Genomic DNA, 121,896 nt, shown 5'->3' on the forward strand with positions numbered 1-121,896 from the left:
AGGAGCCAAACCATTTCCAATAGATAAAAAGGAGCCACAAGTGTCACCAGGCACTCCAGTGTTCCCACAGGGCTCCCAAAGGAAGACCAGACCCATCTCTGGACCCTTTGGCTCCACAAGATCATCTCTGCTTCCAACAGGACACATCTGCCACTCCAGGAGGGCTGACTTTGGACTGTTTCCAGCACCCTGACCAACAGGGTATCAGGTTGTATTTCAGACTCTGTCAGGGTTTTCTGGGATTCCTTGTTTGCTTGTTTGCTTATTCTTTTGTATTACAACATTTGTATTTTTAATATCCCTAGTAAAGAACTGCTATACCTATTCCCAAAATCTTTGCCTGGCAGCCTTTTAATTGCAAATTTATAATAATTTGAAAAGGAGGAGCAGGGGCTTACATTCCAAGGGAGACTCCAGTCTTTCTTGGTAAATACCTGTCTATCCAAACCATGTCCATTTATGTCCAACAAATAAACAAGGAGGTTGGAAAGTAAAGAGAGCATGTGACAACAAAAATCCAACCACGTACAATCAGCCATACTCTCTTGGTAAGCAATGGCTCTCCCCTTCCACCACTTCTTGGCAGTATCTTTGATTGACTTCACTGCTATATTGCTTCGTTCTTATTTGCATCTCCTCTGTGGATGCATGCTCTGTCTCCCAGCTTTCTGTAGCTAATGGTTTCAGGCTATGTCATTTACAGCTTCACTGTTTCCACTGCTCTCCCTTGCAATTTGTTTCCATCTTTTCTCTTACTTTCCTCTTCCATCACCCATTCCCCAAAAGTACTTTCCAACTTTGTTGTTCTCTTCTCCCTCCTTATCATAAATCCAGCTGTTTCCATTGAGAGCAGCATTGTCCAAGCAAAAAGATTCTGGGTCCCAATTAGATGTCAAAGTATAATGCTAATTTTTCACATTTTTCTTAATTTCAATTGACCACATTTCCAATGACAAAATGCTGGTTTAACGTATGTGTATGGGTACTCCTTTCTAGCTCCTGGAGCCAGAGAATTGTTTTGAAAAGCATTAAACAGCTATCTTTGCCTGGGATTTTATTATTACTGCATTTAACTTGTCAGGGAAAGATAAGCAGAAATTGACCTTCCATGTTCACAGAGATGGGATTTTATATTTCAAATGAGACTTATTTTTTTCCCCTAGATCCTTTCTACTATTTTTGTGACTTAGTCAATATCACCCCCTAAGCAGAAATGCCTGTTAGGCCATTTCACACAAAGGGATTTGGTTTATGCTCTGAATTCACAGTGTAGCCCTGAACAGCGGGAGTTATTCATTGGGGGTTCCCCCCCCCCCGCCCCCCACTATGTTCCAATCATGTTATTGTTAGTAAATTTCAAAAATAAACATTATTTTATCCCCTTGAGCAACTCACAATATGCAGCTGGATTGAATAATGTATTTTCAGCTTGTTATACATGTGCCAATTTAAATTTTCAGGAGCAAAATTGCTCAGGAATATGCAGGGCTACGTATCTATGTATCTTTCAATAAAGTGTAATCAGATTTCTTTTGGTCCTGAATCATTGTTGAAAAAAAGATGTGTGGTTACTAGTGAGCATGCTTGCTTCAAGAATACTGCATTTCTACATGCTCAGAATAATTTTATATTCATTTTGATTAGAGCAAACTGCTTACTCTCAAGAGGCTGACAAACACTAAAGATTTCCACTTTAGTGGTTTACAATGACATCAAAGTGGCCTTATATCTTTGCAAAGATCTGTTTCCTTGGTAACATGAAGCAAACCGTTTATTTCAGAGGTGCTTATAGAGAGCAACTGAGATTTTATTTTTATGTTAAATATCAAAACTTAATGTGGTTAATGACATTCTACAAAATATACTACTGAGTTTAAAAGATATTCAATCTTCAAATAAATAGTAAAATGGTCACGTTGGAATATCAATAATTTATATTTAGGTAATATTATTTGTAGGAAGTTAAAATAAGACATGCTTTCATGCTTATAAAACAAATTTTAATGTAATTAAATAATTATTTTTTAAAGGCAAAAAACAAAGCCAGAATAATGACTGTTGAAAAATCACACACGTTAAGAAATATTTCATGGAAAAGAATTCCTTAACAAGTAAATGTTAAGTTTGCAAGGACTGTTTAGTTAACAATGAATGATTTCTCTGTCAGGAGTATCATTCTCTGCTAAACAAAAGCTTTATGCACACAGAATTGCAATGAAAAATAGCTCACTTCATGCAATCAATAAACAATTAAAACTCCCCATCCTGGCTCCATTTATTTATTAGGCTCTTTTGCTGTATCTTAACTAAGGACCTGAACAAAAAATACATCTAAGCACAAGCTTAACTTTGAAGTGGCAAACATTTGTATGGAAGCCATCTGAGTCTAGGAAGGATTTGAGGAACAGATGCAAATCTTCCGAAATCTCATGAACACCATGAAGCTGTTACAGCCAAAATTATCACACATGTCTACATGCAAATGAGTATTCTCTTTCTGACAAATCATCTAAACATCTGTCAGAACATCTCCAAAAAACAAACTGACACTCCAGTTATGCTCAATAATGACTCTGCTCAGGGCTCATTAGGGATGGGAAAATAACTATCTCCTTTTTGTCTTGATGGAAAGTGAAGGAATGCGAGATAGAGGCTGGACAGAGCAACAGGATGAGTGGTGAAATTCAGCAGGACACAAACAGAGAAATTTTATGGAGAAACATGAGGATCTCTCTTGGGAGAAAGCAGGGGTGTGCTTTTGCAATCAAGGAGGTAGTATACTACAAGGGCGAAGTGTAATTTATGGGTGCTGAATAAAACTACTGCTGTAAATTATTGTGAATTATTGTCCTGGGTTGCAGTGTAGGATCTACACAAAGTATTTATTCTATCACCATCTCCATGAGTTGGACCCAGGTGGGGCAGTTTTCTTCCCAGGCCCCCTGCCTTTGGGCTGTCTTCTTTTAATGGCCCATTAACGCCTTGCCCATGACTCACAGGTAACTCCCTCCAGGAGTTATCTCTGTTTAATGGGCCATCAAGGACCCACTTCACAACTCATCATTCCATTGTGAGATGCTCTGCTCAGGGGGAGGAGCCAAGCATTCTCACCTGGATATAATCTGGAACAGTGCAAGGAGCCCTTACCTACTGGATTCCCAGAGGACCAGAGCTACCAGACCTTTCTACAGGATCACTGCTTCAGGAAGAGCACTTCACCTGGACTGCTTCCACCATCCGGCGCAGGTTGTATTCTGACTCTGTCAGTGGTCCTTTGTGTTATTGCATTTATTTTATTTTATTTTTACCTTTTTACCTTTCTTCTTATTAAATTGTATTTCTGACTTGGAGCCTCTCACTCGTTTTGCTTTCAAACCACGACAATTATGCAGGTGTAGATCTTTATGGGAAACTGGGATTATCTGAATGAGTCCTTTTTGTAACAGCAATGTATTGTCAGTCTTCTTTTTACTGTTTCCTTGCAAGTTAAGGTGTGAGAACACACAGTAGTCCCATGCTTCAAAATATTTAAAGGTGCTTTTAGTTTGCAGAAAATATCTAGTGAGCTTCAAGAGTAGATTGGAAAGGCAGCCCAAAAATCTGCCTAATAACCAAACAAAAGAACTGTAGCAAATCTCTGACAGGACATCATTCTCAACACTAAAATGTGCAAGAAGGTACATCTTGTTCTAAACAGTAAACATTTTTAACAGCAACTCTGCAGTGCAATATGGGTTAGCACTGTGCTATTCTGCCTAATAATAGAGAAAGTGGGGATGCAAAACCTTTTTTTGCAGAGAGACATTAGGGAACAATATTTTTTTTTCTTCTTCCATTAGATTCCATGTCAGTATTCTACAGAAAGTCAAGAACTCCTGTGAAAACTGAAGATCTTTTCCATGAAACACTGTGTTGAAAATACACTCATGTTCTTGGGTACTTCTGGTCTGGATTCTTCTCCTGGATCAAAGGAACTGAGGGTGGTATACTATATTTGCTTTTCTATACTAGAGTTGAAAAATTTATAAATGAATAGTCAGTATGATCCAGTCTGGTATCATGGTTATAACATAGAAATTAATTAACTTCCTATTCTAACATCATTATTACATTTGACAGATTTTGCTAGATTATTTGTTTACTTATTTGTTTATGTGGGAAAAATTTAAGTTAGCTACACATTTGACCATCAGCTGGCCAAAATTGCTATCAGACAATTTATTCTATGTTTTTTTTAGCTTTGAACCTATAGCAGCATAGACTGTAATTAAGCAATACAGCTGTGAACAATGAGCACCAAAAGGTGAGAGGTTATTTAACATGCTGAGCATGAGCAGCATAATGCACCAGGAATAGTTATCCAGCAGGAAAGATCTAACACTTTCAAAGAAGTTTTACATCACCAAAGAGTTGATGCATGTTGTCAGGCGGAATCATTGAGATGTAACCTGAGTTGCTATGGATAACATGGATATGAGGAGGAGTTATGTCATTTTAGAGCTGGGAAAAACATTCAGCATAACAGAACACTTGTGTCTAGCCAAACAGTGGAAAAACAGCAAGTGCCAGTCTTCTCAATTTATATGAGCTCTTCTGGTCCTTGAGACATTAATTTAAAGTAGGGCTACTTTGTAACAAGTATTTCCATTTCTACCGTCTTCTATTTCTTATATTCAGAAGAAAATCCCACATGACAACTTGAAAATTGTAAGACCAAGACTCCTGGGAATTTTGCCCATTCCAGAAACTTCAGCAAGGAATAACCAACATAAGTTATTTACATGTGGTTCTAGTGCTATCAATATATTTAAATTCTAGTAAAGGGACAGAGATGACAAAAACTACTGTGATATGAACCTTGGTGCTCAGCAGGTGCCCTCCATGAAACTCCTCTTGCTTTATAGTTCAAATAATTCCTTTAAAAGGATTTTTATCTAGCAATGAGTACATGAATGTTACTTTCCAGTAGTTTTGTACACTAGACAGGAACCAGAATTGTATAATGCTTCCAAGATACCTGAGAGTAAAAGGGGAGATTTTTCACTCCTTGGAGTGAGGAAAAAGACCTTCCTCACAAGCTGAAGGAAGACAGGATGGGACCTTCCACAGTGGTATGGAGTAGTTTCCTGGCAGCACTTGGGAAAAGACAATTTGGCAACAGACTCTATCATCACAGAGTTAATTGCCTCCAGCAAAAACCTGGATTATCAATCATAGCTATAAAAATTAATTTGCCATCTCCCGAACTTACAACTTTGTGTATTCAGAAGAAAAGGAGTATTTCATATGGCATGACCACAGCAATGGTGAAAAAAACATCTATAATAGTAAGAAAGCTAAATTTCCAGAACAGTCTTTCAAAGATGTTTTTTCTTCCATGTTTACCATGTAACAGGAAGTTCCAATACTTTTTTTTCTCCACAAATAAACACAGTTTTTACTGAAAAGCACCTTTTCTGGTGTGAAAATAACAGGAAAATGATCAGAAGATGAAGAAATCTTAACAAAATAATTTGGAGCTGTACAAGATTTTGCAATCATTTTACAAACATGATTAAAGTTGGTAAGGCTACAAGTTTAAAAAAGTAGGATCTAAAGTTCATTTCTGTAGCTCAGACAAAACTTTTAGTGTTTTTGTGTAAACAAGAGTTAAACACAGGGAAGTTTTTGAAAAAAATAATAAAATCCATGAATAATGCAGATATTTTTCTACTGATCACTGGAGGAAAAATAATTCAGTCCAAAACAGGTAACAAAATTTAATAATAACAAAATGTAATAGAGCATTAAAAAGACAGAATTATTTAATTATAGAATACCAGACTGATATTCACAAACACTCCAGAAACAGAATAATGTGTGTAAGAACCTTGACTCATGCTAATACTTCTATTTTTTTTTTTGGTTTGGTTTGTATTTTTACACTGGCAATTGTAGCTGAATAGAATTCAAGACAAAGGCTTAAATTATCATTTTTGTAGATTATTTCATTTTATTAAACCAGACTATATTACTTTCACTACTTTAATTCTATTAGCAAACAAATAATTTTTTAATTTGTTTTAAATTAATTTTTTTTCTCTTTTATTCCTGTATTATCTGTTCCTTCTTTTTATATAGTAGGGACTTTTGGGTGTTTGTTTGTTTTTTTCTGTTGTTTTTTTTTTTTTCTTTAATAAAACTGTTTATTTCTATCTAAACATCTTATTTAGTTATTTTCACTCTTCAAACTTATTAAATTATTTGCTGGAAATTCAATCCATAAAATATGACTATAAATCAGACTTTTGAGCCTAAATCTTTAGTGCCATGGAGACAATTCACATTCTGCTACCTACCTTGCCATGCAAATTTATTTTATTCTTCTTTGGCTGTTAGTATATTAGCAATGCATTTCATTTTGTTATTGAGAAATTGTCCAACACAACTCCACATAAATCTTGAGACATATGTGTTATCCTTTCATTAGTATATACAGCCATCTTTGGACAATATCCTCAGCAGGAAGTTTCAGAGATTTCACAGTAACCCTGGGTCAGTCTTTGTCTTATGAGTGTCTGCCAAGAAGGCTATCATCCAGCTTAAATTCCTTCCCTCAGGAAAACATTAGCTTCATTGTAGGAATTGTATGAAAATAAAACACTTTAATAACTTTATGAATGCTGTTATAAACATACCATTGCTGCTGGACATGTTGCCTTTCTCTTTCAGCGTATTAAACAAATACTCATTTGAACTTGTGCAGCATTTTTTGAAGGTGCAATTGTTGAAGGGGAAGACAGTACATCTTCACAAGCATACAGTTCAGCAGCAGAAAAGAAAGTTTCACCACCAGTACAAATCTTTTTATTTCTGATCTTTCAGGGGTTTTTAATCTTTTTTTTTCCCTTTTTTTTTTTAATCAAGGTTTTCTTGTTTTGATACAATTGCCTGCTTGTGCTACATATTTGAAGCTATCTCTGATTAAGTTTTCAATCTACAATGACATTTCCTCTCACCTTCAATAACTCTTTTTCTGGCAGTTCCCAAAATACTTGAGAAGTTCACACGTTATTTCCTGTCTTTACTCCCTAGAGAATTCAAATTTTCGTAGAAAATTCAGAATACAGAATCCTCCTTTTACTCTCCCTTATTGATTCTTCTGTTCTGATTACAATTCCTAGCTACAGTGTAAGGAGCATTTTTCTTGTTGGTTCCCGTCATGTCCTACACAGCTCCAAGGAAACTGATGTGTTTGTGGTCCCAAAGAACTGTTGAACTGATGCCTTAAGCTTTAGCTTTCATATTTTCAGATTCTGTGCTGCCTAGGGATGTAGTTCTGAGCCTCATATTAAGTGCTAGTGAGCTCTCTTCGTAGAGTAGGTAGACAAAACAAATCCTTTTCCTTCTGTGGACCAAGGACAACTTTCAGCCCAACATAAACAACAGTGGTCTGAAGAGAGAAAACGAGAAGGATGAGACCTCAAGCTGTAGCTGTAATTGGACAATTAAACCCCTATATGCAAATGGACCAAAACTTATAAAAGTGTGAGACCTTGTGACGGGTTAGCCATTTTGTGGCCATTCTCGGTCCATCCTGGGTGTAGCCCTGGTCAGGCTCTTCTCCTGCCCAAGGTGGATCCTGGAGGCCTTTCAATAAATACCTATTTTATTCCCTAGCTTTGTTCAATCTCTGTTTCAGGTCAGCCTTCCCAATGCATCAGAACATGTAACAGGTTCACTGTTTTTCAGTTTCCATCTAGAAATTCAGAAAAATCCTTTGTCCAAGTCTTTGGGATTCCTTTGCTTTAAAACTTTAAGTTAATAGTGATAAAACTGTGCCTCTCAGTTTGTAGATCTCTGTGTGTGAATGCACATGTTATCCAATATATAACAAATACACAGAGATGCAAATGAAATATAACAGAGTTACCAATTCCAGTTTCCAAGCATAAAGAATGTCTAGACAAAGTACACATATTTATCCTCCTCAGAGTTTCAGTTTGTCTAGGCATGTAGAATTTAAGAATATACTGGTCTAACTCAGCAATGTACAGTATTGCTAAAGCAATTTATGTAGAAAATGGTCTATGTGTTAAATGCATACATTGATGCTGAGAAAGTGAAAACCAATTAACCCTTAGATAAACAGATTATGGTTATGATGTGGGACATAAAGAGCAATGATGAAGAAAATTAAGAAGTCTCCTAGCTCCAGCAACTGTATCAAAGCTTGTATTTTCAAGTGGAAAGAATAACCTTGGCTACATGCATTTCATGGCTGCGTAGCAAATAAGTCCTCTATTGACAAATCAAGACATGGAAGAGTTTTAAAATGAAAAGTATATCAACTACATGTCAATATTTTACAAGTTTATGTACCAAACAATTGATAACAGAATACAAAAATAATTATGTGAATTTAGAAAGCATATGTATCATGTTAAATTATTAAAAGGCTTCAACAAATATGGATCTTTTAAAAAAATTACTATGCAAGTAAGTAAATCAGACAAAAGTATAATGTAATACTGCAGTATCAGAGCAAGAAAAATTCCTTCCTTCCAAAGCCGAAGGGTAAAAGGTTTCAGAAGTTTTGAACACCACTTTCAACCAGAAGTGATGGAGACCCTGCTCTGCCAAAAGGATCTCAGCCATGCTAGGGCTGATGACTGAGTGTAAGAGTGAGCAGCTGGCCAGCCTTGTCCATGACTGGGATTGGGGCAGAGTTTGCTGTAGCTGCAGTCCTGCTTCCTGGGAAGTGGCTGGGCATTGCGTATGGATGGGAAGTAAAGAATAAATTCTGCTTTATTCTCCTTGCATGTGGACGCACAACCTTCCATTTTTGCTCTAGAAAACTGCCTTTGTTGACCTATGACTTTTTTTCATCTTATGTCACCAGGAGAAGGGGAAGTGGTAGAGTAGCTTGGTGGCCACCTGGCATCCAGACAAAATCATCCCCTCACACCTGGCAAGAGAAGAAATACCAGAGCCTTATTCATCTGTTTTTCCAGAGACCAAGTTACTCAAACACAACTTATTGTTTCAGCCACTTGAATGATCATGGCTGGTTAGCCCCAATAGGATGTGCCTCCATCAGTAAGAGACAGAATTTTCATTGAATACAGCTTCCCTTTCCTAGGGTTGCTATCCCAGCGCAGGTCATAGTCCACTTTAAATCATTCCAGCTTGCTATCTGTTCACAGATTAAAGTGGAAAAAAAATAGTAAAATGAAATATTCAGTATTTAATACCAAGAAAGAGAACAGCAAACAGAAAAATATTTAAGACATATGTACCAAGGTAGTATACATACCAAAGAAGGCTAGGCAAAGGAATTTAATAAAATTTAATTGTTAAAAAGAGAGCTTATAATTTTTTCCCAAGGAGAAATTATTCACTAAGGAAACAGAAGCAGAGGGCTTGACTCTATAGAAATGTACAAAAGCCTCAAGCTGCTTCCCCCTGCCTAAGGAAATAAAACCAATATAATGTGAAATAATTCTTGATATACTTTTATAGAAACATCAAACATAGAGGTACGTATTGGTATTGATTTAAAAATAGATTTAAATTGCACCACTTCCCTTTAATTTTTAAACTATTTTAAAAGCTGTCTTCTCCAAGTGCCAAGAAAAGTCAAACTGATTTTTTTACCCATAGTATGGATCAGTTGCTTCCAATATATTTTAAAAACAGGATCTATTGTCTTAACACATAAAATAGCAAACTGAAACCCAAGTATCCCTTTCCAAAGTCATCTGTGATCAGGACACAAATTTCTTCAGGACACAGATGACTTCTGCAAATCCAGCAGGCTAGTATCTGCACCAGTTTAACCAGTGCACTTCGTCTCCCCAGTGTTCTCATATCTGACTCTATTAATTAAACTAAATCAATTGTAGGAAGCTTATTTTTCAAGTACCTGGCCTCATTTGAGAATTCTGATCAAAAAACTATTTAGCTATGACAACTTTTTGTTAGTGAGGAAATGAATCTCACAAAAAAAACCCTGAACAACTTAACCAACAATGTGTAAAATCAGGGTTTAAAATCAGTCATGGATGAGAAATGAGGAAAAGAGAAAATTCAAAATACCAGTCAAGAAATCAAACATTTTGTCAAATATATTCATATATTCACACTTGAATTCTAAGTATCCAGTTACAGTGTGTGAGAGCCTTATCCTGGTGAATATGTGAATACTGGACCCATCCATAAATTCCCTCAGTTGTGAACCAATGGAGGCACTCTTTACTGGCTTATTTAAAATGAGCTTGATCAACAACAGTGTATCCATTCCCAACCAATGATTTGTGGGTGGGTTTCTATGTCTTTGCTTCTTTTTCCACAGATGAAGATAAAGATAAGTAAAATCCTCCAGACTGTACCAACTGAACTAATAGCATGGTTTCAGTGCTTCTTACATTATGATCTGGGTGTTCAAAGCCTTAAAACTTGGTGCAGAATTCCCTCGCAGAGAAGAACAAAAAGACAGAACCCTTAGACAAAGCCCATGTTTGTAGGTGGAGGCCTTACCTAAGGTTCCTTTCCCCCAAAACAGCCCATTCCTCCAGATCTCCAGGTATCTCTTATTTTAGGGCTTTTTCTGTAGAATTCCAGATGTCCTTTTCAGAAGCACAGTTCTAGTCAGTGTAAGCAGAAAGAGGGAATGGCACAAAGAGATTAAAGGCCTGCTATAGTAGCTTTAGAAGAAAATTTTCCAGATTAGTCACCTCACGCCATTCTGAACAGGCTACCTACCGTAATACCTGTTTTTTAATTAAAATCAATTAATGAGCTACATCCATTCTCATACTTAATTTCCGTGTCAAGTATTTTCATTAAAGTACAGATTACTATAAAATATAAGGTTCAGCAGAAAAGACTCTTCACAATGAAGGATACATCTTGAGTTATCAAAGAAGGGAATTGATTCCTTCTGAGACAAAAGGCTGTTAATTCAGCAGTCACATACAGAAAATGATATCTGGCTTTAGAAAAATACTGAAGCCTACAAGGATAAGAACTGACACTAATTGAGAGAGCTGACAAAATCGTCTTGCAAATAAGAAAGAAATTAAAAAATTCATGGAGAATGATTAAATTTACCTGAATGTGCAAATGTGCAAATACAAAGTTGTCCTTTTTTTTTTTTTTTTTTTTTTTTTCTTTTTTTTTTTTTTCTTTTTTTTCATTTAGGGTTGCCCAACTTCTAGAAGTTCCTTATTGGACAAAATCAGAGATCTAAGGCCTGCAGAAAGAAAGAATCCTTGATGAAATGGAAGTAGAAAAGACTTTGTGAAGTCACATGGATAAAGGAATAAGAATTTTCATTCCAGTACCTCAGATTTTTATAAATACTTGTAGCAAGTCCATCTATTCAATTGCAATCTTAATAATTTTGTGAAAGCAGTTTGAATTAAGAGTGATTTCAAGATAACTGAATGAGAGAAAAGCATTTCTCTCTGGGAGTGTGACAGGTTAGCTAGACCTAGAAATGTCTTTAAAAAAATAACAGAAATAATATATATACATACAGTGCCATTCTGGGCAGTGTGTTCATGCCCACAATGCACAGGAAACATCCATATAAAGCTGAAATGTCTTCTTTCTGCAATAAGGTGCTGGAGTACTGAGGCAAGCTGCCAAGTGAACCTCAGTTCCGTGGAGAATAATTCCTTGCCTGCCAGCTCTTAACAATCATAAAAGACAGAGTGTTCCAACACTGAACTCATTCCAACTGGTTAACTGCTCTAGATACATCGTCATTAATGGGGTTTAAACTAATTCTGGCTCTGCAAAACTGCTTTGTAGAAAACCAAGATAAAAGCTAACCAAGAAAACAACAAAAATAATTCTGTACAGAAGAAAGAGCTGAAGCAGATTTTATATAGTTGTAGTGATTTGAATCTGAGAGACTCTTCATAAATTACTTATCAATCTACCATTAGGAGGAAAGGAGACTTAGGTATTGAAGTTGTAATATATTTAATTAGTGGAGTGATTCCAAACAGATTTTGAGTTTGGTTTCCTCAGATTTCCTCAGAGTTTCACTAATATATGGTATTATACCTTATATATATTATACCTTATAAAGTATGCTTAATTCAGCTCCTCTGGAGCTGAAACAACACCTGATTATTTCTTTTTGACAACTCTGGGTAGTTTCTTGAAGATAAATCATCTAGCATATGATTTAGCACAGCAACATATTTTTTCAGAAAGTTAATTCCCTGATTTCACTGAGACCATTTTGAATACCTTGGACTTGCAGAGAGACATTCACAGTTATGGTACTTTGAATGATTGATCCCAAAGAAAGTTTGCCTTTGTGAGGACATAGAGGGCTTGGACATGAATTGTAAGAAAATTTAGTTAATTGTGCTATCTGAAACATTCCTGTGTAAATCACCTGAGAGCACAGTTCATTCTGACACTTGAAGTCAAACAGTGTGCTAAAGCACTATTTAAAATTCCATATATTATCTCAATTGATATGAAGAGCAGAAACTCACAGAGTTTAATACTTTAAAAGTTTAGGTTTGTCAATAAGTTTTGGTTGAGTTTTATGGGGCAAATGAAAGCAGGAGTCAATAAACAGAAATTACATGAACAATGATTCTTTTCTTTTTTTTTAATCCTTACTTGAACATTACATTTCCCATTCCCGTCTTAGATCTCAGTTTAATGACTGAACATCACTTAAGGCAACTCATATATAACTTAGAGATGGCAGGACTTGCAAGATTAGAAGTTAGAACAAACTAAACTTCTATTTGTGATTTGGTTTTTTTGTTGTTGCTGTTTCTCAAGAAAGTTATCAACACTCCACTAATTCTGCTTACACTGAGTAGACAGCACTTTGGAACTGATTATAGCACTGGAAGAATTAGGGAAAGTATTAATGTGATTCAGGAGCCAACACTAGTTTTTAAAATAATTCACCCATAAACTTTGGGTGAATTCTTTGCCCTTTTTTCTCCTAAAATGTTATACTTGCCATACAGTTGACATAATTAACATGAAACAAATCAATTCACCAACAAAATAAAAAATACAAATCAAAGTATTCAATGATCTGATCCCATGACATCTAAAGGATGACTTACAACTCCAAGATTGTTTAAAGTTATGAGATAACCAATAGTCATGGGTTGTCAGGTAAATTGACGCAATACAATACATCTTTAAATACGGAGACTTCTTCCTCGGAATACTTTCTAACACTGTAGAAAATCTCCTATATCTAATGAAAACATAGCATAGCTTTTTAATCTTACATACAAAGATAGTTTTGTCCTTGCCTCCAATAGCATAGAAACATGAAACAGAATACAGATACTTTGGACTAACAGTAAAAAAAGTCAACTTCCCAGAAACAGTCCTCTGACCACACTTTTCCCTTTCTCCTAGAGAAGAGACATAAGGAAGAAATGCTATGAGACTGATGTTCATCATGGAGAAAAATACACCACTGGAAAATTTTCAGACTCATTAAGTGATGTAAAGAACCTATATAGAACAGGTTCTCAGTCTTCTGGGAAAAGCAAGTGAGCTCCAGAAAATTGCTTTGACATTTTTGTAGGTATTGCAGTGAATCACAGTCTAGCTTCCGTAGGACATATGGCAACACCGTCCATGAATCTCATTATGTTATTGAGCCTGTTAAAAAAAATGGCCCTGGTTCTGCCCTGCTGCCAGAAGTCTGAGGAGACAGCACTGGAGAATATTCTATTTTGCAGAATTAAAATCATTTAACAAAATATACTGCTACTGGGAGTCATGGTCTTGTGCAGAGCAATTCCCCGTATAACAGATAAAGTATGATGATCATTGGAACACTTTCTGTGTCAAATGTAAGGTCAAATAGCACTAGTAACTGGTGAGTCACAATGCAGCTTTTAATTAAAATAAAAAGTATTGACAGTAATAGTGATTTGTGAAGAAATCTCTTCCCTCCTCCTCCTCCTTATTAAGAAAAGGTTTACTTTAGGAACACACCATTCTCAGGCAGAAACCACCAGTGGACTTAGTTGGAAGATTTTTATTTTCAACAAAAACAAAAATTTCTTTGCAATTAAGTTAGGGATATGGAAATGCTAATGAAGATATTGAAGTGTAAAGATTTTTTTCATGTTGAAACCATACCTCTTGTATGGACAGCTAAATCGAATTTGAAGAGATTCAGCCTGGCCTTCTCTCATCTGAGGGAAGGGCCTTAGCCAGGAAAAAGTGCCATTGGTTTATTCATCTTTAGTATTTCCCCTGAATAGCATTTCTACATGGCAAATTACTATACAGCCTTATCTGAAGTATCACTGTTTGTAGTTTAAATTAAAGAGGGATACAGACTGCTTATGAATCAACAACCCTAGAGGTGCCATTGTTTTGATACCAGTACAATTTTTTATTGAATCTGACAATTTTAATGGAAAAATAGGTAATTTTAGTGAGACTTTCACCAGAAACTAGGCCTGTTGATGGATCTGAAGCCTTTTCTCCTATACCTCAGTGGGCTGTTGCAGAGCTCAGAAAAGTCAAGGCTTGTGTGTTAATGCTAACTCAGTTCTTAGGCACAAGACAGAGGATTAGATTTTTTTTTTTCTCTTTACATTTAGAAGCAACATTATTTTAGCTGTATATTTTGAAACAGCACTTACCCTTTCAGTGGACAAAATGAAAAAATATTAAGATATTAATTCCCATAATTGCTGTTGTCCTAGTAAAGAAAGTATTAAAGTATTTCCAGCGTATTTTATTTAAGTACAGCTGAATTAGTAATAATAATATTACTTGCTGTGACTGGTTGATTACTTTAAAAGTAGTGAGATAGTAATTGTATTAGGAGAAGGTGTGTTAAAAATAAATGGCTTGAAATTTGGCAGAATGTCATTGGTTGCAAATCAGGTTGCTCTATCCACAAATTAGGAGAATTACTTTATTGTCCAAAAAATGATCTGCTTAAGACAGCAAGGTATATTGTACGTAAGTTGAAATTTCCTCTTGGAAACTGAATCTTCTATTACACAGTAACTTCTTTCAGTCATCAGAAGACTTTCAAAATTACAGAAAATATTTCAGTTCTGCTAGAAGAGAATGGGAGGGCTGTATGGCTAGCACTTTGTAATTAAAGAACATTAAAAGTTTTTCCTGTTATTAGAAATTACTTTGAGTATCAAGTGAGTCCAAGTAGAATTTTCTAAATTTTTTTAAATGAAAGATAGGTATGAAGGATGGAGACTTTCAGGTTCTGAAAGCAAATACCTTTAATGCAGAATCTCATAACTCTGATAATCTGATCTTGCTGAGTATGAAATTTGGGACAAGAATGCATTCATAAAGTGGCAAATTAGAGCTGAGAAATGAAGAGACATATTGTGGTCATAAATGTATCACCTAAAATGAATTGTGACAAAGTGGAAAAAATCAGAAGAGATGTCATTCAGAGCTCTCATATACCTTACTGGCTCAATCTAAGGAAAAAGATTACTTTAGTCAAATTTAGCCAAAGTCTCAAAAAAAAAAAAAAAAAAAAAAAAAAAAAAAAAAAAAAAAAAAAAAAAAAATCAAATTTACAAGATATTCAAGATATTCAATCCTGACTCTCCAGACCAAAGGCTGACTATGGACTTGTTTTAAGAATTATACACTGAGAGTTTTATTCTAATGATGGTTCATAGATGAAGAATTTTATATTAGTGGTGTAAATACTGATTGTAACCTGGTTTTGTTTCATGTCTTAAATTGTCTGCAGCATATTATTCTCAATACTACCTCAAATGTAGTATCAGAATATTTCTTTTTCTTAAAAAGGGGCAGAGAGTTTTCTGAACATTGATTTTTTTAAAGCAAAGCTTCAGATTATTTTCTTTCATATTGTATGAGTTTTTACATTTTTAGTGATAGACATATTAAATCTAATCATAAATGGGTTCATAAAACTGAATTCAACATTTGAAAGAAAATCTATACCTCATAGAAAATTTAATAATATTCTAGGCACTTATATAAAGTGTGATGCAGAACAAAAACCACATTACAAACTCTCTTCTTGGCTTTTTTCCTGCAGGAAAAATACATGTCACCTACTACTTGAAGAAATACTACTGTCCTTAGAATTGAGAGATGAAAACACGATGGATGTCACAATGTATTAGTTCCATGAGTGGACTGAAATATTCTCAGATAATACCAGAATAAAACCTGTTGAGGAAAAAGTTATGGAAAGGAACATCTAAGCTTTGGTGACACATCTGAGATGTCAAGATCGTAAGTTTGAACAAAAGCACAGAAATTAAATCTGTGTTTCATCATAAGCCTAGTGTCTTTGAATACATGTATTTCTTTTAATCATGCTGGTCTGTAGAACACAATATTGGCTTTAATTTAATTTTTGCACATGGACCCAAGTGACTCAAATATAGGCAACTGGAAATCAGTTTGAATGCATAACACATCCAAATAGCAAAATTACTGATGTTGCTCCTGCCTGGCATTAGGAATCTTTATTTACTCCAGAAAAGGACCCTCTAACTTTATAGAGTGAAAAATAATACAAAAGATAACAGAAACTTTATTTCCACAATAGTGCTTTGAATGATATGTTTGTTAATTCAATTAAAGTTAAGTAGGTTCATGGTATCCTGGGGTAAGGTCACAAAGAACCCACATGAAATGTTATGTTGTCAGAAGAGTCATATCATATCAAACACACAAAGTAAAATTGGGAAAAAAAATTTACATTTCAGTAGCAACTGTGTTTTTTCGAGGATTACGGAAATTCAGGGGAAGATCTTCTAACTAGTTCACCAGAAAATCATAAACTGTACAGTGTAAAAGTCTAATTCTAATGTCAGTAGCCCAAAGTTTCCCCAAATTTAATATCATGAAGTGCAAGTCTTTTTTAGCTCAGTTTAACCAAGATAAAAATCAATTTTTTGATGAATTTAGGAAGTCACTGGCTGTCTCAAGTAAAGGAAATTTCAGAGGGAAATGGGGCCAAAAATATGCAGACAAATAAAACTCTTTAATGTGTTCTTGAATTTTCTGATCCAGAGTTTACTAAACAGTCTGTTCCTTCCATTTTTTCCCACTCTAGCTTTCCTAAGGTGAAATAAGAAAAGAATTAGCTGAAGGTATTACCAGTGAAGAAAGAAGGAGAGAGAGGTGGAATGGCCTGACCATCATTAACCTGGTACCTATGTGATTTTTTGCTGCCAGGATCAGCCAAAAGAGATACAGGAAGAGATAGAGGAAGAAAGGGATTGCTTCAGAGAGTTATGCCAGTGGGGAAAGAAGAAAGACTAAGATGTCTTGAAAACACAAACCCTTCCAAGCAAATTCTTTTGTCTGCTGTAAATGTTTCACCTTGTTTAAATATGAACCTTATCATTCAATGCTTCAAGTAAAATGTTAGTGCTGCACAGCATTGTAAGAGCACATAGACAATTAGGAAAAGTGTACCTGGAGAAATATTAATTAAAAGTGAGGCAGAAAAGCACAACCCAAAGGTATTCTACTGTATTTGAAATATACTCAGTGACTTAACAGAATAGTTATTACATATAAGCTGTGCAGGTAACACAAATAGTGGTCACATCATAAATAGTAGTAGAGACAAAGTGCAAAGGACAGGACAATATTCCTACAGTGATAAAAAAAGGTTCAATCACACTGAATACTGTTTTTTAGCTGCCAACAAAACTACATGTAAAGAGTATGAAGTGCTGAATATAACTAGGTTTACAAAGCAACAACAGCAAAGTGATTTTCACTTCTCCTTAAGTAATGAAAATACCAACATAAGCAAAATGAGTAGCAATAGGGGTTCATGCCACACAAAAACATTACTGAGAAATCACAATGGGTGCAGAAAAGTATTCAAAGGCTAAAGAAAATGTCATCCTGAGGGAGATAGAAAGAATTCAATCACTACAGTTTATGCAAAAGAAAGTTAATGACAGTTAATGTGAGCGCCTTCACAATGTCCTACAGAGAAAATCTCTGTTAAGGCACTTAGTGAGCTATAAGAGAAAGAAAGGCGTAACCCAATGTGTGGAAGCTAAAACTAGGCAAATCCAATATGGAAACACACAGAGTTTTAATACTGATTAATGAGTGGAAAAACAATTATCAGAGGAAGTGACAGATTTCCTCCTTCTGTCTTGATTCTTTCCCGTTAAGACTGGCTTTATGGAACTTAAACGGTAGCCAAATGAGTTAATGGGCACAGGAAAGGGATAGCTGGAGATCAGCTGCATAACAATCTCCTGATCCTTCTAGATTTAGGTATTCTAAGTCCCCGTGCATCTCAAACTGGGGAGATTAGCAGAGCACACTTAGAGGGCGTTCACTATGTCTTTGGGGGAGGGTGATGAGGGGTTAATTTGTCCCAAGAACAAACACAAACCTCTCCCCTGTGTATTTCAAATGTCATCAATCCGTAATGCTCTTGTGCTTGGCAGCAAGCTGTAATGCTCTCGTACTTGACAAGAAGATCAGATCCACATTGAAAATAAGACAGTTTGGGGAAAATTATTCTGCTTAGGGAGCTTACCACTCCTTTGGATGTAGAAGTCACCATATGACTTGACAGTGATGGGAGAAGCCCATTTCTTACTGACCTGTATGTTGCCTTGCTACAACAAAAGCAAAAGTTGTCCCTACATATCTGTCTTCTAGATTTAGGCCAAACTGGAATATCCTTTCATTTGTACAAAGGTAGGAAACAATGAATTACAAAAAGTATGTATTATTCTCAGTTTTGTGCCTATCTGACAAGACCCATCTCCAGATTCTTGTCCCTCAGGGGATCTAGCACACAGGCAGCTAGAGGATAATTAGGGACAACAGTTGCTTTAATTATGAATGCTTTTGCCTTTATCCGTCCTAGCTAAGCAGCCTTATTAATCTGTCAAGTGTTTGTTAAGTGTGTCCTAATGACAAATGTCCACAGATATTTGTTGTTACAACCTCTAATCACATAGCTGTAGCTTTTTCATACAGATGGTAGATAATAAAGTTGTTTCTCTTTTATTTCTTTATGGTTTATCAAATTAATAATTGTCATCCATCTTGGGCTTACTTGGGACATAGATGTTCTGGGCTTGTTTCTCAAGATAAGCTTCATTTGAGAAGAGATATGTGAACATTGGTTTTGCTACCATTTTTCTTCTTATTATCTCTAATTTTAACTGTTACCATTTATGCTGTCAGAAGGGGCAGAATACATTAAGGTTTCAAAAACATTTTTGTGCTGGTCATGCTATTGATTATTCACTATAGAACTGGATGGATAGCCACTTTCAAAGGAAGCAAAAAGGAACTTTCATTGTGGAATTAATGATAGAAGGCACCTGTCCTTCTAAAGGACTTCATGGGATAGAAACATTGATTTTTCACAATGTACTTAACACAAAATTTTGAAAATTAAGCATTTTAATGTTGCTGTGTATTTTAGAACTGATTTCATTTACTATGCCATTTGAGACATGAATGACATTTTGGCTGACAAAGGTCATGATAAATTTAGTTGCTGTCAATGTAATTATCCTCAGTCATTTATTCATCTGTGTGGTTCCAAGCAGCAAGATTTCTGCTCGTACAGATGTGATACATAACTGTGTCTCCTTTTTACAGGATGATATCTGTTCCATTTTATCTATTTATTTCTGACCATTACAGAAGTGCACCTGAAGGCCAGAGTGACTCAGGTTCTTGGAAATAGTTCCTTTGGAGCAGATTAGACTGAAACACCAGTAAATGATCAGTGTTTATAAATATACACATGTGTAGGGTTAATTTTGCAACAATTTGGTTGCAATGGAAAGGAGGTATTAGCCATTATGGTTATTATTATTTATAGTAATATAATATTATAAAAGCCTACTTAAGAAAATGTATAAGAAAAAAAATAGGAAGAAAGAATAACAGTAGAAAGATATCACCACTCAGGAATCCAGTGACATGATTTGATTGTTGCAGTTTCGGTGTCTGTTGATGGTGGTTGCAGTCTTGATTCATCAGCTGTGAAACACAGATTTCAACAGGTTAATTAATATATGCTCAGGCTATGTGGGAACACACAGGTACCTCCCCTGAGGGGGGACTTTAACACTGTCTTTTGCAACACGGGCTGCGTGTGTCATTGGCAGTCCTCACAGAATTTAGTTTGGGCATGCTTTGGGGGGTCTTTGATGGTATATGACACATCTAAAATGTGATATCTTCAGCTACCTCTCACGTCAGAGTAGCTGAACCAGTTATGCCCCATGAGAAGGGATGAATAAAGTGAATATTCCAATACCTTCCCCAGATGACAGTGCGGGGGTGGGGGGGTGAGTTTTACAATTGAATCACTTGTGTGAGGGACGCTGCCATGGTAAAAAGCATTATCCCACCTTGCAGGATCTGCTTCTTATGAGCCTTTTCCCTTATCTACCTCAAACCCCAGCTTCTTGCTAAACAAAAGTTGTTTTGTCATGGCTAATCCCTAGAGGTCACACCCTCAGCACCTGGGCTGTTACTGTGCTCATCCTCAGAAAAGCACCTGCTGCTCTTGCAGATGGCTGATCAAGCCATTGACCATTAGCATTTTAGTCTCTCACAGTGACAAAGTAATGACTGAACTTGCCATAATAGGAATAGTACATTCTTCTTAGGAGAAGTGAAGTGAAATCTGGAGAAACTACATTTTACAAATAATCCCAACAGTAAAGGAAAAAGCTGAGTATTTCCTGCCAGAGTTTCTCAACAAAAAAACCTTCAAAATCTCTGGCATGATCAGTGAAAAAATACGTCAACTTGAATTTCAACAGATAGTTTTAAAAAAGAATTTACCTTTTTGGATGAAAATAAAACACAGATTTGTAAATGCTTGTGTTCATGGCCCAATTAATGCATTATGATTACACCACAGTAATTTCTTCATTCTAACTCCAAGACTGGAAAATGTCACTCTGTGATGAGGGGTCCCATGTTGATTCCCACTCTAGGTGAAGTTATTTCCTTTCTGTGAGTTTAAAGAAGCCTTGGGATATAAAACTTGCTAGGCTAAAGCTAATAATTGTGAGTCCAATCTACAGGTGCTTTTCTGATATAATTTAGAAGATGCCCAGAACGAAAGTGGTGCTATAAATTATTTCCCTCCTTTTCAGCGGATTAACTGCCTGTGAAGGCAAACTATAAGTCACCTGGGTACCACTGAAATTTGTATTCATATTTTTAGCTTCCAAGAACCACCACTTTCTTGTCATACTCAGGCACAAAGTCTTAACCTTGGCCAGCATAGAAAAAGCAGCAGTTACTCAAAATTAATCAGTAGAAATCCTCAAAGTGAGAAAATCTCAGTTAGAGGAGCTTACTTTCTAAGAAAACCTTTAAGGTTCCTAGTGTTCTCTAGTGCTAGCCACAGAGGCAGTAATCACCAAAAGACACCTAGAGTTCATGACAAGTATTTGCAGTAGGCAATCCTGCATTTTGTAAAAGACATGTTTCTATTTAAAAAAACCAAAAAAACCCAAACCAAACCAAACCAAAAAAAAAAAAAAAAAAACCACACAACATAAAACTGTACTTCCACATCTTTAGTAGTCCATATAAAATGAACCATTACAGAAGTATTTACTTCAGGTCTGCCTCAAAATTAGAGATTCTTATCTCAAATAATGTTCAATCAGCACTGAAATAGTATAAAATCTTTGGTAACTGATATATTTTATTTAAACATTTAACACCCTAAAATAATGGATCTAAATATATTACTTACAACTGATCCACAAGCAGTACTGAAAATTCCAATAAATAATCTCATTTGGAATGTAAAGCCGATATACTTTCCACCCATTCCAGCAGCTGCTACGGAAAGTTACCTTTATGGATATATGTACATTGGGCTTGTGAAGTAAAACTTTCAGTATTACTTGCAGTTTGCAGGTACTCAAATGTACCCAGTGCAATCGTATTTCTGTATGTAGCAATGCGTGACAAGTATATTTTCTCTTTATTCTAAATTATCAAAAACATTTTTTCACTTTGTCTAAATGTCTCCTAATATTAGCACCTTTTTCTTTCCCCTAGGGAGACAATACCCTAAAATATAAACATATATTTGTTAATCATGAAAGAAGGAAGACTAAAAAAAGTATTAATTAGGAGATTGTTGAGTGAAAACAAGATAGATATTGTCTCTGTATTGTCATCCTTTCAGTATTGCACCAACATTTTAATGGGTGAAAAATTAACTTACTTCAGGTCAGTTAGGCAGTTACTGAGGAGTAGAAATGCACACAAAACTCACAGTGAACTGGAATCACAGATGTCCCCAGTGTTCTCATTTGCACAATGCTTAGATATCTTTCCTCTGCTTTTTCAGATACCTATAATGCAAAATGCACTGGGAGATGTTGCCTTAAAGTTGCTGCGTCAGCCAGAATGATTGGCACATTATGCACCCTGCCTTTGTTCTTGCATATACTTGCTTCATCCTGGAAGGCATTCTAGGTTGCAAGAGAATTTGAAACAAGGTATTACTTGTAATCAGTCACGAATCCTTGGCAAAAAAAAAAAAAAAAAAAAAAAAAAAAAAAAAAAAAAAAAAAAAAAAAAGAGAACAGTAAGTTTCTTGCCTTTAGACCGCTTTAATTTCTTTTTTTTTTCTTTTGGTGCTGTGTCTTCAGGAACGGACAAGCATTCATTCAGACCTTGCATAAAATAAATACAAATACAAAGTTCTTCCTATTCCCAGAAGTAATAAATGGTCATTCTGAACCAATTTATTGTAGTCAGCCTGAAATGAATAGCTTCTTCTTAATGCCAAAATCTTCATTTCTGAAATCAACTCCACATCCTCAAGAAAAGATCTTTTTGTTGCAGTGAGATGTTGATCTGCTTGCTCTCATTTGAAATGACATTGCTTCTAAATGTGTCCAAATTTTCAGAATTTAGAATCACATCCAAAGATGAATTTTTTGCTTGTTGCTTTGAGGTAATGTCCTGATTTCACCTGGTATAGAGTTTGTATTTGTTCAAGTAGCTGGTTTGGGGCTATGTTTTGGATTTAGTATGAGATGGATGATGACACACTTTTGCTTTTGTTGTTGCTAAGTTCTGTTTACTCTAAGTCAAGGACTTTCCAATTTTCCACATTCTGCCAGTGAGCAGGTGGACAAAAAGCTGTGAGGGAACATGGACAGGACAGATGACCCAAACTGGCCAAAGAGATAATCCATTCCATAGAATGTCATAAGTATGTTAATGTTTAATACTGAGATATTAGTATCTCAGTATTAAAACTGGGAAGAATGGCCAGGAGCTACTGATTGGTCACTGCTTGGGAATGGACCTGGTGTCAGTCTCCAGGTGCTGGGTGATTGGACTGGGTGATCTTGGACTTTATCTCTTTTTTTGGTATTGTCTCCCTTTTTATTATAATTGTTGCTGTTATTTTTAATTTAATTTTTTAATCTCTATTATTAAACCGTTTTTAACCAATAATTTGTACTTTCTTTCTGATTCTACTCCCCTTCCCACCAGGGAAGGAGGGTGTGGGGAGCAGCTGTGGTGCCTACACCATGACAGTTAACCAGATGTGAAACATAGAAGGGTTATAATGAGATTTCCATGAATGCAAGGCATCAGCACGGATGAATTGTAGTAGGAAGGGTAAAACTCTTCATTAGATATCAAGGGTCTGTCTAATTAAAATTTACAATGTGAAGAATGATTCATGCTCTCTGTTCTGAAATGCTGTGAAGCTTTCAAGGGGAGAAAAACCCCACACCTCTTTCAGCATGTTACCCAGGCTGCTTGTGTGACCTAGCAGCCACTCTCTGAGTCAGAGAACATTCTGAAAAGAAAATTTGTCCTTTTAAGTCTCAAAGACAGCGTGTGATAGAGGTGAGGAAGAACATATCAGGTGGATATATGAAATGGAGGTTTTGATTCTTCAATAATAATGACTGGACCACTTCCCTCACCAATTCTTTTTCCAGTGATGTCCTAAGCTTAGATGTCTCAGAAAACAATGCCATATTTAAGCCTCATACGTTTGATTTAAACATGCTCTTCATTAATAATAAAGCACAAAAATTGTGTGATACTGAATCACTTCACAGTCCTATAATTTACCTGAAGTATTAAATTATTAATAATTGCTCCTCAATTATAATTATGAATTTAAGAAAGACGTTGGATTAGCATTTCCACTCTCATGACCTATTTTCCCCTTTCTTGCAGAAGTGCAAGTGTCCCTGTAGGCAGATAATGATGCACATAGTAACTTGGCAACCTTATAGGAATAGAGGCAGTGTTCTCAGAGCTTTGTTTATCCTGGTCTCTGGAAGGGACCTGGGGGCCTTGGTAAATGGCAAGTTGAACGTGAGCCAGCAGTGCCCTGGCAGCCAGGAGGGCCAAGCCTGTCCTGGGGAGCATCAGGCACAAAATCACCAGCCAGGCAAAGGAGGGGATTGTCCTGCTCTGTTCTGAGCTGGGGCAGCCTCACCTTGAATATTGTGTGCAGTTTTGGTCACCGCAGAAAGATATTGAAATATTAGGGAGCATCCAAAGGAGGGCAACAAAGGGGGTGGAAGCCTTGAGGAGAAGCTGAGATGAAGCTGAGGTCGCTTGGCCTGTTCATCCTTTAGAAGAGGAGACTGAGGTGAGATCTCATTGCAGTCTCCAATGTCCTTATGAGGGGAAGAGGAGGGGCAGATGTTGATCTCTCTCTGTAGTGACCAGTGACAGGATCTGAGGGATTCACCTGAATTTGCGTTGTGGAGATTTAGGTTGGATATTAGATAAAGGTTCTTGGGCCCAGAAGGTGCCAGTCAATGGAACAGACTCCCCAGGGAAGTGGTCAAAGCACCAAGCCTGTCTGAATGCAAAGAAGCATTTGGACAATGCTCTCAGGCACATGGTGTGATTCTTGGCAACATCCTATGCAAGACCAGGAGTTGGACTTTCATGATCCTTTTGGGACCTTTCAACTCAGGATATTCTATGATTGTAGTATTTTTTTAATAGCTTTCTAATCCCCAAAAGACTTCTTGCAATAGGATTAATGTTTTGAAATGGGAATGACTGACTATATCCAAGCAAAGTCCCTCTGCTTAATATTTCTTATCCAACATGGTGGTCAAGAGCAGATGTCAGGGAAAAATACTAGGACCAACCAATTGGGCAGCAATACTTTTCCAGGACTCTCTCTCAGATTCCAATATTTTCAGGTTAGGTACCTACTCTGTGAAAATATGTATGCTTGAATTTTATAGTCTTTTTAGATTCCATTGATTTGCCTAATGGCTTTTTGCACACATGTAAACTTTAAACAGTCACTGCAAGTCATGGAGCTCTTTAGCTCACCTACCTACCATGGCCAGAATCACTTCCTTTAGTTCTTTTTGCATAAGACTCTCAATAGTTTCATCTGGCTCCTCGATCTTTTACCAGAAGAAATTTTGAGCTTTGTCTTTGCCATGATGTGTATGTTTTTACAGGTCATTACCTACTTTCCTATACTATTTCTTTTCTAAGCAACAGGTCCTACTTTTTCAACCTATTCCTTGTAGAAAAGTATTCCATACATTTGATCATTCCCTGAAGTTTTTTGCCCTTCTATGAACTTTTTCTAGCTTTATTATTGTCTTTTTGTATAGGGAGGAGTGGGAGAGGCAGATGTTCAGAACAATGCATATCATCTAACATAAAGGAGTACCTTAGATTAGAACAGTAGGATAAAATGTTTTAATTAAATTAGTACCAAGATTTCACTTTAGATTACTAATAGCCTTCTTACAGCTTAGTAGATTCTAAATTTTCAGCTAATTCCCTTGCCAAGAATGAAATCTAAATTCTGTTTGCTTATTGCAGGAGAGCACTGTGACAATGAAGTTCTCTCACATGCTTCTGGAATCATATGCAGAGTATCGAATCAATACTACTTGGTATCTTTAGTGACACCTCCCTTGAGTTTGTGCTACCCACTGATTGGCCAAGAAGAAGGAATAATTATTCCAGATGTTCTCAAGTTAATGTTAGTGGGATAACTGAGCTGCAACCAAAAGTGGCCTGATAAGATTAATTACATTTAAAGGAAATGATGGCTTCTCATGGGGAAAATAAAGCTCCTGTTCAGAATCTAAAGGCTTTCAGATTATTTCAACTTTATTAATTTTATCCAGTCTACATGGCCCAAATTATCAGCAGCATTTTCTGCTTAATTTAACTTGCTTTCATCACTCAGTTCTATGAGTTTAAAAAGTCTAAGTTCTGAACTGGCTTGTTCCTAAAACTGTACTGTTTGCTTGTACTTATTTCATGGAAAACAAAACAAAACAAAACCAACAACAACAACAACAACAACAACAACAACAACAACAACAAAAAAAAAAAAAAAAAAAAAAAAAAAAAAAAAAACACCACATAAATTATGTTTTATGATAGGCACAACAATTCTGTCTCAAATGTTAAGTGGCCAGAAACCAGATCTTACACACTGACTCACTGTCATTCCTAATGATGTACCACATCTACAAATTATCATCTTCATCAGATCAGTCAGCAGCTACATGTGAGCTCCATGACAGCTGCCAAGCTTGAATAAGTATTTCTTTCCTTTCCCTCAAAAATATGTTCAAAATCAAGTCAGGTGAAACTGCAGGCCAAAACTTCTTTTAGTTTGAGCATGGCTCTTCCAGTACCCTATTAAAATGCCTGCTTTCAATTGTTTCCCATGGTGGCTGACAGTGTCCACAGTCAGTCCTATTTGGATGAGGACAGTTCCTGGTGGTTTTTGGGGTGCCGTTTTCTTTTTGTTTTGTTTGTTTTTTAATGTGAATGTAACAAAGGTTAGAATAGCATTCAAAATTAAATTGTGTTGTTCCATGTTCATTGTGTCATAGCACTTTTTAGCTCAATTTCCCCAACTGCAATGTAAAGATATTATTCCCTGACTGGAAGCCCTGTGAACACATGCAAGGATATGTGGGTCAATGTACAGCCATGTACTTGAAAATGCACTCACAGTAGCACAGAACAGGACAAGTGGCAACCTTTTTTTAAGAACTCAGTCTTTTCAATGATTTTCCTATGTAGTAGAATTAAATATGGTGCATTATGTTTGAATATTAATGTTACTTACAATAGCATGACACACCAAAAGAAGACATTTGAATAAAAATAGCTCCAGTATTAGTTTGAACTACCATTTAAAAATACCATTGTACAGTAACGTAAAGCTACACAGTAGTACCTTACTGCATAATTATGTCTTTTAGCCAGGTTTGTGTTGTGGACAGAAAAAATTAGAACTTTACAGAAGGAAAGATGAATTAAAAAATTCTCTAGCTCGGGTGGATTGGGGCACTGGGGGGAAGACCTTCGAGAAGTATTTCTCCAGGTACAGAAAAAGAATGTGATAAACTGTTGAGAAGGTAGTCACCACAGGTCTAAGAAGGTTTGATAGATTGAATTAACCATAAAATTGAAGAACGTAATGTGAAATTCCTCATTTAACCTGTCTCTGAGACTGAAGTGAATAATTTTTAAAGAAGGTGTGTACTGATTTTAATGGTTTTAAATACTTGTTTAAACTTTTGCATACATGATCTTTACTGAGTTCCAAAATTTTTCTGGGGGAATAAAGTAATTCATTATTTCACTTCTAATTAATTCAGTAATTCAGTATTAATTCAGTATAATTTAATATTAATTCTTAATATTTGAATAAGTTTTAAATTTAAATGGAAACAAATGTGAATATAATTGCAGAGCAGTATCTATGCTACACAACTTTAATAGCTCAGGAACTTAAATAACCTAGCAACCAATCTGAATTAGCATTTTCCCAGGTATTACTGTAAACTTCTTTTACTATTACAGCAAAAGAACAGTAATAGTATCTTTCCCAGACATCTGAGAAGGTCTTTATTTTTAAAATAAGATTTTTATTGAAGAATCTTTTCATATGCCTGGCATGGATTTTTCTTTTCACAAAAATTGAATTCTGAAAGCTCATACAAGGGTCTTTTAAAATATGTGAAAATCTTTCAGTGGTACTTAAAAGGTCAACAAAAGACAAAAACAACTTAGAGAAACAAAACACCTTTTTTAAGATAAATTAAAATGTAGCTTTATAAAAATTTTGCAGGTCCTGGTAATAGAATAAAAGATAGTGCCAGTCCACATCAAAGGGCATTCATACACTCTATCTGCCACCAAAACCATGTAATCCTGGTACGATGGAGCTACCATATGTGTATCTTATGTGAATCATAGACCCACAGAATATCCTGAGTTGGAAGGAATGCAAAAGACTCATCAAAATTCAAATCCTGGCCCTGCAAAGGATGACCCCAAGAGTCATACCATGTGCCTGAGAACATTGTCCAAATGCTTAAATCTGGCAGGCTGGTGCTTTGACCACTTCACTGGGGAGTCTGTTCTCATGGCCAACTGAAAACACTTCACCCTTTGGGTGAAGAACCTTATTCTTCATATCCAACCTAAGTGTCCCCTCACTCAGCTTCATGAGTATGTATATCTCTTTATTTGGTATGAAGGTTATCAGGAGTCTATAATTAATTCACTGTTGTAATTGTGGCAAATTCTGCTGATTCACCTCATAAATGTTAAATTAATTGATGATTCAGTGCTACTAAACCCTTTAGCACCATTACTATTTTTTATCCATATCCTTTGTACTCTTAATCTCTTGCATTACCAGTCTCTGTGAAAATCTTTCTAAACTGATTCAAATCTGATTTTCTTATGTGTACTTCATCAATGTAGTAAGTTATAAAGTGAACCTTGCCACCAAACCCTATTAAATTTTAATGGTGATTCTTTAAGTGGCCTAACGACTTACTGGCAACAAACCTTCTCCACTGCTAATGTAGAACACACAAAAAGTTAAGCTTTCCCTCAGAAACAGCAGTAATGTATCCAAGTAGATACTAGGAGGTGCATGTCATCTTAATGTTAGAACGGTAAGTGTAGGCTTAAAAAAAAGTGTCAGCTATTTTACTAGGACACCTGTTGCTTGACTTTCTCCATTTTGACAGGTGCCAGTGGGAATTTTTTGTCCAGGCATCAATGAATAGAAGGAGACTTAGATTTGTTAACACTAAGAGAAAATCCGTTTTTTTTTATCAGTATTCTCAGTCCTCAAGAGAATATGTAAAATAAAACCATTTAAGTCCCCATAGTTTCCTCTGCACTGCAGTTAAAATAACAAATTTGGTTTTCAATTATACCAGCAATGTGAGTGTATCACATTTAAACATAAAAACCTATAAATAAACCCAAACATCTAGTATGAGTGTTGAACACAGTGAATTTTAATGAAGCAGTGAGAAACATACCCACAAGGATTGTTCTTAGGTGACAAAGGAGAGAAGGTTCTTTGCACTGAATGTTGTAGAAGGGCAAGTTGCCAAAGTGAAAACAGGGTAGGTTCTCTCTTTTTAACTTCACTTTTGCTGCCTTCTTGGCTTGGCTTTTGCTGCCTACTTGGACTTTCTGTTCTTACTAATGGTGATGGTTCTCACATCACCTCTTTTCTGAGAAGTGCCAGAAATGGTCTCCAAGAAGATCCATAAACTTTTCTGCAAGTATTGGAAAGTCAAAGCATAATGTTGTTCATCTGAACTTCTGTCTTCCTGGGCATCAGTCTCCGGTTGTACCTGCCCTGCATTGCTGCCAGGCACAAACTGCTCTTTTGGGAAGATCTCCAGGCACTTTATAAGTGAAAACAAATTAATTTAAGTTAATTGAATCTAAGGTCTTAATAAAAAACAGGTACATTTCAGTATTCTGATAGTAATGGCCCAGAAGAACAGAATTTATCTGTCTTACTGAAATTCAATACTGATTCTCAAAACATAGTGATATTTACAGTTCTAATCAAAAGGAAATAATAGCATTCGTTTCTATAAGGGTGGACAAATGCCTGATAAATACTGTTAACAGCAATTTTATTCCCCACCTCAATTATTTTTAGCTAAAATATGTCAGATGGACCACAGTCTCAAAGTTATTCTACCTACTTTATTAATATTGTGCTAGCTCCTAAAAATCCAATCCACAAGTGGATTTCTGTCATATCTGGTTTTGCACATACAAAGAAACCCATAAAGACCAGAAAGAGGTCTTGCAGGCTCTGCAGTTCTCAGAAAAATATTTAGGTAGGGTGTACCAGTAAACAAGCTATTCCCACTTTCAGTATGCCAGGCTATTTTCCCCCTTCTTTTATCCACAGAGTTCTACACAATATAAACACAGAAAAGTCAGATTATTTTGCAAAGTTACCATCTACTGTTGCTGATTAATTTTCTCCTATTCATTTTAATAATGTACTCAGCAGTTCCAATGGACCAGAAACAGTATTTCTGTTGTTTTCTGTCTACATTACCACAAATGGTTCTAAAACTGAAAAGATTTAACTTCATCATTATCTTTTACAGTGCATCATTATAGAAAACATCAGTACCTACAAATGATAGCTATTCAAAGTTTACACACTGTAAGACCATTAAGATAAGACAGCTTCATTATGCACATGGCATGCAAGCACCATCTCTGGAACCCAGTGTGAAAGAGTGGCTTCTGTACCATAAGGAATGCCTTCTGCCTCATCTGCTTGGCTTACTGCCTCATCTGCTTGGCTTACAGTATGTGGGAATTTCCTGCTCCTGTGCCCTTAGAAGGTGATGTTTAAAAATTGACTAGCCCTGCTAGACTCCAGCACCTACTATATACATATATATGTCTGTGCATATATGCATATGAATGTATAGGTAAATGTTTACAGATTTGTATTCTTTCCATTATATGGAACTCCGAGCAAGAAGGAACCAGATCAACAGATGATACAACCTATGGTGCCAGATGGATGAATTCCAAATGAATTTGCATTAAAAAAACATTAGACTTTTCCACCAACATAAACTGTACTTTTTTTTTTTTTTTTTTTTTTTTTTTTTTTTCTTTCTTTTTTAATATTCATACTGTTGACAATACAAATTTGGTCAAATATTGACAACACAAACATGAACATACTTTTTTTTTTCCCAGCCATAAACTAGTAACATACAGAAGACAACTCAAATAAAAGGATGAAAAATACAGCAGGTTTATGGAAGGATGCTTAGAAGGAGCAGATGAACCTGTCTTCTCAAGCACTAAAAAAAAAATTAAATTCTGTATCTAAAAAAGCCACATTCTTACATATATATACACATATATGATTTAAATTTGTAAGTATATGTATATACAAACATAGAAATACAAGAGACTAGCACTGAGTATTTTCATCCACTATAAATGTATTGCCTTTAAACATACAAACTGACTTGTCAGGCTTGCCTTCAGAGACATAAAAATATCAATTTTGAATTCAAAGCTGATGAGCTATTTGCAAAGGCTTAATCTATAAACAGTATATGACATCTTTAAATAATTCTCAATACCAGCTCATAGTTTTACAAACAATTTATATTAATATTATTAATTTCCACTACTTTCTGTAAAGGGATCTCCTTGTTTGTCCTAGACATCAAAATAAATTAAAAATAGAGTTAAATTCTACCTTAAACTGAGCATGGAACAGCAACAACCAAATAAAAGAAAATGTACCATTATGATGGTGAAGATGAAATATTAATAGTAATAATAAAAATCCTGCTACTCACCACACTGGAGCGAGGACTGACCTCCTCCACCTTGACTAGTAAACCCGATGTATCAAATTCAATGTTTTCTGGAGGTGCATTTGGTTTGGCAATTACATAACGGATATTGCGTTCTGTCTTTGCTGGTTCCCTGAACTTCTTGACCGTCTTCCTTTGTCCATGAGCAGGTGTGGTGTCGAAAAGAACAATGCAGAACAAAGCAATCAAGCCACAAATGATGACTATTCCAGGCAATGAGGCAAGCAGAGAAGGTAGGCAATTGCTCATGACTGTAAGTGCCCTGATGTGGTGACAGCAAAATGAACCCCTTCAGACAGTGCTGCATATCCATGTCGGCATTCTGGTGACCAGTTCTTAAGTCACAGGCAGCAGTTTCTGCTTGAGTGAGCAGCAAGTCCTGTTATGTCACAATTGGTGACGTAGGGGTAGCAAACAAACCTAGCATGTTGACTGTGTCCTCAGTAAGTTCCAGCTCCTTCACATCATAGAGTCATAGAACCAGAGGATCATAGACAGTCTAGAGCTGGAAGGTACCTTAAATATATTCTAATCCTAACCACTCATGGTTAAAAAGTCCCATCCCTCTCAGCCTCTCCTCATAGGAGAGATATTCCAGTCCCTAATGATATCAGAGATACTCCAAAGTTATTATAAACCTTACAATTTCCATATCACCCAATGGAAATCAGCCAGCTTAGACAGCTTGCTGGAATTTAACATAATCTGAAAATACACAACTTAGCTTTCTTTTGAAGAAATAACTAGTTCATCAAAACAACATTATGTCTTATTTTTAGTATATCTAGTAGTCTTGTTTCTAATACAGTCAGCAGAAAACAATAGAAAAAGTATATACTAATATTGCCATTTAAATTGTAACATTGCACCAAGAATCTATATAAATATTTGTGATGCTTTTATTTTTTATGTGTTAAGAATATTTTGCTAAGATTTCAACAGGAAAACCATATCAGTTTTGTAGGTACAACACCATATACCTTTGGTTTTTTGCTTGAAAACATAATTATTTAACATACCTTTTACTGAGTCTACTTGCCAAGACATCCTCAGTGAAAAAATGAAGTTTAAAACAGTTTTCAACTAAAGTTATATATAAAATATTTCATACTCTGAGCATGAGATGGGTACTCTTGGTTTAGGCAGTTTTGTTTGCTTGCTTTTTAATTGCCAGCTAATCTTTCTGGGTATAGACAAGGCTTCTGGAGGCACCATATTGAATGGGACTGGTGCTGACTAAGCATGCTGAGCCCAAGGTTCATATTTAACTTGGAAAAATGTAGCTTTTTCCAAGAAATCAGAGGACTTTTATTTTCAAAAATTTTTAGTCAGAATCCCGCATCTAAAAATCAACTTTTGGTATTTGCCTGTGGCTTTAGAAGGCATGCTACTTTGCCTAGAGTGAAGTAGAAAATTCAAGACACAAGCTTTTGGGGGCTTTCTAGTAGGAGGAGAAAGGAGCAAAAATCGGCCTTAGAAAAATGTATGTCTTATTTGTAGAAGATATTTAACAGTTGTATGATACTCTGAGAGTCCAGGTGATTCATCATACTGTTTTGTTTAGGACACAGAAATCTGGCAGAAAATAAACCCTTTCACTTTCCAGCTAGGTCTCAGAGATCAGAGGGGCTGGCACTTGTTCTCCCTGATATTAAGAACTACAGCTGCTATTAATGCCAAGTAAAAATATTTCTGCTTCTATGGTAGCTTGTGAAAATCTGTAGACAAAAATATCACTGCAATGGATGTTTGCTATCTGGGTTTTGTACCTATTTGGGTTTTTTAATAATTACAATTTAGGTAAAGATGCATTGAAAATTTTTTCAAGCTCAATTCCAGTCATCTGTTTCCCAGTATAAACCCATTCTCTTTCGCTGTAGTGCTCCATCTCACTTATTCAACTTAAAGGTATATCAACCTCCAGCACAGAAGGTGTTTTCACACAGCAAAAATAAAATAGAAAAAATAATTTAAAGGGAAGAACACTAATGCATTTTGTTTCAGCTCATGAGGAAAAAAAAATTATCATTTTCTTTCCTGTATGACCTCTTGATATAAATATATATAGACACATTTATTTTTAAAAAAACATGTTCTCTGTACATTTAATTTTCATAGTGTTCTAGACAATACATACACAGTCTAATGAAATTCAAATGCTGCATCTATCATGATGAAATTAACTACTGCAATCAGATTGGGTGATTTAACTTTCTAGGGACAGCCATCCTCTAGCAAAGCAGGTAAGTAATATTATCCTTGGTTTCCACTTCAGAATTAATAAAAAGAGACAGTATATGTTTTTTACCTAGAGTAACTTCTGCCATGATTGCTTGTGAGTAAAGTATTGTTTAAGAAAAATCTGCATTTCTAGAGTGGGGTAAGGGGACACTATTAAGTCACTGCAGTAATTTTTTTCCAAGGGAATATACAGCTTCTACCTCAGAAGTGAAAAGTGAAAACTATATCTCTGTGAAGATTAGCTCTAACATGAAGAATCTGAATGAAACATTTTTATCTTGGGTTTCAAATCCCCTTTACAGAGGTTCATAAAAGAAAGGTCATTTTCTATTCACCAGCCTCATGTCTTTCAACAAGAGAAAAATTTGCATTTTCTTTTATGAAGAAGTTTTGATTTATCTATGATTTCTTTTCTTTTTAAGACAACATCTAAAGACATCTTGTGAATGCATAATGCTTAGATATATATATCCATAGATTTATGAAGGGAGAGGATAAGGATGAAAAAGTGGTTTATATTTTGTACAAAGTGACAATCTATGCCCTTGCTACAATAACCTGAAAAACAGAGTTTGGTGTCTCTGCAGGTACCAAAGGGCAAGAATTCAGAAATTCTTGGTTTCTCCCTATAAAAAGATAAAAAGAAGTCCAATTTATTATTGGGAAAGTTTCCCTCCTTTTTTAGTCTTGAGCAGTTGGAAACAATTCCTGCATGGCCCATTTTTGTGCTACATAAAAAATGAATCCTGGTTTTGTTTCCCTTTTAAAATTAACATTCTGCAAACAATTACCACACTGCTCACAAGCCAGGTAGGCCTAAACACAATTGTAACTTTGATACTTTAGAATATTGATGGCCATTCCTTAGAAGTTCAATTCTGTTTATTTCCAACTTCTGATTTCTGTAGATTATCAGTGACCAAATGTCATGATTTTGTAATGGTATTCTCCAATTTAGTACTCATGCTATAACCTTTACTCACCTCTCTTTCCCCCTTCAACTGGAAACACAAAAGGCAAGGATCATGGGTTCAGATAAGACTTTATTGGAGACAGACACCTAACTGAGATAAGAAATGAACAGTAACAGCAAAAATACTAATTAGAAAATGTAAAAGACAAAGATATTATATATATATAAAAACCCCCCAAAATAAATGAATACCCATTTTTTGCAAGCTCAATTCCAATCTTCTGCTGCAGGTACAAACTTATTCTGTTCTGCTGCAGCGTTTCTTCTCCTTTTTTCAACTTAAAGGGGTAAATCAGGGGGGTCTCTCCCACTATGTTTTTTTCACCTGAAGGAATGCCCTTCTTCCCTGAAGTGAGAGTCCCTTTCCCCCCCACCCCCCCCCAACCCTTGCAATGATGTGAGGTTGTATTCAATACAATCAAATCTTGGCCACCCTCCTCCACATCTATTGCAAAAATTAACCCTGTCCTGGCTGAAAACAGGACCATGAAAACATCACTCCAGTTCTTTTCCTTACTTTGTGATCCAAGGAATGTCATGCAAATATCCTAGAAGAACTGCTATTCAAGACCTCATGAAAAAAGGCAATGAACGGCTGGATCCCAGTTTAGTTTTCATTTTTTTTTTTTTGTAGTTCCTACAGCTGTCTTCATGCTTACTCTTTGCTTTTTCCTGTATCTAAAATGTATTAATGAAAACATTAAAAAGTTGCCCGTGATGTTTGCACATGATGAAGACAAGTGTGGTTTTTTTTGTCAGGGTGGTAATGAAATGTAAAGAAAAGCCAATTTTCACTCTTTTCAACTTCTCAGTAAGAAGCATAGAAAAAACATGAGAACATCTCCATACCTGCAGCCTCCCAGAAATGACCATAATCTACTCATTGCAGCATATTCTAATTATCTTAATGAGATGTCACTTCATTCCTGAAAAGCCCATGAAAAAGGATGTTGAAATGTCATCCCTCATAAGCTCCAGGCAATGAAACTGAAATGGAGTATAAGCTTTAGGAAAACCATTTTTGGTGCCTATTATTAGATCTATCTTCATTTAAATGACTTGTGAGTTGAAAAATTGTTATTACTACACTAAATGTCATGTTCTTTCCACAAACCACATAATATTGTTCAATATAATAAAATAGTTTAAATCTACTGAGTTTAATTGTCCCTTCTTGTATTATATAATTGTTGGTGCGTAATCAATGGGATATGCTCACTTAACAAAGGGAAATTATTTCAACTTATGTTGTTCTGGCCTTATCAGGATGAACTACATCTCTAGATATATAAGCTGTATTTAATGGTGTAATATTTAAGTCTAAAACAATAAGAACTTACTGTTTTAAATGTAAATATTACACCTTTAAATATACTATGGCTATTTTAATACTGAACGTATTGCTATTCTTAAAAAATAGCTCTTTGTCCTTTATAAAATACAGAATTTTTTTTTTCTCAATGTCTCACTTATTGCTTAGTGGTATGTTTTTGGACTAGCTCACCTTCACAAATGCTGTCCACTTCTAGAGTGCACAACAACAGAGAATCAGTTTCAGTTGCACAGGGTCACTCGTGACCTTTTCGTAGGTATGAGACCAAATATGTTTATGCTGTGTTGATCATAATTGTAATGTAACTGAAAGGAATTTGTCAATTGATTTTCTATCAGCCAAGTCACAATATTAACAATAAAACATGAAATTCTTAAATTACAGGGAAATGTAGGACAGCTAGCAACAAAATCCAAGAAAGTAAGAGATTATGCTGGGCTACCTAAAAGTACTTTAAATTTTTTTTTCTACACATGAATGATTCTAGACCTATCTTTTATCTTTGAATTTGTGGCTTACAGAGTGGCTTAATGTAAACTGAGTCAGAGAAAAAATATGTTTCAAACATCTTCTGGGACTTACATAAGTCTTGGCATGCCTCTGACTATGTGTCTGCTAGCAAGTTGACTTCAGTCAGGCTAATATTAATACAGGAAATTTTAATTAGGCATTTCATGCAATGGGAAGCATGTAATTGGCATGAATATACCTTCTGCAGAGCAGTCTGTTTGGTCATAAATAAGTATTGCAGTACTGCTGAGGGGAATAGATTAATACTGTGTTTTACTGGTATCAAGGCTTATTGACTCAAAAAGATCATAATGAAAACATTGTTTTAATGAACTGGAGCTGCCAAGGCAAAGTAGAAGACAGTTTGCATCATAAAGTTATAGCCATTTCCTTTCTATTCCATCACTTCTGAGAAGACTCCATCCCCTGTAAGCAGCCTAGATTTGATACTGACCTTTATGCCTGAGAAATGTTTTGTCAGTAGATGAGAAATAGAGGGAGTATTGTGATAAAATAGTCTAAGTCTTTTGTCTCTGAGAATATTCATTCCAGCGCTCTGCACTAGAGTTTTGTCAGCACACAGCTTATTGTTGGCAGTCCAACCAGCATAAGTTTCATGTATAAACAGCTGAGAATTACTTTCCTTGTAAGAACAGGAGGAACTGAGCATTATTCTAGTATCTACCGGGGAAAGCTTAGTATTGAAGAGGAATCCAAGCAGAAAACAAAACTAGGGCACAAATTAAAACAAATCTATACTCATCTGGGTTCAGCTTTAGCCAGCTGTCATTCATCCACGAGTTGGCCTTTTATGTGCTCTAGGCCATTTTGCTAGCAAGCCCAGGGTTAGACATGCTGCAGGATAAGATATGCCACCCAGCATGCACAGTCTGTCCATCTCAGCTAATGGTTGTACATAAATACTGAAAAGGAACAAAGAAAAACTAACACTGACTTCACATCTGGGAGGCTACACACTGGGAGTACAGAACCTGGCCACTGCTCTTCTTGTAAAGAACCTAAACAATACACCTTTTAGCCCTCCACTCCAAGATATAGCACTTTCTTCAAGCAATACATCAGTAATTTCATGGTCAATAGTAAACTGAAATGAAGTTAATTTAGTTTAAAAAATGTTGTTAATAGCATCTAAGGAGGCCTTTCAGGTTCACTGGAAGTTTCACTGTCCTTCCAGTAATATGGCTAGAGCTTCAAAGTCATCCTACCTAGAACTCTTTCAGAAAATTGTGGTTTTATTCTACTCCTAATTCAGCTGCCCAGTAACCACTACTTGTGGAACAAGTGTAGAAAACAGACACAAATCTGTGCTACTCTATTTCTCCTGACCATCTTTCTAAGCATCTGAATCTCAAGTGAGATTCTGCAGGAGAATAAGAGCTGATTCAATTTCAAAGTGTAAGTACCATAGCATAATACTTGCCACATACCAAATGCATTTTTCACATTCTGAGCAGCACTGAAAGCTTTTTTTTTTCTTTTTTTTTTTTACTAGATTTCTTAATGCTGAGGTATTAAATAATGTAATTTCAACCATGATAAATTATTAGAGCTTATTACCAGGTCTACCACTTGCTCTTTGCAAATGTCATGGAGCAAAAAAATTAAGGTGCTGAATTTAGAAACTTAGAAACTATTGCTTGTGTTGAAGACAAAACATTTGCCTTTCTAAAATGAAAAGGTTCTGCTCCTGTTTTAAAGTAAATTTAGAACATACATTTATATACCAAATAGTAGATAGTAAAAGTCACAAATTCTTCTTACTGTTTTATTTCTATATTCTACAGTCACTAATGAAGCATACACAATTTTACAGGACTTCTTATTCTTTCTTTCCTTCACATGCCTTGTCACTTTGTTACCCATCTACAAACTACACAGGATGAGTTCTAAATAGGTACCAACATAAAAGTACTTGCTAAAAAGAACACAAAAATATAGTGTGAAATTCCATACTTATCTGATGAAGACATTTCAAATAGACCTGCTGATAGTCACAGGAAGAAAGGACAAATCTCATTATTCACTACAGGATGGAGTCAGCTGGCCAAATCTCCAATCACTTTTGAACTGTCTGGGGCCCTATCATCAGATTCAGTGAAGAGATGATATTTATACTGAATTTAACACCACCAACAGTCAAAGTGGTAATCATTTTACCAGAAAGCTGAAATACTGATTCTATTGGTGAAAAAATGCTTTCACATGACAAAATTTGCACAAAGCTCGAGTTTCTTTGCAGGAAACATTGTTCTAGTAAAAAGAAAGCAAAACAAAACAAACCCCACCAAAAAACCATAGCCCCCTCCACAATAATGATTTTCCTTTAATCTGAACTTTAATACAAGATTTAAAACTTTTCTCTACTGCTTTTCCAAATTTTCTAACTAATAGGATGATTTACAAGTTTTCCTTGGCACTTTACCATTAACTATGAACTGGCTCAAAATAATTTGCCAGAAAATTTGAAATCAAGGTCCGAGTTTTATCTGCAGTCTTTTCTTTAATAAGAATTCATTATTACCTACTGTCATTTTCCAAATAAACATTGCTCTTCCTTTTTCAGTCAGGTTTTAGTTTTAGCTAACAATGTCTAAGAAGATATTATTTATTTCTTTACTTGTATCACATCGTCAAACATTCTTCTACATTTTTCCATGATACCTAATTGACGTGAAAAGAAATTTACAGGTGTAAGACCACAGGGAGTATTAAATACCAGTACCATTGTTATTCCAGCAGTCACGATCTTCTAAATATTATTTTTTATAATTGAAAATAAGCAAGCACACAGAAATAGGCATTTAAATAGCAGCTCTTTTCTTCTTTCTATCCGTTGTCTTTATCTGTATGCTGGTACATAGACACTTACAAATGAATCTCTGTGGAACCAATTGGTCTTTGCAGCTCAGTTGCAGCAAAGATGTTTTTGCATAATCAGAGATAGAGAGCAGTTTTGCCCTCCTAAACTTGTGATAGGCAGAGGGAATTCAGAGCTGAGGGGAGCTAAATACAGCTTTTTTTAATCTCAGTCAGAAACACTCTCTTCTAAACAGTCTGACTGAACTTCATCATGCCAAAAATTTCAGGTGACTATATTTCAAAATGAAAGTTATTGCAGGAGTTTCAAGATTTGCTTTGCAGTCCCAAGTCCACAACTGAGTTTTGGGCACTACAGGAGTGGCAGAGATAACTGAAAAGTAAAAAAAGTTAAGAACAGAGTAGGTTTAAAGCCCTTGCAGAGTAGTTTTAAAGCATACTTGCTGACCTGGATCACAGCACTTAAAATGGTTGAAGAGAGCACTTTCATCACTGTTTTCAGAGTCCTTACTCTATTCTTGTTACCTTTAATCTCTAGGACTCCAAATCAAGATAAATTAAGCCTCCTGAAAAAGGAATTTAGTTTTAGGACTTTCCAGCTTCATCAAGTCTCCCCTGACACTCCTTTCCTAAATAGAAGTAGGCAGTGTTATCTGATGGCATTTCAAATACGGGTCAGAGCAACAGAACCAGAAGTGAAAACCAGAAAAAGTACCTTTCTGCTGTGCTGAAATACTAACTGTGGTCCTCTGACATTCTGTTTCCTGAAAATATATCTGGGAACAAAATTTGTGGAGCTGCACACATGTATCATCAGTCTAAGAATAGATTTTTTACTGACAGAAATTAGGTCTCAGTGATTTCAAACAGCTTCAAGATTAGGGAGATACAATTTGAGGTTGCAATTTTGGATTTCATCACTAAATGTCTGCATGAATCCTGGTTTACAAATTTTAATCCTTTGTAATGTCTGGTCCTTGATTCTGTAAGCCTTCTCAAGAACTGGCAAACTTGTGCCAGTGAAAGAAAGTTCTTTTTGACACCTTTGCAATCAGAAGAGTAAAGCATTTTTGTTAAAGAAACTCAGTCTGTAAGTCAGCAGAATGTAAATGGAGGTGAAGACAGAAAATAATTATGTCTGGGGAAGGAAGAGGAGAAATAAGAGAGGAAGGAATCTTCATTTCACATTCAAATCTTCTGGTGTGAAGTTCAGCTGTAGAAATACCACTCTGATTTATTTTGGTCAGGCCATCTTCAGAATGAGGTTGACAAAGTTCTGCTGGTCATGATGAGCAGACATGATGACAGTGGCAGCTAGAAAGGCAGAACTCACTGCCTTCAGTTCATCCATCTCTGCACCATGGTCATCACCTGAAGATGTACAAGAGGTAGAAAGTCTATTAAATGTTCCTCAGTTTGTCACAAGTTTCCATATGTGTATGTGTAGTTCTTGCTTATCTGACATAACCCTAAATACAAAGCTCTGAATGTGCAGATTCAGCAGATTAAATTGTTGCTGAATAATAATTTTTGTCCACTGAGCAGTGTTGGACCTTTTTTTTTCCTACAAAAAATCACTAAATTTACACATTTCTGGGCATCTAAGCACATTCCTACCCTTGAGTAACATTACCTGGTACACAGCACTATTTTGGGGTCCCTACAACTCATGCTAGGGCTTCTTAAATATCTTTCCAAGGGTAAACACAGGGGTAAATAACAAAAACAAGATCTGCTCAGTATAAAGCCAGCTGGAAGATGCCAAGCTTCCATAGAAAGAAAGGAACAAGGCATCGAAGGAAAAGGAGATTTTTACCTTCTACTAGATTGTTGAGACTAATGCAAAGCAGAATATGGAAGTCTGGTTAGATGTGAGCTGGGAGTTCAGTGATTAATATTTTGGGGTTTGGTCTGATTTATGGCTGAAAGAAGGTATAGCAAACAACAAAAAAAAGGTGCTGGTTCATTTGAGACCCTTTTTTATAACTGCACTAGCAGGGATTTCAGGAAATAATCATTTTGCATGCATGTAAAAAACTCAGGCGGATTTAATCAACTTGAGCACCTCGGAAAGTAGCTCTGGGCTCTAGTTGAGTTGATGAGACCGCTTATCTTTCTGAAATGGTGTCTTCTGGTCTTTATAGACTAAATTCCATCCAACCTTCCTCCAACAGCTGTGCTAAACCTCAAGGGCCTTTTTTTAGCCATGTTCTTCATTTAGAGCTGCTCTTTTAAATTGTGTGCTCTACCTACATAGTTTGTTATTTCTCCAGACCATAACGCTGCTTAATGTAATGCAATGCAAATGTCAGCTTGAATCACTGCTAAAAACAAATGACACTTTTTGGGGCAGACTATGAATTAGAAATGGTAAATAAATATTCTGCTGTCAGTATGTCTCTCCATCAGGCTGATCATCAGTCTGGACTTTCCCTGCTGGTGTATTCTGAACAGCAGCAGTTTTGCATTTACATTTCAATAATACTAGCAAATATTATCAAGGGGGCTAGGACTTTGAAACAGTAAATATTTCTTCTCATGAAAGCTGTTATTCCCAGATAAAACAGGATAAGTGCCATGCATGTACAGGGAGAAATCAAAACATTGTGGTTTGAAAAATTATTTAGGTGGTATAAATTATATTCTTCTTGCCAAATGAAAATTTAGTCACCAGACTTCATTGCAAAGTTTTTCTAGCAGTAGATTTTTATTAATGGTTGTTTTTAACATTGTTTAAGCAGTTAGAATGATCTAATAGTATGAAATGCATATATAAATTGGTGACATGATTGCAGCGTATTGATTGTCAGAATTTACCTCTAATAACTGAGTTATACTTGCAGAATTTGTAATTCATCACTGATTTAAATAAATGGGTTACATCACTGAGACTCAGTGAAAATTATCTATACTATTATTAAAAACTATATATTCGGACTGTAACTGTCACTCATTTAAATAAATTACTGATTTTTAACCTCCTGTGGTGAGAAATTTATGGTTTCTACAACTATCCTTGGGTCCCAGGGGACTTCAAGAGAGAGAATGGTCTTCTCAGTACAGTCATGACTGTTTCACAATACAAAAAAATATTTCAAAATACTTTCACAAAGTTTACTTCTGAAAGTAATTTTCAGGCATAGATAGGAATTTGTGAAAGATTGCCCATTGGGAAGAGAAGAGGGTTTCATAGACCCACCACAGGACACAGCTGAGCCCACAAGACAAGCTGGTGGCATTTCTGTGAAAACATATTTTTAAAAAGGCAGAAAACACCATATAGACAGTGGAGGAGGGTGGATAAGAGTGAAACACAGCAGTGGGAACACCAAGACCCAAAGAGAAGGGGAAGGTTCTCTGTGGTGAAGTAGATACTCCTGAAGAACTGCAGCCCTTGAAGAGACAAATCCAGAGCAGAGGAAAATGGGAAGGGGAAGGAGCAACAGAGAGGAACCAAGTTCTCCTGACGTAGCCTCCTGCATCACCTGGTGGGAGAGTAAAGGACTCTGGAGTGACAGAGTGAGGGGGGCCTGGAAAAGGACGACAGACGGGTATTAGTCTAATTGTTGTTTCATTTCCTTCTACCCAAATCAATAATTTTATATCTATTTTAATTTGCAGAAAGTTAATTTTCCCCAGGTCTACTCGGTTTTGTTTGTGATGGTAACTGGAAAAGGATCTTGGCCTCTTTCTTTCCTATTTTCTTTCTCCTCTGCTGGCTGAGGAGGAGAGACTGAAAAAGCAGCTGGGTGGTAGTTCAGCTGCTGGCCAAAGCTAACCCACCACAGACACAATCATTTTTTTCGAGAAGCACTAGAAACAGAGGGGTTATTTTACCTGTCATCTAAGAATAACCAGATAATTCAGCACAACAAAAGAAAAACATTTCAATGTGTCTTACTAGAATTTCCACTATACAAGTAAAAGAAATAGCATGTCAGGAAAGCTGCTCTGCGGATCAATAGCAAAGGCTGGCGATGCTGCAAAGACAAGAGTTGTCATTTTCCAAAACTGTATCTTCACAGCTTGATTCACTTGTGTAAATGTCACAATGCCTAAATTCCCGTGTTTTGTTTTGTTTCTGGCTTCAGTCTCATAAAAACTCCTAACAGAAATATAGGAACAATCTGCTAAAGTCAGACGTCTCCATAATGAGATTGTAGCAATTCTCTTAAGCTCCTGTTTCTAGATGTACAGCATGTTGTTCTTTCTACTTCAGACAGAGCAAGATTGTTATTCTAGAACAGCCCAAAGAAGTTATAACACATACCAAACTCCCTCTGGATTGCACTCTGGCTAAGGAACATCTTTTGCTGGTCAGAGGGTAATTCAGTAAAAGAATGACTCAGCCATCCTGTCTACTATGTAGAGGCAGTTCCAAGCAGCTGTAACATACTTGACAAACAGGTCACCTACTATTGGAATTAACAATTTAATTGTTAAGGCATTTTCAGTAGAATTTTATATACTGTCTTGCCAAAGAGAAGCCTCAACAGCTTCAGTTGAGAATCTCAACAGTTGAGATTCTTTTCCTTCAGGTCTCTGTTAAATTAATTTATTTACACTTCCAAAGGTTGAAACAATCTATAATATGATCAAGACTCAAAGTAAACCAGCTCAGTAATCTTCAGGAGGACTGTACACAAGATTATCCAAACAGCAGTTTCAATTTTAAAGGAAGTCTTCCTTAATAATTGTGTTCTATTTCCATACTTTTATTTTTCTGTTTGTGAACCTCAGAATTTAAAAAAAAAAAAATCATCTAGCACCTACAAAGAGACTGTAACCCAATTTCAGTTCAAAGAAAACTCTTTAAGGTCCAAAATAGTTATCCTGACCCTATTATTTCTTATCTTCTGTTCAAGCCATAGACTTGACCAACCTGATGGTGTCATTCAGATCATTCAGAATGGATTGCTCTTTCTGATTAGTTCTACGGATGTTCTTGCACCAGGCTTAGGCTAAATAAGACATGCAGCTCCAAAAAAACTTGGTAATTTTGGGTAAACTTAGTTCCCCACAGAGGCACAAAGCATTTCATCCAGCCAGGATCAACCCACTACATTCATCATTAAACCATGTCCTTAAAGTATCACTTCTACACATCTTTTAAAAACTTCCAGGCCTGGTGACTTGAGCTTTTCCCTGAGCAGACTGTTCCAATGCTTGACAAACATCCCTATCAAAATATTTTTTCCTAATATCCAATCTAAAGCTCCCTTGGTGCAATCTAAGACCATTTTGTCTTGTCATCTTACTTGTTATGTGGAAGAAAAGACTGGTTGGCTACAACCTCCTTTCAGGGAGTTGTTGAAAGTGATAGGGTTCCCCCTGAGCCTCTTTCTGCAGGCTAAATACCCCTAGTTCCCTCAGCCCTCCTCACAGGAGCTGTGCTCCAATCCCTTCACCACCCTTGTGGCCCTTCTCTGGACATGCTCCAGCACCTCCATGTCTTCTTTGTACTGACAGGCTCAGAATTGGACACAGGATTTGAGGTGTGGCCTCACCAGTGCCAAATACAGAATCACTGCCCTGGTCCTGCTGGCCACACTATTGCTGACACAGGCCAGGATGCCATTGGCCTTCTTGGCCACCTGGCACAGCTGGCTCATGTTCAGCTGCTGATAACCAGCACCTCCAGGTGCTTTTCTGCTGGGCAGCTTTCCAGCCACTCTGCCCCCAGCCTGTAGCACTGCAGGGGGTTGTAAACCAAAGCACCTGTAGGACCTGGCACTCAGCTTTCTTGAACCTTACATCACTGGCTTTGGTCCATCAATCCAGAAATCGTGCACTGAAAGGTATAGTGTCTTCCTCTGACATTTAAGGTTTTCTCTCCTTTGTGCTTGGATCTCAATCCTCCTGCTTTCTACTGCTCCCTCTTTCTAGGAAATTCCCCCGTAGAAGGAAACTGTGAAGAGACTATTCCTGGAAAGCTTTGTCTGGGTAGAAAAAGGGAGCAAGGAGGAACCTTCAGCTTCCATCTCCCAGTGAAGGTGTCTTCACGTAAAATGTGGCCTTCATACAGCTTTTCCCAAAGGGGATAATGGATATTAGAATGCAGTTTTGGATTATCTCCCAGGCAACTATAATTTCCCTCTTGTATTATGAATTATGAACTAATGGTTTATTTATTTTCAGGCTAAATTATCAGCTAATTATTATTTCTCAGGCAAGCAATAATCCGTTTCATGAGGGAAAGCCTTCAAAGGGAATATTTTTAATTGAGAACACAAAAAAGTTTAGAAATACAAAGCAAATAAAAGTTAATCTCTGCTTGGTGAAAGCTTTCTGCCTTCTCAATGAGGTCCAGAGCGTCTAAGGGTAGGAAAGGCCTTGAAAACAGAAATTTTCATTTACTCTTCTACTGTAATCCATTTAAAATGTGCAGTTGTGAACCTGATGTGTTTGTTATTTTAATAGCAGCAGTCTGAAAGTGAAATGGTGACCAGCAAGATAAAATACTAAGAGAAGAAACAGCAGTGCTTATAAAACTGAGGCAAACTCATAAGTAAAAATACAACTTGCCCTGGAGAAAATAAAATACATGTTTTTGTGTCCTCTGATAGCACTGGCCAGGAGGTATTCTACCAAATTAACACTACAAATTTTCACCAAGCAAGAAGAATATATTCTCTCTGATACTCATTTCTGGTTTCATTCCAAAGTACTGCACCAACTAGCCCTGAAAAAAAGCAGATATGGACCGTGTGGTTCCTGTAGGGAAAGAAAGGTAATACTCTCCTTCCTGCTTTTGAGCCATTAGTCTCTAAGTAGAGAGCACCACTGCCTTTCTCACAGCAGAAAGGAGACTGGAGCAATAATGGGAAGTCTGCCTGTGGGGTTTTAAAGCTTCTTCTTTCCCTGCTGCACTAAGCAGAGACACTAGAAAGACTCACACTAAGCAGAGCAGTTATCACTGAGGCTGTGTTTGCAACATGGGGCAGATATGCCTGCAGCACACCACCAGCCTTGGTCTGGGCCTCTCTGACCAGGTCAATGGTCCACCTGGGCCTCCTGCCCACAGAAATCACCAGATAAGAAGAGTTCTTTTGGGTCCTGTCCCAGTCTCCCTTCTCTCTCTGATCACAGAACTGATCAGGATACAACTAAACCCAGCACATCTCAGCAGAGCATGGCATGGCATTCCTAATAATGTCAAGGGGTCCTGGAGAAGTTACATTAGTTCCTTAACCACTCCAAGTCACTGGGCAAATAAGCATGCAGCATTAGCAAACCTATCTTCTAATCTGAAGGAGTTGTTTAAGGATACTTCCATTGTGTGTTCTCTCCACTACAATAAAATCCTAGAATCACAGGACAGTTAGGGGCGGAAGGATCTTAAAGATGCATTTCAGTGATCAGAGCAGTTTCAGCCTTTTGCCATAGGCAGGCAGTCCTTTAACTAGACCTGGCTGCTCAGGGCCCCATTCAGCCTTGCTTTGAACTCTTCCATGGGGCATCCACAACTTCTCTAAGCAGCCTATTCCAATACCTCACTACCCTCTGAGTAAAGAATTTCATCTTAACATCTAATCTAAATCTGCCCTCTTTCAGTTTAAAATCACAGCTCCTTATCTTGTCACTATTTGTCCATGCAAGATACTGCTCTTCCTCTTTTTTATTAAGCCCCCTTTAAGCACTGGGACATTGCAATAAGCGGAAATTACACCACTGTTCTTCATCAAGTTCTTGCAAAGGGCCTCCTGCCCTGTTTCCTAAGGCAGCAATAGGACAGTACTGGCTCTGTGCTAAAGGTTTTCTTCTGGAGAGGAGCAAACTGAAATAATTCAGTACATAAAGGCTGCAGAGTTCTCACTAAAGCACATATAAGCAATCTCACAGAGAGAAAAACTCAAATGTGCAATTAAAGCCAATGCCCAAAACTAGCAAACACAGAGCGGGTCACCAACAGAGACACTGCAATATAGTTTAACAACAGGTCAGAGGTTCAGTGTACCCATCAGGAATATTGTTACAACATGGACAAAAACAATGACCCAAAACGTGCACACACACACACACACACACACACACACATGCACAGGGGCCTCTCATTCCAGGGTTCCATGATCTGATTGCTTCACTCAAAGGGCTGAAGGATCACTCGGGTATATGCAGCAGAGAACAGTGATTTGCTCAGGAGAATTGGGCAAGGGAAGCCTCTGTGGGTGCCCAGGGTCACCTTCCCCCCACAGAAGTTCTCCTCTAAGGGACATGAGAGCACATGGGCTTGAGGTGAGACCCGTGGCCATACATGGCAATGGTCCAGAAACAAAACTACCATCTGCACAGCTGCCAAGTTTTTGCAAGTTTCTAACTGCTGCCTGTGTTACAGGGCACTGCTTCTGACAGCAAGGGCACCAGTCATGGCTGCCTGCACTCTTCTGGCCCTGCTGTCCAGTTATTGACCACTAATCCCTGGCAGTCTGTAGGACACGTCAGCTTTGATGTATCACTTCCCCTAATGTGTTTTTTGGAATGCTGTGGCAATAACACACTCACATTTATCTTCATTGTTGCTGCTGGGAAATGTGAAGGTTGTCTCTAACAAGATTTTCCCATTTAGTTAAATAATTATGTTAGTATTTTAAAGCACTCTGGGTTATCAGAAGGCAGCAAAAAAATCTCTAGCCCAACAAATGCAACATGGTGAAAATATTTTAGTAAATTATATTTCAAAGCCCTTTTGCATGTTGCTATAGAAATTCCATATATAGGGAATCAAACTCATTTCTCAGCCAAGATAACTCTGTTAAGCCACAAATGTATGAACTCAGTGCAACTGACTGCATGGAATAGGTAGCAGGTTCTGATGGGAACAGAGCTGGATGCTCACTGACAGTCTGAATGATGACCATGTAATCTCACTGTGACTTTACTGTGTGCTGAGAAGGCTGTAATTCCAAACCAAATACTTTGATGTAAAAACACTGGTTATACTTCTCAGTCGCATCAGAACCTACAGCTCTTAGTTATAAAATAATTTTGATGCTGCAGCTGTAAATCAGTTCTATTGATTGCAGAGGAGCAATGCTGCCTTACACTGAGACTCTGGTTCTGCCAACTTTTAAATAAAATTAGATCAGCAATATCACTACAGCAACTCAACTTTGCTATTAACTTTATTTATTGGCTGACAGATTTTTTTCCCACTCATTCAAACCTCAGGCAGTGACGAGCTGTACCTGCAACTACAGCTTAATTTACTGCAGCTATGAAGGTCTTAGAGTCTTCCAATACTGCCTATAGGACAAACTACAAATAAGCCCATTATTAAGATAGCATGCTTTGTTATCAGCAACAGACCCAAAACAGGCAACAGATAAGCAGGATAAAATTGCTCTTGTGTATTAGCATTTATAACAGAGAGATATCAGAGTTCTTAGTTTCACACCTCTTTCCAAAGAGTTTTCAGATTCAGAGTTTACTAGCCAGATAGCTATGCTCCTCATTACCTCCTGAGAGGAACCCTGATGGCTAAATTCTACCTTAGGAAAGCTCGAGGCACAGAAATATCACCTATCTGTCTAATCAATATACTCATATAGAAAGGTATATGTTTCTTTTCTCAGAATTTAAGTTCAAAAATATAGTTTGTTCTAGTGTTCTGACAAGTCCTTTACCGAAAAATCTGAGTGCTTTGCATTCATTAGGTCGGTGTTAATTTTAACAGCTTTGTGAGTAGAATTATTGATGTCTTATAGACATAAACTGAGACACACAAAATTATTTGCCTCAAATAAAACAGAAAATATTTGAGTCTTGCAGATTCACTTTCAGTATAGGAAAAAGACAACTTTGAATTCTAAGTCTTCAGGCTCATATCTAACCTTTGATTTGTGCTCTGAGCACAGGCCCCAGGGTTTTTTTGTAGGGGTCTCTATGGAAAATAACAGTTAGAAACAGGGAAATAAGGTCATTGCTGAGGTATTGGTGCCCCCTTTTCTTTCTATACTCCTGGCAGGAAGCTTGCAAAAGTATCTGAACTTTTGCCAGGTTATCCACCCAAACATGCCGTAAGGAATCTCCAGCATTCAGGAATCCAACCACCTTTGGAGGCTCTGCTGCTGAGAGCCCACTGATCTCAACAGCAGGACCATGTAATAAACAACCTAAACAAAAAATCATTCTCAAGGATGTTTGGTCATTTTTGTCTTATGACATTCTTAGGAGAGTGTTAAGAAAGATCTAATGCTTATTTTCTATTTCTTACCAGATGACTTACATCAGACAAAAGTCTCTGAGGTGTTCTGCACACAGCAGGAGGCTGATATACTGCATTGTCTGACTGCCGGTGGTACGTGAGGAAATGTCTCATTTCTTATGCCAGCATCACTTTGACAGTGATCATCTCTCACCCTCCACAATTCTCTCTGTGAATGTGTGAATTAACCCAGAAATAACAGAAAATGAGAAAACAAAGGTGCAGAAAATGGTAAAATGATGGACAGTACAGTGGACATTTAGGAAACACCAGTGATTTATAATGCAAGGAAAAGAACTGAGAATCAGATTTGCTGAAGAAAGTTATGAGAACATGGTAGCCAAAGCTCGAAACAAGGAGAAGGGATGAAGAAACCTGAATTGTTTCTCCTCAGACAGAACACTTGAGAAAACAGAAGATTGGCACCTGACCTGATATAATCCATGAGGGACTGGCACTGATCATGACAGTGTTCAGTTGCCAGTATGTGCCTAATATTAGCTGGTCAGGTCTGGAAATTGTTACCATATGCTGCCTACTCACTGGCTTGTGTGGAATGACTTCAGCACTCACAGTCACCTTCCCAGAAGAGAAGTGAGAGCTCCACAGATGTTGCCCTTACCAGGAGAAGCTCTGTTGGCAGTCTCAGGGCATGCAAACTGAGTTACTCCCTCACAGAAAACCTCTGGGCAGGACCTTAGGCCATGAGAGGGAATGCAGAGAGTTTTATCTACTACTTTGAAAAATAGCAGTCATTTCTTTTGATTAGGATTTTATTAATATCCACAGGTTTCATTTAAACACTTTGAGTTCCTAATACACACTTTAGAAGACCTCTTTAGCTTTGACTGCAGATATTATTAGCCAATAATAAAACTGGATATTATTAAGAAATCTTTATTTATTATGACATTTGTTTACTAATTTGTATGAAGTAACAGGTTATTTTAGATATTAATAAGTAGTTGGGAACTCTTAAAATTGACTTTCTTGTTCTGGCTCTGCACTGACATTTAGTAGTTTCACTCAGCAAGGCTTGCGCCACCCTAAGTCATAGTAGTCTCAGTTTGGTAGAAAATAATTAACTTTGGCTTTTCCATGAGAAATCAAGTAATTTTAGCTCCTTAAATTAGGCACTTATAGCTGAAATTCCCCCTATTGACAATAATACTGAAGAATGTTTACCTTTAAAATGCAGATTACAGATTTTGCTTTGAAGTCTGTATATAAAGGCTTTGCCTAATTCCTTCATTCATCGACAGTACTGTGGAAGCTAGAGGTTTGATTCTTTTGACCTAAAAAAACCATTCAAAACTCAAAAGCCATTTTGCACTCAGAGGTTTCTTGTTATGAAATACCATAAGTCTTTTCACTGTATGTACAATAGACAGGGCATCAGCAATCTTAAAGAAAAATATATTAATAATTTAAATAACAGCTGTCAAGACACAATATTGGAGGTAGTTACCAGGGGAAAAAGAACATAAAATGATAAAGGGAATGTAGGGATCCCTAAATTTAATCTGAAAAGAATGCATAAGAGGCTGCAGAAATCTGTGGCATTTTCCAGAACTACCCGAGACTTTTAACATCTTTGACCCCTTTCCCAGGGTTTTTAAATTGACTGAATCCCTCTTTCATCACATTTCCACAGTCAGTTTAGAACGCATTAAAAATATTTTCTGGGACTGACTACATGAGGAAGCTGACACTTACAGGCAGATCCTCTGGCAGGACACCAGGCCAAAGAACAAAATGTATTTGAGGAAAATAATAAGGAGTGATTTTCCCCTGGATATTTGCTTCAGCATGAGTCCTGCTCCTTGACCAGAAGCACATCTAATAGAGCATTACAACTTTTCCTAAAATGACAAAACAAAGACGAGGTAGCCACAATCATGGGCATGAGGGATTCTGGAATGGGAGAGCGGTATTAGCCAAGCACCAATGCTGGCTGAAGGGAAAGGGTTGTGTGGCAGAGCAGCACCACTCACTCCTCATTCCTCTTGGAAGTTACGAGCAGGACATACTCATTAGCTATAAAGCTGGTTCCAAACAAAAAGGCCAATAAGACTTAGTTCCAGAGCTTTATTTCTTCTATGGCATGACCGGTGTTGTTTCTACATTATTACGAAAGGAAGGAAAGAGGAGGGGAAAGGAAGGAGGGGAAGGAAAAAAATTAAACCAAATAAAGGATTGCTGTATATCAGAGCAGTGTATAAAACTATTTTCACCAGAATGACCATTGTCATCATCATCCTAAAGAGAAAAGAATGTACAGCACAGAGAAAATAAATAGCATAAGAAAGTAAGTAGCCAGGCACTATTTATTTTTTCACAGTGTAACTATTCAACTTCACAGCAGATACAGTAAAAACAATGCATTACAACTGCTTTACAAAACTCAGTGTTGAAACTCACTTGATTCTTATCAATTTAAGAGACATCAGAGCACAAACATCTAATCTATTCATTGTGCACAGAACACATGTTATTCAGTGGTGGGGTATAAATTTATTTTTTTTAAGACTATGGCTTTCAGAGTTTTACATTTAGAAGATTACAGATTACATCTTAGTAACGTCTGTATGAACCATGCACCAGGGTGCAAGCACATTTCCTTTCAATGCACAAGGACTAGTGCAACATTTACATGAAAATTCAATAGACATTAACATTCACAGTAGAGTTATGAGCTATAAAACCTTCAAACCACTGTTAATCTTCTGGCAAAAAGTTTCTGAGATTTTTTTTCTCTAGAGGTCCTTATAATCCAACTCTCATAATCTTACTTCATAATTTCTGTTTCCAAAGCTTTGTGCTGCCAAGCCTCTTCTGATAAGTATCTCCTTTCTGAGCCTGTTACTAGTATTCTTGTCACCAGACTCAAAGTCTTGTTTGTACTTCAATAAAATCAGCTTTTAGCAGCTGATATATTATTCTGCATGAGCTATGCTGCTGAAAACAAAACAAAACCAAGCAACCATGGGATGAAATCCCTCTCTTTCAATCCCTTGCTTTCACATCTTCCCAGATGTCAAGAAAAAAAGAAAAAAAAATCCCCCAAAGGCTACAAAATTCTAGCCTTGAACCATAATTGAACTTTCTTCACTAGTCTATAACAATCTATTTAAAATACTCAGTGATTCCTAGTTACTTTTTTGAAGTACTTGAAACTGAATGCTCAAGGGATAATATTTAAAAAGGGCTAAACTTCTGAAAAGCAGGTTTTTTCTTTCATGTCTTAAACTGCACATCAGAAAATGAGGCATTGAAAAACTAAGAGTATACTAAAAATTGCAAAACTCTGAGTCTATCTTTTACCATGATACCAACAGAGTTCTGAAAATGGAGAGCAGAACCCATCTACTCTCCAAATGCAGATGTAAATGAGGAAATTTGCTCCTACCTACAGATATGCATGAAAATCTACTATTCGCATTAATGGTATTTTCATATTTATCTTTAGTCATACCATTGCCTATCTCTTCTCTCTCTGTTCTTCAGTAAAAAGGAGTAAAATTAAAAATTAATCCACAAGACCCATCAAACAAAGCTGTAATTATTTTCAGCTTCTGAACCACTCCAACATTCTAAATGTACAAATCTAAGTGGGGTTTTTAGGACGTTTTTTGTCACATTTAGAACATAAATTTTATTGGTGGGAGGAAATTTGTTAAAATGACAATCAGAAACTGATGTATAAGTTCTCATATCTTGCTTTCCAGTCTACATATATATACATATATATATATACACATATACATATATACACATACACACACACACACACACACACACACACACACACACACACATATATACATATATATATATATATGTTGTTGCCATTACCATAATGATTTCTATTACACCCATACTGTTGTGGAAGTACATGGGATTTAGGCAAGAGCATCATCTGTTTACCATCTCTGAAGTCTTCTGGTTCAGCCATGCTCATTAATGATGTTGTCAAATACAAAAATGATGATATCAGTGTTTCATTAGAACCTAGCAGACAGATTTTTTCAAAACTGAGAAGCAAGTAAAACTCAATTTAATACCTGAAAATGCTTTAGTTTTGTTATTGCACACAAAAGAGTATGGCATTTTAAGACAGGCTGAAGAAGTCATGGCTCAATCACATTAAAAGACTGTGAAAATACCTTGATGTTTCCAGGTAATTAAATATAATAATAGATGAATACATTCCAAGACTATTGGAAAAGTACCAAATAACTAAGTGGAACTGAAAATATCAGCATAATGATGATAATAATACCCCAACTGAGGATGTTTTTGGAAGGAAAACTGAAATGGAAGAATAAATTTTCTTCAGTATCATGTACTTTATATATAACCTTAGAAGCAGCACAGAGAGTTACAACATACATCTTATGTTCCATATTTCTTACAGTAAGTTATCCACAAGGGCATTAATAAATAACTTAAAAAGGAGCACTGAGGCATAATATTGCAACATAGTCCATTGGTGCCAAAACACTATCAAATTAAATGCATAGTATAAATATTCACTTAGGTAGTCAAAAATATCAGCTTTTTTTTTTTTTTTTTTTTTTAAGCAATGAATAAAAACAAGGATGTACTAGTAAGGCACGAAGTCTGAGTAACTGAAACATTATGTGAACTATAGATGCCAAGACAGAGATTTGGATTAAGGGTGCATTTGAATACTGGACCCTCAATATAATAAATACCGAGACACATCATAAATCAACAAGTGTTATTTTTCAAAGATATTTCTGTAAATTTAGGGTTTAGACCATAAATTGCAATTGTTTATAAAGTTTTAATGTAGGAAAATATAAATTATAGCAGTATTATTTGCTTAAGTAAACTAAGTAAAAATATTCTAAGTATAGGAATCGCTATGAGATTACCAGATTCTGAAGTATATTCCATGGCAATTTAAACTTGTAATTAAAGGTATCATAACACAACTCTTCATGTTCAGACAAAGAGTCCAAGTGTTGGTAGTGGACAGCAGCAGGAAATACAAGATGCAGTGGGATACTGTGAAGATGCTCCAACCATTAAGATATTTTTCAGTGACTAAAGTGTGAACACAGATTTATTTTATATTAATACTGGGCCTATGAATATACAAATTTCCACATTTATCTTTCTTGGAAAATCTAAACTATAGGGCAAGTATTTTCATTTCTACTGCTCTTAGGCCATCATTGGGCAGATGGACTAACATGACTTTACTGATTAATGTGACCATCACCTCTTTTCTGAATATTTCACAAGCCAAAAGGCTCCTATATACCATCTTCCTAAGGAAGAAAAACAATTCCAGGGGAAATATATATCTGTAGTAAAATGATGACTCATCCTCATTTCCCACCCACTGTAACAGTTTTGGATTTTGTTTTTAAACATCAAATTGGCAAAAGTAATATATCCTCTGTGGAGGCAGTACTGGTGGTTTCAACAGCCTTCAACCTTCTCAGGTCTAAATGACATAGGAATCCTAATGCCACCTCAAGGAGCCCGTCTGTCTTCTCAGCAGGATCAACTTAAAATCATTTCTCCAATCTTTGGCAAGAAAGACATCTCCCACCTGCAATATCTGGATAAGGAAACTTTAAGAGGAAACTCTTCATTTTGAATTCAGCAAGGCTCAAACCCTGATGATGAAGACATTGTATGAAGCCAGAAACACACAAAATAATTACTTCCAACCTGAAAAATATTTTGAATCTCAGGTAGGCCTGCAGTGATATGTAGAAAAGTAGCTACTGAAAAGAATTACAAAACAGAAGCTGTATTACCATAAGCAGAGTCTCATCCCTCTTGCTCCTGTCAGTGGGACTCAGGCCCTATTGTCTGTAGAAAAACTGTCCTCATTTACACATGCCATACCCTACCCTTCTGAACTTCTTTTCTTAAGTAAGAAAAGGAACTGAGAAAGAACAAGGCAGAACAGTTTACAGGTCTTCTGTCCTACATCCCTCATGACTCTCCTCATGCAGCTTAAGTGAGGTTGATGTACCATGAGCAAAATCTGCAGGCAAAGCAAGATTTGTGACTGAGAATGGGAATAAGAATTTCAGATTTTTTTTTTTCCACTTACAATATCATGAGGCTTTCACAGCTTTTTCAGAATCAATATATTACTAGTGAGCAGGACCCACCTATGGTAAAAAGGGCTATATTATTTGGTCTGTTTCAGTTTTAACCAATCTCCTGTCTCCAAGGGCTATCTGCGATTTCCGCTAAAGCCTTCATTACCCCTCTGGCTTTCTCAGTGAGCTTTACTAGTGAGTAAAATCAGAAGTTTATTTCCTGCCTTTTCACTAGCGTCATAACATCCAAAATACAACTGTGACTGATCCCTGTGACAAGATTTAAACATCTTGCCCAGGAGTGCCACCAAAACTCTTCTGTGCCACACAGGGAATGCCTTGGTCCCTCACAGCAGGCCAGTCAATTCAGTGAAACTGCTCTTGTGCAAAGATAAACATTAAATGCAGGGATGCTTTGCCATCATTGTGGAAGTCAGCACAGATCCATCTTCTGAGGGAAGAATGTTTCAGATTACAGTCTCAGGCAGAAACGACCCTGCCTTTTAACCAGAAACCAACCTCCCTGGAGCACCCCAGCTATCCTACTTCATGTCTAGCATGATCACAATTCATCTTTCTCACTTCCTGATGGAAATAGGGGATGATAACTGAGTGCAGTCTGGATCAGGTTTCCATTCCCAAATATTTTAGCCCTTGAGGGGACTAACAGCAGTTTAGACTGGGTACTAGGCCTTTCCCAGTGCCTACTGCACTAATTTATACTTAGTAATTTTTAAAATGGTTTTGTCTCTAATAATAAATGGAAATTAAAAAAAATAAATTCTCATTTTATCTGATCTCTGTTTTCTTTCAGACATTTCACCGGAATGTTCACTCAAGATAACTTTCTATTGCTCATTCAGTCTGTAGTTAACATTTAGGAAATTCAAAATATTTTACTTTTTATTTAAAGCATTAAAAATATTTAACTATGTGGCAGGGAAATCAAGGGCATTATCACAAATACCAGTGAGAAAGCTATGAACAAAATATAAGTCACTCAGATCCATGTAACTTGATTCTGGGATCACTGCCACCATCAATCTTCCCCTCACACCGTTGTTTCCTTTCCTCCCACCAGTTTTCAGTGCAGATTCTCAGCTGAATGAAAAATGCCCACCACAAGAAGCCAACCTTCAGCCTCCAGCTGCAAACTCCCACCACCTGTCTTGGAGAAAAACTTGCTCATAATCTTGTGTGTTCAGTCAGATGATCCCACCCATCTATGTGAAATATTAACTAACTAAGAGTAAAATAAAGATAATTTTTCAGGTTTTGTTTCATCTGGCAACAAAGCATTAGAACTGCTGTTGCTGACAGAAATGAAGCAGAAACAGGAGGTCACTGAAAAAGGGAGGACAGATCTATTTCTTTCCTCCATTTGAACGACTTGTGTAGCAAATCCATGGCATGAACCAACGCAAAAGCCTTTTCTACAGTTTGGAGATTATTCTACCTCTCCCTGTGAGTCAGTCTCCCCTTCCAGCACATTCATGAGGCATGTGGACATCCACTGAGCTTTTTCAGGAACAGAAGCACAGTAATTCTTTCTGATTCCTGGGTTTGTATTTTTCAGCTGTGGAATTCTACATTAGTTTTTATCATCTGTATCTATTATATTAACTAAAAACGACAATATTATTTCTTAAAATGAAAGATCACATTTAAGTTATAACTGAGAGAATGTACAATAAATTCTAAAAAAAGAACTGTAGTAGCAGAAAAATGTATTTGCACTAGTTCTCAGCTATTTGGAAAGAGTAGACAGAAATCATGACTGATACAATTAAATAAAACATCTTACTTTAGGCAGATAGATATTTAAATCCAGACTCCTCCTGTTCTCTTTCAATTGTAAGGTGTTCACAAATTACAAAGCACAGTTCATATATCAATTTTAAACAGATGTTTTACTACCATACCAAATAAAGAACAGAAAGTTATAAAAATACTGTTGGAGGTGATCCACCTTCAAAGTCTTACACAATCTTATATCTCTGAATTCCAGAAAACTGGATAAGGTTAAAGTATTTGAAGCACATCAACATGTGAATACAAAATACGCTACCCAGAGTTCATGCTTTGGTTGCACTGCCACTACATAAAACAGATTCATTCAGACACAGAAGACATGCACTGAAGATCAGTGAGGTACAATCATAGACAGAACCTTACCAAAAAATAACACACTGATCTGCACTTACTACTAAAACAGACAAGTGGTAAACACTAATACAGAAATATCAAGGAAAAATCTCTTTTTTGAAAAATACATTTCAAGAGGTGACAAAGATAGGTGCAGTATAAAACAGTTTTCCCAGAATTTTTCCACTCTCTGCCTTTACAGCAATTTCTCCTCTTATGTCCCTCTCTTTCAATGAGAAAATCTCTTATTGAAAAGGCTCTGGCTCACATCCTTAATGTTCAATTATTTGAGCTACTGAACACTCATTATTGAAATTAGTGCAAATGAAGCATGTGTTAATGGCATCAATTCATGATAGCATCACTCTATGCAGTACATAAGCATTCCCTTTTCTGAATTCTAGTCTAATAACAGTACTAACTAGGAATGTGTTTAAGTGTGTGCTTATGCAGTGATGGTCAGAATAATATGACTCCCAAAAAATATGATCCCAGATAAGAGTAAACAAACTTTTTATCCAGGTAAGTTTGAAAAATTATTGTAGCATCTAACTCCAATTAATATACTGTCTGTTTCTTACCATTTTATAAAGTATCACTTAGATTTCTTGAAATTAAGTGTTTACATCCAGATTAGAAATAAAATAGATAGGAGTAAAATAAGACATTTATTACATGCCGTGTTACAGTTCACTGCATTCTCATTCCTATTTGCACTCACAGTACTATGAGAAACTAAAATTATTTTATCAGAAACAAATGAAGTACACAGAAAAGTTTGTCAACAAACAGAAGCAAGTGTATCCATAACCCAAACAGCCATAACATTCAATAGGTTTAACACTCCATTACATTGTTCCATAAAAATTAGAGATGAAAGACTTCTTATCCATCCCTTGCCAATTCTGAATGTTTTCTCTTCTCCAATTCAGCCACTGGAGGCTGATTGGCAACTGACAACCACATGAATAGAAAAAGCTCACTAGATGAGCCAGAGAGCAGGCTGTGAAATTTTTTCCTCTTGTGAAGTGCCAAGTTCTTTTAAGTTTCCTTTGTTTAAAGGTGAATTAATGAAACTCAGGAACTCACTAAATCTGTGCCTTGCATTGTACAGCAAGCTGACTGCTTTTCAAGAACATATCCAACATACTGCTGAAGCCAACTTCATCCCTCCTACAGAGGAAGGTGTTCAGCATGCTGTCAGAAAGCATCAACCTACATTATGGAACTAAAACTGACTTGTTTCTTTTGGACTGAACATTTTATGAAAATGAGACTCTAAAAACCAATAAATTACAGCAGATCAGTGTTGTTAATGATACCTTCCATGCTCAATCCAACAGTCAGAAGAGCTTGGTACTCAGAAAGGTCATACCACAAATAATGCCAGCCATCCTCATCATCTGGGCTTTCACATTCTATCAACCACTCCTGTGTTTCATCAGCTAAATACTGAAATAAAGTCCAATTTAATTAAAATTGGATCCTCTGTCACATTTCCTTCCAGTACAACTGAACATAATCCCACATTCTCTATTAAACTTTGGAGCTGAACACTGGAGTAACATTTCCTCTGAAATGTGTATTGTATATCATATCTTGCTATGCCTGGTACCAACTAGACTATAAATGTAGTAATCCTTTCTGAGAAATTCAGAGGAGGGAGCATATTCAACAGAAATATTGGGGGGATAGAGGGAGCCCTTCATGTAACATTTTTCTATTCTTAGCTATTAATCATGTCTTTATCTTTAGTACTGAACATCCTTACCTACAGCCAAATGCTAATCCCATTAATCCTCTTTAAAGATCTGTAAGGTCTTCTGTGTAATGCTGACTTTTACTTAATGCATATCTTAATTTTACAGTGATTTTTGCAAGCTCACTTGAGACCAGTTTCTTTTTGAGAAAGGAGGAAAGACTGTACTTTTCCATAATGAAGACAATGGATTTAGAAATAGAAATGAGATACCAAATGCTTCCAGCCAGCAACAGTCCACACCAAGAAGTCAGTCCAGAAAGACTACTACTGAAGGATTTCTACCAAAGCTCCCACCACAGAAAGGATGGAGAACTGGTCCTATGATTTTGGGGGAATGTATCCCATCTTGTAGAAGGTTCTGCAATGCATAAGGATTATGTTAACTTCCCCTCCATAACATGTCTTTTCCATTAGAAACAAACAAATATCAAGAACGTAATTACCCAGCAATCCATACCACACATTCAATACATTAATATCACTTGGCTTTGGCTCAGTGAGTGGAGTGTGCAGTAACAAACAGAATCTACAGAGCCATGCTGTGTGCAGAGTGGACCAGATCACACACTGCACTTGTAGGACTGGGGATTTAACACAGTGACTTTGAGTACAATGACTATAGCATTGTTACTGGCCTTCCAAAATCTGTTCATACAAATTCTTCCAAATGTAGGGTTATGACTTTTTCTCCAGCACTGAGTATGTGAAGATCATTATGTTTAATGGCCAGAATCTTGGCCAACATCAGTGTGTTTTCCATGAAACGAACAAGCAATGGCAGCTGGATAAGAATTTCTGAAAGCTGTAGACCTCTTGGACAACTCCAGGGAACTCACAATGGTGAAGTAACAGGAAATGGAGCACAGATATAAACGTAATCTAAGGTTGAAAGCCAAAAGTCTGTATCCATGATCAGGATAAGACAAGCTCAGTATTACCCTTGAGTGTTTTGATATATCCATTCCTTGCTGCTCTAATATCTGCATTCTGTATAAATCTGAACTGATCAATTATCATCTAATCACACTTTTTAACATACTGGAGAGAACAAATAGCTGATTGAAAAGAAAATGTTACATTTCAACTTTTTAAAATTAGGGTTCAAAAAATCATCACCTTATGGATGAAATGGATGAGAGTAACTAATCCCATTTAATTAAGGCTTTCTTTGTAAAGGTGTAAGAGATGCTACAAAATCCTTCTGCATTATCATTTAGGATTAAAATGGAGAGCTTATGTAGGATGGTCCAGTTAAATAACATAGCCTGTGATTCTGCATCTGCTTAGAGCTGGAAAAAAATGTATGTATGCGACTTCAGGAAAGATAAATCTTAGGGGTATTTATTTTAAAATGTTCTCTTCAAAATACCAGCATCAGTTCTACAGTTGATCACAAGAGGGAGACTACATCATCATATTTCCTCTCATTGTTTCAAATTTTTAAAGCATACAAAAAAAATTTTGGACCAGCTCTAATCTTTGCTCAGTTAAAAGCATTAATGACTATTCAATTAGTATTTCTTTTTTTCTGAGTTTGTCAAACCTCTGAAATTTACAGATAAAGATAGCCAATCCAGTAAACAAGATTGAACAATGCAAAGGCAGTTGGAAAGAAGATTCGAGAATAGGAGTCAATTTTTGCTATACGGATGTGTATTCTTCCTTCTCGCCAAGATCCTGTGCGGCAGTCTTCAAAACAACAAAAGAAACTAGCACAGTCTTTTCCTTCTAGGCACTCATATCCATAATCATCATCACGTTCAGGGAGATGATTAATGTTATTAATTGGAATTAGTGTTGATCCAGGTCGAACAGCAATTGCAGGTAGTTTCTTAAGAAAAAAAAAAAACAACAAAAAAAAGGAAATATAGTTTTGTGTATTTTTATCCTCACAATTAAATAATTCCATAGGCTTTTCCTGGCAATATAAACACCTTCAGTACAATATACAGAAGTTCTTATACTAAAGAAAAAGTTTGGAGAGCTTAGAAAGTGATGAACTGCTGTATGTAATTAGCGCATGCAGGCAAAAGATCATGAATGACTTTCACCTGCCACAGTGAAAATTGGGTTGTGCTGGGATTTGGGAATAGTAGGTAATTAGTTACACAGACAAGGTTAGCTGATCCCATCTACACAACACAGACAAACATTTTGAAGTCAGTCACTTCTTGACAACTGGGTCACAACCAAGTCCATAAGCAGACTACAATCATCACTAACAAAGTAATGATGGTCCTCCCATATTTTGAAGTCTTTAGAAGGAGACTGGATGTGTTTCTGGGAGCTACATTTTCACAAAAATAAAAAAGCTAATGGGTTTAGCACAGCATTATTGCGAAGTTGTGCAGACTGAGACACATAAGGCCAGGCTACACCATCTAACCCTCAGATGTTGAATCCCTAAACAATACAGCCCCCTTTTAGAATCCAAGACATGACTCCTTAGGAGAATGCCACTGAAGTCACTAATTAATACAGTTCTTAAATCTTACTTTCACTTTCTGTGGGCATAACAACCTTCTTGTATCTGATAAAAACTCGGTGTAATGTATGTTAACAATTCTCATTGAAAAAAATCTGAGTGGCTTATTGCCTGGTATATGTAGTGTTTTGTCTGTGGCTTTTGTCTTTCCACCTTCCTTTTACTTACACTAACACAATGCACCTTTCCCCCTTTTATTTCTTTGTTTCTCCACAGTTTTTTTACTCATCATCCTTGTTTTCCTGTGATTGTTTCAAAAGATTTTATCTTTCTTCGTCTGTCCTTTATCTTCTCTTTCAACATCTCATGGCTATTTTAAACTATTTCATAATCCTCTTTCAACTTATCCCACCCCACATTTGGCATCTCTTCTGAAATATTTAGACCTAAGAGAAGGGTTCCATTAACACTACTCTTATATTGTATTCTCTCTTTTCTACATTCTTCAGATTTTGTCATGTAAAAATATAAAGCAGCAGGAAAGGAAACAGTGAGAAAATCTAACCAGATTATTTAAGTTCTCTTAACCAATTATACATGATAGGCAATGAAAACACACGAAAGAAAAATGAAAAGTGGGAAGCCATCATTTACCTTCTTGTTATGCTTTAAAGTCCTGTTGTCCCACTTCCTGGGAATTACTTTGGCCAGCACAGAGAGCTCTATATATTGTTAAGGTGACATTCTTTCGCTTCAGGGGCATTTTACCCAATATCCCAAGGGATGGTGTTAATGCAGTGCAGTATCCACGGTATTTTCAAATAGCTTTATTTAATAAGTGTCTTTACCAAAGAAGGTTTCACACAGACTGCTGTTTCAAAGCTTATTATACATGATGACCTAGGGAGCTAATTATCATCCTAAAGGACGTCATTATTCTTTTCAATTATGATAAAATACTGACAATATTAAGAAACAGAAGTTATATGCTTCTATCCTAATTTGAGGCATTGCAAAGAGGGCTTATTTTTATAAAACATGAAAAATAAGTTCAATTATTTTTGAACTTAGAAAAATGTTTTATTCTGCTGAAGATAAACAGGGAAAGATGCCCATTTCTGATTCACACCTACTCTGGTTTTACAAAAATTTTCTCACTGTTGGTTTTACCCATGTAAGATTTATGGCATGAGTTGTTTCTACTAGTGGGATAAAACAGGAATCCTCAACACAGAAACACCATGGGAGAAGGAAAAAATTACAGTACTGCTTTCAACTGTTCACATCACCAGCACAGACTGGAGGTGGCTACTGAATTACAAGTTTGAAGAGGTGGCTTGGGAGAGGCAGACACAGTCACCCCGTGGGCTTAACTACCTACAGGAAATATATATGATGTGTATAAGAGGGAATGTGAGGGAAAAGAGGAAAAAAGACCAACACCTCAAAAGAAAATGCCTTTGTATAAACTGGCAGAAACTGAAAAAAAATCCCAAAATAAAACAACAAAATACCCACAACATGTAGATATAGAAGTACATGCTGATTTTTTATGGATATGCCTATTGAAATTGTAGATAAAACTCCATGTATTGTGAGATCATTTATAATACACTCTGATAGGATCAAACCCCAATTATTCTGCAATAACACTAATACAAGTACAAAAGAAAGCCATTTTCTGTGGAGATCATGGCACAGGTAATGCATTCATTACAGGTGAAATGATGATCAGAACAAGATCCACAACTAATTAAGTTTAATCTTTCCTGCCCAAACTCATTATCCTTACTAATGTGGATTTGCATAAGCCAATTCATACTACCTTTCTTGAACGATGCCAGCACATATTTTCTAAGATAAAACTGCTATAATCCTTTGTAAAAATCTTGCCTTTTTTTTTACAAGATCATTAATTGTGGCTTATTGGCATCAGTTCCTCGAATAGTAACCATTTATTGCATTTTGCAATAGAAATAGAATATCTATGCAAGGCAAGTTTCCCAAGGAAGAAAAAACACTTGTAAATGAGTTTTCAGAAGGAATTAAATTGACTTTTAAAATAAACTTGTTTTTTGAGTTACATATCCATAACTACAAGACAGAAAGAATTAATAGACATCTTTGACAAAAATAAAGAGGGAAAAAGAAAAGGAAAAAAAGAAGGAAAAAAAAGAAAAGTATTTGTAATGGTATAACTTCCCACTAACTAATTAGATGCCTTCTTTATTTATTTGGAGCAAGAAAAGTCACAGGTTTTTTTATAAAAATCACCAGAAAAACTCCTATCAAATTAGAATCCTTGCATCTAAGTATATTAAATTTAATTCTCCCTTTTTTAGCATAATCTCTTTTTTTTTGTTTGTTTGTTTTTTTTGGTTTTTTTTTTGTATGTTCCTAATGGTCTTATGGCCATAACATGTTTAAATAATTCTGTGCAAAAAGATTTCTTTTCTCAATTTCTTTGAAATAAAAAGCATTGCTTAAGAATCCAGTAAAACACATTTGAACAGTATCTTTAGTATTATATTGCTAATTTTAATCTTAGTGCAAATTCCAGCTATTTATTCAGTAAGTTTCATAGTTTCCATCTCATCATTATTCTACATTTAAAATTTTCATATGCACTGAAAATCTCAAAGCACTTGGCAGATTATTGCACACATGGGCGATGTGTGAACAGATTCTGCAAAGTGTCATTATTTCATTCAATAGCGCAGACTTGCAAACTACTTCAGTTTCTTTTGATTTGCCAGCAGTTGATCTTTAATATCTGCCTGGTTTGAATAAAGCAGTATTTCCTGATATCTTCACCCTCTCTGTGTCGTTCATGCCAAGGGTAGACCTACTCAGCTCCCTGTTCACTAAGCATTATTTAGACCTCATTGCAACCTGAAATTGAATCTGCTGTGCAGACAGTGGGACACCCCCACATCCTCTGTTACCTCTTACCCTCCCTCCTAACTCAGCTGTGGCCTTTGACAAAGTCTGCATCCTTCTGCCCCTTCTGTTGTGCCTACATTTGTTTCTATCACTAACAAGAAGAAGGTTTGAGGTTTCCATTTTCCAGTTTTCCCAGTTGTGCAGGTTTCCCTGAGGCTCAGAGTGATATCTGACCAAGGCAGCAGAGGGGAGTGTTAGCACTTCACCACTAGGCTTGTCCTAAATACACAGCTGATCCTTTTGGACCAGCTCACCGAGTCCTAAGGCTCTCCTTTCCCTGCTATCAAGCCCCAGTAGCTTTGCAGTGCCTCCATAAGAGACAGGCCCACAGCAGTGCTGCTCGGAATCAGAGCACCAGTTCCTGCTGACATAAGTTGCAGAATGGATACGGCTTATAACAGGATTTCTGCACTTCCATATCTGCAATTAGTTCTGTAATTTCATATCAATTTCTGTTTCACCTCATACAGAGCTGGTATTCAGCCTTCATCCAGAAAAGGCATCTAGTATTATGTCTCAGGTATGCTCCTGCATCTTTTGATAAAATGATTTGGAAAAGGGCTTTATATTACTTCCTCTCATCCTCTCCAATATTTTCTTACTTTAACTACCTTTAAATATTCGTACTGAATTCCAACATTAAATTTTTTGGAAATTACAGTACTCTTACTACACAAACAGAAAGCCACTTAAAATTGAATAATACTTGATCCTGAGATGTATGGAGCTTTGCCATAAAACCATCAACTTACCATCAACTTTAAAAGCAGAAGGTTCATTTAACCATAAAGAAACATGGAAGCCAATTTAGAAAAGAGTTAAGATAGAATTTCTGCAGTGGGATTTCAAAATATTGGCCAATAATAACCATTTTTTCCTTTGCAAAGCTTTGTAAGACTTAAGTGATGCACGTCCAAAGAAATCCTCATACCTTCAGTTCATTCACATTATTTCTACTGCTACAGTTTTAGCTGTGGTTCTCTGCCAGGTGTTGTTTCCAGAAGCACTGTGCCCCTACAGAACCATCTCTGTGGGCACGCACTTCATAGGCAGTTCTAGAAGCACCAAGGACACGGAATATTTTATCAAACCACTCTCTACCTTATGCTTTTATGTCCTCATGTACATATATGAAATCATCCAAACCCTTTGCTCACTAGTTGCATTTACACAAAATTAGTACAAGCTCCCAACTGCAACAAAATGAAAAAATAAATGTTAGTGTTAATTATCTTTGAAAGCTATCTTAGCTTTTCTACTTAAGAAGCACTCTCTCAAAATGAATGCTACAATAAAAACCACTCTATTTTATTTTTCTTGTTTGACTAAACTTACTGATGGCTTAGATTTTGTCTTCTTTTCTTTTCCTTTGTCCCCTTTTCTGTTGCTGGTAAAGTAATGTAAGGTGCCATATTCCATCAAGGCAGCAAACACAAAAATAAAGCAAACTGAAACAAAAAGGTCCATTGCTGTCACATAGGAAACCTTTGGAAGTGACTTCCTGGCAATTGTACTCAGTGTCGTCATGGTCAGCACCGTCGTGATCCCTGTTTGGGAAAGAAGGAAAAAAAAGAAAAAAAAAGACAGAAAGAGGGAAATGTATAGGTAATCAAATCATATTGTCACCAAAAAAAGTCATCATGTTGGCTCTTAATTCATTAGTGAGTCATATAAGAACTGACCCACAGTAGGGGTCAGTGGCTTCACCACTGATTACATCCACGTGCATTGGTGCTATGGCAAGAATCCATCCCCAAGTGTGCAGCAGCCTTCACAGGATCATACAGAAAGCAGCACATTTCACCTTCCCTTTAAATCCCTCCCATTTGCAACACGCACTGAATAAACAACACTAAGTTTGTGAAATTTTATAAATCTGGCATAAAATGTACACATAAATACTGTAGAAAAGCAGGTACAAATAAACACACACATTTTATAAGCATAAGGAGGTCCCTTAGCTTGAAAGATTAAAATGTTAAAAAAGATGCATTCAGAAATAAACGGTTATTATTATTATTATTATTATTTATCAATGATTTCAAGCTTTTGGTAAACACAAGAAAAACAAATAATGTTTCCAATTGTCTGCTTCTGAAGAAGACATAGAAGATCAAATTCGATGGCATTCACAGATTTCTGGTCTCATTCTCTAAGTTACCAGATATGCTTTCAACACTGTGTCTTAAGTAATAGAAAATGTTTCCCTTCATTCACTTAAATACAAGCTAATTAAAAGAACTGGCCTTTAATAGCTATGTGTTCAAAGTCTCAACTACTTCCACTCTTCATTAGTTTAGCATTCATACAGTTTTAACACTTTCTTCTTATATTTGATGCTTCAGGTAGTTGAAAAGCCTTTTACATAGTAGTCCAAAATTAAGGTGTGACCTTTCCTCTGGAGAGCAATACTTGAACACACAAATAACTCGTTATTTACATGCACAAGATGATTTAAAACAAAACAAAACAAGCACGCAAGCAAGCAAACAAACAGAAAAAAAAAAAAAAAGTGTTACACCAGGCTAAAGCTGTCTATGGCTCATAAATCAAGACATGGAACTACTGGTCAGTATGGGCTGCTCCTGCACCAGGAAACCAGTAGGGTTTTTCCAAGAGATTTTCCCATTAAACTGCATGCCTAAAAGGGCAAACAGATAACCATAGAGTCCTTTAAAAGTGTTTCACTCCCACCAGATACTTTTGAAAATCAATTTGGAATTTCTCTGTATAGCTAACTATTTAAATATCTGCAATCACCTCAAATCTTTCGCTCTGGGAAATCTTCCAGGATCTTTCAAATATTGAGAAAAAAAGGTCCATCCTTTTCAGTGCACTAGACCCCAGCACACCCTCTGGCTGGGAAATGGCACCCACCATTCCCTGTACCGATTTCTTTACAGAGAGGACAAAAAGAGACACAAATCTTCCCAGCCTTGTCTGCTATGTGAAAGGCATAGGGACCTCTCGCAGGGAGCAAACCTTCCACAGCAAAACAGCTACCTGCCACATTAAACCTTGCTTAGTTTTGGCTTTCTTCTATTAATTTCTCTTTCCACAAAATTGTGTCTATTTGACAGGTACTCTCTTTCTCCTTCTCCAGAACATTTGCATGCAAGAAAAATCATCCTACAATCTGTCAAGTGATGGCTTTTGCATGTTTACAAGAAAGGAATTCAGTTACCCGCAGGGAGCTGTAAATAAGATATTACAAATGTTTGTATTTCATCTCAAGTAGATGAAGGCTAGTACAGCTGAAGTGAGAGCTTGAAAACTTCAGCTTAACCATGATAGAGTTCTAGATTCATGGCATATAAAAAGTACTTTGTAAAAAGAAAAAACTGGATACAGAACTAGAAGGATAAAAACAGAACAGTTTCTTCCTGTTATAACTACTGTATTGTAACTAGTCAGCATCCACAATGATGTTCAATGATTAGTCAGTCAAAGAAATCTGATGAGGTCTCTGCATCAAGGTCTAAAACTATCAAAAGTAATTTTGCTTATTTATTCAAGACTTTAAACTTTCTTCACTAAGCTTTTCAGCACTTTCAAATAACATAAAGGCAGGATCCAAGACTTAGATTTTCTTCCCTTTACCTTTTCATTAGGCTACTGATCCATGCTCGTTTTTGCTTACTTTCTCTCTTGACTCATTAATCTGGTAGGCTTGCTGGTCATCCAGTTTCAGTGGGAAAAGCAGGGAGTTAAAGTGTGGACCCTTATTTCTGGCAGTAAATGATCTAGTAGGGTGGGAATGGTGTGTTCACAATGCTATGACTGATGAGGAAGATTAACTCACATCTCCTGCTTCCTAAGATACAACTCTCAGCTCTTGACCTTTCCCTGAAAAGAGGACAGACTGCTGTCACTAGTTCTGCTATAAGCATCTGTCCCTGCTAGGCTCAAAGCTGTGTGCTGTGCAATCTGTGTACCCATTTATCAGGCTTCATATAGGGACTACAACTTTTCTCAAGGCAGAACATGAATCCTAAACAGTCAAACTTAGCAGACTAATGCCAGGTGAAACAGGTCAGCCAAGACGACACTAACACAGAATTATCTCTGTATTAGAACTTACAACACACTTCAGTACTGTCTGTAGTAACAGCAGGTTCTGTGTATCATAGATATAACTGCTTGAAGTACAACTTTGGTTGCAAATTTTTCTCTCCTATCCTGGGTCTAGAGAATAATTGAATCATTCTCTTAAACAAACAACTCCTGAACACAAACAAACAAACATAAACGAACCAAAAAACCAATGCCAGCAACACAAAAAACTCAACAAAAAAAAACCTAAACCACATTTTCACCATTTTTGCTCATGTAGTAATGACTTCATTTGTTCCATGATGCTAAGTGTCAGACAAATAATTGCCACATGACAGTCACTGGAGATGATAAAAAAACCATAAAGAAGAAAAAAAATGTATTTATGTGAACAACAGCAGACCCACAAGACTTGGATCAGGATTTCCATGCTGAGCATTGCTTCCTTAAACTCTGCTGTGCAACTACAGCAGGATTCTCCTACTGCCAATGTTGCAGTTTGAGAGAATGACCAATGGTCACAATCTGAAGGGGAATAAACTGTGGCTAATTTACTCTTTGCTGCACATTCGTATATTTTGGGAGTACCAAATCCTTCAAGGCTGAAAAAAAGACATTCTTACCCAGAGAAGTCCTGGCAGGAACTGCATCCTTATTGATCCAAAATGACACCCATGAAAGAACAACTGTGAGTATACAAGGAATGTATGTCTGAATAGTAAAATATCCCATACGTCTGCTGAGATCAAAGAATATTGTCATAATAATATAATCACCTAAAAATTAAAAAAAAAAAAAAGAAAGAAAATAAGAAGTATTTATATTACATCTAATATGGTTTTTGGTTGTATCTTTATCTGTTAGTCTTTATCTAAATAGATATTGCACAAAATAAAACTCAACACTTTGCCTTACCAGATAAGGTATGAGAAATTTCAGTTGTATTTCGTAGCCCTACAAATGCAAACTGATACAATCTCCAGTATTTTGGATCTGCCACTTCAACAGAGGTTTTCTTCCATTTGTATTCAATTTCATTTCTGGGATATCCATCTAGAATAAAACAAAACAAATCAAACATTCAGCCATAGAATGTACCAAAGCATGTTTTCTGATCTCTAAAGTTACTTATAAACTAAAGCAGGGCGATAAATAAAGTGTATCTTAGACCACCTGTAGTGCTTCTGATACACTTAAATTTAACCACAAAATATATGGCCTCAGTTTTAAGCCTAGGTAAATTTAAGATCAACCAAAGACTGTGTAAATACAAATGTTTAGAAAATATCTACGTGGCATTCTCAAACTCCAGTAACAAAAAATTGGCTCAGAATCATCACTATTAAAATGCAAATCTAATTACATTTATCATTAAATGATCAGAAAAAGCTGAAAAGTACAGACACTTATTAATACATAACTTGATGGTTTGGGGAAGACCTCCTGAAAGGAGGCTGCAATGAGAGGGAAGTTGGCCTCTTCTCTCATGCAGCCAGCAACAGGATGAGAGGACATGGCCTCATGTCTGCATCAGGGGATGTTCAGGCTGGATACCAGGAAGAATTTCTTCACTGAAAGGTTGTGAAACATTGGAATGGGCTGCCCAGGGAGAGGGTGGAGTCACCATCCCTGGAGGTGCTCAGGAAATGACTGGATGTGGCACTTTGTGATATGGTTTAGTTCAGAAGTTGGTGTTCAGTCCTAGGTTAAACTTGATGATCCTAGAGTTTTTCTCCAACCTTAATGATTCTATGATTACAATAGCACAATTCCCCAGGATTTTTTTTTTTTTTTAATAAACATAGTTTGCATTAAAAAAATAGAACCTGAAGGTTGGAGTTTTGCTCATATAATGTAAATCCCACTGAAAGGAAAAGGACTCCAGATGCTGATTCAGCATTTAGAGGAGCAGGTTGAGGAAAACATATCTTATTTTTCCTTTTAAGTACACCATGTGGAACTAATTCCAAGCTATCAAGTCTTATAGGCATAAGAAAACAAAGTTTTTTCCAGGACAATGCATTTCCATTAGGAATAGGCACTGTATTAACTCTTAAGCAATAAGACTATTTTCAAAGTAGCAAAAAAATGCATGTGATTCGACTCATTCATTAGTGTATTAAATAATGCAATAAATCTAGTCAAAACATGAACGGTCAATTCTTTCTTTTGCCACAAGGCCTTAAAAAGTAAACATTTGTTCTCCTGATGCCAAAATTTAAGTAAATTTAAAGCCTGAATGTAAAGAGGACAAAAAAGTTTTTTACCACGTACAGCTTGAAAACTCCAGAGGACAGGAGTGTTCATCCATAGGAAAATTATGAAGCTGAAGATAACATTCAGCATTAATTGTCAACCTAATTAGAAAAGCAAAGGGGGAAAAAAAAAAGAAAGAAGGTTATATTCAAGAATTCAAACACTTCATGTAACTTGAGGATCTGTGTTGTTTCAATTGGTATTTCAAGCCATTTCAAAAATTTTATTTGGGGGCACCCTTCAGCTCTACAAGAAATAGGGGATAAAAAGTAGAATCCAAAGACAGGGGAGGGAGAGAAGCTTATGATAGCACATAAAGGAAGTTTTTGTAGAATACATTTATCAAGTCAAATTGCACTTGGCATCATTGTATCTGGTGGCTTTATGTAAGAGAATAATTGTGGGGGACATTAGACTTGCTCTATGCTGATGGAAGTAGTTCTGGTAAAGACAGTATTTGGATAGGAAAAAGACGACTATGTTTTACTTATTTAATGTCTAACACATTCAAACAATTCATAACCTATAAACATTTTAGAACTGGTTTAGGACTCATAATTGTCTGAACTAAATCACTTTCTGCTTTTAAAAATCACAGATTTCCTCAGGTCCTTCAAGCAATAAGTGTAAAACCCAGTTCTGCTACCCTTCACTAGCAAGCCAAAGCAAAGGGCTAGACTCCAAACTGACTTCTTTGCATTTAAAATGCCTCCTCCTTTTTGGCAACACTGTGAAGAAAGTCAGAATGTCTTCTTAAATCAACTTTAAAAATTGCCATAGTGCTCACATACTTGACTGTGTGCAATGCTTACATATTAGACAAGAAAGGATGGGAAAAGACTCTGAGACAAGCTGCCACACAGTTTTATAAGTCTCTGAACAAAGTATTCTACACAAACTGCCACTATGACCTGACCAAAGGTTTATTAGGAAAAGTGTATTTCTTAGCATATGCTGTGGGAAAGAGGAAGAAAGACCCTTCCCCACACTTTTAAGCAGAATACTTGCATCACTATGGAGATGCTTTTCAAGTTTGTCAATTATGATTTATGCATTTATTGCCTTCACTTTCCATTTTCAAATTTTGGATAGTTAAACACTCAAAGAAAACAAGCTGAGCCTTGTGTTAAAAGCACCACAACTGGATCTGGAATCACTGATGGTGCAATGGACAGACCATGGGCTACCCTCAGAAGAGATTCAATAAGGCTGATCAACATTTTCACCACATCTGCCCTCTGAATTACCAACAAGGAAAGAGTGGTGATACAGGGGAGCCCATGAACCTGGAGCACTGTCAGATCATGTTATTGTTCTTTCAATAAGTGAGATATGAACCTCTCAATGTTGTTTTACCTTAGGTCAAATTCAGGCCATATCTTCACCCATACCAATGTTTGTGTGTTGCAGTGCTGGGTGAAAGCCTGAATGCTGTTCTGTTACCAGCTCATTGCACTTTATTTCTCATACTCTGACACAGTAATTCTAACCTATTGCTCTGACAGGGTTCACATGATTCTTTTGCTCTTATTTATTTCCTTCTGTTACTTTGAATCTCTTTAGAAGAAATTTTGTATTGAAAATGAATGAACAATGGAAGGGTAAAGTCCAAGTGTGACACTACAATTACTAACTAGAAAAAGAAAAAAAAATTAGCATGTCAACAGAAGGAGGTCTCTAGAGGCTTTTATAAGCACCAACTGGCATAATAAACCATTTAAAAAGTGTTCTTCAGAGATGTCTGTATGCTCTCAAATTATGCACACTAAGAAAAAAGTCAGTGAAGAGAATCCTTGTAAAGCGTCCTAATTCTTCTTACATGCAATACAGAAGAAATTTATAAATTGTTCAAGCAACATAGACTGCATATAAACATAGCATATATGATTGAGAAGAAAGTAATTCAAAGTGTTGCTTTTTGTTTTATATAGATACATAAATAAACAAATAAATAAATTCTTAAGAGCAGAATCATATTTATGGCATCCTCTGCATAGGCTACTTCTTGATCAGCTCCTGACTTACTGCAAGATTTTTTCAGCAAATTTAAAAAATATGACAGAGATGACCCTAAAATATTTTCTAGTAGACTACAGCCTTCCAAGAATTATCTGAAAAGTGATTCAAAAATTAGTACAGATAGCCTTAAGCTTAAAAGCAGCACAGGCATTTTCCATTTGCCAAGTAGAATTATCACCAACATGTTTGCTTATGCCTATTTTGCATGAACAGATTTGTTAATTTTAATAGCTTGCAAGCATAAATATGTTAAGAAGTAGATGAAGGACTGGGGCCTTAGGGTGATCAAACTTCTTATAATTTTTATTATTTGAAGTATTTAATATTTTGCTTATATAATATAATTTGTTGAAAATTAGACTATAAAGTATTTAGACCAAAAATAATTTATCTGCAATTTATTTGTGACAAAAAACCATGATGCTATATACTATATAACACCCTTTTTTAAATCTTGCCTGTACCTAAATAAGACCAAGATTTGCTATCTCCTTCAACTGTCCTTAGGCAATTATCTTGCATTATATTTCAATATTAAAAATTTCATCTTTTTCATGATTGAATGATCTTTTTTATTTTCTTGCTTAATTGAGTCCTTGCAAATTCCTGTGGTCCATAACAAAAGAGATGCCAGGAATTTGATTCATATTCACTATTTTCATGTGAGTTTGATTATTTGATTAATTTTCACTGTTATTCCTGGTCATAACAGGGTTTTGGGTTTTTTTCTACCCAAATAAGAAAAACCCACCTTAGAGTGTATAATACTCTTCCATCACTCCAGATTCGAAGCAAACGATTTGGAGTTGTAATCCAGTGAGCATCAGATTTCCTTGAGTTCCGGAAAAAAGTGTCTGGAATCCAAATTTTTCCAACCATATTGCTATTAAGCATAAGCACCTTCATTGAGCTGTTAAATTTTAGACGACTGTCATACCAAGTTTGGGCAAAAATTATATCTATTGTGTATTCCTAAAAACAGAGAAACAATCATAACTCCGTTTATGTTTACCAAAGTCTGCAAGTCAACTGTTTTTGACTTGTACATAAATCCGAAGCCACTTCCTCTATTGTGTTTTGTATTACCATTTGCATAGCAGACAGCAGCCAGTGAACACAGAATGAGAGACAAAAGATGCACACAGCCTTCTGTCCCTACCTCCTCTCCCCTGACACACACTGATAACTTCAGGAAGAAGACACATGATGGGACTGTAACTTGGAGGTTCCCACACAGTGCAATCATCTCTGGGGCCCTGGACAGAAACTTAAGGGCAAATGTAGTACTTCAGGCTTAGACTATGTTTGTTAAGACAGATATTCTGTATCTTAAGAACCAAACAGGGCAAGCTTTTTATGTTTTCCCCCAAACTTTTGAACTCACGATTTAACATTTTTCAAGAAATTTCAGATTACAAAGAATTCATGAATATATGGAAATTAAACATGACAGTTTGCAGAGCTATCTGTTACCATTTGCCTTGTATACCTACCAATATACACACAGAAGTATACATAATCATAATCAGAAAGGAAACTTCCCTAAAGAAATTCCACTTTACTTATTAAAGCCTCAAGGAAGATCTTTCTGTAATGGAAAATCAAATTCTTCTGTAGACTTATGGCCAGAAAAGAAAGATGAAAAACAAAATTAATAAATAAAAGGAAACCCCTTTTTATGACATAAGTAAAACTTGAGAGAGATAAGCAATACAGATGCATAAAAGAATTCTTTTTGAAGAATCCAGCCAGTTGTTTTTGCACTTCAGGCAAAGGAGTAAAGCAGCAGTTCTCCATGTTATCAGAGCTCTAGACCATTCTCTGACCTAATGGCAACAGTCTCACTACCCAAATGCAGATGTGATCTTTCCTGCACGGCTGCCCCATGAGGGCTTCAATGAGCAACTCAGCATCTCCCCTGTAGAGAAGGAGCGGGAGACCAAGACTGAAACACTTGGTGTTGGTTGTTCACCTCTCAGTCACGGGTTGAATGGACAGGTGAAAGTGAAAAGCAGTGTTCACACTCCTGCTTAGGCCACAGGGGTTAGTTCTAGTTTTCTTGTTCAATAAAATGCATAGATATTCTGTTCTTAAATAGAAGCTGAAGGCTTCATTCATTGGAGTAGATTTTTTTGTTCATTCTTTTTTAAGCAATCACAGCAGCCAACTGTACTCGTTACAGATTCCTCACTAATTTCAGCAACTGATACCACCCATCTCTCAGAAAAGTTTAGCAATTTGGCACTTAATCCTTGAGAAGTACCGAGACAGATATTCTAGGACTATCTTAATCCCTCTTAATTTTTCCACCTCTACAGATGGGAGAAGTGCAAGTTCAGGAAACAGATATGCTAGAGGGAGCTTGCTCTGTGATGTGTGGCAGATGAATTGCCACCTCAACTGTGGTAACTCTATGTTTTTCTAAGGTTATGAAAAACTAATGCATGAGGCAAATAGAGGAGAGACAGAACAAAAAGACTATAAAGAATGCACTTTTAAAGTGACTTTGTTCTAAAGCTCTGCATATTTCTTGAGAGTCACTGCCATCAGAGGAAGATTCTGCAGGTCAAAACAAGTCCTTGATCTTTTTTTTCCCTGTAAACAGAATTCCAGATACATGTGAAAACCCTGGAACTGTTTAACCTTAAAATTCAGCTTGCTTTTTTTTTTTTTTTTTTTTTTTTTTTTTTTTTTTTTTTGTGCTCATTTGTAGTAGTTACAACTGAAAATGAAACGTCTTGCTTTAGTATAAAGCAGAGCCCAAGGCAGTGTACCAGGGAAGAGTTTTAATGGGCTTTAATGGAACAGAATGAACAAAGATTTATAAGTTGCCTTTACAGTACAAATAGGAGAAAAACAAAAGAAGTGAGTGAAATCGACATGATGAAATGTAGAGAAACTGAAGACTGTCTGAGTTTGAAGTTTGAAGGTGCTACTCTAAGAAGCTACTTCACAGTAGCAATGCCTGGGTTGAGAAAATAAAGTATCAAAACCATTATAGTCAAATCCACCCAAGCAAGAAAACACAGCTTGTCATAGCATACCAACCACCCTAATACATTAGATTTAAAAAGGAAGATTATTTTGAACACAAAAAACAAGGGAATGGCCTCAGTGACCTCAGATGTATGTATTCTTTTACCTTTCAGTATTAAATGTCCAACTTTGTATCCTGTTAAATCCAAACAGCAGCACTGTGCCAGCTATGAAGAAAAAAATTAATTCTATCCCAGATGAAATGAGCATGCGTGTATTAGAGGAGGCGTTTAGAAAAGGTTTGAGAAACAAAAAAAAAAAAAAAAAAAAAAAAAAAAAAAAAAAAAAAAACCAACACCCAGAACAATTCTTCATGGTACAACTGTTCAAAAATGACCCAGTACACAATCATTTAACATCAGAAAATTAATAACTGCTTGTTTCCAAGTGTCTTGCTGAATGTTAAATGAGATCCAAGTGCTAACCTCTTGTAACACACCCGAAGAGCCTTGTCCTCCATTTATAAGTTTGCGCTTCTGCACTCAGACACACCCCTCCCTCTCCCTCTGGAATCAGCCAACTACAGGCATAATCCTACCATTCATCCCACTTGAAAGACACGGACTTGCAACCTCATGGTGGGTGGCAGCAGCAGCTCACCCTGCTCACCCAGGGACTCAGAGACAGTGCTCTGATTTCACTGATCAACACTTATTCCACTTCAACCATCTGCCTTGGTGGCATTACTACCTACTTCTTCAGCATATCTATTTATGCTATGCCTCCCTGAGACCTCTCTGTCTTTGAGGGTCCACAATACATCCTGAGGTGGCACATATTCTTCATAAAATGCATCTTACATGGGATCACATCTTTAGCCCAAAATACTTCCTACTTCCTTTTAAGAAGGGGAAATCTGGGTCTATACAATTTGTTAAAAATTAGGTAGAAAAACCACCATACTGTCTTTTCTGAGAGTATTTTATTTCTAAAAAAGATTAATAAAAGCCCTATCTTTTTTTTCAGAGTTTGCTTGCTAGCACAATAGCAACAAGATTTATACAATATTCTTTTAGTGCAACAAATCTTTCTAGCCAACTGTTTTGATTTCCTTGTTTTCTTACAAAATCTAAAATTAACACTCCTATGACTTCTACTAGTCTTTCATGAAATTCACCATTTAATGTCACTGTGCTACCATAAAAAATGCTTTACTACTCTCTCTTTCTAATTAAACTAATGATGAAATAGCCATGCAGAATAAAAGTGGAATTCATCTATGGCTACATTAGTCACAGCCATGGCAGAATGCATGTTTATTCATATTAAGCCTCACAGGGTTCAAGAACAATGGCACATATTGGCTCATATGTGGCATTTGATTAAATTGCTGAGTACTTTTTTTCACAGCTGGTGTGAAGTTCCACCTGCCTAACTATTTACAGATAACTTCAATCCTCCTCCATCTTTTTCCTCTCTAAAAGGTTGTAATAAATTCCAAAGGCTGGGAACAGTGTGACTAATCAGAGATTACCGTTAAAGGGCCAGGCAGGGCACAAACTGTGACTATTGACAAACAGATCCATAGCTTGAGTGAAAGTCATTTAATATATAAAAACAATTACTTCAAACAAAGCAGGAACAGCTACTGAAGGGGGATAAATAGAATCCTTAATATGTTTCATTGTCATGAACAGTTGAATTACAGTCAGACTTGAAAATAGGTCAATGGATTATCTTTTTTTTTAATGGAAAGCTGTGAAAAAAGAGAGGCAGATATCATCTAACATAATTGCTTATAATAATATTATATATATAATGTATATTGATTATAATATTATAATATAATTATTATAAACTGCATCACACAAATTCCAATATAATAACAATAAGGATAGGAAAAAATCTAGCAAAGAAGAAAAAAGAATTCTTGGATATTTTTCCTGACAGTCCAAAAAGTGATTTTCCACAATAAATAAATAAATTAAAATAAATAAATAAAGAAAGAAAGAAAAGAAAAGAAAAAAAAAGTGGAGAAGGCAAGTAACAAGTAGCTAAACTGTTCGCTGGATTTTGTTAAATGCAGCACTTTTTTTTTTTTTTTTTTTTTTTTTTTTTTTTTTTTTTTTTGAGAACAGGAGAAAGTGGCTTAGTTTCATAAGGCCAAACAGAAAATCAAGTAAGAGACCAAAATCAAACTCAGAACTAAAAAAAAATTGTTGCACACTGCAGACCTACTGTGCAGCTAATGCCCAGTGAATTTCATAGAAAATTAACAAAAACATATTCCTATCATTTCATCTTTGTTCAGAAACCCACTCCAGCTTTTCTTTCTGATACAAAATTTTGTCTGAAGGGCACCTCAAGGTTCCTGTAGTGGCACATTCTGAAATCTGTTTCATATGGAGGCTTTCTAAGCAGTTCAACTAACAAGTTGACATGACTTCACTTTGGCCACTTATTTTATCATTTTACTCAGGATTCTAATTCCTTAAACTGGAATTTAACATCAGTGAGGCAGGAAATTTTTCAGAAAAAAAAATTAAGAAGAGGAAACTAAGGAAAGTATTCTACCAATCTATATGTTTCCACGAGAAGAGATGTGAATTAATATTAAATATAAATTTATTTTTCTGATTAAAAGATTTTAAAACCAAAAAAGGTCAAACAGACAAAGCCAGTAACCACATGCTTTCCTAAGAAGTAAGCACAAAATCAAGCATTGAGCAATAGCCAATTTATCTTCATCTTCCCAGGGTGCTTCCAATAAACACTTGTAACCTTTACCTTTTCCCTCACCCAAATTTCTTTGGACATCAATAAGGGGCTATAAAGTAATTTATTAAAGTACTTAACCTATCCTTGATGTATAACCTCTCTTAAAAAAATGTTGAAATTACGGCTACTGTCCCTGGTAGGTTACTTTAAAAGCCTTTTAAAGAGATCTTTTTGAGCTGCTTCAGGGCTAACAATGGTTTCAGAACTTAATGCCCATGGCTGAGACCAAAGCAAAAGTAAAATTTCTTGTTTTAGTAAACCATTTTAGTTTGCTCTCTAAAGCAATCTGAACTTACCGACCTTAGGGTGAAACCTAATAGATCCAACAAACCACAGCATTTCTGACATGTACATGGAATATTACATTAATGATACTGCTGCCATGGAAGAGGTGAGGGCTGCAGGAAATGCAGTGAACAGAAGTGCACAATGTCTGCTTCTAGAGTTTTTTTAATCAGTCAGATTGCTATAATTGTACAGATAATCACACTGGAGGATGATTTGAGAACATATGCCCAGGGTAAGTGGAAATACAACAAATCATATCTACAGAAGGTAAGGGAGTACAGCAAGACCTACATAGTCGCAATTCAGAAAAACATCCCACTCTTCACATCACAATTTGGCATCTGTGCTAATCTAGTCCTTATTTTGAACATGCAAATTGACAGATGCAAATAACAATAGGCATAAAAGGCAAGACTTATTTCAACGTTTTGTAGATTACAAACTGTCATTAAAATCTTTCCAATAGTGAAAAGATTAGCTAGAAAAATAACTAAAGTACTTCAAAAAAACATCTCTGCTTTTATTTCATCAGCTTAGATTTTGGTCATTTGAAGAGAGCATAAGGAGAGGAAGCAGATAAGTTATATACATAATCTATATACATTCTCATGGTAAAAATTATATAAAAAGTTTTGATTTACTTTTCAATAGAAAATTAAGTATTTCAGCCAGTAGCTCTCATGAACAACCATTAAACTCTAGAAAGAACTAGAGAACTCAGAACAAAACAAGAAAAAAAAGCCAATAACAACAATCAAAAGACACAAAAAACTGAAACAAAAAAACCTAGCTAAACAAAAAATGCCCCACAAAAATAAAAACAAACCACCAAACATATGTAAATACATAAATATCAAAAATCCATGAATAAATGCATTAAGGATTTGTCTTAGAGATTGTCAATAGTGATTTATCAGCTCCACTGACTGTACTTTCTAAATTAAGCAGAGGCATTTACCTTCCTGTAATTAGAGACACTCTAGCCAAAATTGGACTCACAGACAACTTTAACCACAAAGCTGTACTCAAACAATACACAGTTTTGTAGCTTCCCTTCATAAGCAAAGGGATTATTTCACCATTCAGTGTTGTGCAACTGTTTTCAAAGGATGACTAATTGCACAGTTACTGTTTGGTCTTTAATATACATGGTTTTCCTGCCATAGTCCAAAATCCCAACACTGATGGCAAATAGACTTATCTGTGGCTTGGTTTCTACTCTATAACCCCTGTAAAATACATGACCCTACATGAAATACAGCATACCTTATTTTTTTCTGGTTGATGAGGCCCAAATCAGCTCCAAACATCAATCATCTGCTACAGTGTACAAGACATATAATATATAAGAGCATGTACAGTCATCAAGAACTTTCTAAAAGGAGCCTCTATGTACTTACTGGTCTCAAGAACATAACCTGTTTTGGGGATAAACCTCTACAATAGAGACACTACTGTTATTCAAAAAGGCAACATCTCAATCAGCATTTACGGTATGCTGGTGAATGACACATTTCAAAATAGGCCAAGAAAAAGTGTTTTAAACATGCATTCTCCATGGTGGTCTCAATAAGATCCAGATGTAAAGACTCAGTGAACTTAAAATCGTGCAAAATCATAATAAAATGGAAGCCAAGATCAACAGGCAGTGAAGTTGCATTCACTTATTAGCAAAAGCATATTGCATTTCTTAATAGCTACTTGGTCAGTGCAGTTACCCCTACTGCCAAGGGAGCAAGGCAACACTCTTCAAGGGGTAGGGTTACTTTCTTGGTAAACAGCTTGGAGGTGCTGCTGCATGACAAAGCTTCCAGACTGTTCCCCTCTCAGTAAAGTTAAATTCTTGTAGCATGTGCCTTGAGGAGAAAAACCCATCTGTAGCTGCCTGGCTTTTTAAGAGAGAATGATGTTTTGTAGTGTCAGCACAGATCCTGACAGCAGCCCTTTTAGGGGCCGGTGAATTACAGCACCTTTGCTGGTACACAGCTAATGAAAACCTCTGATAAGTGCCATTGCTGAGGTCAGCCTCTATTGCAACAAGCTCTTACAAGCTATTGCAATAATCAAAGCACACCCTCTGCCTCTCTTCTCCAAAACCCAGTTCAACTCTAGGCCAACAGAATTATTCACGTAACTGAATGGACTATACACAGTACCTATGTCCATATAGACAGACATATAAGGAATTAATAACAAAGAGCAGGTGTGTAATGTTCTTCAATATATTTCTCTTATATCCAACACAGAGATTAGAGGTACAGACAAAAAATTAAATGCATCTTGTCTTAGCTGCAGACACAAGGGACACAGCACAGCTGAAGAAGACAGAAATTATTTGTAGAGGATATTAGGGCACAGGAAGTAACGATAAACCATACATCAGAGCAGACAAGTAGTCTATGCTGCTTTGGGGTGAAAAGAAAGAGTAAACTGCTGTTTGGGTTAGCTTTAGCACTAGTCAATATCTTTACTTTATCAATGAAGGGCTGTGTAATACTTACACTAACATTGTAAGTAAGCATATGTAATACTTACATCTAAAGTAAGTATTGGTTTAGATCATCTCAGAACGCAACTTAACTATGCAGGCGCTCAATATTGCTTATACAAGACACATAACCTCTGCAAGGAACTTATGACTTGAATTTAAAAAAAAGATTTGGAAAGCCAATGGGGGCATAATTAGAGATAGCAACTTTAGCACAACACAAGCTTAATTCTCTTTGATATTTTGCAACCTTCATAGAGGTGAAAAAATGGGAAATGAGCAAAAGGAAAAGTACGTTTAAACAGAAACAAAATGAGAAACAATGAAGTAGCTTTGCAGACATTTATAGGAAGTTTCTTTCAAGCATAAAGGGCAGCTTGGGAGAAACCGATCTAAAAAGTTGAAAGTATGGGAGCAGAAACTAGCAAGATCTGAGGCAGGAAATGGCCTCTTGAGGAAAAAAAAAAAAAAAAAAAAAAATCGCTGAGGACAGGTTTTGAAGTACCTTGAAAGTGAAAGGGAACAATTTCTGTGTGAGATCCAATGAAAGAGAAGACAAAAGAGGAACTTGAGCAAGAGATAAGTCAGTAGAAAAAGTGGAAAATTCTATCTATAGGACATCTCTAGATTATATGAGTGGAGCCAAGCTGCAGCTGGAAAGGTTATAGAAATACATTAGCATAGCAATGGGAATTTGGACAAGAGGTTTCATGTGATGGGATAAAAAATAAAGAAATATAAAATCCCTTTGCATTCAGAATTTGCAAGACTAAAACTGAGACCCTACTCTTGGTTCTATGATCCATCACATCATAGAAAATTTTTAGATGTCAGTCCTAAATAGCATAGAATAATGATTATTCACAGCAACTGGGAATGTATAAGAGATGAAAATTTTCAAGTTTTAAAGCAGTGATTCAGCCATATTGAGGTAACAAGACAACTGTGAACACATATGTGTGACACAATTCAGAATTTAGACTGGACAAAAGGAGACACAGAACAGCAGGCAACTGAACAGAAAGGTGGCTTAATTTGTGCATGAGACTTCCAAGAAGGAACTGAGTGCAGGAGCAGATAAGGTGACCATGGAAGACATACTGTGTTGAAGCAAGAAAGGAAAAGCTTTAAGAAATACATTCACATCAATACTTAAATAGATCAAGTGTTAGGAACACAAGAAATAGAGACTTTATCACAACACACTGACAGACTGACCACAGAAAAAAAAAGGAAACACTTTCAGAATTGCTGTCTAGCCCTATTCACATTCACAGCTCAGCACTCCTGCCATTTCTTTAACAAATTACAGAATCACAGATTAGCCCTGTGCAACTTCAGAGCACTTATGTCTGAAATCTCAGGTACTTCAGAGACAGTTTGGTTATTGCTCTGGCTGTGAATGCTATGGAACTGACATGAAACAAACAGGATTTTCAATCAGTATGCTGGCACACTCTACAGAAATCAGAGGAGTGAAGTAAAAATAAACAGTAGTTGTAGTAAAAGTAGTACTATTACGATATTGATTATTATTATTAGTGCAACCATGCCAACTGTGGCTAAAGTGATGGAATGGTACAATACAAAACCAGCATTTCCTAAAGTGTGAACTAATCTAAGATTTAAGAACTAACCACAACACAAAAAGACTGCAGCCTTACATAATAACATTGCTATTATAGGACACATGGAAATTAGGCCATATTTTACAGCAAAGAGCATAGAATTTCCTAGTGACTTGTGTGGAACCTTCAGGCTTCATACCTTTTAAGGGACAACTGACAAACTGCAGCTGAAAACAGGAAAAATACTGAATGCTGTTTAAAGTCAGGATTGCAAAGATGTCTGTTCTCTGCTTTGGTTTCAGAAGGCTACAGCAACATTTGTCAGTAGTACAGTAACTGCATTTTCCCTCAACCCTCACCATTCCCTTCAAAATAATCACAGGAATTGGGACCAACAAAGGAACTGCTATGCTGTCCCAGTATGAGCAGAATACTGCATGTATTTGGCCAATTCTCCCTGAACAAGACAAGCTTAGAGCTGTTTTCCAATAGCAGTAACTAAACTGCAAGAACCAGATTTATCCACCAAAAAATGAGAGACCAATCATGAAACTGTACTTGTGAAGTGTTATGCATTTTCTAGAGATGGTAACATAAGAAATGCTAGCAGAAATATGGGGTTTGACTTTTAAGTATATTCCACAAAAAAACCACAATGCTCAAGGCTACTGAAAAAATATTTACTCAGCTGCTCTACATGAACAGCATCCATCAATTTCAAAGAGTCATAATTAACTGTGATCACTTGCAGTGCTAACAGGCACTAGAATCTATCTTCCCTAATTGAAATAAAAGTGTACATTGGGAAAAGAAAATAAAGAAAATAATTCTAGCCTCTTTCAAAGAAGATACTGTACAATAAGAAACAGGTAATATTCAAAAACCCATTGGTACTTTTGTCCTGTTTTATGAACAAACTGATCACAGAATTCCTGCCATTTGAAAGATAATTAAACTAATTTGCATAAAGTACATATACTTGGCTTTCCAAAAATTTCCATTGCTCACACACTGAATCCACACAACCTTTAGGAAACTTCATAAATTCTCAAATATGGGACAAAGCGCATCCCTCATGATTTTCCTTTCAGTCAGTCTGTATAAAGCTCATAGAGACAGTGGTTATCCTCAAAACAGTTTTCTTCAAAAATGAAAGCAATTCTAACCTCCAGGATAAGCTTCAGGTGCATTTCACAAACCATAACAAGATCTATAATGCAGTGTTCTCTAAGTCCTGAGATATTACTATTATTGCAGCATTTGCATAGCGCTGATTTATTGTGTTTAGATTTCTCATATGGAACTGTGTTCATTTAGACACACAGCTCTATAACAGACAGACAGGAAGGAAGAGAGAGAGAGATCATATCTTTCCTCTTAGACAATTCCTACTTTGGATTTTTTTCTATAGAGTTTGTTAAATCCTTAAGTCAATGTGATGTGTGAAGTCAATGTTCACACATGTAAACTGATGAGGTATCTGCAGGATCAGGACTGCGCTAAATCCAGTATCATCCAGTATCACATTTAATATAATTCAAAATCAGAGTTTAAGTCATTTTACAGAATAATGCACGGAAAGAGTGTGTATCTTTAAGTACTGAATTTCAGGGTACCTGCAGGTAGTGTATTTTCAGGTCATGATTACTCATATTCTAGTGTACTTTGTGTAAATTAAATTGCATTGTAAACTGAGAGTGCAAACCTTCAAATCCTCAATACAAACTTTGTGACCAGCAGAGGAAGTGCAATGACACATCTGGCCACAAAATATCCTCCACAAGTGCAATAATGTTGAGCAATCTGTATTAGGATACTGATCTTATTGATACCTTGAAAAAATAAAAAAATCTGCTGCTAGTTACTGCAACTAGAGAATGAATTGGAATTTAGAAGTCAAAGGATACTTAAAATTCACCACCAGCACATTCTACATAAAGTCATAAATGGTACAATACGACAAGAAAAAGTCTATCCTACCAAGTCGAGGACATGCAGTCTGGCTACCAAAGTAGCGTATTGTATACTCTGTATCTGATTTGCAAAGTGCTTTAGCTCTCTTGTTAAAAATAAGAGTAGTAGGCTTCAAAGTACAGCTTCAACCTGCATTCAGAGTAGCCTACAATGGTTAGTAAGCAAAAATCATGTGAAAAAAAGCTAAATTGTTCATAGAGGAGAAATGTTGGAAAATAGCAAGGAAACTGAACTGATCTAGTGAAGTGCAATCCTGGAAAATTTATCCTGGAATTTTCAGATTGGGCCTTCTAACAGCAAGTTCCAATAATAAACACAAAAAAAGGAATACAAAGCATCATCTCATCCATAGGAAAGGAAATAAAAAATAGTAGCACTCAAACATGCTAAAATGGCAATGATATCAGAATGCTTCAAAGTGTTAAATCATGATTTAGACACTCACTAAAAAGCAAAGAAATTTTAAAACATCATTTTGTTTCTGTAAACCTCTATACTTATATACGTATTCTGTTTTATACAGACAGATACAGATGGTCTGGTCTTTTAGTTTTTAGTCTATCAGTCATGATGTCTGTGCATGTCTATAGAAACAATATGCTTCTTTCTAACTGTTTACTATATGAAACTTCAGTAAATATACATCAAATACAGGGAAAAAATAAACTTTTCTCTTTGTTCTTCATTTTTGACAGAATGATCCAATTCTGTTTCTTACTTAAGGAGCTGCACCTGCATTCCTTCTCAAAAAATCCCTCTCATTTGTGATTTCAGTCTTTTATTGTCATAAGAGTTTTGATCAAATAGAAATTACAAGGTCATCTCTTAGTTAAAGGAAGGCAGAAATATCTTGGGGGAGTGCTGTGCCATCCCTCTCCCAGACAACTTAATTGTGCTCTTGAACAGCTTTGTCTAGCCACAAAAGCTGTGGTGCTGAGGTGGTTCTCCCCTGGACAGTTTGGGACATCAGTAGCACAAAAACTTTGTATGTATATCAATACACAGGGAGATGAATACAGAACAGAGAATGCTAATGAGGCCAGCAGACAGCATGGATCAACATGCATTTTTGTACTGGGACCATATATCAGACTCTACTACTTGTATCACCACTAAACAAAGGTTGCTTTTCATCTTAGCCCTAATTTTGAAGAAGAAAGGCAGTCAAAGCCTAATATTCAATTTATAGTGTTCAGCATATAGTAAAAATAGGTTCTACATACCCACTGCATACCTAAACTCTCTAAAGAAATCCCTAGACCTTTGCAGAGCTACTGAGGATCAATATTTTGCTCATAAAAATGCACTCAGAATCATCAAATTATCAAGGTTGGAAGAGAGCTGCAAGACTATGAAGTCTCACCACCAACCCAGAACTGTAGCTCCTAAATCAGTAAACCACATCACCCAGCATCTGATCCAGACACATCCTAAACAGCTTCAGGTGACTGCTGATGGTGATTCCACCACTTCCCAGACAACCTATTCCAATGCCTGAACATCCAAACAGTGAATAAGATTTTTCAATATCCAATCTGAATATCACCTGTCTCAGCTTGAGGCCAGTTCCTCATGTCCTCTCACTCTAGGCACAGTAGAAGAGACTGGACCCCACCTCACTACAACCTCGTTTCAGGGAGTTTTAGAGAGTGATGAGGTCCTAAGCCTCTCAAGAGTAAACAAACCCAGATCCCTCAGCTATTCTTCCTAAGACATGTTTTCCAGACCTTTCATAAGCCTCGCTGCCATCCATAAGCCTGGATGCTGGACAGGTTCCAGCATCCCAATGTCCTTTTTAAAGTAAGGGATCCTGAACTGAAGCACTCAAGTTGAGTCCCCACCAGTGTCGAGTACAGGGGGACCATCACTGCCCTGGTCATGCTGCCCACACTATTGCTGATACAGGCCAGGATGGCACCTGGGCACACACTGGCTCATGTTCAGCAGCTGTCAACCAGCACTGCCAAGCCCCTTTCCGCTAAACAGCCCCCAAGCCACGCCTCCCTCAGCCTGTAGCATTGCATGTGCAAGACCCAGTACTTAGCCCTACTGAACTTTCTGCAGTTGTCCTTGGCCAATTGATCAAGTTTGTCCAAGTCTCTCTGCAGACCCTTCCAACCCTGAAACAGATGAACACTCCCATTCAACTTAGTGTCATCTGCAAATTTACTGAGGGTGCACTTGATCCCCTCATCCAGATCATAAATGAAGACAGAACTTGCCCCACTATTGATCCTGGGGAACACTGCTAACACTGCCAACAGAATTGAGCTCCCTGCACCACAACTCTCTGGGACCAGCCAGCCAGCCATCCTAGAGTCCACTCATCCAAGCTATGAGCTGCCAGTTTTTCCAGAAGGATGCTGTGGGAGACGGTGTCAAATATTTTACTGAAGTCTAGATAGAACACAGCCTTTCCCTCATCTACTAAGCCAGTCAGCTTGTCATAGAAGGAGATCAGGTTGGTCGCAGTGGACCCTACTTTAACAAGTCAGTGTTGGCTGGGCTTGATACCCTGATAGTCTTGAATGTAGCATGTAATGGCAGTTAGCTGCATTTAAATGGCTGTTGCACAATGCATAGCACAGAATAGCTCTAAAAGATATATTCAAAATCTCTAGACTTAGTACTATAAGCTTAAATACTCCACTGATCCAGACACTTGTTTCAAGTGTTTACTCAGGATGCAGATGCCTGAAGGGATCACAAGCTCTAGGAAAACGTATCTTAATCATGGAGTGACTATAGAATCTAAAATGTTGTGTAGATCTTACTAAAAATAGTAAAAGCCAAAATACAACAGCCTTCAAAAACAAGCTGTAATGAATGTCATGCATAGACCTCAATTACAAAAGTGGAAGTATATCAGATAGCAAGAGGAAAATAGACAATTAAAAAACCAAATCTGTTTCCTTTCATAGTATGTGTTCTCTAAAGCTTTCAGACAAACATACTCCTTTGTCATTCTGCTTCAGCACCACTATCAGAAAAAAAACCTGCTACATCATGCTGTATTGTATCCAAACCTGATAGTTAAAGGACATCATTTGCCAGAGTGAACATATCTGGCAAATGAGTAATTGAATGAGGATTGGAAATCACAGAAAATATGTTCTCTTATTAAGTGATCAAATTAGGGGCTAAGGGCAGCCCTTGAAGAGGAAGCAAATTTTGGATTATTGGTTAAAAATCTCAAACAATACTGACTCCAGGAAAAGTGCCTTCCTAATGAAATCAACAATTCACATAATATGAGCTTATAGGGTAAAATTTGTTATTATTTCTTTTGCTAAGAATGTTGTTTCCTAGAATAAAAACTTTTTTTTTTAAACCTTAATCAAATTATTTTCAAGTATATAGTTTTACTTATTTTTACAAAAGTTTGATATCTATACTGAGGTTAGATGCTCACACAAGCCATGTCCTTGAAGTGCAAGCCCAGTGAAGGCAATTGCCCTTTTATGAAGGCCACGGTAGTTTTAGACTATAATTTAAATTGCTAAATAACTAAGTAAATTGCTAAATTTTCTGTCCATTTTTAAAAAACATAGAATAATTTTTAAAGTTCTATATCTTAGTAACATTTACCTTATTACCCTTTGGTGGCATGCATTTTTTTTTTCTTTAAAGAAAAATCAGAAGGTTGGAGAGAAACATCTATTATTAACTATTAGGATCCCTCTCTCTAGTAAGTAATATGCTTTTTCAGTAGGATGCCAATCATTGCCTTGGACTATAACTGGCTTTTACTGGCAGCATGGCAAGGACATCACCACTCAGCTCTGGCACAGCTCTAGCAGACATGGGGAGACCTCTAAACAACTTACATGCAATAGTTCCATGGCTGATACTCCCAGGCCCTGGGCTGAGTAAGCAGAAGGAAGCTGTAGACACATGAGAGGCCATGGTTCCTAGCTGAACCATAGCTGGAACACTTCCCAGTGGCTGCAGAGACAAGAGGAGGGCATGGGAGATGGAGCATGGTTATTCTGCAAAGCCAGATGTGCTGGCTCTCTAAAACTAGAAAACTGAAGCTGTAAGCATTTCTCATGTTCAGTTCCAGCATGTGCAATACCTACTGGCCACAGGCTAAAAAGCTTACACAAGCTACTGGAAAAAGAAATCTCTACTACTTGCTAGATCCTCCTTACACATCCTCACAGTTTGCTTCCACTGTAATTTCCTTCAGAAGAGGATTGGACAGAGAGACTGCAGAGAGACTGCAGATGGGAGAGAGACAAAAACAAAGACACCACTTACACCTGACATGGAAGCTGGAAAATTATCCCCACTCTGTCACTCTTGCGCTCTGTCACACATTTCACTACATACAGTCCTGCCCTGAGACATGGACTTCTCTGCCACAGCCCCAGGTAATGACAACCCTAAGCTGGTTATACTAGAATGAATATCCTTTGCCACAGATGTGCATCTTTTCACACAGTATCTAAGTACCACTGTTTTTTCTTGCTTGGCTTCCAATCACTGAAAGTCACTGTTCTCCACTCCCACATGATGAAATACATCTAAACCACAAGATCCTTAATAATAATAGAGAGTTACTGCATTCTCAGAAAATGCTCAGAAGCCCCCTGCACTGGCATGCTCCAGCCTCCAAATAAAAATCTTCTCTGCCACACAAATTCAATACTGTCAGCAATTCTGTAGGAGGAAGTAAAGTAAAGTAAAAGTAAATTCTGGGAGGAAGTAAAGGAGATAAACTCAAAATCCCCTGAGGGCAAGTCTTTATCTTAGTCCTGGGCAGAAGTCATGCCAAAAGGCCTTTCTACAGCCTCCACCATTTCATACAATGCACAGCCTAAGAGAACAAGGAAAATCTCACACTCTCAATTCCCTCATAAGTACTGTTACTTCAGTGTTGGTACTAAACAGATAGGTCAGATCTCAACAGGTGTACCACAAACTAGGTGAGATGCATTTCTTAACTTCTAAGAAACCAGTCATGTATGTACACACACTAAAAAGGGCACATAAGACTAAATGGAAAAAGAAAGGCAAAAAAAATTGCTTTCTATGAATTTGAAGAAAAACCAAACAAACAATAGATCACTTCACTGAAAATTGAAAGTTGTTCACAACTGCTATGTCAAATATTACTTTTCTTAGGCTCTGAAGAGTAGCTCCAGGAAATCAACTCAAGCCAGAGATAAACCAGGAATACACAAAGACTGTGGAAATGTTCAACACAAACTAAAACAAGGACCTGATGCAATGCACTCTGTGTGACCTCACTTTTTTAAAAAGAAAAACTGCATTTTTAAAATTGCAACAATTTCACACAGAAAGACTAAATGCACCTCTGCAATAACTAGTCATATCCAACAGCATAAGAATACTCAGTAAGACATAAAGAAACTTATTTCAATGAGATTAGAATTATTTCATAATATTAACCCATAGCAACATGCAGATGATGCTTTCTGTCAATAATCAGAACTTACCATATTGATTGGGTCAACTGGACCGATGCTGTTAACATAGACATCTGTTTCAATTACTGTAGTTCTCACTAAAAAACAGTAATCATAATAATTACATATTTAATTAACTCTGTTCATTGTTAGTGCAATTTAATTTATTTAACTAAAAAAGAGCATATCTGGTATTCTTTTCTTAGATTTAGAATAATTAAATTTCTGGTTTGTTCATTTTGTGAAGGATCATATATGACTTGGCTCTCTTATTTCATATAACTTTTTAGAATTATCAACTTGAAAAATTTAGTTCATAATGGAATCTCCACCTGTGCTTTTTGATATAATATAAGGTAGATAAAAAATGTAAAGGGAGGAAAAACAAATAAAACAAAAAGCCCTCAAAACTGTCTTCCAACATGAAAATACAATTCTAAACAGAAAACAAGTTTGGAACATTTTTTTCATACAACGTACCATGAGGTCTGGGACAAATATGTTTATCAGCTGCAAGGAATCAATATGAAGTGAATTCTATCAATTTCTATTAAGATTGTGTAACAGATACAAATAACTTTTCACCACAGGATTCTTCAATTCATGAAGCTATAGCACATGTAGGGATTATTAATGTTCTCTCATCATCTTGATTAATAGACAGGTTAAAACACCAAATTGAAAGCTCCTCAATGAAAGTAATTTAAAAGTTAAACATTACCAAACTTATTTTTCTTTAAAAACAGGGGAAACACTCTGACTGTGCAGACAAAAGACAAAAAATTTTAAAAATATATTCCATTGCAGAATATACTCTCTACCTTGTGCATTTGCAGAAGGATGCAAAATCTAAGACTGTTCATGAAAGGCACACCTGAAGTACAGGAGGCTCCGATAATTCATTTCCTCCTAACTGGTTTATACAGAAAAAAAAGGCACAAATGAAAGACGAGAGGATGCATCTTAATTTCATTTTACCAAGCATCTTCTTCTAGTTTGTGCTGGAGAACCAGAATGTGGACACAAGAGGATATATGTCCTTGTACCCAATAGAATGAAGAGGGATAATAGTAATAGAGCTCTGTTGGTCCTCTTATATCACACAATAAAATAAGCATCTTTTTCAATCTGCAGATAAAAAAGTGGGAAGGTACAAACAAAAAGGCATTTTGATTTCATAGGAGATGGATCCTAGGTCATCAGATTTAATTTTTTATACAGAAAATCTTCAGAGATGGCCCAAGTGTTTAACAACAAACCTAAAATCATAAGTAAAATTTTTCAAATTTAAAAAAACTCAGACATACAGAAAGACTGACTGTAACATTGACATCCTCGCCAGCTACAATGACAGGCAAGATGCATTTCCGAAATATCCCAAGATTCCTTTTCCCTGCCAGGCCCACTTGGAAGGAAATTCTCCTTGATTCCAAATCTGGTTAATGGTGTGAACCTATGCCTGACAGAAAGACACACTACTGAGCTGCACAAAGGATTTTCTGTCTGACCACAGAGCACAGAGTCACTTGATCACCATCCTGTCCCCAGCGTGCTTCACAGAAAGTTTAAACAGATCCTGGAAACCAATTTATTTCCTGGGGAAAAAATGAGTTCTTTCTGCAATGATCCTTATGGGTCCCTTCCAACTCAAAATATTCTGTTATTCTTTGATTGTAAGTTGCAAATGTTTCCAGTTTCTGCAGAGCTCATAAAGGAAGGGAGACAGCACAAAAACTCATACAAACAGACTGAAATATCAGAGTAAGAAAAACGTTTATAATGTGTGTAAATTGTCATAAGTATTATGTAATCATTTTAACATACATCGCACTCTGCAAACAGATATCCTCTTCCTTTAATTTCCTTAAATCATATTTATTTTTATAACAACTGCCCCACTGCTAGACCAGAACACCAGGAGATGGATCAAAGTATATCCTGCCTTATTCCTCAAGTAATGTTGAATACTTCATTATGAAGAATCTCTCACCTTGATATACAACTCACAGGATTCTTCCCCCTCCATCTCCTTTTTTTGCCCTCTCAATTCCAGTTATACTGAAGAAGCTAAATACTCTGCAGATGCAGCCGCTCCCTTTCCAACAGTCGTTGTATCATCTGCCAGCTTTACTACAAGAATGAACTGCTAAAATAATTCAAAATGTCATTATTCTTGATAAAAAATTTCCTATGAGACCACACTATAAATATCCCAGCCACTGACATCCCCTACTAACAACTAAATTTCGAGCTCTGTCAGTGACACAGTTTTTAATGGGGGCTGTGTCAGTTTTAAGAAATTCTAACTTGCATCATGCAATACTTCATCTGCCACAAGGGCTTTCCTGTGGTGATCCACTTAGTTCATTTTGCCTTTTCTGTACTACTCTGAGTAAGATTATTAGAGGTATTAAGAGCCAGTGAACAGTTTGAAAACGTGCCTCTATTGAAATTATTTTAATTGACACAAATGATACAGCGAAAGAAACTCAATTCAAGAGGAGCGGAAGAAGCTATTTTGTTACCTTACTTCTTCTGTGTGGTACAGAGAAGTGTATTTCTGAATTAGAAGGATTAATTAATACTTTTTGTGTTCTTGAGCTAGAAGTGATAAGAGTTCATGAAAAAGACAAATGCTGGAGGAAAATACCTTCTTGATACTTTGAGAACAAATTGAAAAGATTTTCCTACCTTGAATGCTTCTTATTTTACTTTAAAACTTGATGTCAGCCCTGAAAACACATAAGCCTGCTATTTAACACATCCTGCATGAAGTGCAGAACAGCAGTGTTCTAAACAAGGGGAGAAAGGGCTTGAACACTTAAATATTTACACTGAAAGACAGTATGATGCAGGCTAGATTAAAGCAAGAAGGTGAGAGGAGAACAGAGTGCATATTCGAGAGGGAGACAGAGAAAGAGCACAAAGGAGCAGCTGATCACAAGGTCAGCTTCTAGTGTAACTGAAGCACACAGGGAGACAGTTTGGTAAGCCCAATCTAGAGAGATATAATCACTTTCTGATTTCCTGCTTTTTTTTTCACTAGACTAAGATTCTTCTGGTTTTAAAAGTTTTGAAAAATGTTTATTCCTGATAAGATGATCATAGTGATAAAAATCTACCTCAGCCACTGACAGATTATTTTAATAATTGCCCTTGACATTCAAAATGTTTGGTTTTTAGCCTATATTTTTGCAGGCTCAGTTTTCAGCTTTTGATATTTGAGATATACCTTTTTGCTACACTTAAGAGCTCTTCTCATCTGCTATTCTCATTCTATAAACACCTATCTCCTGACAAAAATAATTATCATTATTTTAAAAGTCCAGAACAATGCACTTTTTATTGCTTAATGCTGCTATTTTCATTCCTCCAATTCATTACTTCAATATACTAATCAAGAGCATGATAGTCCATCTAAATTCACTAACCAGTCCCCACAGTTTACCACAATTCCCTCATTTTCTAATGAAGGTCTAAATCACAATCATCTTTATTTTAATTAGTACTTATGCTCTTCAACTTTAACTAAACCCACTTTTGGAATTTCATCCAGGCTTATTATCTTTGAGCATGTTTTCTATAAGTCATTACTTATTACTTATCAAGAAGCAACCCCTATAGAGATAGAGCAGTTATTCAGCAAATAAATTAGGTGACTACCATATTCAGAAATAACAGAGTCATTCAATTTGTAATAGCTTTTAATGGAATAATACAATTCTCACAATCAGCTATCTAAGATTATTACATACATCTAAGTAAGAATCTAAGATTATTACTACTTTCATTGAAAATTCAGCCTCAAGTGTCTACAGCAGGCTTCCAGGTCAACCTCTGAAGAATTTATTCAAAGTGATTTTGATGAAAGCAGAGCCCTGTTCTCCAAACTTTTTACCCTTCTATTTAAAAGAAATCCATCACTGGCAGACAATCCTACCCCACCACTTTTATTATTTCCATGATTTTCTATCCATGGCACATCCAATACCTTCACCATTTCCTGAATACGAGCTTCTACATCTTGCTCTTCGATTTTGATTTTCTTCAATTGTTGGAAAATATTCTTAAACTCAAAATACATCTCTCTCTACCTTTCCTTGGTATTTTCCTACTTGTTTTGCTTCCTGGAATAAAACTCAAAACCTTTCCAAACAGTATTAAAATGATAATATAAAAGCAAGTCTTTATGGAAAGATTTCACAGTGACACAATATGGCAATATGCACACAGGATACAGTATTTCTACAATTTTTATAAAGTTATTTAACTAGTTTATCTAACAAATATTTTCCAATCAGAAGAACAGTTGGTTAGGTCATTCCCCCTGGGTTCTGCCCCATTAGAGTCCCACCTCGAGCCCCGATCTTTTAGCCCTCCACATTATTGTGTCTACAATGCAAGGTCCAAAACAAAGTGTCCTTGCTAGACAAATAAACAGAATTTCAAGAAAGTATTAGTAAGAGTTTGTTAAACTATGGGAGAGGTCAAGAAAAGTACTAGAAGTCATAACTATGTATTAACAGTCTGAAAAGTTACAAATATATGAAAAATATGTAAAAATCTAAAAATCTTTAGGTGTCAGTTTGAGCTTATTATTTTTCTGCCCATATTGTGCTTCCATCACTGCTAAACTAAGATCACCTGTTCAGTGGAATACCTTCTACCTTGATTTTTTGAGAATATTCACTTCCATTTGAAAGTCCTGTATTTTCCATATATTCTTTATACCTCTTAGAACATGACTATTCACATTAGTGTACTTGAGAGATGTAATTATTTACCCAGGCCCTGCTTATAGGGCAATAACAACTATCCAAATTTCTCTAGGTATTCAATTTTTTTATGTCCACGAGCAATTATCCTTAAATTCTCACCATTCTTAAAATTTCCATCAATGATGACTTGTCTTAAAAGGTTAATTTTAATTTAAAAGGTTAACCTTAAAAGGTTAATTAAAATACTCACTAAATATGTAGACTGTTTCCAATTTTAATTAAATTTTCTGATAGTACAGTTGTGTTTCACCCACGCACATATCATTGCTGAAAAAAATTATCTGTACGTTGATAGGATAATATTAATATATCAGTGTCCCTAAGATGAGAGAGGTGAAAAATGAGCAGCCAGAATTCTTTCCTTTAAAAAGAAAGTTCAAAAATAATATCTACTTTGACGCAGGAATAGAGCTAAAACAGTTTGGTTATAAAGTCATGCAGCCAAAAGGTAATGTCACAGTGAGAATATTACTGCTTTATTGGCATATCAGCACTCCAAGGTTGTATCTGTAATTAAAGGTATTTATACTACAGATAGGAGACTATCTGATAACTACTATTACTTCACACTGAGTAGAAGAATACTGGAACTTTAATGCTCCAAACACCTCAATCCTACCACATAAATTGAGTTGAAGACTAGTAAGATTACTAAACACAGCAAAGGGTAGAAGTTAAGTAATTACAACAACTCATGGATATTTGAATGTGACAAACAGAAAATAACAGAGTGGTTTTCCCCTATTAAATTTCGGTATTATCTCCAAAGTTTCAATTTTCATTTGGCTCTCCTTTAGCATCTCCCTCAACTAATTACATGTTTAACAATGAAACTCTTATCTCACTCTGAGATGCTGAAATTCTATGTCAACCCCAGGAAGAAAACAAAATTCTGCTCTGGGATTCAAACCCAAAAAGTCCAAGTCCAAAACAAAAAATGTTGCTTTTGTAAATGAGCTTTGTAATTCAATCATAAGAATGTTCTGTGGGATACTAATGGTTTTAAAGATAATGAAAATTCCAGTTCAATAGCCTTGTTGTACAAAAACCGACATACACTCTGAAAAAAGGAATCTGACACCAGATTTTATCCACATATTTGAAGCAGATTAAGATTAATAAACTGCGGACTGATTTAGTTTTTTTCTCTAATATCTGCTGCAGTTCCCAAACAACTGGACAGAATGCAGTGCCTTCACCTGAAGTCAGAAATTTAATCTTATGGTGTCCAAAATTACTTCCTTGTGGCAGAATCATACTTAACATTTGTTCTCCTCAAAACTAAGTGAATACTCCCAAATGTTTCCCTTTTTTCAGTACTCTGGGTGATTATTCATAAACTTTATGTTCTAGTATACTGGATGGAGGCAGGCCCCAGGTAGCAAAGGTCAAACTGGTACAGAATTTTGAGAAGAGAAAAGGTACATTTATGTGAGAGAAGCTAGAACTAAGTGTCTTCTTTTGGGAACTGTTATTTTGAATCCAAAAAGCTGTACATTGAGGTACTCACAAAAAGACAGTTTCTGTCCTATCAAGACTCAGAATATAACCAGAAAAATAAAGATAAGAATTACATCAAAATTCTTCCATGACTATCTAAATGCATTTAACACATCAGAATAAACTCCTCTTCTGTATTTGCTCCATTAACTTGTAAGTTTATGGGGAGAGAAGAGAAAAAAAATTCTCTTTTCTTTCATCCCCACCTACAAGCTAATCATTAAAACGAGTCCTAGAAGAGACAGTTTATTTCCTCATAATCACTTTTCTGTCTGTTGCATCAAATGGGAGAAAACCAACAATAAGCTATACATTTGTCACACATTGAGAATTTAGGGAAAAACATCCTGGAGGAATTTTTGTGTTGTTTAAATGTTTTTAGTAATTCAATTAAATGAACATGAAGAAAAAGATTTAAACCAAACTTTATGAGATTCACATGTGATTATATTATGACAGGGAGAGAATTATTGCCTTTCAACATCTCCAAGATAACAGTCACCAATAAAACAGAACTAAGAAGTTTGGGAAAGAAAACAATTTGTCAGAAGCTTTCAAAGGAAAATGCATAGTTTGAGATTGCATCTTTTTCTTCCACTACATCAATGGAACAGGTCTAGATTGTTGTGCTGTTCAATGTATAACAGCTTACAGACTTACATGGCATTCCTTCGATAGGGAATGCCAGGTACGTCACAAATACTTATGTCCTCCACCTCTTCCTTCACATTTCAGGAAATAAACTCAGAGAAAATATATTGTTTTTCTTATTTGATCCTGCATGCCAGTGGTAGACAGGAGCTGGCAAGGTGTCATGTACTACATGTTTTCAAAACAAGATTCTTCCAAATATTTACAGTTAATAGTTATATGCAAATTGATGCTTTGACTGTTGAAAGACAAAATTGCCTTCCTACTAGCTGCAAAGTTTGATCTATAGCAATGCAGTTTTTCTTCCTATATTCCACTAGAAAAAAAAAATGGGCCCTAGGTTATATTTTTAGACTCTTGAAATTTTTTTTCAAAATCTTAGCTAAGAAAGAAGACAATTGAGTTGAGTTATATTTGCTCAAAATAGACACAATACATTTCCTACAGTAAGAATAAAATGTCTAGGGATAATTCTTTAACGAAGTCCTACAGACTTAAGATCAATTTTTGAAAATGACCATGGCTAGTTTATAGCTAAAATTCTTTCTGATAGAAGATCTTTGTTAAACAAAGCAAATTATAATTAGCTTTTAGTGATTTATTACAGATTGCTCACTGTCCCCCAAAACCAGTACTTTCCATAAGAAAAAAAGAGTATAAATAGAACATGAACTCTAATCTTGCATAGAACATTTTTTACTACCTCCAGAAAATGTCTGCATTTTATTACTCTTATATTTAGCTTGCAATACTGAGTTTTAAATGTTGCAATAAGCATAGTTCTGCCAACTTTGACAAAATGCACGCCATCTCTAGTTCACATTTTTTTTTACACTGAATCATTTTATGAGCTTACCCCCAATATCTGGCCGAAGCTTATTGTCATATCCTTGCAGTAAGGAGTCCAGTATGTGAGTCACATCACCACCATGAATCTTTGGTGCAAGGACCCATGTTTTATTCGCCATTAGATCTTCATCATCCTCATCATCTGCTTTATCAGCTCTAGGTTGTGTGATTAAAAAAAAAACAAAACAAAAACATCCAAGATTGGGAAAAACACAAGACACAGTGAAACTAAATACACAAGAGTTGGAGAAAAAAGAGATAAAATACTGAACACTATTTAGAAAAGTTTGTGAAAACACAAATGCATTCTGCTGACAAAAGAAAGAAGCAGACCCTTATCTACAATATATATATTTTTACCAACATTTTGTTTTATGGTGGTGAGGAGTGTAAGTATTTATAAAGACAATTACTCATCATCCATATAGAAAAGCTCAAGCTGTGAGCCAAACCCATAAAAGCAGCAACAGGCATCATCTTACCATCAGCCTTTTCCTGTTTTAAAACAAACGTATAATTTCAAAGCTTTTCCCTACATGCATTTCTTTTTCAAGTGATGCTGCTAACATTTCCAAGAAATGCTTAAGCTCCACAATAGCATAGGTATTGTATGCTACTTAATAGAGCATCAACCGGATCTCCTTCCTAGTAGGCTCTCTTATATGATGTAAAAAAATAAGACTTGCATACTTATTAAACTCCATTCACATTTTAAGTGAGCAAACATTACATCCATGCACTACAACTAAGCATTAGCAGAAGCAGAAGCTGCAGACATATGTCAATTATGTGTCTGTATGTGTACATGGTATATATAGAAAGGAATGGTACACCATTTTCAGACAGTTTGTTAGCTATCTATTTTATAAGATGAAACAATTGTACAAGGAAAATAATTATACATTCATTTACTACCTATTTTTTAATTAGATAAGCAGCAATAAATAGTTAATCTCTTGATTATTAAAAAAAATTGCAATATCTTTATTGCATCTGTAAATTCATTTTCACCAAAAGGTTAAAGAATGCCTGAAAATAGTTTTCTTTCCATTTTGATCAAATGAGTATGGACTTCAGTATTCCTCCAGTGCTAAAAACTGCAATCTATATTACTCACCCAGTTTATTTCACAGAGGTGCTATGGTCAAGTGAAGTGCATGATACTGATAGCAGCAACTAACAGTTACACAACCTACCTTCAAATTGGCACTGGCTAGCAATTACAGAAAGTATGCAGCCCCTATAAATCAGATCCAATGTTAACACAAGTACAATGTTCCAGTAAAAGAAAGGAATTAAATTACTATCCTTGTGCCAATTCGCATTGTACACCAAAACTAAAGATGTTACTGCTTTATTAAGGACTTCTAAATTACACAGACCTATGCTGCCCTCAAAACTAAGAGTGGAAATTTTCAGCAAATTTACTACAGGAAAGAAGACCATCAGTATGTTCCATGTGAAGAATGGGCAGAAAAAGTCAGGAAAGGACAGAGTAAGAGAAGGCATGTCTGCCTTTTATTGCAGTCCTTTGTGGGAATGCCTCAAACCAGTCTATAATAGAAAGGCCTTGCATCACCTCTTGGATAACACTAGCAAGTTTCACTGAAAATCAAAACTGTCATGGCTGTGGATACTCTCAGTGGTTTTGGCATGCCTGCTTAATTTGTGAAGTGCGACAGAAACCTCGCCACAGCTCAACAGGTTCCCAGAGGATGAACAAAAGGCACTGTTCGGATATCAGAGCTTCCATACCTAACTTGCTCCAAGCAAGTTGAAAGAGTCTATTACAGCAGAAAGTAATACACAGCCTAAATACAAGGCTTACTGACAGCTTCCCTGTAACAGCCTGAAAAGAGCTTTCATTCTTTTAAATTGAAATGCACCATAAAATACTTAATCTTTACTGCACTACATAGACATTAGAGGAATGTCAGATATTAAATATTTAACATTTCCCATTAGCAGGATCCCACTAATGGGAGCACTAAAACTAGGAAGATAAGTTTTGTAAATGTACACTCTTTTCCCCTCAGAGCTACCTATTGCCATCTCTTTCATGTTTTTGTTGCCATACAGCTTTTTTTTTTTTTTTAATATATCTATTTATGTTCTCCTTGCACTTTTTGGCATCTAATTGCTTTATAAATTAGCTTACAGTTGCTCAGAGTGCAGAGGCAATCCCAGCCTTTTCCCAGAGGCATTAAGATGATGAGGAGGTAAAAGTTAATTTATAAGTGGCTCTCTAAGGAAAGAGACATAACCACCACAAAACTGACCTTCTTCTTTTTGTCTTCCATCCCATAAACAGCAGAAAGTATAGTGAAATTAACAGAGCACCTAATTCTCTGGATCAGCCTAGTTATTTACAGAGAATTTGAAGTGATTGTGACACTATTTTGTTCTGCTTTAATGTTTTTTTCCGACAATGCTATTAAGAACAGCAGATATTTAGCCAAAACCAAAAGTACAAGAGGTCATGCCATCACTACTTAAACCAAATAGGAGTTACAGCCACAACACTTCAACTCACAGTCACTGAATATCTTGAAATTTCAAAGAGTCCTTAATTTTATTTATAGATTCATAGGACAAATCTCGTTGGAAAGAGATTGTGAGAGGTCTCTCTCCTGCAGCCACCTGCTCAAAGCAGGGCTTACTCTGAGGTCACAGCAGGCTGCTCATGGCTGATCAGGCTGGGTACTGCAGATATCCAAAAATGGAAGCTGCATGACCTCTCTAAGCAACCTGATCTCCACTTGGCTCTTTTCTACTATTTACTATACTTAAATAAATTTGAAATTAACAAGGATAAAAAAATGTAAATAAAGACACATTTCAAATTTTCATTTTTCAACTTTCTGTCTTATTTAATTGGAGGACCTCTGGTCCTCCTCTAGTTTTAAAACCCTGAACTACAAATAGGAATACAATGGCAGGTTACAGAAAGTTATTAATGTAATTCCTGGTGGAGAGAGAAAAATTCCACCCCAACACCTGAGCGATTTTCCAGACTCTAGTAAATAAATCCACTTAAGAAGATAGTTTTATTAGAGGCAACATTTCTTTACTTAGTGTCTGACAAGTGTTGGTTTAAAATGTGTATTTCTGACCATTTACACAGAACTATTTGATTTTATCTAGGAAATATTGTACACTGAAAAAATGTGCCAACTGCTATAAAAGAAACACAATTGACATCTATACTAGTACACAAGGCCAACAAGAGCTTGTGACTCACTAACCCATTTGCTAAACCAGCAAAGAAACCAATACCAAACAGATTATAATGTAACCAAATGTGGAAGGCCTCAATTATTGCTGTTCTATATGTTGAAAAAAGCTATTTTTACTCATACGTTGAAAAAAAATATTTTTATTCTATTCCTATCTTAGTGGCCTTTTCAGAGGTGACTTGAGATGAACCCATTTCATTACCTGAATACCATCATTTTACCTCTTCTTTAAAATGTTCCCAAGATCACCAAATGTAATAAAGACTATAATATCTGTGAAATGCTGATGGCACCCAGTTCTACAGTTTTGATCCCTAAACCACAGCCACTGATGTGCAGCAACAAGGTTGTGATAAGAAGGAATGATGCTGGATGGAAGAAGGAAGTGACCAGAATATACAGAAACTCTTTTGTACACCCTTCAGTGAAGCAGAGCACACCACCTGCCAACTTGAATTCTCAATCCAGTTGGTTTGGGGGGAGTTGCACAAAGCTCCCTCGAAAGACCACCTAGTCATGTGAAGGCAACAGGAAAGGCACTGCGTACATATTCACTTCTAGGAGTCTGAATTACCAATATTTGATGTGCTAAACAGATTTGAATTAGTTTGTTTTAAAGGTAGAAATCCCTTCAGAGGTACGAAGTCAGTAGGATCAGTTGATATGGTGTTACAAGGATCTTATTGACCTTGCTAGACCATGTTCTATAAAGAAGCATTCACTTTAGAAAACAAGATGGGTCAAAACTATTAATCTTTTACCAAGTCTCTTTGCATCTCTAGCATTTTCTCTAGGGTTTGGAATGGGATAGAAGGAAGGACAGAAGGCAGCAAACTTCATTGCAAACCAGAAAATAAAATGTTAAATTCAGGTATGCCATTCAATTACTTAGTGACAGTTAACTTGGGTTGAGGACCTTTTTACTTCTTTGCCATTAAAATAAATCTAAGAAATCTATGAAGATTAATGTCAATTAATTCCACTCACACTTTAATGGTGGCACTTTCCCATCTCTTTCACAACTCCAAGAAGAAAGGCAAACTTAATTAAAGATGAATTCTTTTCCTTTCCAAGTTCATCTAAAGGTTATTTCAGTATACACAGAACATAATACTTGATCATCTCTCCATTTACTGTAAAACATATTTGTCCCAGCTAGATTCACTCACTGTCTTTTTCAGAATGTCTGGAGAGATTATGATTTAAAATAATCAAACATTAAAACATTTCTGTTCCATGGCACAGTGCTACTTTACATCTAATAATGCAGGTGCTAATAATTCTGACTTTAATGATTTTATAAATAAGAAAAAGACCTCACTTCTTAAGATGCCTGTTGTTGTAACACTTCAGCTACCCTCATAAACTCAACAGTAAACTGCATGTACACAGCTAACAGCAATTAGGTAAAACGTGCCCCCATTATGCTCTCTGTCCATCAACTAATTGGAGACATTACCGCGACTAATAAATCTCTGGGCGCAAGTGACTAAGGACTAAATAAGTCTTTTCAACATCAGACAACATGCTGCTCACCAGACATCAATATCATGGTTTTTGTTCTCCTTTAAATATGACAAAAATCAGTCAGGTGAGCTTTGTGTTGCAATTAACATGTGTCAAGTTATGCAATGAACTAGAAGAAAAATTAATAGTGAAAGTGTTCTGACTGTTATTTGCATCATGCATGTCAAATATTACACACAGAAGTACATGTATAGCATAAGTGAGAGTATTTAAACATAGCTAAGTATCAATTTAGTTGTCCATTCACAGGCTCCTATTCCTATCCAACACACAAAAGGATATCCAGTCTTCCAAGATGGGTTGATTTATAGGGAACCTGTAGACCTGTGGAAAAGTAGAGACTTGTCAGGGAACCTGAGTTATCTCTGCTAAAGCTTCAAGTCTGTGCACAAGCAATTCAATCAAGTTCTTCATATCCGTGAGGTTTAGACAACCTTCATAATGGTCTCGGAGATAGTGAACCTTCTGTACAAGGAATACTCTGATGATTATTTAATACATAAATAAGGAGGAAAGTGAGCGTTTCGATAATTTCTATGCTGAAAGAGCTAAAATGAATACACTTTTTTCCTTGCTGCCTTACATATGTGAATGAAAACTGTAAGACTACCTGTGTTACTTCATTTACCTGAGGATCTTCAGTTCCTACAAGAGTTTTACCAACACAGGGGTAGGGTAAAGTGACACTTGCATACATGATGACACATGCCATAAGACAGCTGTTATTCACTGGCTGTGCTCCCCAGGATATGTCCTTTGTCTAAATATAATGCAATTTAACCTTTATTTTCCATTAATTAAAAAAAAAAAGAAAGAAAGAAAATAGAAAAATAAAAATTAAAAAAAAACTAAACCAAACTATTTCTCTCAACTTTCAGAAAAATGGTAGTATTTCTTGAAGTGTAAACATGACAGATTACTTTGTTAGCAACAATCCTGCTTCACAGGTTTGTCAAAAGAGCATATTTAACCAGACTGGCCTTCATAAAAAGTCAATCAAGACAGGTAAGGTTCCCAGGGAAGTCCTCCAACAGATCATCTAACGAGACACTAGCTTGCTCCAGAACACAAAGTACTATATGCTTGTATGTGGTAAAGAAGTATATTTCATGGCCCCATCAGTGAGAGGTCAGAGCTCACCCAGCCTAGCCAAAGGCCACATATAAAAACAAGACCTAAAGCTCTGCTGAAAAGCTAAACATGCATGGTCACTGACTCACCTCTGTCCGGAGTCAGACACTTGTACAGAGGCTAGCAATGGTTCTAGTTCAGAAGATAAAAATGCAAGTACTTTGTCAAGTGTTGTGTGAGTGACCAAGGCATAGACCAAGTGTAGATGAAAATCTGAACTCTAGCACGATGATAAGTTTAAGAAATGCCTGAAATAGAGCAAAATTCCTTAAATATGGAGAAAAATGCAACTTCAACATGGAAGGAGTGAGCAATTACTCTCACATCAGCAATTTAAATTACATACTTTCATATGATCTTGAATCTTCTTAAGATAAAATATGGGCATCTGATAGACTTGTAGTATCCTCAGAAGCTGAGAAATTACTGTGACTCCTTCATGTATGCAAATACAACTCTCAAGTAGCAAAAATAAACAGGACCACATAGTCATGACTGCTGAAACAGAACTCAATTTCATTTTTCTACAAAAGACTTCCTTGAAAGCTCACTATCACTGCTAGCTGTCAGCAGTGAATGGTTTAAACATCTCTCAAGACTTATCTTTCAGACTTTATGGCTGAGTTCATAGTCATCAGTTCCATTACAGTTCTGTGGAAGTGAACTTTTTTAAATTTCATCAGCAGCGTCTTCACTGATATGCTTTATGTGTCACAGAAATTTTCTGGGAAAATAAATGTAACTGCAAGCAAAAAAATACAGCTACTGAAAATATGTCTCCAAAAAGCATTACTTGGTCCTTTTAATCCTGTGGGATATAGAGCCACTGATGCTGTAGTCCTTCCTCTTTCTTCTTCCTAAAACTGGTTTAGACATCTCTCAACAAAAATCTCTTTTCTCCTCATGTATTTTCCATCTCTGAAGTTTTCATCAATTTCCCACCTTTTCTGCCTTGCCAGACTTGGGCATATTGTTTTGTGTATCAAAATGTATTTCTCTCTCCTACTAAAGTATGTTTTACCTACTTCCTATACCTTTTTTGGAGTACACTGAGCACATAGTGTTAGGTTGATTCTTCTTCTGAATACACATAGTGTCTTGTGCTCTTTGTCTTATTTCATATTTTTCTGGCTGTTTATAATTTCCTGCCCTGCTTCTTCTTTCCCTTCATTTTCCTTAGTGTTTAGTGAAGGGATTAATTTGGACATTAATTATCAAGGAAAAGTGTGGAAAAAATATTATTCCTACACGGAAACATTTGAACACTTGATTAGAAGTATAAGCTGCATGGGGAAGTTGTCTTGGAATTAAATAAGCTTTGTTGTAAAAAAAATGAACAATCATAGCAATAACAGAATAAAAACATGTACCTCTGGTGTTCACTCCCTGTAACAAAAATTGTTGCCTATGTATCTGAGTGCTTAGACTATTAACCTTGTGATATCTTAATACATATCACAAGTATCAGGTGATTAAAATATTTTGAGTCATTACATCTTTGAAGCACACCTCTGAAAAATATGAAAAATATTCTCCAACACACAATAACTTCAGTCCAACTAATTTTAATCCCAGTAATACCTTCACTTAAAAGCATTATGATATTTCTTATAAAATCTTCAATAGCTTTGTGATACTTATATACTAAAAACTAATCTAAAATTACTGAACAATGTAACCAGACTTAACTCTGAGCACTTAATAAAGGCACAATCTGACTGCAAAGAATGTTTACAGAAATGTGGATTTTTAACAATAAGAACAACAGATACTATTAAAGCTATCTTCCAGGAGAACAATTTTGTTCTGAGATCCACACAAATTGTTCTTCTCCAAGTCAATTTTCACATAATGCTTCATACTGTTTGAAATTACACTGGTCAAATGCTATTAATTCAAATGGATTTTACAGATCTCACAAAATTATCATAAAGACTCAAAGCATCTCAGATATTCTTTATCTGTCAGTCTTCTCACATAATATGAAGTTTATCTTCTCTCCTTGAAAGTTAATTCAAATACTGATGTGGTCAGACCAGTATAACTGCTGCCTGTGCTCCTATCAAGCTGCAGTCCAGAAATCAATTGACAATTTTTCTCACATCTGTCTAGCCAAGCATAGGTAATTGTCTGCACCACTTCAGAACTGCTGGATTCTCCAACATATTCGCCTTGATTAGTATAGTAATCTTACTTCGACCATTTCCTTACCTCCACATGTGATGACAAAAATACTCAGTTTTGTAGACCATCTCACTTCTCTTTCCCTGCAGCAATTATTTCATCTTCTGATTACCACCTTGAAGAACATGTTGTATGATGCCTTTTCACAGAATCATGGAATCGTTCAGTTTGGAAAAGACCTCTGAGATCATCAAGTCCAACCTTGGGACTGACCACCACCTTGTCAACTAGACCATGGCACTACGTGCCACAGAGTTGTTTCTTGAACACCTCCAGGGATAGGGACTCTACCATCTCCTGCAGCAGCCCCTCCAATGCTTAACAATCCTTTATGGGAACAAATTCACCCTGATGTCCAACCTGAACCTCTCTTGGCACAGTTTGGTGCCATTTCCTCTTGTCCAGTCTCTAGTTGCCTGAGAGAAGAGGTTGTCCTCCACCTTTAGGACCTCCTTTCAGGAAGTTGTAGAGTATGATAAGGGCCCTCCTGAGCCTCCTTTTCACCAGGCTAAACTAGCCCAGCTCCTTCAGTCACTCCTCACAGAACTTAACCTCTAGACCTTTCACCAGCTCCACTGGCCTTCTTTGGACACACTCCAACACCTCGATGTTTTCTCGTAATGAAGGGCCCAGAACTGAACACAGGACTTGAGGTGCAATCTTATTTTCTCAGTTGGTAAGTTTTACTTTCTTTGTAGGTTTTGGCCATACCATGCAATCAAATAATTAAAATGTGAACCGCCATAGTCCACTGTTCATCTAGACAAACAGCAGGGAATCAATGAAGACTTGAACACAAGGTAAGAGGATAACCTAAAGCAAATTATAGAACCTAAGTGGATAACTGAAAAGGGACAACGGGTATTAAACAAAGGTCAAAATATCCCCAAACTGCTAAAGAAGGACACAGTGTTGATAACTTCTCTGGATATCTGAAACATGTACTAACCATGGCACTACCAGATCTCCTGGGAGTTTCAGACCGATCATCACACAGAGACACAAAAAGGGGCACACATAAATACACGTGCATCAGCACATCATTCACACACCATCTACACTTGACTTGATGAAAGGTTAATTGCCATCAAGTTCAAAATGAACAGATACCCTGTTGATGGGCTAAGTGCTTTGATCCCAGATACACTTTCCATAGTGAAACTAGACTTAAAACAGACCTTTGATAAATGAATGCTGAGAACCATAACCTCAATAAAAAGCAGTTAACCTAATTAAATGCCATCTCACACTAACTATAAAATTCACCAAATTGAAAAGTCAATTTTCTACCTTAAAATATCACCAGCATCTCACAGGATATATGAAATGAGCAATACTTTATAAGGCATTTTCAATCATTTAAGCTGATGGTAGTTCAACATATCCATTTGAACATTTGTTCTAATACAATTTGTCATATATTTCCTGCAAAATCTTCAGGTGACAAGAAATCGACTACAACCCTTCAGAAAACCAAACTTATTTCCAAGTTGTGGTACATATGTGGGCAAGTGTACCATCCTCCTCCCACAAGAGCCAAAGAAATATGCATGGACTGAAGCAGCAACAGAACCAGAGACTTGGATGAATTGCACACTGTAATTGCAGCATATAAGTAAATCTGGCTTGAAATCCAGAAATAGCCACACAACAACAACTAGGCAATGACAACATGTCCCCAACAGAATTATAATCAATATTATATATAAATATTTATTATATATATATTATATATTATATATTTATTATATAAATATAATCAAATTTTAGTGTAAAATTAGGCAATTAGGGACTAATCCAAAGTTCAATTAAGTTAATGAATAATTGTATAGAAAGGTGAATATACTCTGCAATGACTAATGGAAAAGCCTAAATCATGTAATCAAAAGCTTGCTGTTCCTATGCACAAAATTATGTCTTCTCCAATGTCACTTTTTGTGTATTACATGTCACAACCTATAAAATATATCTTTAAATCAGGAGAATTACCTAATGTAACCTAATCTAACCACTTGTTAGATGTTGACTAAAATTTATGGTAGTCAGTTGTCCCCTGCTGGACACAACCCACAGGCCACCAGCTGGATGGCTCTTACTGGCAAAGCGAGAACCCAAGGTACAGGTCCATTGGCCACCTGCAGCAGGTCTGGCACAACCCAATACGTACTCAATGGCTGTGTGGTGATGATATCCAGAACTGTTCTCCTCCAGAGAAAACACTGAGGACGCTTCATTTAAAAAAAAATCTACATAACTTATTCTCTCACGAAAATTTAACATTTGACAATTAAATTTAAAAAAAAAAATCATTACTTACATTGACAGTTTACCACCTAAAAATGGACACTTGATGCTACAAATTTTTTACTAAGAGAGATTCTATCCAGCTGAACTTTATTCAGAAAGAAAAACTGGACAATACTACTACATTACTTCTAATTATACTTAATCCCTCATGATATACTGCCTTAAACAAGAAGAAAACCATATTAAAGGAAAGGACTAATAATCTGAGACATCAAATAATTTAAGGGGATACATCAAAGGGGATGTATCTCATTCTACCTCAGATTTTTCCCATCCACTATATCTGTCTGTCTTCCTGAAAACAAACAAAAATTGCTGCATATAAATTTAGAAACACAGAATTAGCCATTCACACCTTACCAGACATGAATATAGAGACACAGAAAAGGATTTGACAACAAAGGCAGAAAGCAAAAAGAACATGAATTACACCTGAACAGTTATTGGAGCTAACCCTGTGAGAGAGTATCTGTGCAGTATGAAGTAGTAGTGAAGCAATATTCTGTAGGTGCCTCTACTTAAGACAAAAAAAAATGGAAAGAGATTAAAAGAGGTTAAGCGAAAAATTTAATATTTTCAGAGGAAACATTGGTATCTCACTTAACATATGTGAGAGGAAAATGTAAGCGTCTACCAAGCTGTCTCTTAAACTACATATACCAGGGATGTGCTTCAAAGATTAGTTCCTATGACTGTAGCATGGGTAAATCCAATTCAGTAGAAATTTCCACTCTTGCATAGAGAGTCTCCAATTGTGACACATTTGTATAGAACTTTAATTTTGGACTAAATCATTCATCCTGCAACAACTGCTTGGAATTTAACCGCAGTGGAGCTTCCTGTTGCCCAGAGGTGAGGAGGTTTCTACAACATAAAAGACTAGGCTGGAAAGAGAAACAGGATGTTTTCTGACCAAAATGCTGATTTCTATAAGAATTTTCAGGGTCCACTTGAGATGCTCTGAGTTCTTGTCAGGGCAAAACTTGGCAGAGGCAATCAGAACAAGGAAGAGCTTCAATGATGATTTTCTTGTTGGAGAGCAGATGGATGTAGACCACACTCTGTTCCTGAAGAGCAGCTGCAACCTTTGGTCCTGTCAAAGAAGACCTGGATTTCCCCACAAAGAGAGGGACATGGGCTGAGCCAGGTGCAGCAGGTTACACTGGGAACAGAAGATCCACTGGCTGGAACCCAGAAAAACCTCAGAATAGAAATACTGTATAATATTTCATCAGATTCCTCCTCATCAAGTCCGTATGCAAGGCAACAGTTAAACTGAAGGAGCGAAACTGATAGAGAAGCCAGGGTAAATTCTCCAGTTTTTGTTTTTTTAGCCTCTTATATATTCTGATAGAAGACCATATTATCTCAATAGATCCTACTGATTGGAAAAACCCCAATTAAAGCATATTTTAGAAACTATTTCCATCATATCCATATCTGAAATTGTCCTCTTCTTTGAAATAATTTCTGTTCTGATGAACTCCTGATGACCTTCCTAGTCTCTTCAGTTACCTCAGTTAGATCAGTGTTGCTCCATGATTCAACATTTTAGGTTTATATATATATATATATATATAAAATCAATTTTTACATAGGCCTGTAGGTCACTAAACTCACCACACTATTTTCAGTCTTAAAGAATGTTTGCATGTGTAAAAATGCAAAATCAGGACTTCCGAGTCATCCTCAGATTAATACAATTGCATCTGAATTACTCTGTACAAATTATTACTATTCAGAGAAATTGTTAAGAAATAAAAGTTAGTGCCATTGTCATCAACCAGCCTTGGAAAGGTTCCTGTCAGTGTGTTACAGTCATTTATAATTAGTACTTGTCTCTGCTGGTCCTTACCAAATAAGTTAAGATATCATTATTTTACTTATGCACATGATCAATTTAGGATGCAGAGCAAGAAAGAGTTATGCAGGTAATTCAAAAAGTGCTACTCTCTTCTATCATAAATGGTGCTACAAAAATGGGATTTGAAATGATCACTTTTGGCTTTCTGTGAATTCAACACACACGACTCTTTTAGTTTATATATATGATAGCCCAAACCAAAGCAACTCACTTTCAAACAGTGCATATACCTAGTTCATTTAAGTGGTCTTACCTACTAGGTGTTCTGTTGGACCCAGATTCTTCTAGATACAATGCAATTCTTCTAGAGCTTCAAAGAAAAAACACCTATTCCCCTGATCCCATTGTAATCTATGCTGTAGACAGATTTATGTATTCAGAAAAAAGCTGCACAAGCTCAACAAGTGCTCACCTGTAACCTTCTCTGTCCAGCTCAAAAAGGCTTGAATTTGTAGCAAAGGTGCTTTTTTTTTACATCAGGCATATTTAAGAAACAGAAAGTTAAAAGTAAATGAAAACTCATTTCAATTTGCTGAGACTCTTTTTTTATTTAACAGATTGACATAGTTCGAAGGTTTCCTTGAAGCCACTGTAAGAAGATTATGTGCAAAGAATATAAGTATTTCTCAATATTTATGTCACTTTAAACTTTACACCAATAAAAGAAAATATTAACAAACTTTCAATAAGATAAACTGTATTTTAAGCCACTGGGACTGCTGAATAACAAGTTCTTTGTTGTCACATCATGAACAAAGCACACAAGAGTAAGGATAATAATGAATAAACATCACAGATGTTCAAATGAAACAGTAAATCACTATTATCAAGTCCTAAGAAATTAACACTGTTATGACAGGCTTAACTCTGATCCAGGAATTTATATGAGAAAAGATGTAGGCTGTATTATATATTTTCCTAACAGATGCTTTGAAAAGAAAATATTAGCTGACATTTGTACCTGCTGACAGTTGCATCTCAATAGAGCATTTATAATTGCTTTTAAAACATCATTTTTGTAAAACAAAAGGGAAGATATGGCCAAAATTAAGTTAAGCTTACAATATACATTTAGGCATGCTGACCAGCACATACCATTTAAAGAATTATAAATTAGAAGAAATGTTACAGTTACAGTGCACCTCTATGGTTGGAACTAAGAAAATAACATTAATTATATTGTCAGTTTTTATGCTCTGCCTATCAATTATCTGTTTATGTGAATTCAACAAGAATAATGGGTTTGCTGAACATTTAGGACTGCAGTGACTGCTGGGTAAGTACTCTTTCCCTGCACACATCTTGTAGCAAGGTTCACAGTCCAATTTCTGATACAAAAGAGGTATCTGCTATCGACAAAAGTAGTCCTTCAAAATACTGACCCATGAAATTAAATCAAGTGCATTTGCCATACTAATCTGTTAGTGCTGAAGGTGAAGAACTGGGGGCAAACAACTGTTTTATGGGAAAGAGTTCCTACACATTGGTGTGGGAAATTTGGTGTAATGTCATGGAACAGCTTTTGGGGCAGTCTCAAAAGAATAAGCTCTTGGCTGGGCTCAACTTCTAGTGCCCTTGCTTAGGCTTTACCTCTATTTGTTACAGCTGAAGCAACTTCACTCATACTCAGCACAAAGTACACATGAATACTAAAAATTATGCAATTTGCATCCTCTTAAAAGTATGTGTTGAAAAGGCAGACTGGCTCCTACAAGATAGTTTTAGAAAAACTGGCGGAGTTTTTGGTGCAGCCTGGTCTATTCTTGAGAAAAAGTGTTACTCCTGTGCTTTAGTTTGAGATTCAAGGAAAATCTTGGGCTGAAACTATAGAGAGGCATGCAAAGAAGCAGAAGAAGCAGAAAAACAGTATTTCCATCCTACAGTGTGGCAGATTGTTAAAGAGCACCAGAGCTCCTGAGCTCCCTGTAAACACCCATGAATTGCAATGCACTACATACCAGAGGATCATGATCTGCAATACATATCCATTTGAGGTCACTAAAAAAAAAAAAAAAAAAAAAAAAAAAAAAAAAAAAAAAAAAAAAAAGAAGGGGGGGAATCTTTCAAACACCATTTTTCCATGTAGCCTCTGAAAAAAAAGTCAAGGCTGAAAATAGTTGATTCAGATACATGGATATTCATACCAAAGGTTCCCTTTTATCTGAGATGTCCTGGAACACAGAACAAAACAACGCATGTAAGTTACCTTTTTTTGTCACTTCTTATCAACTTATTTACAAATGGTAATGTTAATGAGATGCATACATAACAATCTACACCTGGTTTTATAATCCCAACCACAGTATGACAAGCAAAGCAAAATAAATTATTTTTGGCTAGTTCTCCTCCTTTGAAACTAAGTCTTTGAACTGATAAATTAGCATGCATATTCTTCTCTATCAAACCACTTGATAATTTGTTTCACACCTGAGGTACACTATGATCATTAAGAAACATTCTGAAGATGCACAGCTGCACTAGTATCATTTTCATCAATGCCTTTGAAAAATATTTTCATAATTTATCAAAGTTTTAAAAGACACAGATTAAGATAAGTATAATCAGTGGTGTTTCTACCAGGATAACACAACAGCCTTGTGAACATGAGAGATGTGATGAGATGAACATACCTCACACAGACTGATAAATCATCATTCACTGTGGAGAAGGAAACTAGAGTATGAGATTTTAAAAAATGTTTAATAGATTTTTTCCCTTTTTTTTTTTTTTTGTCAGCCTTTACACTATACATTTTTATATCCTCTAGAATGATAACTTCATCTTTCATTTAAAAGAAACACAGACTAAGCAGCAGTCAAATGCCCTTTATTTATACCTAAAGTGCTGCTTTGTTATTTTGATGAGAGTAACCTGTGGAATGGTTCACATTAGCTCTGCATTATTAATGGAGTTGAATTCTGACATTTCTTTTCGTTGTTATGGGTACCAATAGCACATGTATACACAGCTGTACCAAACTGTTGTTTCTTCAGAGGTCTCCAGTTCAATTTTCTAAGTCTCCCTTAAAAAGCACGTTTCCAACTTGTGGGACTTGGGCGGCTGCCCCGCTCCATCCGATGCCGGTGCCGGGGCTGCAGCGGCGGGGGCAGGAGCGGCTTCAGTGCGGGAGGCCCCGCTCGGCTCCCCCCCCCCCGCCCCCCGCGATGGGCGCCCCGCACAGCAGCGCCGGCCGCGCTCCGGCCCCTCTCCCGCGGCCACGGGCGGGGACCTCCATGCCCCGGGCCGCCCTCGGCGCGGGGGGACTTTCCCCGGCACCCAGCCGAGCCTGGACTCACCGACCCGCCCAGCGAACAAGCGGGATGCGGCTGAAGTTTTACTTTGCCAGTGCCGGCTCCCGCCGCAGCCGCCCGCGGGAGCCACAGCGGCAGCGCCGACACCTTTTTTGGTTGAAGTTTGGCGGCGCGACACGCCGCCTCCCCTGCCCCTGCCCCTGCCCCGGCCCCGGCCCTGCCCCGGCCCTTCCCCTGCCCTGCCCCGCCCGGAGCCCCGGGGCCGAGCCTGGGGCGCCGCTGGCCGGTGGCGGGGGCGCTGGGGGCGGTGCGGTCGGGCCGTACTCACCCGCTCCCCAGGCGCACGGTGAGCAGCAGCAGCAGCAGCCGGGCCCCGCCGCGGCCGATCCAGCGGGGCGCGGGGCTCCCCCAGGCATCCATGAGCGTGAAGGGGCTCTCCCTTGCCCGAGTTGTCTCCGGAGAGGCTGGCAAATAGCGACCCTAGCAATCCCACCGCCCCCCGGCTCACGGCAGGGAGAGGGAGGGGAGGAGAACGGGATAAAAAATAAAATAAAACACCCAAACAGGTAGAAACCCACTCTGCGAGGACCGAGCAAGTCGCCCAATAGGCTCATCAGGTTGCTTCATAAATTATCCTAAAAACTGCTGGACGAATCAATCCCTAGCAGAGGTGGAGCCTCCTTTACTAGAAGGGAAACATGCCTGGGAGAAAGGGTGGCATTGATTTGGTATTTTTCTCCAGAGAGGGAAATGATATAGACCTTACATATAGACATGTAAATATAAATAGGCAAAATGTATAAAATGCTAAATAGACGTTTAAAGCCACACATGTACATTTAAATATTTATATTTTTGAAGCTACTCAGAGGGCGACTCTCCGCGAGGCAGGCGGTCCGCCCTGCGGAGCGGGGACCCGCAGCCGGGGGCAGGAGCGCCGGGGGATGCGCACGGACACCGCGGGGACTGCGCGTCTCTGCCTCCGGCACCATGGAGATTTGGGGGGGAGCGGCCCTGGCCGCGGGGAATGGGGCAGCCGCCATCCCCTGGCTCGTCCCCAGGAGAGGGAGGGAGCACAGCCCTCCAGCCGCAGTCCCCACAGCCGTGCTGGAGGCGCAAGGGCGGCCGCGGGCGTTGCGCGCCCCGAGATGCGAAGCGGCGCGGGCTCGGCGGCCGCGGGCGGCTCTGCGCGGCCGCGGAGCGCCGGGGGGGACGGGCAGGGGGCGGCACATCCGCCGGGCTGCGCTGTGAAATGCGCCAGGGCATGCAAAACGCGAGGGTACGGGTTTTTTCTTCTATTTGCCTTCTAATCTCCTCTCGGCTGCTCCCTCCTCCTGGTCCCTCTCGGGAGGCGTAGGCAGGAAAGTATCCGGACATGTCCCCCGGCAATGCCGCACACACACAGCCCGCAGCCGGGGCAGGGAAAGCTCCGCGCTCGCAGCCTCTTTGCCCGGCCGTGGGCGCGGGTGGGCACGTCCCGGCGGGACCAGCGCTTGGATAACGCGGGCTTCTCTCGCCTTCAGACTGTCACCCCAGTCCCTGGCCCCGACCATGCCCTTGTTCACTGCTCTCTACAGGGCACTAACGGGGTAACCTGTGCACCGAGTTCTCGGTGGAAGTACCAAACCGTTCTACAGTCGTCATCATCATCATCATCATCATCATCATCATCATCATCATCATCATCATCATCATCATTATCATCATCATCCTTCGAGTCAAGTTGTCACTGTACAGAAATGTAAATAATCCCCCATCCAGTGGTTATTCCGATGAAAGGCAGTGTTTTGTCTTCTTTACACATCATCATCATCTGGTTATTGTTTTATATGTACAGCTTACTGCTTTAATGGTTAAAGAAACTCACCACGCTTCAGAGAGCTACAGTACATTAAATGAAAATTCAACGACTTGAAAATTAATAGCCAGTCCTGGGGGTACTGGCAGACGGTAAAGGCACATATTATTGCATGACCTGAGGTCTCGTAGCTGGTGGATTAACACAGCCGGCAGCGTCCCAGCATGATGGCAAAGGCATGAGCTCAGAGGAGAGCATATGCATTTATTACAGAGGAAGTGCAGAAGCAGCTCCTCTGCTGCAGCTGGTGGCACTCTGCTCCAAGAAGCAGGATTGCTGTCCCCCTCAGCAAGATAATGAGCACAGCCCACCTCAAGTCCCTTTTTCTCTGGGAAGTCCTTCTGCCCTGAAAATGCTCCTTAGGTTTATTATAAATTTATCTGTCAGATTGACTGCATTTTGCAAAATATGCAATGAATGCTTATGTCTTTGCATTCTGATGCTTATGGAATCATTAAAGCCCTTAACCGGTCTATAAAATTCCACCCTGACACTAAAAGATATGTAATTAAAGTGACTACTGCAAAAATTTGACATAAGAAGTTTAAACTTACTTACAAGATTCCAAGACATCTTCTTTCTACATGAGCAGTTTAGAGCATCTATTTAAAAACTGAATTTCACTCCTGTGTAGACCCAGCTTGCTAGCAGTGAAAGAGGTGGAAGATTGCAGCTAAAGCAATATGTAGCATGAATACTGAGAAAATGGATTTTTTCACTTGATTTCAGGGTTGAGAACACTAAGGCATATAGAAGTACTATTTTAAAAAATCAAAATAAAAGCAGCCTCAATGATATTTCTCAAATAACAGAAAACTAAGGATGACATCTGGACAAGCTGGTTTCAGGTAGTCCCAAATCTGAATTTTTCCCGTACTTTCATGTAAACAATAGAAATCCATCACTCTAAAAACTAGAGAAGAAATTATTCAATGATAAAGTAAAATACTAGATGAGAAATAGATATAAAAGTTTTGAAAAGCAAACAGGGAACAGAAAAAAAAATCCTTCACCATCAGAAGAAAGCATGAAGGGAAAAAAATCAACTCATATTGTCTGTATGCCTAAGGAAAATAAGCAATGAATGAAAACTGCAAAATAGAAAAGGGAATATCAAAGAAAAGCTGGGGAAATCACCTAGCTGGGTGTCAAAAGAAGGAAATGATACAGGAAAATACACTAAAAGATAGTGAGCTAGTTACTAAGGTCTGCAAATACTTCTCATCTGCTTGGTATGGCACAGCTAACCTAACAACAGTATTTAAATTCTCAGTTAAAAACACCTTTTGATGCTAGAAGTAGGACAGCCATCTTTAAAAAAAAAAAAACCACAAGGTGAAGAAAGGAGTTAATTGTGTTACTTCAGACCTGCTAGGCATCATTTCAGAAACATCAAACTGACCAAAGTTAAGCAAAACTGTAGGATTCACATCACTACTGTTACTAAGGAGGAACAAACCAGAATGGCTTCTGCAAAGGAAAACCATGTCTCTATCTTCTTCAGTCCGATTTAATGAGTCTATCAATAGAAGAATAGAGCTTCATAATTCACTGTCTTTTAAAACCATTTTAAGTCTATCAGGAATTTGATGAAGAATCTGCATAGTTCTGGGGTCAGTAGGAAAGTAAGGCCATCTTTCAGAAACTGCTTGAGACTACGGTCAGCAATTAACTTTCCATGTTAAAAAGTTGAGTTCATACAAATCTGCTCTTGAGATTATTGTATTTAACTGATTACTCACTACACTAATGATTTCAAAGAGAAGAAATACAAAAATTTGCAGATGAAAGTTTCAGACTGGTGAAGTCTACAGAAAACAAATGAATATATTGTTAAATCATTACAGTGTAGAATATCAATTATAAAATGGGAAGTGATAATATGCTGGCAAATGGAAAAAGAAAAATGATTCATGCGTTGAATTTGGTAAAGATTGTAAGTACCAAGATGTAAGATCACATCTCAACTGTCACCTCTGCTGCTGCCTAGTAGTGGAAAATACAGAGAAGACATGTATTCAAAATTAACTGAAATTTTTTCAGAACTGCAGAGAAATACACAAACAGGAGGAACACTGATTTGAGCAGGTCAGCACCTACATGCTGCCCAAGCTCCCTGGAAAACTTTCTCTACTCTTCAGAATTAAGGAGTGCAAGATAGAATAATCTAATGTAAAAGACCTCTAAAACACAGCCAGGCTAGATCACCAGTTCCCTAATTTCTTAGAAGTGCAATCATTTATTTGTAGTCCATAGCAATGCACCTAACCTCATGCACTATAAAAGCAGCAAAGGCACTTAGCACAAGTTCTTGATTTCCAGTCTGGAAGCCACCTATTCAACCACAAGGTACCTACAATCCCTGATTCATCTAAAAGAACATGGGAAAGAATTTTCATGCTTGAGGCTGAAGTCCAAATAGAAGAAGGAGGAAAAAATCTGCCAGATTGATACATAAACAGCGAATATCACTGTATTTTTACCTGGGAGGCTTCACACTGAGTATTGAAGAACATTTTGATTCTTCACAATTCAATTGCTCAGGACCACAGAGGAACTTAAAAACACTCATATGTAATTTTACATAGCTGACATCTTACATCTGCTGTATTTCTCTTGGATACAGCTACAAACATATGAGAATTGATGCCTGCATACCATTTTGAGTGCATAAGAGCTTTGAAACCCTAGACTTATTGGGTGACCCATCTTCATTCACTGTGCTTGAGGGAAGTTAATGGCTCTTGTGTGGTTCTGTAAGGAGCACTTACCCTGCTGAGATCAAAGTTATCCAGCATGTGGAGACAGAAGAACAAATCATTATGGTGTTCTGTCCTCCACCAAAAAAACCCATATAGAACAGCAAGAGCTCAAGGACCACTGTAGTCATGTCCTCAAAAGGGTAGGTTTACATAACAATATTTTGATGAAATTGCATATGTAGACCTTAATTGTGTATTTACGAAACCATTTCCTGTGTGCACCCTACACCTTAGATCTATAGAATCAGAGAATGCTTTAGGTTGGAAGGGACCCCTAAAGATAATCTAGTCCAATCTCCCCATTATTGGCAGAGATAATTTCAAAAAGTACACACATGTCATTTTTACACTTGCATTTGAGTAAGCACAAACATAAAAAAGAGTCACGTGCATGGTACTTAAAACCTGCAACCAAAATGAAAACAGTTTCATTCTTCTTAGGGAAGTTCAGAAAATGAAATGTGGTTTTAAATGTGGTTTTAAATACACATCATCATGGTTAATCCTACCTGAACGTTTAATATAAATTTAAAAAGCTATCTTATACAGCTCTCTAGGCTAGTGATACAATATATGTAAAAACATCTCAAAAATAAAGAAAACTAATGCAAACATTTTGGTACTGGCCTTTTTAAAAGGGGCCTTTAAACTTGAGGATGGTGGATATCCACAGGAGGAGAACAGAAAGATGAAGAAATGTGACTTCAGTGCACCTTTTATATTATGATTTGAACCACAAAATAATTGCTTTCAGTGAAACAGTCAACATCTTAATAGAAAATAAATTATAAAATTCTCACTTTTCATAACTAAATACTATTTTAATTAGGATTTCATCTCCAATACATTGATTTAACTGCTCACTCACATTACTCATTAAAATGATTACCAACACACATCTTCAGCTGCATTTAAAAATTAAGCAAGGGAAATCATCTCAAGTAGAGAAAAACTGATGAAGAAAGAAGACTGCAACCTATCTTTGCATCCAGGGGAAGTGTTACAGCATATAAGATGAAATTCCTTTACATTTAGCATGTTACGCTTTCTCTCCACTTAAGTTAGGATGAAGTGATAAACAAATTGAAGTGTAGACAAATCTATGGAAACTAGGCTGAAGTGCTTAGGTACAGAAAGATAACTTCAAACCACAAACATTTCCTTGGTCTATTACTATTGTCATTGCCTTTCATTAGACTCTTGAGTATTTTCAACATGAGCCAGCAAACAGCAAATAAATACATTTTGATCTTTCCTGTTTTACAAGGCGTAAGTCCACAGTCTCTAACTCTTCTTCACCCTAAGAGCACAATTTTGACTTTTCTTCTCCCTCACGTATCAGACAATTTCCCAGTAAACAGAGACTAGGACCTGGATTTCTCAGGAGCCTAGTTTTACCATCTGTCAAGGCACATCCTCAGAGCCAGCCAAGGATGTGATAGGGACTTTGATAGGGAACATGGTGACCTGTGAGAAGAGGGGTACATACCTGTACCTGTGAGGCACAGGTATGCCACAGACAAGGCAAGGAGCCTTACAGGGGACTTGCACACCAAGGTGCACTCTAGTTCGTTTAGGATGTTAAATCCAGCTCGGATAACCCCAAAGTCATGTGCAGGAGGTGCGCACTATTCAAACTCTTCTCCAGTCTGTGCCCTATTTTCCCTGTCAAGGAAGAGACACAGTTCAACCCAGTGGACCCCAATGGCACAAATGTACAAGGAGTATGTGGTTTACATTGGTACCTCAATGCAAACGAGAAGAGTTCATTTGGAAAGTGGGCCATGAGGTACATGAAGATGATTGCAGCGTCTTTCTGGATGTGCTTACCAGGACTGCTGGACTACACTGAGCTCCAGCACTAGTGGGTCTTCCATCTATGGAACTAGATTCGTGCCAATCTAAAGTAAATTCTTTCCAAACCACACTGACTGTGGGTGCTGACTTCTCAGTACCAATAGATTGTCTCTGAAGATCTGCTTCTATTTCACTCCAGTATTTGCCAATGTAGCCAAAGCCACAATGAATTATTAGAGGACTAGGACCCTGGCATGAGTCATGGCAAAACAATGTGCCAATGTATGTTCGATGTATGTTCACCCTTACTTTGAAATCCCATTAAAAAGAAATCTTTTCTTTTTCCTGGTTCCTCTTGTCTCCAGCTAGGATGAAAATTCCCTCCAAATGGTTAAGAATAAGAATAATTTCACAGCTTATAGGATGCTCTCGGGAGAATTCTATTTGATTATCTGTCTGGTCTTATTTTGTTAGAGGCTAACAGGGCAGCTGTTCTACCTGACTACTGTGAGCACTTACTGTTCCAGCCAGATCAGGAGGACAAAGACAAGTGAAAATGAAAAATAATGGGGCAGGCAAAGACTGTGGTCTGTACTTTTTCCAGTTTCAAAAGATTCAGTTGATACTTGGCTCAGCCTTTGTTGAAAGTTGAAAGTGGCTTTTCAGTATACCCTATCCTGAGCAATCCTCCTTAGAGTATAAGAAGTTTTTTAATCTGCAAAACACAAGAGATAAAAATGTCTCTTCATAAGGCTGGTCTGTCTGATAATTGGAAAACATTTTCTCCAGAATGACAATTTAAACCCTTGGTAACAGTATCCCTTAGCAAATCTAAAGAAAGGGTGAAATAATTCTGTCCAGAACATTACACTCTGACTGCAATATATTATGTCACTTGCTGAACTTCTACAATTGCTATTAATTGACCTCTAGGTCTCTCAATTGTAACAAAAGTCTCAGATATTTAGAGATTGCTTTTTGGTATGTTAGATTGCATTTTGCTGCCTTTTACATTCTCTAAAGTTGCACTAAATTTATCCTTTTGCATCTCCATTTTTCTTAAGATTCCTTTTCCATCTTCCAATTATGGCTATATAATTGGTCAATTATTATTACTATGCTACACTTTATGAAACAAATGTTTAATTACCCAGTTGAATACATCACAGTCATAAGTATCTTCTGTGCTTACTAGAGAAATAAGCAGAGATCTGGCTG

At 36.7% G+C, this 121,896-nt stretch overlaps 1 protein-coding gene across 1 annotated transcript; it reads right to left on the reverse strand.

Annotated features, from left to right (window-relative positions):
* Positions 1 to 61,335: 61,335 nt before the first annotated feature.
* Positions 61,336 to 114,681, reverse strand: GABRG1 (gamma-aminobutyric acid type A receptor subunit gamma1; the record flags this gene model as incomplete). The annotated part of the gene is made up of 9 exons (XM_083860797.1): positions 61,336 to 61,614; positions 66,487 to 66,698; positions 69,828 to 69,980; positions 70,120 to 70,257; positions 71,479 to 71,561; positions 74,231 to 74,451; positions 91,014 to 91,081; positions 98,769 to 98,917; positions 114,590 to 114,681. The coding sequence occupies 9 exons, from the start codon at positions 114,679 to 114,681 to the stop codon at positions 61,336 to 61,338; spliced, it is 1,395 nt and encodes a 464-aa protein (XP_083716923.1).
* Between the last annotated feature and the right edge of the window lie 7,215 nt (positions 114,682 to 121,896).

This window comes from Zosterops lateralis, assembly GCF_965231275.1.
Source record: "Zosterops lateralis genome assembly, chromosome: 5".
Lineage (NCBI taxonomy): Eukaryota > Metazoa > Chordata > Aves > Passeriformes > Zosteropidae > Zosterops > Zosterops lateralis.